Source organism: Sinohyriopsis cumingii, chromosome 6 (assembly GCF_028554795.1).
Source record: "Sinohyriopsis cumingii isolate HCF-2022 chromosome 6, ASM2855479v2, whole genome shotgun sequence".
Lineage (NCBI taxonomy): Eukaryota > Metazoa > Mollusca > Bivalvia > Unionida > Unionidae > Sinohyriopsis > Sinohyriopsis cumingii.
Genome location: NC_142966.1, coordinates 143,223,478 through 143,354,264, shown reverse-complemented (window position 1 = coordinate 143,354,264; position 130,787 = coordinate 143,223,478). Strand labels below are relative to the sequence as shown.

Here is a 130,787-nt window from a genome sequence, read left to right as displayed (position 1 = left end):
TCCGGTTGTTTGGGTACCCATAGTAATTCTGCAGGTCCATCACTCCTAAGTTATCAGAATGTTAAAAGTTATGATAAACTCCCAATAGTTTTGGAATGTCTTTGAGAATTCTCGGTACCCCCACCACCACCAGAATGGTACCATCTAGACTTTTTATATTTATATTGTAAGGCAAGTTATATGATATTATTTATTTGTTTTTAAACTAAACAATTTTTAAAAGTTTACCGTTAGATTCCCTTTTTCTTAATCAAAGAACGTACAATCCTTTCATTTATCCGTTTTCAAATTTTAGAATAAATGTGTTTTGTTTATTTGAATTTTTTTACATCGATTGCTTAAACTTCGATCGTAGGAGTGCATGGTACTCAGTCAAGATTACAATGGATGGTGAAAGTGGGGATCACATGGAATTTCTCGAGATTGGTTTCGATGCTCGCACAGTTTAGATTTTGACTGGAGCTTCTACTTTTTCAAGATATTGGCTCCAATAGAGGTTAAATTAAGTCTTTTATCTGAAGTGATACAGCGACATCCCGGCTGATTTTACCTAGGAAACGAAGAACGCCCTCCGTAAAAAAATGTGACGATTTGTGTTCCATGATGTATCTGAATCACATAGTATTGCTGATCACTGAGATTAGCGGATCAGAAAGAGCACATACTTTTTGATGTTTCCTTCACATCTCTCGACAATTTAAAATTTGTCATCAATAATTGCACAGACACATTATAACAACTTAACCGTTTTTCAAAGATGCGATAGAAGTAGTTCAGATTCTTTGCATGTAACCAATAATGTTCGTATTAAAAACCAATAATGTCCGTATTAAAAACCATACATGTTTGTATACGGAGTTGGGCAGTGTTAAAGTATGGTAAAAGCTAGCTAGATTACAAAAGAACATACACGAAAATACAGATGTTCATTTCTTCGTTTAAAACATGAAACAAGGAATTCTGCAATGGTTGCGAAAATGTGCAGTTTTGAAGATTACATCCAAAGATAATAACATCGAAATAAGCATCATAAACCCTGGTAGCACTAACAGCACAGTATGTGGAAGCAATAAATTGCATGTTACATGTGAATAAATATACATATTTACAGCACAATTTTAAGTAACCGTACAGGTGAATGCACAACGAATTAATGAAAACTGATATAATTTATACAGGACAAAACCAGATCTTAAACAGACATTGTGACTCGGTATGTGAAGTTTCTGTTTTATAAACAACTATAGAAATAACAAAATTTGATAGAAATTGTATGCTTTTGAAGAAACGTTAAAAATTGCTGAAAGCAGCACAAAAAATAAAATACAATGCAATGAAAAACGGTTAACCGACAAGTTATTTCGGTAAATTTAGGAATATAGCCAATTTACCCTTAAATTTTTGAAAATCAGGCGTGTAATTTTAGGTCATCTAGTTGCTTACAAAATGAAAGATTGAAAAGCAGAGGATACAAAAACACGTTTTAAGCACAAAGGTTATCTCTATATGATAAATAAGAAGAAAAATACAAAGTTGAAATGATTTTGAACAAAAGAAGAATGAACGGTAAAATGAAAGTACTCGTGAAACGGAAGGGATATGGTTAATCGTTGGAAAGTTGGGAACATGATGAAGGTAGTACGCTCTTAAATAAATCATGACAGAATAGAGTGAACCAAGAAGTACTAAGTACCAAGATAATTATTAATTATTGAAAAATAATGAATTTGTACAATGTGACAGACATTGAAATACTATGCAATCGAAACAAACGAAATAGTTTTTTTTTTAAAAAGTGTATTATGTGTGAAATTTCAGAAGGAAAAAGGAAAGTACATCCAGTACATCTCGGGCAAATAATAAAACAGTACACATGAAGAGCGTTATAAAGTGATTACACTGGGTAACTCGTCGGTACCAAGTAAACTTAGTAAAGGCATATCTTGAGATAAAATGTACTATATTGAGAACAATATTTTTGCATAGTATCCATCAAACAGTTTTGGTAATTTTAAAACGTGACAAGGTGACTCCATGAACAGGTGTAAAGCACATTCTGACATGAGGCTTTGGCAGAATCAGCTTAACTGATTAGTGCGGATTGCAATAGTTGGTTCTGTGATTTCGTATGACGTTTAACAGACGAATGTGCTCAAGAGTCAGTAAGATTTGTTTAAATGAATCAAGTAACAAAAATGGTTATCTGAATGAACACTGTCTTTGTCTTAGAGTAACAACACATGAAATGATTTGTAATTATATGCAAAAATGTTAACATGCCGTCTTCGTGACTGGAGATGCATTATGGGAAAAAGCAGACCAGTATTATACAGCATAATATTTACTTGACTAAACGCACGGATTAGCTAGCGAAAGAGATTACAGGCTGGAGGCAAGAGATTGAATTAAATTAGTTGAGGAAAATATACAAATTAAATGAATGAATGCCGTATTCCAAACTAAATACACAAGCGCAGATTTGTCATTACACAATGACATCATTATTAATGCGCACATAACTCCGCCCAGATAAATTTGAACTTAGTCGCGCGCTCGACATAACTTTCGAAAGAAAATGGCGTGTCTAGTTAAAATTGAAATTTGCAGTCATATTGTGAATGAATGCGCATTGCAACAACTGTTCCATTTGATCTGGAATGAATATATTTTGGTATTTTGTTTCGATTCGACGAAAGTTTGTGATTTTGGACTGGATTCATTTATGCAAATTATACATGAAATACATCGGATTGAAGTGGCGCGGGAGAAGCGTGTTTACGTCTGCAAATGTGTTTCTGTTTCTGTCATTGAATGTTTGAAATCATAACTTGGGAATGATATGAAGTCTTTCAATTGCAATCATCAAAAAGACGTCATGGAATTTAATGCTTATTTCATTTTGAGTGCAGTAAGGAGGATGCAATTGCACTTATCATTGAAATTACAGCACAGTTTCGAAATGTGTAATCCAGATTGAAAACCTATGACATGGCTCATGTAATTCGGATTTGCAGAATTAAGAAAAAACATTTTGAGGAAATTCAGGATGTAAAACTGTAAGTATATTTTATTTTGCCATTCTTATCACCAGATAAAGAAGACAGTACATGCCTTGTCACTTGTATGTTATTTGTAAGGACCTAATCTTCCGTCTTTTATATAATGTAGCTAGCCTAAATCCGTAACATTGTATAACGCAGAATGTGCCAAAACAGCTTGGTTTTATTGCAGTCCACGAAACATGTTTTAGTACATTCAGAAACAAATTTAAACAACCACAACGTAAAGAGCCTCTTACGCGAGTGTATATGATTTGTTTACAAATCAAAAGTGTGTCTGCGTCATTGTTTGTTTACAATAGAAAGTAGTTCCTTTATTCACGTGAATGCTATATGTGTATTGCCGCGCGTGTTCAGTATTAGGGAATATTGAACGATTCTGACAATGTAAAGTTAACGGGGAAAAAAATGAGCATAAAATAATGCAGGATTACCTCAAAGTATCAATAATGATGTAATCCACATTCTAGTTGTTAACAGAACAAGCATTACATCGTATGTTCCAAAAATATCAGACTTTGCCAAAAACATTAATTGAACTATTGCTTTATCCAAGCAATTTTAAGAATCGCTTGAAGACATAAATGATTAAATCCAGGAAAAGATATCAAAATCAAACATGAAATCGGATTAATGTTGGGGACAAAGGATGCTATCTATTACTAAGTATCATAGTCGTGCAAATTGGAGCCATATATTTGAATACAACAACAATTTACAGAACTCCAGTGGTTCATTTAGACTGGGATAGATCGTGATAACGAGGTAACAAAGAACGCTATTCTAAAAGCTAGTAATCAATATGTGACAGTACAACACGAAATTGTAGAAGACAAAACATACACATGGTGTGTAAAGGTTTTGTAGAAAAAAGGATTGCTGTTCAAGATGGCCACAATGGTATATATCATACTAGTATCTGCTAATGCGATGCAATACTCGGACTTTCAGAATGTACAGGAGGTGTACGTATCCTTTGGCATTATGACTTAGCAAGAATAAAGTTGCGTACGGAACAAAGACGCAAAACATACGTGCGGACTAATTCTAACTTAGATGGATAAAATATATTGATCATGAAATAAACAAAAACTCATTTATAACGAAACTGATGGAGCCAGGAGTCCCTGTAGCAACTTTTTAATGAAGCCAGGCATAATTGAGAACCTTTAATACAGCTAGGTGCTTTGGCGACACCTTTAGTTGCAATTACAAAGAAAAGAAAAACGACAAAAACATTAATGTACAAACTCGAAAAGTAGGATATTTGGAACGAAAAAACTTAGAAGGCACTTTTAAGCAACCAACATTTCACATTGCCAGCAATTCCAGGCAATACTACTGCTACATTTGTGCATAACTGACACAAATAATTATATATTTTCATTAACCCCATTTTAATTTTGTCAATGAACGAATCATCATTACTTTCTAATGGAGCAGCACCTCCTCCTCCACTGATCCTTACTAAACCTTGTGTAAACTTTAGTATAGGATGAACAGCTACTTACACTATCTTACTAACAGCAATGATTAGTGCAGCAAATGTTATTCCTTTTATATAAATAATTCTTTTAACGTTTCATCTAATGGTAATTTTTATAAAAATTGTTGTCATCCTTGCAACATTTTCTCGAATATTTCTCGTTAACTGTACTTCATGCCCGAATAATAGTTCTTGCAATTCAAACTCTTTGGCTGAATATGTTTCATTGCTGAACTCCGCTCTGAATTTTATAATGGTACTAATCTATAATATTTTCTAATGCTGTGTTATCAATCCGTTCATTTGTGTCAGGGATCTCGATAACAAAGGGGTTGAAGCGAATGTTTAGGCTTTATTTCTACTATTGTTCTACATAGGCGACTCTCTGCTGCTCTTCAGTATGCACGTAATGCAAGTGCTTTGACCAGAATAAAGACTGGCTTTTTATTTTGGTTTTTTAATGAAAATTCTTAACTATTGTCTATTCATCAACAAGTCTATCTCATATCGTTTTAGACTGGAAACTTTTATTAGATTATACGTCTGTAAAATTATACTTGTGTCTCCATTTGTGCCATAATAGATAATGCGTTTTCCTTAATTCTAAAGGCATAATGGATTTTCCTTAATTCTAAAGGCATAATTGGTTTTCCTTAATTCTAAAGGCATAATGCGTTTTCCTTAATTTTAAAGGCATTCATTATTAACTGATACTGTTGATCATCTAATTTTTAACTACCTATGATGTCTTTTTCGCTGATTACTTCTGCTTGCGGACATAGGTGAGTAGTTGTAACGCTTTCTTTTGATAGATATGTATAATCCATTATGATTCCTCAGTTTTGATGCATTCATAGCCAACTTTCATACAATGCACAGGGCTTTCACCCCGAACCGTAGCCATTTTATCGGGTATTAACAAAGTAAGATGTTACATTTTATACAAGGAAAAAGCACAGTTTGAAAAAGAATTAGAATGTATCAAATACCAAAAATATAAATATCCATATTTCTCAGAAAAAGAAGAATACAAGCGGGAATAAAGCATAATTATTATAAATGGAATATACAAAGACATAAGGTGTTAAAACGTGGCTGAACAACAGTTGCCAAATGTGGATGAGAAACAAATCAGGAAGACATGAACTATTTGTGAATGTTAGAGCTGTTATAATTTAGCAAGTTATTTTCAGATGTAATTAAAGCGTGACTTCAATAATTCATAGATTTTGTTTTCAATCGACCACTTGGACAATTTACAAATGAATTAACAGACGATTACACGACTTAAAATGGCATCAGATAATTCGCTGTCATTTGAATTCGGATAGTCTCTATTTACACTGAGTGCTTATTTGATAAATGTCAAGCATATCAAACTAAAACGACAATAGAAACAATAGGAAACAAAACATTAAAGACTGTTCATATATGAACACGAAAACTTTCTTTTTATAAACAAATGTGTACTGGCTGCTTTGTAGTTGAAGCAGATGTGCCTTTAAACGCCAGACCAGCCTGGGTCGACTGCCTCAGTGTGACATCGACATGATATATACAAGAATGTGTTGCAAGCTTTAACCGCCAGACCAGTCCGGATCGACTGCTCATTGTTAGCTCGTCCTCATATAGATAATGTGTTACTAGTTTTAACCGCCAGACCAGCCCGGGTTGGTTGCCTCAGTTTGACCTCGGTAAGCTATAGGCAATAATGTGTCACAAGCGCCGTTAAAACCAACATACGCATAATAAAGCTTGACTATTACACTAGTTATTATTTGATTTTCTTCTTTTTTCTAACAAGCGAACCCTAAATCATTGTCAGTAATGGTTCTGTATGCAGATGATCGATCTTTTCAGCACACAATTTCGTTTATTTTCATGTACATATATTTTAAATGTTGTTGTTAACAGTTTTTAGTGTGTTTGTTTTTACCGAATAAAGCGTTCTTAATCAATTTAAAGAAGTCTTTCTCAAACATTTTTGTTGTTTTTTTTTATCTCAGACTCCTAATGTAACCCAGTGTAAGACTGAAGCATGCGTGTTCATAAAACAACTTGCTGTATCTTTTTCAATTTTAAGCAAAGTGCATTTAAAGCTTTAGATTACTGTAGTGAATGGAATGACATTTATTCTTGCTTTGCAATGTACATAACATTGCAATTATTTATCAACTTCTTCATAACTCTGGCAAATCATTTTTAACTGGACTTTGTCTATATCTAAAGGGCAGTCCTTGAAATAACCACGCAGATGTAATAGAATCCCTACCTATACATACACAAATCAATTAGTATTATAGTCACTTTGTATTTCGAACAAAATCTTTCACCGATTTTTATTTTGCGAATTATTTGTCCATCATAAGCTTATTTTATCACCAGAATATATTGAGACTTCCCTCTCTGATAAATACGGCTAGTATCTACGTTCATTTCATTTTTCATTTCTCCCGTAACTTGGCTGGTCGTAGGGGTATCACTGATGAATATGCGACAATCTCTCTCCATGTTGCCTTGTTCTCCGCAACCGCTTCGGTAGCCTGGTGGTTAGAGCGTCCGCCTCGGAAGTGAGGTTCGAACCCCGGCCGAGTCATACCAAAGACTTACAAAAATAGTACTAACAGCTGCCTCACTTGGCACTCCGAATTAAGAGATTATTGTTAGGACTTGTCGGCATGGTGTCAGGATAATGTGACTGGGTGGGACATCATACTACATGTCTGCGGCATGATGCCCCAGTGCTAGACATCACTATAAACTGCCACACTGCAGACGTTGTAGCGGTATGACTGAAAAAATGTTAAAGCTACGTTAAAAATCCTAATCACACACACACACACACACACACACACACACACACACACACACACAGAGTCCATGTTGCCTTGTTCTCCACTGCTCTCTGGAAATTTCCAAAGTCCGTGCCTGTCCACTCTTTGATTGTTAAGCATATGTAAAGTATTCGTTTAGGGCTATTTTTGCCTGTGATGGAATGATATTTTAAAATCACAATTAAAGCTAACAAAAATATACGGAACTTTTGATTATTGTTGATAGTTTTATGATTTTGCAACTGGATCCTCTTCAGATATCTTATCGATTAAGATAACTACGTTGTTCCATAGTCTTTTATATTCAAATAATTGTTATATCGTATAGAAAAAACGCAAACCTGTTTTGCAGATATGTTTCTGACCGCTATGTTTGTTTAATTGTGATCACACCGATATTGAAATTTTGAATTCCAGCGTAATGCTATCTTCCCTCTTTGTAGCCATTACGACCAGCACCTTGAAATATAATCGACATATAAACATGTCTCTGTATTTCTTTTTCAGTTATTCTAACCAGCTTCATATATGCTCTTCGCGCTGCCAGACCATTGTGTCAGTGCTTCCCTCGCTACGAACTGTACATTTGGTATTTGGTGCAAGGCTCCACTGGCACAGCTTGGCTGTCTCCATTTTAAAAAATTCACACATATTTAAGAATACATCAAATTTATATTCAACTGTCCAACCCCACCCCCACCCCCCGTTTTTACCGGACATCAATCAAACCAAGGACTATATCTATTTAAAATGTAATATTATGGTTTATCTACATGACCTCTCGACGGGTTTAGCACAAAAGAATCACCCACCATCTTTATTTTGCTTATTAATACGCGTGGGAGGGGGCGGGCTAATCTATTCAGGAAAATATATCCATGAACTTTCTTTCAGCTATTGATAAATATCGATGTGCATTACTAAATATTCTATCCTCGCAACATTAATCTTTTATTTCAACTTATTTCCATTTTCAAATTTGCTAAAGTATATTGCGGAATAAACGTTATATGTTGTTCTTTATTCCATCCATGTTCATTATGTTCACAGGTCTTGTTCTATTATATAAAAAAATCTCTTTACTTAACTTTTGTCTCATTCTTAAGTAGGTTGTTTGATAAGTTAGATCCTTAAGTCTATTGGGCTCTCACGTAACTAAATTTTATAAATGTTCGGCTAATTATCTTACAATATAGCTCAAAATCATCGAAAACTTGAACAGATCTTAACTGATGTAGCCTTAAAATATATATACATTTACAAATAAATCTCTAAGCATGTTAATGTGGTTCAAATTGCATTCTGTCTATTCGTCCTCCCTAATCCTTTTGCAGTCTGAAGACGATTTAAATGAGGTTGCGCTATCTTATCATTTGTTTTTGTGTTGTTGAATTAAGTATGGAGATGTTTATGTTGATTTATTTAGCTAGAATTATTTAAATGTTTCATCTGCTTCATTTCTAATGTGAACTTTTCAAATTTAAATTTGATTATAAAAAAGTTCATTAGTTCTCTCTGGTTTGTTAATCAATTGGACAGTCCATTCAACTATATTGGGTGCACCTGAGCGTCCCCAGGGACAGGATTCGTCGCTTTTTCTTATGTGATTTTGAAAATGATTTATTCACATTAAATTAGCCAGGATGTCACTGAATCACCTTAATGCAGTAAATTTAATCCCCTTCCGCTGTTGCATTGGAACCAGCCCTTAGATCAAGCGAATAGAATATATGATATGCAAGGTAAAGGGTAACCATTCTTCAGGGATTTAAGGTTTACGTCGTTTTCACGTGCTGTCGTTTAAAATCCCTGGCGCCGATTTGATGCCATCAGACTTTGACACAAGGCATTCAGGCCAATTTTACCGCCATTTTTTGACGAGAGAGAGAGAGAGAGAGAGAGAGAGAGAATTATACAGTTTTCACCTCTTGCAAGAATGGAATAGCATACACTTCGATCTGTCTGATGAAATATCATGCTTGAAGACAAAGTGGCTTCATTTACTAAGACTAATATTACCTGTATACTAGTAATCTAAAAGAAGGTTTAGTGTTTATTATACTCCTTTCAAAGCAGCTTCACTAACTGTCTCAGTCTTACTGATATTGTAACTAGAAATATGTATAAGTAGACAATGCTGGAATTCAAACTTCTCAAAGTTTTTATTTATTTATTTATTTATTTATTTAAGTGCAGTACAAAATTTTACCATGGTACTGGACTATTTACGTATACAATATTTATATCACAGTATAGGTTATTCGATGGATCTATTCGGTTTTATCCCTTTGATTTAATTAGAGACCATCGCGAATTTTGTCTCAGCTTTTGAGAACTTAAAAAATAGAACTTGACTGACTGAAAAATTTCAAACAGTTCTTCGTTTGTCTTCATTAGTTTACTTTTCCCCCTTCGTGATTTCTTAGCACCAAAGATACCATTACCAGTATTGGTAAGAATCATCCTTTCTCATTTTCTCCAAATAATTTCAGGCATGCAAAGCAACAAACGAAAACGAAACCCAAGAGAAAAATTGCACCGATTAGTATATAACAAGCAATCACATGCCAGAATATGAACATGTGGACTGTCCTATCGCACCAATTTCGAGGTTCGTGCAGGGGCGGAAGGTAATTAGGTTTTCCCGTCTTGAACAACCAGTAATTTCCCAAAGCGAACCAGACTGACAGAAACAGAGAAAGACCAACATTGACCACTTTGCCCATAGTGAAAGGATCCCCGTCATCTCTTATTTCGTCTCCCTCATCTCCCCTTATCCGCTGTAGTTGTGTGCACAATAGCAATGTCACTTTGATGGTTCCGAAGATCCCGCCCACCAGCAAGTAGATAGGGAGCTTGGGTTCTCTTGGGCACTCATCAAGGTATTTTACACCTGTATAAAAAAGTGGGGGAAAATAACACATATTCTCGATTGATTATAAGCACAATGAGTTCCCATTTTTGCTCAAACCAATTCGATGTACATTTTGGACAGATGCACATACGTCTGACATTTTGGGGACAGTTATATGAGCGCTTGTAATTACTATTGACCACAAACATTGTCAATTTAGCCAATAGGTTATAACAGTTAATTAACTCAGTTAAATTATTGTTCATAAGAAAAACACTGAAATGGAGAGAAATAAATCAAGCTACACTGTTTTTATATTTGTAAATTTAGCAAAATATCATGAGCTAAAAAAATATTATATTGGCAATTTTTTTGTGCTCGATCATGAGTTTATATGTTTAAAGAGTCAATATCTAATGAGAGAAAATTTTAAGACTGTTTTGTAATTACACTAATATATTATGATCGCACATATACCCGAGTGACTTCACGTGTTTTAAAGTGTAGAATGAGGTCTGAATATAAATGTGGTTTACGCCAGCCTCAATTATAAATATTCAATATATCAGTTAGACTCCCAACTGTATTGTCGCGAGTGAAGGTTAAACTATGTTGATTGCGCAATTTCTGCACAAAGTTTGTATTTAAAGTACACGAATTAAAGGAAAGTGAAATACAGATTCCACATAAACACTGAATGAATACATTTAGTAAATGAAAATGACAACATTTATCTCTCAGACTAACTATAATTGCAAACATTTGGCGTAGTCAGTTGTTATATTGTGCGCCAATAGTCTGGTAAATATACGCACATTATTTCAATATCAGTTCACCGCTGTTATAATTTGTCTACTTATAAATTCAAAAGACTGGTTGAAATATTTGCCTGAAGGAAACAAAAAGAAACAATGGATGCAGTCGGTATTAAGAGTATTTTGATATGAAAGTTTAAACAAGGGTTCGCTGAGATGAAATTGTACTCGAAATATATAAATAAAGAGCCAGTTAAAAGGTGATGGCAATGGGCAGTCGAGTTCGTAAAATGCATGTTCGGTTTACCTCTTGTTTAGCCGATAAATCAACCCCTCACCCGTGATGATGCTGATTTTCAGGTAAAGGACTGATATCACCTATTCACTGAAAGATGCATGTAATACACTTACCGGTATTTCTCGTGGCTGTGGAACTACCGTCGGCTGAAGGGTTCTTTTAGTGACATGTGCATTATATTTCCGGAGCAAATTCTATATTTGTTGACTTGTAAATCCCCGTGGAATGGCACAACCATATGTCCTGTGGCCATTTTAAATATCGCGTTAGATATGGCTGCTACCAATTACCGGTGTGTCTAAAGTGTACACATGATTATTCAGGAATGATTTGCATGCATCGAAATTGCACATTTTAATGAACCGGTTACATCATACCCACATATAGTAAATCATTATCAACACAGATTTGGTGGAGGGGTTGATTTATCGGATTACATCTTGTTCTGTTTGGTGTACCTTCTGTCATTATGAGCCAAGTTAGCTAGTTAGTTACTGAAACATTTGCCCAAGAAGCAATTTAGTTTTTGTTAAATCAAATACTATCAGTGAACCATATGATCTATATTTGTATAAAAAAACTTAAAACACCAAACACTTTAAAAATTACTCTTTTTAAATTTCGTTTTCTCCCTTAAATCAACCATTTCTGCTCCAACCTAAAAATGTGTATGACTGATTATGAAGTTCTATTAATTTTTATTACAATCGTCATTAAAGAGGTATTATGTTGATTCTTTCATTTTTGGCGGCTAAAAGATGTTCAGAGCATGAGACGTGTAAACATATTGTCTCTGACAGAATACGATACAAATGCAAAGAAAGCACTTCTACGGACATTATAAATGATTTGAGTGGGGAATTCACCTGGGAAATATAGTTTGTAATCATGGTCTAAATTAGAAAAAAAAAGATTAGATGAAGTTTGATGCATCGTTATTTTTAGTACTGGTCGTTGCTGTTGATATGATCACGCAAGCTGCGCGTCATTCTTTTTCTAAATAACCTGAGTAAACACGTACACGCCAATCGATGTTCACATTTGACATCGTTGGTGCCTAAAGCAGATGGGTTTCTCACAAAATATTAACTTCGTTCTGTTAAGGGGGGGGGTTTGCACATTTGTAATTCTATATCACAATTAAGCTTTTTTCTCTCTTTTCGCTATCAATTGCACCAGACTTCAAGTGCTCGTGAGAACGCAGAGAAATAGCATTCTCCATCTTAGTGAAATTATTAAATCCCTGTGCTTTGTTCCCATGATGCACCGAGATCATTAGTCTGGTTCCATGATGTGCCATGCACTCCGATACAAGACTAACTAACTGTCAGAGACAGATTTTATTTGTTTCCGGAATAATATATACTGGCTTGCCAATTTAATCCGGGCACTTGCGAGTCTTCGATTTCTTTCTGCTGAAATATATAATTTCAGATCAGCGTTTCAACCATACATAACATTTTCCTCAGAATATCCCATTTAACAGCACACAAATTGGATCAATAGATCCGTCAACATTAATACGATTTCATATAACTCAAAACTGTTCAGATAGCTGAGCCATATTCTCAAATAAAGTCTGCATTTGCTAGGACACGATTCTCGAAATTTTCCAGGTAAAGTTATTATTTATTTCAGTTAAGCAGTACTACCCGGTATATTGTGTTGATAAAACTTTTAATAATACGTATTCTAATCATCAAGTGTTCCCCAAACATCATCCTAGGAAATGTATGATGTTTTTTTTTCTTAAGCCGATCCTATAAAAATTTGTTTGGTTATTTGTTCTAACTAAATAAATAGTGTAAGAGGGACTTCAATGAACAAATAAATAAATTAATAAAAAAATAAATAACAATAACAAGATTTGGAATTCACCGGTTGTCATCTCTGTTGTTGCAAACATATTTCCAGTTGTATCCAGATTTCATAACTTCCCGTCATGCAATTTAACATGGCAAAGGAACGTTAGAGATCTAATTTGCAGCATATATGGCTCATTTTAAGAAAGAACTGACTTAAAATATTGACACTTACGTTATTACATTATCAATAACTTCCTGCCAGGAATGTTTCAGTGACACTCGGTCGCTAATGAGGTGACGTATTTCTCTAATTTTGATGTTATCGTTAACTCTGCTGTTAAGTGGGTAATGGAGGTCGTCAGCCTCGCTTCCATTTTGTGTTTCTATTAAAGAGATGACATTTCCAGAGCGACTTTAAAGATGATACACTTCCAAATTTCAAAACGTGTCATCACGTGACTTTTGTGAATAACCGAACCTAGGTTCCAGGATTTTGTTTATCTATAGATCCAAAAACTTTTGGCAATTCCCCCCCCCCTTTCTCTCTGTGTATGTATGCATGTGTGTGTGTGTGTGTGTGTGTGTGTGTGTGTGTGTGTGTGTGTGTGCGCGTGCGTGTGTGTGTGTGTGTGTGTGTGTACGCACATGTGGGGGTGCGGGTGTTAAACTTTAAGAGAAATCGAATGTTTTGATGTTTTAGCTGTAGTAGAGTTCTTGATTCCTCGCATCAATTTTAATTTGCACTTTTTATTTGAAAGATGTGAACATTAATTAGTGCAACTACCATGCTTTGAAAAGATAAATCGCTGATTGGAAGATGATCACTGTTATTTAATCAAAGCCTGAGAGAAACGTGAGTTATTGAAGAACTTTAAAATTAGCTTGAATAATACTCTCAGCCGAATAATAAATGACTCATGATACTCAATCGCTAAAATGGATTATGTTCCATTTAATTCATGTGTCTCTAACGTATCGAACCCGCGCTTCTATGATCTCAAAACGTTTCAATATAATTTTGCTACATGCACAATTATTCCAATCAGACTTTTTCTCCTTGTCCACTTCAAAGACAATATAACAGCTGATGACGGAGAATTTTTTTTTTTTTTGGTCTAATATAAGCTTTCTAGAAAAATAGCCCAAGACAGCGTATAAACGTACCCTGTTTTGGCACATGGAATCCATCGAAATCTTGACACATGGCGATTGTACATTGTTACGAAGAGAGTATAAAATATGCAAGTGTTCTAAGGTAAAATACAAGACACAAAAACCTGTTCCCGTAGAGATACACGTTAAAGCATTGAAAACTTCATTGCATAAGACATAACCAGTCACTTTATATCGAGTCGGAACGTTAAAATAGTGTCATGGGAGAGATAGAGAGAAGTCAAAGAGCATGAATCAGGATACCTATAGCAAAACAAACCACAAAGGCATTTTTTCAAATATAAAATTTTTATTCAAAATCACTTAACACTAACATTAACAATCTAATTTAACATGAAACATTTTTTTCAAATAACAAACATTTTTTCTCAAATAACACTACATTAAACAAGGCTGACAACGTTGTGAATGAAATTGTGATTTCCACTGTTGAAAATCATTAGGCCATTGATGGACACTACGTTTCCTAGCTTGAGACAAAAGATAAGTATAATGGTCACAGAACCATCGATCTACTTTCACATCGTTTCTAGAAGAAGAACGAGGATCAAAATGAGTCACTAAATGTTCTAAAGAATAGTCCAGACTGCGATGATGCAGAAAATACACACAATATTGTCCACACACCAAGGAATCTGTGCCTTGTAATTTCACATTATTGAATCGTGTGGTCTGAGCATTTCTTCTCATAAAGTCAATGATATCGTCTTCCAAAGGAGGCAATCCATACGAATCAAAATATTCCACACATCCTTCTTGAGCAAAGTAGACGGCTACCTATTGGGTTCCTGGGAGATGACTGTCGTCCGTGTTGATCACATAAGGTTGATGGTCTTGAGGTTTGCGATGAGGGAGTTCATCTTTAGCACATACGACAGGATTCCAAGAAGCACTGTACGAACTGTGGTTCAAAAGATAATAAAGTTCCCAGGTATCCATTTATTTGTGTTGTTGTTTTTTCTTCACAGGTAATGATAAGTGATCAATTCGATCCTGACTTTCTCTTGGAAAATGTCTGACAAGCAAAAGACCTTTAGCTCCGACTTCGGACCCTGGTTCACGAGAGTTTCTATGCGTCTGATCTCCAGAGGCGTTAATGGAGGACAAGAATGTTCACGCAAGCCTTTATACCACTGATGTAACACGACTTCTTTCGAGATGAGACCCCAAGCTTCGTCCAGATATTCGTCCAATTTTTCTTCTTGACTCAACATCAGACATTTATCGTGTTGAATTTGACTGGGATGATCGTTGTGACATCCATAGCAATCTTTCTTGATCAATTCCTTCATTTTTTCTGCCAGGACTGTAGCAAAACAGGAGACTAAATGGGCTTCTTGTTCTGGCCATCGGGACTTCATCATGACTTCGTCGTCTTTGTCTTGGGATTCTTCTTCCACGGTCCCCTCACATTCCGTGTCCAAAGTTTCTCCACTAGGTAAAGAGGGATAACAGTCTTCCATGGCTTCTAATAGTCTAGAATGACTTCTCTCAAACTGTTGATTTCTATCGTATTGTCGAATTTTGCAACAGGATGACGTTCGCTGTGTTTTCTGCGCGTAAAGCTTCTGCAAACTTAAGTTCCACTCGAATCTGACTGGATTTTATAGGGTGGAAATGTCCCTCGTCGCTGCCTTGGTCGGGAGTGAAATCAAAAGCCCACAAAGCATATCCTCCTGCATAATCCTCGTACGATATGCCGTGACTGGTGTTGGTTCCTAACTGTCCGGTGGCTTCGTAGAGGGACAAGTACAATCTCAAGTTATATTTCTTCGTGTCACTAAAGTCAGGTTCAAAGGGTCTGGTACACAAGGTCTTGCCATCGCGACTGACTTCAATTTTGGACACTTTGTAATGTTGAAACTCAAAAGGGTCGACGATACCAATGATTAAACGTTTGGGTAACTGTCCTTGGAACAGATGATCTTCGATCATGGATCGCTGTCCAGCAGGAATAGTGAAAGTTTTCACTTCCACGCGTCGTATCGGATACTTGGCGGTCGTTCTGCTCAACGTGTGACTGATGTCGTTTCCCACTTTAGGTAACACTTCCACCCGTCGCACGTAGAGTCTGGCTTCTTGGATAATGGTTCTGTAATCGGCAGTTGCAGACATCAAATGGAAAGCGGCACTGCCAGGATTGTCTCAGGCGGACATCCACTCCGTTCAACAAATACTTTTCTTGCAACCACATGTCCAAATGCAAGCGATCCATTAGTTCTAAACTAAGACTTAGTTTGATTTTCTCTTGACGTCCAATAAATCCCTTATTGTCATCGCCTGTTTCGTTGAATCGGCCTGCCGTGTCAGGTTTCCATACCACGCAAGCATCCAGATGAGTGTTTTTGGCTTCTTTTCCGTATGTCAAGAGATTTTCCAGGTACGCCCGATAAGGGTAAGTATCCATGCTGCTGCTGACCAGTTTGTTATTCAAGTACAAGTCCACTTCGCTGAACAAGGAATGCATGAAATTGTTAACGGGAGCTACTACCTCACCGTCCCTTAGATTGGGACCATCCGTTGATGTGTCTTCCACTTTGACTTTCAGGTACAAGTAACTACTGTTCAGATCGATGTAATCTTCGGTCTGTCCTTTGATTTCAAACTCGATGGGAGCTGAGGCTGTCAAAGAGGAGACAGGATGAAATTCGACCCACTGGGATTCTTGCATCGTCATCATGGTAGGCGGCATAGCAAACAGATCCAGTTCCGACTTGGAACAGGCGCAAGACTCTCGGTGCATCATTTTTTATCTTTCTTAATAATCGAAAACGTCTAAGTCTCGAACGGTTTTTCTTTTCTTTGTCTTTCTAGCTTTAGAAGTGTTAAGTCTGGTGAAAGGGTGTTTTCTTCGTCGTCTCTTTCTGCCTTGTCCTTGCTGTCTCGTCAGGGAAGTTGGAATGGCTGACTCAGTAGGGTTCAGGGCATTTATAGGAGTTTCTCGCCGACCCAAAAGGTCTTTGCCCGTTTGCAACAAGACATTTTTGCCTGCCCTCAAGAAGGCTTCTTTAGGGTTTTGTTTGTCAATGATGACATTTTGGAGAAATTCTTTACCGTGTGTCAATGCCGCATCTTTCAAGGCGTGCAATCCGCGTGTCACCATCGGTTTCAACACCAGTGCCACCGAACTAAAAGCCGATTTTAACATATCTCTTAAACCGTGTCCTCGCTGTCGAGCAACGCCTCGGTACACTGGATACATGACTTACAACTCGTGAGAGAACCGTTTTCGAAAATGGAGTTTCACCGTGACTTTTCCTTTGGTGAATGGAATATTTTGTCCCAGATCTCCTTTTATAGCAATGTTGACCGTGTCCAAATACGACTTGCTGACAGGCAAATAGTGAGGATGTACAAATTCGCGGTGTACGTGATAGGTGTTACCACCTTCCTCGTCAGCGTTCGTGGCAGAATCCACTTTGAAAGGAATGACACGCAGTAACGGTACGGAGGTGTGTCCCACCACGTTATACTCCACCACATCAGAGTACACAAAGATCAAATTCAGTCTTTGGTTCAGTTCTACTGGGGAACGAAATAACTTGGCAAAAGAATCGTTGTCGGAAATGACTGGCAATTCGTTTTTCTTGAGCATGACCATCCTCATTTCCGTGTCCCCGCCCAACATGTCAAATAATTCAGGACAAAATAAAATGGACATGATTTTACCCCCCTCAGGAAATTTCATTAGGAAGCGACGAGCTACTTTGTGGTATTCCAGGGTGACACTTTTTTTGACACTCTCCAAAGCTTTAAGAAACACGACATTAAACTTGGAAGCTATGGTGCTCACTAAATGTTGATCACTAAAATAATAGCCTGCAGGAATGAACAAGTGATAGGTGGTCGACTTTTGATTTTTTGTGCTAGGGGTTTTCTTATCATATTTGACATTGGCATCCAAGTACTGTTGCAATGACTCGTCATGAACTTCCACCGTAAATATATTTTGATTGGGTAGGACATTGAGGACTTGGGTCGGGTGAATGATTTCTACTAAAGCCACTTCCCAATGGGCTTCGTGATCTAATTGGATGACCTGAGGTAATTTGGCCGTGTAACAGCACAAAGTGTTCTTGGGAAACACCTCCATGGAACTGTCACTGGGCAAGGTTAAGTAAAATTGGTTCTTATTGTTCATAATTCCAGAGTTCTGCGACTGTCCGAGGGGTTACTGGAAGTCAGAGGAGTGTCTCCGCCCAAAATGGGGTTATTGTTGTTGTTGGAGTGGTGACTGGCACTATCACTGGGCACAAGGTTCCCGTTGTTCCCGTTCGAGGAGAATTTCAGGGAGGTATTGGGAAGCAGGTAAACGATGCAACTGCTCAATAAAATGGTCCAAAATTGTTTGTCTCCTTGCTGCAAAATCAAATTGGCAATGGCTGCACCGATGACACAATACACCACGAAGATTTGACAGAAAAAGACGATTTGCATTGTAGGCACACATTCTCCACACCACACTCACAAGGGTTGTTTTTGTAAATTTCTGCAGAGAAGAACTGGGTGAAGGAGTGGTCGCAGTAGCTGAGTCTGTGTGAAAGGGCATGATGGTCACTTCTTTTTATAGTCGATGACTTGCGAAGCGTCGATCCAAGAATCAAAACTGGGTGGATATCCTTTCCAACGTACTTTGACTTCTTTGACACGTCGTTTGCCCACTTACGGGTTCTGCGTTCGAGAATGCTTTCGATGTCGTACACGTCGTTTTCTTTTTTGGTGACACGTTGTAACTCGGGTAAGTAAAACGTTCCTTTTAACACTTCTCCGTTCATGTTTTCCAATTTATAGACGGCAGGATGACGGCCATGCACTCGTCCAGTGACACGAAACAATTCGGTCGTCCAGTTAGGTAAGTAACCTTTGTCAAAAGTGCATTTGGTTTTGCCAATGCGCACCCAATCTCCTACGGTCAAAATTTCACTTTTATTGGGGACAGCCCTCTTCGGGGACGTACCAAACAGACGATCAGACACCAGCACTTCGTTGTCGGGAGTGACCATTTGCGGGGCACGTCCAATGCTTCGATGGTAAGATTGATTGGACTCTTGCACCAGGTGCGGTAAGATGTCGATGTACTTCAGAGTGTGGTGATGCGTAAAATATTTTCACATGCGTTCTTTCAAAGTGAGTTGAAAACGTTCCACGATGCTGGCTTTGGTTTCAGGATTCTCGGTGGTAAAAAAATGAATGTCACGTTTCTTTAATTCTTTTTGGAAAGCTTGGTTCAGAAATTCGGTGCCTTTGTCCGTTTGCCATCAAAGAGGGTGACGACCGCTTTGTTTCAACACCCGTTGCAGGGCTGGCACTAACTCGTGGCTCGATTTGGAAGCCAATGGTACGACCCAGGCAAATTTGGAAAAGACGTCGATGACACAAAACAAATATTTGTAGCCGCGATTGTTGCTGGCCAAATGAGAGACATCGGCTAAATCGGCTTGCCATTGATGATCGATGCCTTCCACTCGGGTGCGACCTCTGGAAAACTTGCGTCGAATGGGTTTGTGTAAAGTGTAGGTAGCTTGTTCTTGTAACCATCGTTGCACTTGAGGTAAACGGAGACTTTTCAGTCGAGTTTTGGCAGCACGATACAATTTTTGAACTCCTCCGTAACCTGCAGGATGGGATGGATCGTAGTAAATGCTGGCAAACACCTTTTCCATTTTTGTTTCTTAATAAGGCATCCACTCTTCGATGATGATACTTTGGGCGGGACGAAAGGGTGGCTTGGAAACGGATTTACGTGTCCGATGGGCTACGGGAGTAGAAGTCGAAGGTAGTGGTGGAGGTGGTAATGGAATGACTTTGGTCTTCTTTTCTTTTTTCACTTCTGGTTTCCCTTCTTTCTTTTTCACTTCTGTCGAAGGAGGAGTGGACATCATCTTTCTAACCCAAGCTTTCATTTCTTCTCGTTGGGGTGTGGGGGGACGGGGTCAACAAGGACGCTGCAATCTTACTAGAAATTTGAGCTGCTGACGGTTTTTGAAAAACTTCTCGTATCTCTTCTTCCTCAGGCCTTCGTGGGGTAGCGTCTCTGGTGAGCCCTGTTGATGGTAGTAGTGGTGATGGTGTGGGGGATGGACTTTTCATCAAGGTCTTAAAATCTTTCAGAGTGGGAAGAGCTGTTTCGTCTAAAGCTTTTTGGTGAAAGAGTTGCAGTCGTTGCAAGAGTTGACCGTACTTTTGCAATTTTTCTGTTTCGGACAAATCTTGGCGATCCATCAAGGACTGCAATTCGTGTTGTAACTGGGACATCTCGCTCAAATTGGGATTGGGAGGTAAATGCGGGGTGCGTTGTTCTTGCCAACGATGGTATTCCATCCATCGTTTGTAAGTCACTAAAGCTAGTTTTCGTCCTTCCATGGGATGTCAGGGGTCAATTTTGAGATCTTGGGACTTCAAAGGTCCTTTTTATCTTGCTCCCACCAGTCCTCCCAACATGGTTCCCAAGACTCCTTTCAGCAATGGGCTTAACAAAAAGGGTAAAATTCCTCCACGTTGAACCAACATCTTCTTCTTTTGACGAAGGGGGATTTTCTTTTGAACCATTTGGCGAAGAACGTGACGATGTTTGCCTAAGCATTGTTTCTGGTGCTTGGACAAAGGGATCGTGCCTTTCAAAACGTTCAAACAACATTCGCACACGGTATCGATGACCTCTTTGGAGGCTGTTTAAATGACTATTTTTTGTAGGGGTGGATAAGCTTTGGAGAGTACAGATAACATGTCCCCATGTTTGACTAAACGAGGAGGCAGTCCTTTCCTTTTCTTTCCTTGGGGCTTAGAAGAGGGATGTTTTCTGGAGGGTGACATCTTTGAGTCTTCAGGAGCACTAAAACACTGATACCCTACTTTGTCACTGACCTTTTTTATACTGGAACGCGTCGCCACTGATTGAATTTACGTCGTATTAACTTGAGGACAGGCATGACACGTCGTGCAGTGGTAGGTAACGGACTAAATCGAGCCAGTTCTTGCTTAGACAAATCCAGTAAACTTTGTAACATGCCCGATCTCTCTTGGACTTTGATTTTGGGAGAAGGTACTTTGTGAGCAGCGGCTACTGCCGCTAAAGAGGAGGGTCCTGCCACTGGAGAAGTTCTTGGTGTCATCAACGGAGAAGTTCTTGATGTGATTAACGTCTCCAAGTACTTCTCAGTTCTTGGTGTCATCAACGGAGAAGTGAATGAACCTGAGGCCACCGGAGACGCAGTCACTGCCGTTGCAGGTCGTGGTTTGCGAGTGTAAGGTTGCGTCCTGGCCGAAGTGCCTCTCTTGCGACTAGTTTTCTGTGGACTTTTCTTTTTCTGTGGACTTTTTCTCTGTTTCTTTTTCTGTGGGCTTTTCTTTGTCCGGGGTGGTGACCGGTAAGAGGAGGGTCCCGTCACTGGAGAAGTTCTTGGAGACACGGGTCTCCTTGGGGACCTGGCCTTGACACCGTGGCTCTTTTTCTTCTTGGAGCTTCGTTTGGCCTTTATCTTGGGGAGAACTTTGGGAGCATTAGGATCCCATCTTAAGAGAGAGCGAATGATGACACGTCCTAGAGTACCGCTCCCTCCAGTTTCAAAATGATTTGCTTTTTGGCTTGAGTGTCGATGCGGGGATATGCCAGTTGGGTCAAAGCAACTTTGTTTCGATCAAAAAAGCGTTTGGTTTGATGAAGAATCTGAATGATCCTTTGTAGTAATTGATGTGCTGTCACCGTAAACCATCGTAAGTCTTCTTTGAGACTGGCTTCTAAGACACGAGCCCGTATTTGTGGATTTTTCCGCGACTTATGCCATGCAAGGCACGAATCAATTTGACGGGAAGATGCGACTTAAGGGACGTCATGTTGAGACTGTGTGAGACAGACGAAAAGTGTCTGAGGTTTTTATAGATTTATTTTGTAGGGGTTAAGTCGAGGACGGAGACGTGTACAGGACAGGCCCTCCGTCCTGACACCAGTGGTGAAACAATTGGGTACAAAATCGCAAATCATCGGGGGTAGTAGGTTTCAAATCAGCGTGTGGAGTTCGAGTGGCATCGTCGTACGCCTGAGTCAGCCAAGGCGTCTCTAACTGTTTGGCTAAGACTTGCACTTGCGATTTATCTCGAGGGCTTTTAAACAAGACTACGTAATGCGCATTGAGACTGATGGTGCGATGGGCTTTACTTTGTTGAAACAAATTTTGAGTGATGTAAACGACACTGGCATTACGATGATGCCCTTTGCGTGTAAACCAAAGTTTAATTTCTTCTTCGTCTTCTCCTAACATGTCGTCGAAAATGACCAAATGGGTTTGACGGGAGTCAGTCGTCTTCTTTAGGAATGCCTTCCACAAACACGATGGAATCGCCTTGACTTTCTCGCAAGAGGCTGTACGCCGATTGCCACTCTTTGTAACACCACACGATGCGTTGAGGTGAACGATCGATCAAATGATGTTTATGTTCGATCAAACGTTTGACAAATTCGGTTTTGCCTGAACCGCTAGATCCAGCAATGAGCATGTTAAAGGGATGGCGAAGATACAAAGCCTCCCAACTGGCACGATCTAAGTGTTCGTCGATGGCTTTGACAGTGGAGAAAGAGGGAGTAGAGACAGCAGAGGTAGCCATAGTGTTAGGAATGTCACTTGTGACAAGAAAACAGACAAGACAAGAGTTTTTATACTTTTTTTAGGACACGTTTATTGAATGTTTTAAACATGAACACGAAAGACAAAAATACATAAAAGCCAAAGGCTTAAATACAACGATAAAAGGCACATGAAAACGATCAACGTGGAATAGAAACAAGTTTCTGTACAACATGTTTTGGGTAATGTTCTGACCAGTTCAACAGGGGGTAAGGTCACACAAGTGTCCTCCCAAAAGGGTCTTTCAGGACTGTCAACGACAGTCCTGTCCTGGGTGACGAGTTCTTCTTCTGGTACTGTCACTAACACAGGTTGAAAAGTGACTTTTTTCTTTGGACGTTGAAAGGAAGGATCACAACTCTCGAGCATACTGGGCCACTTCTTGGGTCCAAGCCTCAAATCCCCATTTTTTCCAGGCACGTACATCTGTCCAATGGGGGTGTAAGTCACAAGCTACACACACATCGTCATACACGTCTTCGGTAGCTAAAAGTTGACGAATCTTTTTTCCCTGTAGAGGTCGAGAAGTATCCAGATGAAAACGCAAGGCTTGGAGTAAAATGAGTCTTTCGTGACCATTTAAGGCCATTTGGGTGGTAAGTACTGTTCGTAAAGAGTCCACAAAGAATCGGCTGGTAAACGAAATCCCAGAAAATAAGTCACTAAGACACACACCACTTGTCGACCCAAATTGAACGGATACAGTTCTTGTAATAAGTGATGGTAATCCTCCACGGTTTGAATATGGTCATTGAGTTCTTTCAACGGAATCTGTTCAATCACATGTGATAAAAGTCGTGGCATGGATTCCTGTTTTTATAGTCCCTTTGTTTCAAATGCAATACACATACTTTCTAGCCAGAGATCTTCGTTCTCCAGTAGGAAATTTAAATGCTCCAAACTGTAACCTTTACTTCAGAGTTCGATTAAAAGTTTCCTCTTCCTCTAAGTAGATTCCACGTAAAATATGTTGGTAATCATTTAACTCTTCTTCCTCAATTCGTTGCACTAGGTGAATCTCGAAGTAACCAAAATGATGAACATTTCGATCATTCACTAACTCAAAGTGTTGAAAAAGGTCTGACGACTGAAACAATTTCTGACGAATCAGTTCTCTTATAGCATTCAGGTACCAGTGGTTCAAACACCGATGACGTAACGGATACAATTGTTCTTTACGTTTCACTTGTATTTTGACCAGTTCTCGGTAAATGCGTTCTCTCAATGCCACAGGCAAGCCACGAATGTTCTCCTGTAAAGTACCCATGAATAGGTTAGTCCGTACAATTGAATTTACAATCTTCTCATAGAGCAAAAGTAATCCACATAGTAATTTCTGACCACTGCCACTCAGGGTAACGTCCAAGAATATCACTGAAATCTTGTCATGTACACGGTGTAAAGTGGTATAATAGGATGAATGCACCCTTGATCCAGAGAAATTTAACACATTAGTTGACTTTTTTCACTTTCCTCTTGTGAATTTCTCGGCACAAAAGTTCAACAGTTACCCACTGAGATTTCACTCTGGCAAGTCCCTGCCAAACTTCCTTGTAAACCTTCTCTTGCAGTTCTTTAGGTAATGATTCAATATTGTTTTTGAAATGGAGTTTAAATACTGGTCTCGGTGATGTCCAACATTTGACTCCTAACCAATCTGGTTTCTTCAACGACATGGTAGGTTACTTCAGTGTGTCGGCCCCACTAAGGGTAAGTAATGACAATTCGGTGACCATCGAGCATGTTCTAGTTAGGCCGAATCTTGTGGTTCCCAGCGGTGAAGTGACACACCGCAACTGAATCACTTGACTTTACCCCTTTCGCCCAAGTAGAAAAATCCGGCTCTGGCTAATTCTTCGGGGGTTGGTCCTCCCAGATACTTAGGCCATTTTCCTTTGAACGATTGAAGACGATTTTCAAAGTCGCAGTATTCAGACAAACGCACAGGGAACGAATATTCGTCTTTCACAGGTTCGTTTCGATGAGGGAAGGGTGGCATGGACAGGAGTTTGCTCAGGGCTGGATGACATCCGTAGGGTGGTAGACGTGAATGTTGACATCCACATTGGCCATGAAACACAATAAAGTGTCCACGATGACCAGGGACATCGATTTTGCATCCATCATGTTTGACACGCACAGCATCACTTTCCATGATAGGGGCAGTGAGAACAAAGTTCCCATGATGCTTTACGGCATCGCTAAGGTCACAACGTACAGCATCGCTTACATCGCAAGGCTCACAATCGCACTCGTCTGCAAACTCCGTTACGCAATTACAATGGTAACCGCATGGACACTTGCAATTTACTTCCGGACATTTTCCGTCTCAATGCATGGGTCTTATCCATCCAATATTAGTCACACTAGGGGAAGGTAAAACTTTTTTTACAATCCCCAAACTAGAACGATGTCTCTTTCAAAGGATTCATCTTGTTCGCTTGGTCTTGACAGTCACAATGAGCTATCGATCTTGGACATTGTCCCTTTTTATATACAGACCAATACCAACATGTCCATACGGCAATGTAAAGTGATTGGGAAGTCGCACTCGCTTCTGGTAGACGATTTGATAGACTTTTTCCAAGGGTCGACTGACGATGTGGTGAGTGGGTAAACGTACAATCTTGTTTGGTTGATAGGTGGTCACTTTAAAGTTGTCATCTTTTCCAGACTGCAAGGCTTCTTTCAATACGCCAAAGTTGACCACTCGACTGGTACGATAATTCAGAGTCAATCCTTTCACTTTACACTTCGTGTGCACTTCTCCTTGTTTGTCCCGGTATTCGTAGCCATAATGTTTAGGACCGCCACTTGCAAAACTTAAAATTTTCTCGTCGGGGTGCTCGTCTGTCCAGGCTTCTAAACGGTCTCCTTCGATGTCAGGGTGCTGTTGAATCGGGTGATCGATGTAAATGCAACTGTCCGTGTCAAAGTACAGGACACGTTCCCCTAACAGATCTAAAGCTTCGTACAGTTTTAAGCGAGCATGAGCTGTCACGTAAGCCGCAATGATGACATTTTCAAATTCGTCGGCTTCTACAATGTACAGATCTTCTTCGTAATTCACTAAGATCAAATCCTCGCGAACGACGTCCACGTGTTTCATGTATTTGGTTTTGTCGTGAATCATCTGAAAGTAGAGGGAAGATTCTGTCAAATACTGCGTCTTGGGTAAACACGGTCGTTGTGCCATTTTACCCCACAAACAATTTAACATCACTTTGGCAAACGATCGTCTGCCTTCGTTTTTCTCGATGTGGTCTAAAGTAATGCCTTCTTGTGCCAGTATTTCTCTTTGAATGTCTTTTGGTCTTTGGGTGTGTGACACCAGGAAGGATAGCTACTGGCTTCTTGTTTCAGTTTCAGAAAGGCATCCACGTAGTCTGCGAAAATGCCTTTCTGACTGGGGTCACCCTTGTGGTATTGTTGTGTCTTGGGAAAGTGGTAAATTTCGTACACTTCTAACAGTTGGTATCCCATGTCCAGAGCTTTGAACAATTCTACGCTCACCCACGTCCCCGTCAAGGCACGTTCTTCCTGGGTGTGCTTACAAGGTTGATCTTGGTTGCACGTTTCGTCACAAGTACGGCACAAAGGAAACATCAGTTTGCCTTGACAATGGTGAGGTAACACAGGATGGTACAAGTCGGTGGGAGGCAAAACTTTGCACTTGATTAAGCCTTCGTATTGCCGAATGTGGTTCAGGTCAATGTGTTCCGTTAACAATTGTATGTGCCCTGCAGGAAAGCGACAATATTTGCACACGTAAGGATACAGCGAACACACGTCCAAGTATTTGATTTCTTCTCCTTTCTCTTCGTCGGCTTGGTACAACAAACAGGTGGCATTGGTCCTTCCTCCGTACAAACTATCCCTCGGATTCAGGGGGTCCATGAAATGGTAACTTTCCACGGTGCGTTTAAATTCGGGATCGGTTTTCAAACGGTGATCGTATTCGTGTTCCCACATTTCCACCACTTGGTATCCTTGCTGTTCTAACTTTAGGCGTCGCTGACAAGTGGCCTGGTACAAGTCTTCCATGGTTCGATGTAAAAACTGATTTTTAGTGTTACGTTCAGGGTAACAGACGGGACATCCGTGAAATAAGCAACCGTTAAACTCGTACACGATCTTGGGGTTTTCTAAGTCCCAGCCATCGACCGAATACGTTCCGATGGTCTTTTCACCCCCTCCGTTGCGGGCATGCTGAATCCATTTGTCTTCCTTGTCGCACAAGTAATGTAACCAGCGTAGGGCTTTGACCGAGTATTGACGTTTGACATAGTTGGTCGATTGAGGACTGATGACAGCCATGGTGTTTTCAGGCATGAATTGTTGTCGGTAGACTAAGGAACATGCTTTGGCAATGGTGCAAGCTTCTTTCAAAGGATCGACCCCTCCGTGTTCCATGAGCAGTTCTCGAAATTTTCCACAGCAACGCCGTAAAATATCCACGTCGGAACGACAATACTTTAACATTTCTTCCTGAAAGTCAAAAGGGTCCGAGGCATGGGCCTGGTACCAAGCGTAGAAAGCTTCTCTTTGTTCGGTACGCATGTTGTCGGGGTCGTAATAGTGAGCCTCAGGCAAATGGGGTAGAACGGCATGTTGATTGGCTTCGGTATTGAAAAAGTGTGGAAAATACCCTTTAGCCATTTCTGTCATTCCAAACATTTTAGGCATTCGACTCAAAGGCATGGCCAAGTAACTCATCGAATCTTTAAACTGTACTTGTCCCACTTGCATGAAAATGATTTTGGCTCCGTTCAAAGTGACTTTAGGACGCTCGGTGCCTTGTTCCGTATAGTATCTGAGAAGAAACTGTCCATCGTATCCGGAAAAATTGTGAGCCATTGCTGTGGCATGACGATGACAATCTCCGTAACGTTCGATGTCCTCTTGGCTCCACGTCTTGTCGATGGGGTCTAAGACCCATCGGGCGAAATCGGCTAGCATGTTCGGTCCTCGAAAGATTTTTTCACGCTCTCCAGGAATCTTACTGCAGTGAGGGCAATGACTGAAGATAGGTTCTTGAATGCACTTCTCGCACGCTCGATAATGTACTTCTCACACGCTCGATGAGCCACGCAGAAATTAGGAATGTGAATGCCGGTCTCTTGCCTACATTCGAAATCGAAAAAGATGAAATTGCCTTTCTTCTTGTGACTATCCTCTTTCTCTTGTTGGGGGTGGTACTTTTGCATGTAGCATTGATGTTCCAAGTCCACGATTCGGTGACAAATGTGACATTTTTTCTTTCCTCGACACACGTGTGCCTTGGCATTATTGGTAAGTATGCCTTGTCCACACGTAGGGCACAATCTCAGGAGTTGACAAGCGCATTTCTTCTGTGAACCTTGCGTCTTCAGATGTTGTTGGTAACAGGCAGGACTGACAAACGTGCGCAGATAAGCAGGACAATGCACTCGTTCTTGTCCTTCGTCCAGACAGGGTTGAGAGGCCAAACGTCCTAAGCATTTCGATCCGCAATGTTTGTGTTGCTCTCGATTGTTATAGCCATAGTCACATTTCTCACAGTAATAACTGTATCCCAGGAATGCAGTGATAGTGATAATGATATCGAAATGTTCATCGTGATGATAGAGGTGAATGTATTTTCCATCCTTAAAGTCTTTCCCTCGAAACAAGAGAGGCCCGCGCAGTTCTTGAGGGTGCACTTTCAAGGTGTAGCGTGGAGCTAGGACATCTTGCAATTTTTGCATTTCAGGAATGCCACAGGGTGTGTCTTTGGACAGACCAGCTTGTTGTAACAGAAGTTCTGCTTCACTTCGTTGTTTGGCTCGGTCCGATCTTTGAATAGTTTCCGAGGCTCTTTTCCATTCTGCCATGTCGTTCTTGTCGGCATAGGTTCGTCCCACCACGATAGCCCTGGCTAAACGCATCTGGTCTTGAGAATTGTGAATTTGGACGAGGCTCTTTTTGGGCTGCGAAGATCGTTCACCAATAACATTTTTATGCGTTGTCCGGTCCCTTGAGGAGGAGAGACGTGGGTCATGTCCAGTGTGGCTTTTCCATCGGTGATGTCAAACTGGTCATTGGATTGTTGCACGTGTTGAATCTTGTCTATGACTTTGGAAGCGGTCAATTCTGCAGGGCTGCTAAACTCGATCCAAACAGAGGATTTCAAGCCGTCGTGTTGTATGGAAAGTATTAAGCGATCGTCTTCTTTGGGTTGACATTGGTGTTTGAGTGTGGTGAGCAAAGAATCCCACATCTCGGTGATGAACCCTTCTGCTTTCTCTAACGGTACTTCGGACTTGAAATCTTTAAACTTCACCGTGTATTTGTAAGCCGTGGTTCTAAATTTTCTAGAGGGACGCTTTTCCGTCTCTCGAATGTGATAGTACTTTTCAGGGTTGACTAAGGGTGGTGAACTTGGGCTAGGTGCAGACTCTCTGGGTTTGAATTCTGGTTCACTCATGTCCTCTTCAAAATCACAGGCATGAATTTGTGCCAAGACGTCACTGGTACGAGGCGATAGATCACGTTTCTGTCTCTTACTTTCTTCTTCTCCTTTCTTCCCGATTGGATTGGATCGTTTCATCTTGACTGCAAAAAGTCAAATGACTAAAGTTTAAACACCATGGGTTACTTTATAGCCATGACAGACCAGCGTATATAAAGGGTGTGTGTCTTGTCCTTCCACTATTCATTTCACTCACAAACCGAGAACAACGATGGACGAGACTACACAAATCGAACTTTTCATCAGAGTTTTGCGAGGGGTCATCCGAAAATTTTCTTCAGACCAGCCGAGGCACTACTCACCCTCCTATCGAGATAAAAGTCAAGATACTTGCTATATCTGTCATAAGAAAGGGCATTAGTCTTCAGAGTGTCCAGACCGTCAAAAAAACAAAACAGGGGTTAAAAGAGACAAAAGTCAAGATACCTGTTATCATTGTCAAGAAAAAGGATATTGGTCTCCAGATTGCCCTAAGAAACAACAGGAGCAAGAAGAAGAAGAGGGGAGTGATGGAGAGGAAGAAGAGGAAGAAAGCAGACAGGTGAAGAAACAGAAACAGGAGAAAAAACAGAAGAAGGGAAGAAAGTGAGAATGAAGAGGAGCAAAAGGCTGTGAAAGTGAAGAACTTTAAAAAAGAGAGAGAGTGAAGAAAGATGAAGAAGCTTATGGACTTTTTAAAATGTTATGTGGTGTTGTGAATTGAATTGTAAAAATTTGTACCAGAATAGAAAGTCTATAAAAAGTAAGTGTCTCTTGGTTTTGATTTTTAGAATAAGAATCTACACTCACTCACTCCATCATTCAAACGTACACTAGGGAAAAAAGGGTTTTGAGATTTAATTGATGTTGGCTATTGAAATATTATTTCTTTTCAAGAGACATGGGTGGCCCTGAAAAGGGCCTTTGGGTCTTGGTGGGTTTTAAACAACAAAACTTAGGAAGCAATCAACTTTAACTGCCTTAAGCCTTTGCCACGGCCAAGGCCTACTTCTGGACTGCGTACTGTCGATGATGATGATTTGGTAGAAATCACTAAGGGTGGTAGGGTAGGTGTTGACACTGGGTTGGGTTGTTTAGCTCTTGAAGGCCTTTTTCTCTTCGGTCGTAATAAAGAAGTCTGATACATTTGTTTCAGACTTCTTAACTCTGCTAAAATGTCCAACAGTATCGTGACCTTTTGACTTTCCCCCTCTTGTTTCTTTGCTGCTGCTGCTTCTTCTTGTTGTTTCTTTCTTACCTCTTCTTCTTGCTGCTGTTGCTGTAGGAGAAAAGCTTGTTCCGCTTCCTTTTGCTGTTGTATAAATTTCTCCAATTCTTCTTTATGTCTTTGTTTAAAATTCTCCACGTGCGGTGATGAAGGAGAAGATGGCGAAGGTTCCGGAATAAATTCTTGCGAAAGAAAATCCACAAAATCCCAATTTAACTCTTCTGAAAGTAAGTCCGGGTTCCCTTGGGTAGTCTCCACGACTGGTGCACCCCAATTCACGGTCTTCTGAGTTTGCGCCATGTTTATGCTCACTGTGTCGCATGGATTGACTGCGCACAAACGCTGGTGCCTCTATGTAGGACATGTGACGTCACGGACTGCTTTCTTCGGGTTGGACAAAGGGTGACTGAATTTTGTAACGCTTGTTTGGATTGGTCAATGAACTCAATCCGTTTCAATCCTTCCTCTCCCTATAAATAAGCGCAGTTCACTGCATTCCTTCACCTGTTCTCGGCACCCCAACATGTGGACCACAGTTGAATCGTCTACTTACCGATGCATGTCCTGTCCAAGTGGACTATTGTCCATAGGACAGAAACAAGCCTGTGGATGAGAAGAATTTACGTGGAGAGGCAAGGATGCCTAAAGAGGGTGTTAGTGTATGGTCCTGAAGTCAGACGTAGTTTAAGTAAAAGAAGAACATCTCAAAGATGCCCTCTATGTTAACAGTAGGGTATGTTAACATAAAACCAAAGGCCCTTTTCAGGGCCACTCCCATGCCTCGAAAAGAGATTCGCTTTCATTGCCTCCATTTTTTTTTTTTAAAAATGTTTATTGTCTATTGTGTGTGTGTGTGTGTGTGTGTGTGTGTGTGTTCTATCCCTCTCCCCTGTTCAATTTCCCTTGTCGCTAAACAGGCCCAAAATATATTCCCATGTTCAATTCCCTTGTCGCTACACAGGCCCACGATTTTCCCATGTTAAATTTCCCTTGTCGCTAAACAGGTCCAAAATATATTCCCATGTTAATTCCCCTTGTCGCTAAACAGGCCCACGATTTTTTCCCATGTTAAATTTCCCTTGTCGCTAAACAGGCCCAGGGTGGTTTTTAATGCTAATTCCCATTGTCGCTGAATCGCCCCACTTCACTACTCAAATGCCTTACAAATTTTTGAACCTCGAATTTTTCCAAAGAAATAGTGCTTAGTGATTTGATAACATTTCTCATTTCTCTTTTAAAGATTGGCACTTTAATTTGTGTTGCACAAATTAAAGAGAAATGCGAAATGTTATCAAATCACTTACTGCTATTTTGTCGGAATTATTAATATTAATGCCATTGTGTTTTGTGATTTCACTACTTAAATTGGTATAAAATGTAGGGAAATTCTTGGAAATTAAAACTTTACTTTTTAAAAGTACTTATTACAATTAAATAGTTTTACTGATTAACCCCCTTAAATGCCTCTCTAAACGTATCCTAGTTTGGTACTTACTTAGTATCACTCTAAACGTATCCTAGTTTGGTACTTACCTAGTATCACTCTAAACGTATCCTAGTTTGGTACTTACCTAGTATCGTTCTAAACGTATCCTAGTTTGGTACTTACCTAGTATCACTCTAAACGTACCCTAGTTTGGTACTTACCTAGTATCACCCTAAACGTATCCTAGTTTGGTACTTACCTAGTATCACTCTAAAGGTACCCTATTTTGGTACTTACCTAGTATCAGCATGGCCAAAGGCATGGGCAGCAAAAGTGTCACAACCAGCATCACGGGCCCTTGAAAAGAAAAACGAAATACACTAAGTTCGAATTCCATGTTTTCTCTAAATAAAACCATTCCTGATTGATAGGTAGACAGACAAAGAGAAAGAGTGATTGATTGGTGGTTTGAACTTCGAGTATATGAGAAGTCGGAATTTACCAACGTAATACTCCTTTTAAGCGTTTTCTTTAATATATATATATATATATATATATATATATATATATATATATATATATATATATATATATATATATATATATTGCAAAGTAGCATTACTTCATGTAAGCCTTATTTTACACGATGCATGCTTGAGCTACAAAAAACAACAACAACAAATAAAAAAATCTCTTAATCTCTCTATCATTTTTGCCAGATAAAATAACGGAATAAACATTAGAGTATTCTACACAATTTGTTTTAATAGTTACCTTGACATTTGAATAAAATTATCTGTAACTCTGTTTACGACATGCCAACAGCCATTCTACAAGAGTCGTCAACAGAGGTGCCGTGCAGTTATTATGTTTTGTTATTACTACAGGAAGACTTCTCGTAATTTGTTCCACTTCATTGACCATGTTCAGAAACAATGATGTGGGATGAAATGCATCTTACTACATTACGAAGCATTTCGATGGTATCTACTTAGCTGCAGACTGAAGAATCTGTATTTAGATTGTTTCAAAAACGGTTCCCCTTACTTTAAATCTTTAGTCCTTTGGCTAATATATGTTTCGCAATGTTATCTTATTTCCGATATCCATGTAAAATATCTCAACCAGTCTGGACCCAAACTCTTAAAAAATGTTGTGAAAATAACTGAGTTGCGGTTGCCTAAATATAGAAGGATTATCTCACCACAACGTCAGTGATAATAAGACAGATTATCTAACCACAACGTTAATGACAACAATACACGGATTATCTCACCATAACGTCAATGATAACAATACACGGATTATATCACCATAACGTCAATGATAACAATACTCGGATTATCTCACCATAACGTCAATGATAACAAGACACTAATAACTACACCATAGCGTCAATGATAAAAAGACATTCCTTATCATACAATAACGTCATTGATAAAAGACACGGATTATCACACCACAGAGTCAACGATAACAAGACACGGATTATCACACCATAGCGTTAATGATAACAAGACTAGTTTCGTATTACCCCCACCCCATTGACAGTTACGTTGTCATAGTGATCTAATCGGCAACTTTCTTACGATGTAGAGCTTCTTGGAGTAAATAAATAGGAAAGAATGGATATACAATTTTCTTCACGTATTTGATAACTGGAGTCAAGTGGAGTCTATGATCTTCCTTCCACCTGTATACAGTTTAAGCCTTATTTTGAATGCTCATTCAGCTATTAATTTACGGGCAATTCCGTTACCCATATCCTTAAGTATGTATGTATGTATGTATGTATGTATGTATGTGTGTGTGTGTGTGTGTGTGTGTGTGTGTGTATGTATGTGAATGTGTGTATGTATGTATGTACGTTAGTACGTATGCATGTATGTATGTACACACACACACACACACACACACACACACACACATATATATATATATATATATATATTTATATATATATATATATATATACTTATGCTTATACTTGAAACAGAGTTTAAATATTATCAATCAATATGAGGATAAGAAGATAATCGATTATGCGTTTAAAAAGAAATGGCATTTTCGTTTGCCATATTAAACAATAACACAAAATAACGTATAAACTTGCACGAAGACATTCATTCCAGCATGAAAGAGATAGGACCTGTTGATTATAACAGGCATAATTGTTTTAATGACCCGTTCGCCTGAAGTATGTTGATCTTCATTATGGTTGAAGTTTTGTTATTCTGAAGTACATAACCTTTTTATTCCCAAGTAAACGTTTATTCCCAAGTAAACGTTTATTCGCAAGTAAACGTTTATTCGCAAGTAAATAAAGTAGGTGCATACATCCTTCCTTCATGTGAAATAAAACAGAACTTCGAAGATGCTTAAATAAAATATCAGCAAAAACACAGTTCGCCAAACATAAACTTATAAATCAACCAAAATTATAGCAATACAAGTTTTCTCAAAACTAAAGTATGCGATTAAACGTGCAATACATGTTATTAGGAGAAGACGGCTAGACAGTGGTCTGAAAATAAAAAGGCAGAACTTCACTAATAATAATTATGCCTGAGTCTGACTTCAAATGTTTATTCAAGCTAAATTTGTTTAACCGAAATTAGGTCAGATCTAAATCATACATCTGTCTACACTGGTAGCCTTTTCAACAAGGACGGTGAAAAATTCATTATTATATATTTGCTAAATCCAGAAATAAATGTTCCTCGAAACGTCTGTCTCTCTTAAAGTCCTCTGCGTACAGATTGGAGTTTGAAAGGCTGCCTATACTATTTCATTGTGATATAAGTGTTGTTGCTCGGGTCAAGGCGCTAAAGAGCGACGAATGAAGACATGGATAAGATATCATCCTTTCATACATTATGCTAACGAAGAATATGTTTCATAATTTGGCTAAATACCTTGTTAAGCCAAGGTCTGTATTAAAAACAAATGAAACAATGTCAGAAAAATCGTCATGAAATTTCGTGCAAATGAGAATGATGAGGCTTGGAGATACGCTAAGGACGAATCAGGCCAGACCCCCAAAGGCAACCCTCGGGATAAGAAGAAAAGAGGGTGGCCTAATATGACCTGGACAGTGACTAGAGTCAGACCTCTAATAATGACCCTTTGGTGGACTCCAGTGAAGAAACAGAAATGATTAAAGCCCTGTATCACCTGAAGAATGACCCAGGTCAGCTCTCCAAGAATGACCCTTTGACTGACTCGTCTGGAGAAAAATAAAAGATGAAAGCATTGTATCACCTGGAATAGAACTAGATTTGTCATAAAAGCAGGGAAAATGTAGCGGATGATCGTTTCAGTTTTATGTCACTGAACGGACGAACATGATTTATAATGCAAGTAAACCAGACCAATCCAAGCACATACGACGAGATTCACAGTGTTTTAAATGTTCAGGAATCAGGATGTAGACCCAGCTAAGGTTTAGACCCATTTATGGGCATTTCTATTTGGACTCCTTTACAAATGGATTTCATCAACAGAGGTCCTCATTACCACCAGCTTTTGCACACTCCGATACGACCATGTCATTCTCCGTGCAGTTCGAAGAAGAAAAAACTGGTAATCTGAAAGCTTCCTTTGGATTTTCCATACCATTGCATTGCATATTATTCCACTTATACCGTTTCTTTTCATTACATAATTGAATGACAGATTTAATTATTACATAAATGAATCTAGATGTTTAAAAAAGAAGTAACCGCCTGAAACGGAAATGAAAGATTCGCGATTGTGCCTATGCAGTCTGTAAATTACAGAATGAAAAATCAAAAACCCTTAAAAGGTATGTCTCTGTATTCAGAACATATAGTATTGTTGAGAGGTTATCTGAATGGGCAGCTGCTAATATGGTTACCATACAACAAATGCATTTGTTGCAAAAAGAGCAAAGATTCGTCGTCTGTATAGACGAATGTAGCTATTTCAGTAGTCTGTGGTAGATGTTAATTGTTATTGAATGGTTTATGTATTACGAATTTGGTTAATTGTTTGCCAGCTGTATCTAATAATAATATATTAAGCAAATCAGGAGTTTTAAAAGCCACCAGCAGGCTTTAATGGAATTTCGATGTTCCGTGCAGAAAAATGCATCACGTGTGGTATATGGCAGACTGTTTTCACAAATCTTTTATTTACTATTTTAATTCACGTGGCATGTAGTTTCAGTCACACAGGTTAATTGTTTTAGATGTCAGGTTATTTACTATAATTATAAAGATGTAGACACAACACTTTTAGCTTTTAGGCGACCGTTCTTCCAAGCCACTTAATCCCTTACGGATAGATAGTATTTTTTAGGTTTTCCTGTTAAAAAAAAACGATAATGGACCCCGCCTCCACCACCTCGATATCAGCTGGCATACACAGAATCCTTCAATATGCAATATAAAATCTAAGACTTTATAATTAATTTTTTCGTCAGCCTCTTCTTACTTTGATCTGTTATAGCAATATGTGTAATGTGCGGTTTGTGCTGTGTATTGCTTTGCTCTCGTTATAGCTTCTCTCGAGTGCGTATCATTTTATACAGTTCTCTCGAATACAATTAATGTCTTTGCATATTGTGTTTAATGTGTTGTCGTTGTTAGAAAATGAATTCGGCAGAAAATGTAGTATTAGCAAAACTCAATTTGTTTTTAAAAATATATATATATACGGTATTGTCATGTGATTATGTTTCATTGATCGTTTTATACGACGAACTTCACTGATTAATAGTGTTGCTGGAGCAAAATATAAAAAAGAAGGCCTTTTATAGTTTCTCAGTACATTTCATGACATGTAGTGATATGTTTGATTTATTCAGTGGAAGTCAAATTAGAGCGGTCAAATCATCTCATTCTTTTATTCTAGTAGAAGATAATACAAAGTAATAATATCAAAGGCAAGAAGGTGTGATGATTGGACTGGTTGAGACAACAGAAGGTGTGATGATTGGACTGGTTGAGACAACAGAAGAATAATGCTGAGATGGAGTAAATCGGGATCGAAGCATAAACAGGAACAGAAAACTTTCAACGCATGCTTGTAGAGGGCAGGGGTAAATAACGAAAATTGGAGGGAAAAAAAGATTTTCCCGTAGAAAAGCTATACCAGGGTTAATAATGTAATAAAGAAGACAATATTAAAGAAGTATGCCTTATTTGTTATCTTACACGTAACATGAAGGCGATTTGTTATGGATATTGGGTAAAGCAAGGGTTACAATAAACATATTTTAACTCCGGCTTAGTAAATGATGACCATTTGCTCAAAGTTACAATACTCCTTTGGTAAACATCATTGCTTGTGTTAAGATGAATTAACGGTAATAAAATTAATAATGAATATGCGCTAAACAGATGAGAAATGAGTTACAAATAAAAAAGGAAAAATACAAAAGAGTAATGTATAATTCATCGATTCTCCAGAATTTCCTTAAAAACAAAATCCGATTCTGACAACGAGAGAATAGTTAACGTTGCGCGACTGTTTTGTTTTTTGCTTGAAGAATAAATGTGTTCTCTGTGTTCGCCTTCAGTCGACAATCGATTTTTGTCCAACATTAATCTTTCCAGGAATTGGCGTCTTCCTGTGCACGGTTAACGGATCTTAAGGCATTCAATGTCGTTAGTGATTGGTGTACGACAGTGGTTCCCAACGTTTTTGGTCGCGACCCTAAAATATGTTTTTCTGAGCCTAACAAGCACGTTTCCACGTATAATGAGTGTTGCCATCCTCAAAAAACAATCCTGGCTACCCTCCTTCCGTCCAGAACGTCCTCGCGACACTGATTTGGGTCGCGATATTCAGGTTTGGAACAGTGTTCTACGATTTACAACCTGGAATTAACGTTCCTCAATTTGTACTTTTTAATCATTGATTTATTTCAGAGTTGATCTTGACTGCGTAACAATTTAATGCGTGGTTTAAAAATCGAGTAGCCTGAGATGACATCGTGCCTGGGACACGAATACCTATATTAATGACTGCACACTGACCTTTTAGAAATTGAATCTGTAGTGACAACAGATGATATCATTAGGAATATATTTTGGCAAGGGCATTTATGGCAACTAACACCGAATGCTTTTCATAATCTATTTGAGCACGTATATTATAATGTTACCTTAAAAGTTAAAATATGACATAAGCGCGCTATAAAAGTATAACACAAATAGCTTCGGATTGATTTAAACGAGATCTCGTATATAACGGAAGTCGGTTGAACATCGATACAAGTACATGTTCTTAGGTTCTTTTGATTTACCAATCAATTTATAGCTTTCACTTTTACGACAGCGAAAACCGTCATTCGGAGCATATCTTTTCTAATGATAACTCTGATACGATGGAACGCTGTATCTGATTAGCCACTAAAATAAGTACACCGTGTATTTCCAAGGCTCTTAGAACATGAATTTGCTATCGTTGCCTGTCAGATTTACTTATAAATGCACAGCAGTTTTAGTCAAATCGCTTATAGCTAAAAGTACTACTGATATTTTGTTGGAGTAGGGGTAGCATGCTCTACCCTCCTCTAAGTTTTTTTCATCTTCATAACTGCTTTTGTGTGCAGATGGTAATCACATGACAAAATGTTTTATGGCTAAATTAGGATTTCCAAATACTATAAAAAGCACCCCCCCCCCCCAACAATACAGTTGACATTCAATTATACATACCCAGTCCTTTGTAAAGTTACCATCATAGCGGCAATGTCACTAGCAGCTCTGTGATTAAATTTATATAAGCTGATTTCCATTTCAGTTCTTTGAAAACAAGATGGTCATGGTTGGGTAATTTATCTAAGTCTACATTTTACCATGTCACTTTTTAAGTAAAGTACGCTTGAAGGACTTTTTTAACACTAATTTCGTGATTCATGGTTGGGTAATTTATCTAAGTCTACATTTTACCATGTCACTTTTTAAGTAAAGTACGCTTGAGGGACTTTTTTTAACACTGATTTCGTGATTGATTAGGTAAAATATTACTCTTCAGTAAAATACCTAACCATGGTCACTGAATGATTATAATTAAAATTTTCTACCTTTATGTCGTCAAATTAGTGGGTTCCATCAACAAATCTTTTGATTTAATTAGTTCGATGTTTTCTTTTATTCGCCTCTTCACACTGCGCAAGAATACATAGCCCCATTGTCGATAACAGATAATCATCGATTCACATCGTTTATGATGGTGCAAGTTTATCACCTGCCCTTGCCAAGCAATGATGGAATAGCCAATACAAAACCAAATCACACAATTTAATGAGCGTCACCATGGTCTTTTGAATGTGCAAATATACTTCTTGCATGTTAAGCACTCGTTCGACTTTCTGCATGGTTCGATCTTTCCCACAGTAAGTCGATTCCTCTTTCAGTGAGTTCCCCATCTGTTACATAATATGACCTTGACCTCGACCCTAAATAAAAGTCCAATAGAAGCACGAAGGCAAGCAAAAGTTCAGCAATGAGTGTTTGGGTAGGTGAAGAACTTGCACTTGTAATGTTTAAATGTCTAATCGGATATTTTGTCTGCTGTTGCCAAATTTGATTGCAGTGGCAAATGGGTGATTTGTTGTGATTGTAACGTTGTCAAGAGTTGATACAGGTTAAGCTTGACATAAGGTCATTGACATTATGCCCCAGAATTCACTGATCAGTAAACAAATTCCATTTATGTATCACGTGACCGTTTTAAACCAATCACACGACAGAAAACAAGTTTCATGATCGCTGGAATTATTAATGTTTCGAGTATGTTATGACAAGGTTTTCGGGTTCTGTTTTTAAAAAGGATACATAATCATATATAATACATTGGTATGTTGGTATTATTTAATGGCTTATATTTTTTCTTTGAAAATAAATCCTGCGTCTTTTTTGCGTTATGACAAGACTCAAGGTGACAGTGCAACAAAATTATCTTCCGCAATTGACAGCTTCAGTAATAGATGACGATTGTGTCCGCACTAAATTTTGATGTTTTTCTGACTTTGTTGATCGGCTTCCCATTGTTGTTATTCTGATCGTTAACTATTTTACCCAGTGACTTGGAAATGAACAAGATCTACAGCTCGCAGAGATCACCTAATTCCCGCGTTTTTCCGCGATAGCTTCGTGTATATGCTAAGTTTAGATGCGAAGGGCTTTCTAAAACAGCATTTGACACGCTCTATTGGATATTACATTGATGATTGGATGGGATGCCATTTGGCTGGTTTATTAATTCTCACCCACTTCCTGATATAGCTAATCTCTACGTACTATAAAAATAGATTTGAACTGAAATGTAACTTTTGAGAAATCCGTCAGATGCGAATATCTATTCTGCTGAGTAATGTATGCATGCATAACAGTTGTAAACATCCTATCGAACCCTAGTTGTTTTCCGCTGTGCGTGACGGAGTTGTTTTAGAATCAAAAAACAACAAGAACAATAGATATATAGCAAAAATAAATTCACCTATAAAGCAACTTAAAGTCTCCTCAACTTTGATAACACACCATACAAAACATTTTGAGAGAGACATATACACACGCACACTAAGTCAAGGTATTTGGTATTATGATAGAAACAACAGTTCAACATAATGTTGAATTTCATCTTATCTGTAAATTTTCAAGTCAGCTTCATTAAATATAGCTAAAAGTACCTAATTAGTTTTAAATACTTCCTGTGAAACGAATTAGGTACTTTTAGCTACATTTAATGACCCTGACCTGAAAATTTTATGATCTACAGATAGGATAAAATTTGCGATGCTGTGTGGAACAAACCATAACAAAAACAACTGTTTCATAAACACAGACTATAGATATCACTGGCGATAAAAATCCAAACTCTTGCAAGAGCCAACACAAAGACGACAACAATCAGAAATTTGTTATCAGACTAGCGTTCTTCAAACTTTGTCAAACACATCTTAACCAGCCCAAGTTGAATCAAACATTGTAAACAAATAAAAATTCCTGTACTTACCAATCAGAGAGGTTCATTCATCAGTCTACACGCTATTCCACGAGAGGATTTACACGTGGAGTATCATTGCAGTAATAGCAACACTTGCCATATTACTAGGACAAATTATATACATTTCCAAGAAAATCATGAATCAGAAATCACCTCCATCGCTACACACTTCGTTAGAACCTTATTCATTGTTAGCACTTAAATCACACCGTTGCCTACCAAAGAACTTTTTTGAAAATTAGGACCGATAAAAGTTAAAAGTTTCCCGTGTAAAAAGATATTAGTTTTTATGTTATTTTCATATGACATAAATCGATTAAATGCGATAACACATTATTATTATCAAACGGTATTATAATATTTTTTTCCTGCGTAGAACTTGTGCGTTTGGAGTCAACTGGGCACTTCATTGTTCCCATTAACATATTCGTATTTATGCGCGTTTACAAATAAAAAGCACGTGGCTCGAGACGCTCATGATGCAATACTGTAACACGTAATAATTATTGGCTTTTCTTGATTTTTCTTGACGTTATAATGCTAAATACGACCCAGGTGTCTGCAAATGAAGCAAACCAATGACGTCATGAAAGCTATTGTGTGTTTAATTTATGCTATTTCGTAAATACCTGGATTTTTTGAGAGAAATAATCTTGATATTTCACTGGAGTGAAAAATATCAAATCTCCATACTCCCTTGAATATAATCTGGTGAGAAAATAATCGCTGTAAGGACTGACATCCGAATATTACTATTTAACTGTGTTTATTTTTCTCGCATTGTCTTGAAAAGACAAGTAATGAAGCCCTTCGATTGGAATTTCCTTTCGTCGAAACCAATCCCAATATAGATTCTGTTAATATCGGCGATATCGAAAATCAAAGATGGATTGAATAGGGCTGCTAGAAATTGTTTAAAGCTTTGATCGTCAAAGACCAATTGATTTGGCGATGTCATCAAACGACAATGATGCTGGTCCAAATATCGGTAGTAAATCCGGAATTTTGAGAGGAGGGTGAATTCTGGTACATCTATTATACGGAATTGATATGGACATTTATGTTTTAATTCAGTTCATTTATTTTTCGGTTGAGATACAAAGGGGAAAAAAATGATATAGACACATAGTAGTTAAACAAAATACACGGAGGAGTTTACATGAATGCTAATTTCATGCATCATCACATCATTTTATAGATTTTATTTAAAGTGGAAAGAGTTTAGATGGATATAGAAAGGAAAGAGTCTAGATAGAGATATAAAGGAAAGAGTCGAGATAGAGAGAGAAAGAAGGACATAATTGTCGGTATCTAATTTAAATCTTTCTCAGATGCTGCCAGTGAAAAATTATTTCAAACTAGAGTTGAAGCAATCTTGCACCATTCGAAAACTAAACAGATTTTAAAGCAGATGTTTATTTACAAATTACAATTTCAAGAGCAAATGTCTTTCCAATCAATGGAAAATTCGACATTGATATCAATATTCAATACTTGATCTCTGATGGAAATTCCTGGGTTATGTCACAAAGTTCACTCGGTCAGGTCAGGTGGAGTAATTGTAGCGCCATATACGTATATTTTAATGAGACTGTTTACAACGTTTCCACTGAAAAGTGTAGATCCATCAAAGACATTCACACTGGATGCAGTTTTTGGCAAACTATATACCGTTTCATTTATTGGATACTTGTCTGAAGGAATGGTTACTGGATGCAGAAACATGTACTGAATCTACAGATGGTGATGTGGATATATGTTGCTGCATATTTGCATTTATTTGCTTCGAATGGAATCATATTCCTAGAATTAATGTTTTTATTATCGGGTTTTTGCTTTATTTTATTTGGAAGAATGATATAGTTGGATAACTTTTTGTCAGTTGAGAGACCAGCATTTGTCGACATGTTCTTTGTAATAGAGGTTAGTTTATTTACTCCTATAGTTAGCATTCAAGCCATATTTGTCCTGGTGGTTGTGTGCAAGATTCATACGGCATGGTAGCAGTGATGCAAAGGTGACTGTCTGCATTATAACAGGCTGGCTGCCATTTTTCTGCATTTACTCGGCATATTCGCATTGGACAGACTGGTGGATTATCTCAGGGTTAAAACATTTTCCATTTAATTATGCCAAACGTTTACACGTGTTCTAGTTTTTGTTTGGAATTCGGAGAGGTCTGTATATGCTAAATGGGCTATATTGTAGTCTAGACAACTACTGCTTCTTCTCAGTGTACATTTGATTACCGATTGAAAAGACGGCAGCCATCTTGCTCATAGCAACAGTAAACTAAATGAACTCTAGCAGAAGGCTGGGCAGGGAAAATTCTCACGGTGGCAGTCAATCAATTTTGAGAATACCGAGCAGAGCTTTGATGGGCGCATTTGGACCAATGAAATTATAAGAAAGTTACAGGTTAACATGTTGACATATAAAAAACAATAAACCGCAGTCACTGAATATAAAGTGTACCAACTACGTGACAAAGTCCTTCAAGTAATGGAAATTCTTCAGAGCTTTAAAGGTGAAGGCATGTATTTACATTTCCAGATCGGTTTAAGGAATCAGTTTTGTTTTGCACCTGATTAAGGCATGCGGATAATACTCCCGACTCCTTTAGCAATTCATTGGCCCAGTTTTAATGTAACATATTATTATAAATCGAAAACCTTTCAGACAAGAGATTCATCTGGAATTCATTAGCCCAGAATGGATGTAACACATGAGTATACATTAGAAAGCTTTCAGATTAGAGATGCATCTGGAATTAATTAACCCAGTTTTAATGTAACATACTAGTATAAGTGGGAAACGTTTCAGATGAGAGGTTCGTATGGAGCTAATTATAACGTATTAGTATAAATCGGAAACCTTTAAAATAAGAGATTCATCTTGAACAGGCTGTCATTCCGTCCAGCAGTAGTCATTTAGTGGCTTTTTATATTGCAAAACTGTGCCTTGATAATATGACCCATGAACCATGGATTTTGTTACTACTGGAATATTGGAATGGTGATATATTTTCATGCCATTACATAATCGAGAAACGGTTAATTTTCCATATTTTGCATTCCCATACTTTCATTAACAAATTATTTACAGACACCAAAGTATCGAGTGTATCACGAGTAATTGTAAATTCTAAATTACTGCATTTTAAGAGAAAGATACTAACAACCAGTAAGCATTCGGATTTGTAAATGGGTAATTTGTCTCACGACTTCTTTTAATCTTATCAGCATTGCATCACTCTTGCAGCCATCAAAAACACTGAGAAACCAAATCTGAAACCAATACGTTGTGAACCACTGACTCGAAATATCTCGCGCTTCTTATACGATTATCTCTCACTCTTTTAAAAGCTTTGTTATTCATGGACTGAAGCAAGGTGGCGAATCTTCGATTATTTATAAGGGATGGCAAAATTCAAAAGAGCACGCCGTAAATAAAATATTAAACAAATATAAGACAAGTGTTGCGGTAAACTTGGTTTAAGAAGTTGCGCTCGTTTTAATTTTACTGTAAAGAAAATTACAGAATGAAAAACAACGCTTAATTTTGAAAATTATCTGTGATATAGGGCCACAATTGTGCTTCATAACGTTGTGAAGTGAAGTGAGATTTCCACTGATAGAAGTCATTGGACCATTGATGTACACTACGTTTCCTTGCAAAAGACAAAATATAGCCATAATGGTCACAAAACCATCGATCTACTTTGTCATCGTTTGTAGAAGAGTTGTGATCAAAATAAGTCACTAAATGTTATAAGGAATATCCAAGACTGCGTTGATGAAGAAAATACACACACTATTGTCCACACACAATGTAATCTGTTTCTTGTAATTTCACATTATTGAATCGTGTCGTCTGGGCATTTATTCTCACAAAGTCGATGATGTCGTCTTCCAAAAGTGGCAATCCATACGAATCAAAATACTCCACACAACACTCTTTAGGGACGTAGACTGCTACCCAGTGGGTTCCTGGAAGATGACTGTCGTCCGTGTTGATGACATAAGCTTGATGGTCATGAGGTTTACGATCAGGAAGTTCATCTTCAGCATACACGGCAGGAATCCAAGAAGCAATGTACGAACTGTTGTTCAAAAGTAAATAAAGTTACCCAGGAATCTTTTTTTTTTTTTCTTCTTTCACAAGTGATGATAAGCCATCAATTCAATCGTGACTTTTTGCTTGAAAATCTGACAAGTTTCTTCGCTTCGTCTCTCTACTCTGAGCCAAGAGAGATTCGATGCGATGAAACTCTAGAGAAGTCAATGGAGGAGAGGAATGATCACGCAAATCTTTATACCACTGATGCAACACGGCTCCTTCTGAGACGAGACCCCAAGCGTCATCCAGATACTCGTCCATTTTTCTTCCTGACTCAGCATCAGATATTTATCGTATTGAAATTGACTGGGATGATCCTTTTGACATCCATAACAATCTTCCTTGATCAATTCTGCATTTTTTTGTTCTGCCAGGTGATTGGCAAAACAGGAGACTACATGTTGTTCTTGTTATGGCCATCTGAACATGACCACCACATCCTCTTCGTCTTTGGGTTCTGTTTCCATGGTATACTCGCATTCCATTTTCATAGATTCTTCACCATTCGGAGAGGGATTACAGTCTTCCTTAGTTCTTAATAGTCTAGAATAACTTCTCTTACATTGTTGATTTCTTTGGTATTATCGAATTCGGCATACGGGATGACGTTCACCGTCTCAGGTAGAACTTTAGCAAACTGAAGTTCCACACGCATCTGTCATGATTATTATAGGATGGAAATGTCCTCGTCGCTGCCTTGGTCTAAAGTGAAATCAAAAGCCCACAAAACATAGCCTCCTGCGTAATCCTCGCACGTAATGCCATGACTGGTCCCTAACTGTACGGTGGCTTCGTAAGTACTACCTCAAGCAATTCATCTTGGCACTAAAGTCAGGTTCGAAGGGTCTGGTACACAAGGTCTTGCCATCGAGACTGACTTCCATCTTGGACACGTCGTAGTGCTGAAACTCGAAATGATTTTGATTGTGGGCTCCATTGAATGCTGCATTGCACTGCTAACGATACCAACGATTAATCGTTTGGGTAACTGTCCCTGGAACAGATGATCTTCGATCTCGGGTCGGAGTCCAGTGGCAATGGTGAAGATTTTCACTTCTACGCGTCGTATCGAATATCGTTCTGTTCAAAGAGTGACTGATGTCGTTTCCACTTCAAGTAACACATTAACGCGTCGCACGTAGAGTCTCGCTTTCTCGATGAAGGTTTTGTAATCGTCAGAACCAGCCGCCATATGGAAAGTGGTACTGCTGAGATTCAGTCTCAGGTGGACATCCATAACGTTTAACAAATCCTCCTCTTGTAACCACATGTCCAAATACAAGCGGTCCATCAGTTCTAAACTTCGGCTTCCATCAATTTTCTTTTGACGTGCGTCGAATCCCTTATTAGTCCACTCTTCATCTGTCACCTCACAGAACTTACTTGCTGTCTCAGGTTTACAAAAGCAAGCATCCAGATGGGTGTTTTAGGCTTCTTTTCCGTACATTAAGAGATTTTCCAGGTAAGCACGATAAAGGTAAGTATCCAGGTTACTGCTGACCAGTCTGTTATTCAAGTACAAATCCACTTCGCTGAACAAGGAATGGATGAAATTGTTGACGACAGATACTGCCTCATCGGCATCTAGATCGCTACCATCCGTATCGTTCACTTTTCAGTACAAGTAACTACTGTTCACATCGACGAAATCTTCGGGATGTCCTTTGATTTCAAATTCGATGGGAACTGATGCCGTCAAAGAGGAGATGGGATGAAATTCGACCCTCTGGGATTCTTGCATCGTCAGCACCGTTTGTGGCTTGACAGATAGATTCAGTTTCGACTGATTGGGGAATGTTGTTGGAGTGGCGACTATTGGAAGGGTGACTGACGTTGAACGCAAGGCTCCTGTTGTTCCCGTTCGAGGAGTATTTCAGGGACGGATTGGGAAGAAGTTAACAGATGAAATTGCTCAGTAAAATGGTCCACAATTGTTTGTCTCCTTGTTGAAAACTCAGATTAGCAATGGCCGCAACGATGACACAAAACACTACAAAGATATGGCAGAAAAAAGACGATTTGCGTTTTAGGCACACGTTCACCACACTACACGAACAAGGGTTGCTGTTGTAGCTCAAATAGAGACGAACTGGGTGAAAGAGAGGTCACGGTGGTAGTAGAGGTTGAGGCTGAGTTGAAGGGTATGATGGTCACTTCTTTTTATAGTCGGTGACTTGCGAAGCGTCGATCCAAGAATCAAAACTGGGAGGATATCCTTTTTAACGCACTTTGACTTCTTTGACACGTCGTTTTCTCACTTGTGGGGTTCTTCGTTCGAGAATGCTTTCGATGTTGTACACTTCGTCTTCTTTATTGGTCACGCGTTTCTAAATCGGTCAAGTAAAATGCGCACCCAGTCTCCTGCTACCAATGCTTCACCTTTCTTTTGTTTGTCCCGTTATTTGTTGCATACTTTCTGGGACCGCCACTAGCAAATCTTTGAATCTTGTCGTCGGGGTGCTTGTCCGTGCAGGCTCCTAAACGGTCTCCTTCGATGTTAGGGTAACAGTGATCCAGGTGATCGAGGTAGATGCAGCTGTCCATGTCAAAATACAGCATACGATCTCCTAACAGTTCTAATAACTTCGTACAATTTTAAGCGAGCATGGGCTGTCACGTAAGCCGCAATGATGACATTTCCAAATTCGTCAGCTTCTACAAGGTCTAGTTCTTCTTTGTAATTAAATATGAACAAATCCTCACGAAGACGTCCACGTGTTTCATGTATTTGGTTTTGTCGTGAATGAGCTGGAAGTATCGGGAAGGTTCTGTCAAATATTCCGTCTTTGGTAAACACGGTCGTTGTACCATTTTACCCCACATGCAATTTAACATCACTTTGGCAAACGATCGCCTTCCTTCTATTTTCTCCACATGGTCTAAAGTGATGCCTTCCTGCTCTAGTATTTCTCTTTGAATTTATTTTGTTCTTCTGGAGTGTGGAACCAGGAAGAATAGTCTCTGGCTTCTTGTTTCAGTTTCAAAACGGCATCCACGTAGTCCGCGAAAATGCCTTTCTGAATCTCGTTGCCATTGTGGTATTTTTCTTTCTGGGAAAAGTGGTAAATTTCGGATACTTCTAACAATTGGTGTCCCTAGTCCAGAGCTTTAAACAATTTCCACGCTGACCCACGTTCCGGTCAAGACACATTCTCCCTGTGTGTGCTGACAAGGCTGGTCTTAATTGCACAAGTAGGGCAGAAGGGAAACATCAGTTTTCCTTGGCATTGCTGAGGTAAAACGGGATGGTGCAAGTCCGTGGGAGGCAAAACGTTATATTTAATCAGTCCTTCGTATTGTAGAATATTGTCCAGGTCGATGTGTTCCGTCAGCATTTGCGGGTGCCCAGTGGAAAAGTGATGATATTTGCACACGTAAGGACACAGCGAACACACGTCTAAATATTTGATATCTTCTCATTTCTCCTCGTCTGCGTGATACAGCAAACATATGGCATTCGTTCGTCCTCCGTACATACTATCACGTGGGTTCAGTGGGTCCACCAACTTGTAACTTTCCACAATGAGTTTAAACTCGGGATCGGTTTTCAAACGGTCATCGTACTCGTGTTCCCACATTTCCACCACTTGGTTATCCCGCTGTTCTAACTTCAAGCGCCGCTGACAAGTGACCTGGTACAAGTCTTCCATGGTAAGTTGTAAAAACCCACTTTTGGTGTCACGTAATGGTAGCGGAGGGACGTCCTTGAAGTCAGGACCCGTTAAACTCGTATATGAACTTGGGGTTTTCTAAGTGCTAGCTATCCACTGAATACGTTCTGATGGTCTTTTCGCCTCCTTCGTTGCGGGCATGTTGAATCCGTTCGTCTTCCTTGTCGTACAAGTAATGTAGCCAGCGTAGGGCTTTGACTGAGTAATGACGTTTGATTAAGTTCATCGTTTGAGGGCTTATAACAGCTAGGGTGTTTTCGGGCATGAATCGTTGGCGGTACACTGAGGAATACGCTTTGGCAATGGTGCAGGCTTCTTTCAAAGGATCGATCTCTCCGTGTCCCATGAACAGTTCTCGAAATTTTCCACAGCAATGCCGTAAAATGTCCATTTAAACTTTAACATTTCTTCCTTAAAGTCGAAAGGGTCCGGGGCTTGAGTCTGGTACCAAGCGTAGAAAGCTTCTAGTTGTTCGTTACGTATCTCGTCGAGGTCGTGGTAGTGAGTCTCAGGCAAATGGGGGTAGAACGGCATGTTGATTGACTGCGGTATTGGAAAAGTGCGGTAATAGCCTTTGACCATTTCTGTCATTCCAAACATTTTAGGCATTCGACTTAATGGCATGGCCGAATAACTCATCGAATCTTTAAATTGTACTTGTCCCACTTGCATGGAAATCAGTTTGTTTCCGTTTAGAGTCACTTTCGGACGTTCGGTACTTTGTTCCGTGATCACCGTGGCATTGCGATTACAATCTCCGTAACTTTCGATGTCGTCTTGGCTCCACGTCTCGTCGATGGCGTCGGCGAAATCGGCCAACGTGTTAGGTCCCCGAAATATTTTTTCACGTCGTCCAGGAATCTTGTTGCAGTGAGGCCAATGACTAAAGATATGATCTTGGATGCACTTCTGGCATGCTCGGTGAGCCACGTAGAAATTATGAATGTGAATGAAAGTACCTTGCATGCATTAGAAACCGAAAAGATGAAATTCCCTTTCTTCTCGTTATCTTCTTCCTCTTGATGTTTGGAATGGTATTTTTGTATGAAGCATTCGTGTTCCAAGTATACGATTTGGCGACAAATGTGATATGGTTTCGTTCTTCGACAAACGTGTAACTTGGCACTGTTGGTACGTATGCCTTGTCCATAAGTAGGGCACAATCTCAGCAGTTGACAAGCATTTTTCTTTTGTGAACCTTGCATCTTTAGATGTTGTTGGTAAATGGCAGGGCTGACAAAAGTGCATTAACAAACTGGGCAATGCACTCGTTCTTGTCCTTCGTCCAGACAGGGTTGAGAGGCCAAACATCCTGAGCATTTCGATCCACAATGCGTGTTGCTCTCGATTGTTATAGCCATAGTCACAGTTCTCACAGCAATAACCGTATCCCAGGAATGCGGCGATACTAGTGATGGTATCAAAATGTTCATTGTGCTGATAGACGTCAAGGTATTTTCCGTCTTTGAAATCTTTGCCTCGAACCAACAGAGGTCCACGCACTTCATGAGGATGTACTTTCAAGGTGTAGCTTGGAGCCAAGGCGTCTTGCAATTTTTGCATTTAAGGAATGCCACAGGGTGTGTCTTTGGATATCTTCGCTTTCTGTAACAGGAGTTCTGCTTCTCTTCATTGTTCGGCTCTGTCCGAATGTTGAATAGTTTTCCAGACTCTTTTCCATTTTACCGTGTCGTTTTTGTCGGAAAACGTTTGTCCTCGACGATGGCACGGGCTAAACACATCTTGTCTTGAGGGTTGTTAACTAGGACGAGACTCTTTTTGGTGCTGCGAAGTTCGTCCACTAATAACACCGTTTTGCGTCGTGTCCCTTGTCGAAGAGACGCGTGTGTCATGAACAATGTCGCTTTTCCATCGTTGGTGTAAAACTTGTCGTTGGTTGCTGCATGTGTTGAATCTTTTCGGTGACTTTGGAAGGTGTCAGTTCTGCCTGGCTGCTAAACTCAATCCAAACAGGGGACTTCAAACTGTCGTGATGAATGGAAAGTGTCAAGCGATCGTCTTCTTTAGCTTCACATTGCCCTTTCAGTGTGATTAACAAAAAATCCAACATCTCAGTGATGAACCCCTCTGCTTTCTCCAACGGTATCTCGGACATGAAATCTTTCATCTCCGCCGTGTACGTGTAAGCCGTAGTTCTAAATTTTCTAGAGGAGTTCTTTTTCGTCTCTCGAATGTGATAGTACTTGTGAGGAGTTAATGGTGGACTTTGGTTGGGTGTAGACTCTTTTGGTCTGGATTCTGGCGCACTAATGTCATGTTCAAAATCACTGGAATGAGTTTGAGCCAAGACTTCAGCTACTGTACGAGGCGATAAATCACGTTTCTGCCTCTTACTTTCTTCTCCTTTCTCTACGAAATGATGCGATCGTTTCATTTTGACTGCAAAAAGTCAAATGACTACATTTTAAACGCCATGGTGCCCTATATTCCATGTCAGACCAGTGTCTTCTCTATATAAAGGGTCAGTGTCTTCTCTTTCAGTATTCCTTTCACTCTCATACCGACTAAATTGATGGAGGAGTTCACACTCATCGAACTTCTGATCAGAGCTTTGCGAGGTGTCATACGAAAGTTTTCTTCAGATAAGATGACGAACTACTCCCCCTACTTTCGAGAAAAAAGTCAAGATACTTGCTATATCTTTAAGAAGAAAGGGCATTGGGATACAGAGTGTCCAGACTGTCAAAAAAGCAGGACAGGTGTCAGAAGAGGCAAAAGTCAAGATACATGTTATCATTGTCAAGAGAAAGGACATTGGTCTTCAGAATGCTCTAACACAAACAACAGGAGCAAGAGGAAGAGGTGGGTTTTGAACAGGAAGAAGAGGTACCCTCCCAACAAGAAGGATCTAGATACGTCCAGAAAGAGAAAAAGGAGAAGAAAAAAAGACGAGGAGAAAGCGAGGAGAAGAGGAGGAAAAACCTGTGAAAGTGAAGAAATTCAAAACAGAAAGAGTTAACAAACACACAGAAGAAGTCTATGAAGTTTTTAAAGTGTTGTGTTGTGAATTGGAGTGTAAAATTTGTAAGAGAATTGACAAGACAGAAAACGTAAGTGTCTCTTGGTATAAATAACAGCTCGGTTCACGTTATTCCCTTCACCTTTTCTCGTCACAAGTTGCGGACTAACTTTGAATCATCTACCCTCGTATAGTCGATGCTGTTCGGTACGGACTTATCTATGTCAGATCATCATGGGCAATCATCCGTATCACCTATACAAAAGAAGAATCTATGTGGAGATACAAGGCTGTCTGAAGAGAGTCCTCATCTACGGTCCAGAAGTCAGAAGAAGTTTGAGGACGAGAAGAAAATATATGCCATCTCTGTTAACGGAAAGATGTTAACAAAAAAAAAAACAACCAAACAAACAACAAAAACAAACAACAAACAAAGGCCCTTTTTAAGAGCCACTCATATGCCTCGAAAAGATATGTATTTTCTTTGCCATATATGGGTGTCTTTGTTTACCTACTACCCCTATTGATCATATACAACAACCCAACTTTCCCTTGTCGCTATACAGGCCAAATATTCCCCATGTTAAATTCTCCTAGATGCTAAACGTTCCCAGGGTGATCTGAAAAGTCTTGACGCCAAACGTTCCCACGAGTTTTTTGATTGGGATTTCCAATGAAGCTAAAGTGTCCCCTAGCACTACTGTCGGTACACGAAAGGCGATGACAGGTCAGTGCAAGAAAGGTGGTGATATGTCAGTACAAGAAAGGCAATGATAGGTCAGTACAGTAAAGGCGATTGTAGATCAATACAAGAAAGGTAATGATTTGTCAGTATAGAAAGGTCACGATAGGTCAGGTGAAGAAAGCTGATGATAGATCAATACAAGAACGATGACGATAGATCAATGCAAGAAAGTCGATAGATCAATAAAAGAAAGATGATAGATCAAGACAAGAATGGTGAATATAGGTCAACACAGTTAAGATATATACCGGTTGCTCGATCAATACAAAGAATGAATTTAATGCGGACAGTGGTACTAATAGGCTATGAAGTCACGATCATTTATCAGTAGGCTACATTTGTGTTCGTTTGACATTAAGTTTATTAATAAATTATTGAATCTAAATAACACTAAGTCATTTAGATTCTAGTGGTCCTTATATGTTTTCGTAGTATATATAATATCCTAAAAAAGAAATGTTTAACAATTATGATCTGAGGTTTCAACAACACTTAACAGTCCCTTGGATGGACCAATGATGCAAACACGCGTACATACACCCAAATCTCATGCAACGATCATATAGCGTGTGTTGTATGGTATGACAATATAATAGTTGGCACAAATACTGACACGTTAGTTTATTATCCTCTAGGATTTGTTAATATAAATTATTGAGCGATGTTTCAACCATAAATCGTCAAACAATGCTGACATTATGTCATGTTATGTATTAATTCCATTCTTTAATTCTTACAAACCTTTTATGCTATGTCAATAAATTCCAGTTGAAAAATGTCAGCTTTAAATATGAATGATATTGATTCATTACAATAAATGCCTTTCATAAAACCCCAATGTGGTTTCTGGTAGCATCATCTTTGAGTACTTTTTCTGCCTAGAGTAGCAAAACTATTTTGCCCGCTGTTCAGCCTTTTGTGCAACTTTTCAAATCGTCTTACTGCTGTGCATTCGAGACGCACATTACATTAATCATCTTTAAGGTATTTTGTGATGTAACTTTGAACAGATTTGTTGGGCAATGAGAGTTATTTGTCTCGCCCAAAACCTCAACACGATTAGTCGAACCAGCTTGGTAGGAGTCCAGCAAAATAATCTAAGGTTCGCTGGTGAATCCTACAATGTCGTAGTATACTAGTTCAATTCCTGTGATTGCAAAAGAAAATTTCAAGTTATGAAACAATTCAATAGTCGTTAAAAAAGCGAATGATGTCTTGCGATGCAAATATTCAATTTTGGTGTAATGTACCAAATGTTCGTGGGGGCCCTTGGTGACTGAGTGGTCTAAGGCACTGGCCTCTATTAGATCACTAACATCTCACCTCTGTCAATGCAAGTGTGTGTGTGTGTGTGTGTGTGTGTGTTGCACTTTTTACGTAGCTTTAAAAAAAAATGTCAGTTATATTGCTACGATGTCTGCAGTGTGGCAGTTTATAGCGATGTCTAGGACTGAGGCATCATGCCATATACATATAGCATGATGTTCCACCCAGCCACATTATCCTGACACCAGGCCGACCAGTCCTAACATTAATCTTAGCATGGCAGCTTTTAGTACCATATTTTAAATAAGTCTGGTATTTGGTATGACTCGGCTGGGGTTCGAACCAGCGACCTCCCGTATCCGAGGCAGACGTTCTAACCAATAGGCAACCGGAGCGGTCGATTATGTGAGAAAGCTTGCCATTAGATCCCCGTGGGTGGATGGTTCTTACCGGGGTTTTCCCAGGTTCTACATCCACCAAACATGCTGGCCATTATGTATAGCCTATCACGTGCTGACAACACAGCGTTAAACTATAACAACCAATCAGATGTTCTAATGAATTAATTTTACATGTGAATAGTAAGGCGGATAAGGTAATATCAGCGAATTGTGGAGCAGCATGGATTGCAAAAGAGAAACATTTTTAAAAAATATGTATTCGCCTATATTTGAATGTTTTCTTGGGCAGGTTGTCTCAGAGCTTTCAATTTTCAGAGAAGAATTAGGATAGTCATGAGAATCACACACACGCAAAGTATGCATATTTGTAGGTAGAAAGAATGAACATATAACGAAGAAATACGAGGCAGCACAAATTACGTCCATCTAGCACAGCTGTATGATTCGGAGGAAAGCAGAAAAATTGCATTGCTATTTCAGTCTGCATAATTGGTCATCTGTCAGCAAAAGGGAAAATGCTCTGAAAAATTGGACTGGCGATGTTAATCTCCTATCAAGTCGATTTATGGCGACCTTTGATCCTTAATTTTTACCACTATATAGTGAAGTAAGCTAAAGTTACATACTAGCTTCTGGTTTCGAAAAAGTTTCAAAGTCAATTTCTTCACATTTTAACTTGTCATGCATGAAGAGAAGCCTCTAAGTTTATAAGACGACGCTGGATGATCATGAACGCTCTTCCTGTCTTGCTTGTTCGACATGTTTGAGAATTACGTTATGGTCCACTGAGTGGGATTATTGGTTTAGCATTCCCACATAGCTATATAGTAACATGAGTTTGTTTCTATTCCAAAGTGATTCGCAACATCGTCCAGCTAAGACATTTTATTAATATGATCCCCGATTGTCACTAAGTAACGGATAATTTCACCGTTTTAACCACTCCACGGTTGTGTGCAGACCCAGTATATACCTACGTGCGAGTACCGTATACTCGCTTCTAAGTCGAGTCAAACTATAAATAGCAAAGATCATGATCTACTGTGGTATAATGCGCCTGCAGATCAAGGTCCATGCTGTTTATTCTACTTATTACTCCTAACAAACTGCAAATACACAGATCTGCAGGGGCAATATACGACGGCAGATCTGGGTCTGTGCAGTTTGCAGTTGACTTATGCAAAATAAAAAGGAAAGGTTACCTCAGAATTGGTATTCACCTATTTCCTACCCACCATAATTGATCATAATAATCAGTCTTTATTTCATTAAATTGTAACATTTTACATAAATAATATTTCCAGAAAACTAAAAATAAGCATATTCTTACTTGAAACTCAAATTCCAACAATATTATCATAGCTACCTTGATAAAAGTGTATCCACATAATATTTGTAGCGTAGCCAGTTATCTGTTTATAACTGCAATCATTTCCGACGCACGACAGAATTTTGAAGGCGGGATCTAAAACTAAATTTGATTCACATGCATATGTAACTGTGTAACGGTGAGATGTTTATTGTAGGACACACGGTACTAATTCAGCTCCAATAGTAAACATATGGAAACACCATCATTTTCAAAATTCAATAACTTAAAATTTCTGGGTGCTGATGATGAGACTTATAATTCTCCATGTACATCTAACCTTGGTGCAAGCTTATGTGTGGAGAACACCATATGAGCCGCGGCATTTTGTTTACATACATGTGTATGAAACACATGTTATTGATTCTGCACCAAATGAATCAGGTGCTACTTTCATTATTGAGTACTCCTGAGTCAAGCCTGTAAGAATGCTAAAAATGCATCATTAGAAATTTGTCTATATTTTTTTAAAAACTGCATATAGGATAAGCTCTCAAAAGATATTTTTACTAAAGTTTTAATTTTCATTATTAACCAATTATGGACCACCAAACCCGTAAATACTCTATTATTTCTTCACCCATATCTAGACTAGTTCACAGTTCTTCCGTATAATTAGTACCGTGTGTCCTGTATGCCTGTTGCTAAGAAATTCCAATATATTTAATAGATGAAACCGAAAAAAAGTATCATGGAATGCATCAAACTTTCATAAATGTCAACATACTTCAACATTTTTTATTTTTCTCGAGTAGGTAAATCAAATAAGTTGTTTTAATTTTCTTTAAAGTTTCATGCAGAACAACCAAGAGTTTTCCTTATTATGAAGTCTTTAACCTTGTATATACTGGGAGCAAGAAATTATGGCATGCCGAGTTGTACTTGTGCAATTATTCTCGTCGTACACCAATGACACAGTTTTTGTTTGTGTTGTATTTTTAAGTCTGCCACGCTGTTTCTTGTGGGATGAGTTCCTTAAGTATACTAATTCCTCTGGTGGCCGTCAAATCACCAGTAGTTATATTACAATTAAGATTAGTTGTAAAAAGTCTCAAATAATGGAGAAAAAAAACTGTTGGGTGAATGCTATAGTGATATTATGAAATAAAGCCTAGGTGTGCGTACGGCCGTGAGTCAAAATGATCTACGATGCGCTCTAGATTTCATAAAATGAACCGATCAATAAAATCTTATTGATAATTTTACTTCTCATTTTACATTATTCATAAAGTTACGAAGTTTGATAATCGATTACACACTGAATGAACAGCAGAAATGAAGCGTAGCTTGTTAATGCATGAGTGTAATAGATTTTCAAGCTACATGAATTCATGAATTCTGTAAAATATCAATTAAATTATAATAATTACAAATAGTTATAAAAATGAAAACAATACGTCAAACATAATAAAGGAATTGTGTTTTAACCATTGTTAGCAGATAGCGATAAAGACATGAATATATAAATAATTCCTTTCTCGTAACATTAAACTAATAACTCAGAATTTTCTGCATTACACACTACAATTTAACCAGTCTAAATGCTTGTTGCAAAGTCACACACTGTAATTAAACCAGTCTAAATGCTCGATGCCAAGTAACATTGTAATTTAACCAGTCTAAATGCTTATTGCAAAGTTCACACATTGTAATTTAACCAGTTTGAATGAGTGTTTCCAAGTCACACACTGTAATGTAAACAGTCTAAATGCTTGTTGCGAAGTCACTCACTGTAATTAAACCAGTCTAAATACTTGTTACAAAGTCACATTGTAATTTAACCAGTCTAAATGCTTGCTGCAAAGTCACACATTGTAATGTAAACAGTCTAAATGCTTGCTGCAAAGTCATACATTGTAATGTAAACAGTCTAAATGCTTGCTGCAAAGTCACACATTGTAATTTAACCAGTTTGAATGAGTGTTTCCAAGTCAAGCACTGTAATGTAACCAGCCTAAATACTTGACGAGAAGTCACATAGTAATATAACCAGTCTAAATGCTTGTTGCAAAGTCAAACTGTAATTTAGTCAGTCTAAATACTTGTTGCAAAGTCACACTGTACTTTAACCAATCTAAATGTTTGTTGCAAAGTCACACATTTTAATTTATCCAGTCTAAATGCTCGATGCCAAGTCACATTGTAATTTAACCAGTCTAAATGCTTGTTGCAAAGTCACACACTGTAATTAATCCAGCCTAAATGTTTGTTGCAAAGTCACATTGTAATTTAACCAGTCTAAATGCTTATTGCAAAGTCTCACACTGTAATGTAAACAGTCTAAATGCTTGTTGCGAAGTCACACATTGTAATTAAACCAGTCTAAATGCTCGATGCCAAGTCACATTGTAATTTAACCAGTGTAAATGCTTGTTGCAAAGTCACACACTGTAATGTAACCAATCTGAATGTTTGATGCGAAGTCACACATTGTAATTAAACCAGTCTAAACGCTTGATGCGAAGTCGCACATTGTAATTAAAATAGTCTAAATGCTTGATGCGAAGTCACACATTGTAATTAAACCAGTCTAAATGCTCGATGCCAAGTCACATTGCAATTTAACCAGTCTAAATGCTTGTTGCAAAGTCACACACTGTAATGTAACCAATCTAAATGCTTGATGCGAAGTTACACATTGTAATTAAACCAGCCTAAATGCTTGATGCGAAGTCGCACATTGTAATTAAACAAGTCTAAATGCTTCGTGCGAAGTCATACACTGTAATGTAACCAGACTAAATGTTTTGTTACAAAGTCACACTGTAATTTAACCAGTCTAAATGCTTGTTGCAAGTTACACACTGTCATTTAACCAGCTTAAATGTTTGTTGCTAAGGCTTGGTAAAAGTTTGTAATCATTTAAGCACAAATCGAATTTCATGTGAGCGAAATCTTGTTTAAATTATATTTTTCTTAAAATGACTTACAAATATAGAAAAAGAAGGATTCATGCAAGGAATGATTGTGATTGCACTGGACTTTCCCCACCATGGAAGATAATATGTTTTTTAAATAATTACTTTTCACAAAAATAGTTACGATCTTGATCAATATGCAGTCGTAATTGAGGTATTATATCTTTGTGTTCATATTCTTTTTCACAATCTCACGATGGTTAAACAGTGAATGCATATTTGCTTTATGAATCTAACCTACCATGGAGCCCAGTTCCAACTGTCAAAATATATCAACAGATAAAGCATTTCAAATAGGTAACTTGGCTTTAAAACTAAAAATATCCAGAAAGTGGGCGTTGTTTTTGGTCGCTGACCCCACAATAATGATGATTTATTGTGCTTCCATTTCAATGTTCATCTCGAAACACATAATTGGTGCTGCCTTAAAAAACATGTTTGTTTAAAGGCATGTTGTCAAGACTGCATTTCTTGAAGCCCATTTTGGCTATGAAGACCCAGTTTTTCCATGGTGAGAAGGTTCTTAGTGCCTGGCGAGATCTCTTGTTTGAAACGTTTCCACCTTATAACACTATGCCTTACGAAAACGGACTTCAGTGCGGTGCCTATCTGTACAATAGTGAAAACTGACTTAGTGCAGTGCTTATCTTACAAAGCAGTAAAAACTTGACCTGTAAGCGCAGTATTTATCTAAAGAACAGTGAGGTTTGTGTATCTTACGAAAGTACGTAATATCATTGTGTACAAAGAAACTTACCAACGACATCTTAACCAACTCTCGTGGTACCTAACGACCAGTGTATGATGCACAGATTACTTTTGTAAAGGTAATGAATTAAACATACAATTGCTATTAAAAAATTTGCAGTTGATTTCAATTAGAATGCCTCCATCACACCGAAGTAATCAATTATAATTACTTTTATACAGGTAATTTTAGTACATGCACATTACTTCTGTTTAATCTGTCACAACTCACAGATGTCACTGGTTAATTCATGTTTTGCAAGGAACACTATTAATCGCATTAAGAGTTCAGAGTCACACATTAATTTTCACGGATTTTAATTTATTGCATTTATTGGTTACTTTTTTCTTTAACAGGAATTGATTGCAAATAACACTTAGCCTCCTAAATGGGTAACACACATATGCGTAAAATCACTTTTATTTTTTCGTAATGATTTAATTTTGTCAGTCATCGAGAACCAATAAGAGATATTCTTATTCGCTTTTCCTGTAAAGATCACATATAGACTGATGAAGAATATAACAGTAACACCGTTTTCCCTTATCCTCTTTCTTACAGTAAACGCATTCTAACTCATATTTTCTACAACTCATTTTCTGTTGAAGACACCGATAAATCAATTTGTCTTTACATCAAAGTTTGATCCCAAAAGCTTTTGTAACATTCACTGTTCCTGGCTCATTGATTTAAGCATTCATTTTGCTGATATGGTCAACGTAATTATTTTAATATGTACTTTCTTTCAATATGACGATAATCCATTTGAGACTATCAGACGCACACCTCAATTACAATTATGTCCTATAAAATGTCAGAGAAAGAGAACAACGCTGCTACTGTGGAAAGAGTATACTGCAAAATCTGGACACCGTAATTGTACTCTCAGACTGATATCCAGACCAACTTGATAAAAGTTTAGGGATGTAAATCTCCGTCGTATCTTACAAATTTGAGGTGGTTTCATCGTCTAAAGTCCCGAATCTGAAAGAAATTTATTTTATATATTCAGGACGACAGGACATGGGGTTTTTTAATGGGCAAACTTTGCTATACGTAGTTGCCAAGTAGTGTGTGTGTGTGTGTGTGTGTGTGTGTGTGTGTGTGTGTGAGTGCGTGCGTGCGTGCGTGTGTGTTCAGTGGAGTGACCAATGAACTATTTATTCCGTACTAAAGAAAGAAGAACATTTTATATAAGACAACTAAGTCAAGTATATTTAACAATGTGAACTATAACTTCGATTTTGTGGTAAAAGGTCGTTGAATCATGTCAAAATAATTCAAGAATAATAACTGTAAACGATAGTATGTTGTAACGAAACAATTCAGTTTTCCGACTTTTACTGCTTTTGATTAACTGAATCGATAAAATAATACATTTATTAATTGCAAAAATGTCTATGTCATTTCTTTATTGGTATGTAATTATTTTTGTACACCTGGATTATTTTAATACCATATAAAGGCGGCTATAAATATTGTTGATTTAAATTTATCCGTAAGATTTAATATAACAATATAATTTTTATTTAAAAAAGGTGCAATGCATATTTTATTGTTATAATAAGATATTAGAGTGTGTATAGAACTACACAATTTTAATGTTAATAACTGATAAAGAAGTACTAAGAAAGGTTCGCCTCTGACTCCAATTATATCGTATATACTCGCTATAGTTACATTTATGTCGTATTCAACTGTAAATTGTATAGACCCAGACCAGGGTTGATGTTACTTCTTCTCCTGATTTTTCTTCGCAATCAGCATAGACCCAAATCTTCAGGCGCATTATGGGACGGCAGATCAGGGTCATTGAATTATGATTTGACGTAGTGTCCTACATGCGGCTGCACTATTCTTGAATATCAGTACAAACAAAATTTTATCAAATATCTGAATAAAAGTTATGTCTTAGATAAACATATTAAAAGCTAATTGGTAATGATGATTCAATGAGCTATAATCGGCAACAATTTACATGAATTTCGAGCGATTTCTTCACTTTGACCAGCAGTTCATACCGGCGGCAACAGCGCAATCCGAAGTTGATCTTCACACGATTTTAAGCAATATATTTAGATGGTCGTGGTTCGGTGTAACAAAGAGAAATATTCATGTCTTTATATTTTGTTTTAAATGACGATAATAACGACAACGAGATAGTGAAAAAGATGTCGAGCACGACAATGATGGAAATATATGTCAATTATTATCTGTTTGAAGGTTTCTAATTGCTAAGACTGATTGCCTTTTTCCCCTTTGATACTAAAATAAAGGAGTTTCATTGTATTTGATTACGCATCTGGGTTTATCCCCGAATTCTTTAGCGTGTGCTTACCTCAGTCAAAAGGATAGTACATTCGGAACGATTTATTTCTGATGGTAATACAATTACAGCTGTATTACATTTTATTCATCTAAATATAAAATGAATGAGAAAGCAAATTGACTGAGTCTAGACTGAAAACAAAGGAAGCAAATAAAAAATGGAAATAAAATGTCCACGGATATTACCAATTGCACTTTGTCACGTTTAAGACTGAAGGAAAATGTTGGGTTTTCTGTTGTTAGGTGTCTAATACTCTGCAAATGGATTTTGATTCAGTTGTTCGTGGCTGCACAATAACCAGAACCTGCTTGCTTTAAGACAATATAGACATATCAGCATTTAGTATGGAGTACTTGCTTTACGACAATGTAGACATGCCAGTAGTAGTATGGAGTACTTGCTTTACGACAATGTAAACATGTCACTAGTTAGTATGGAGTACTTGCTTTACGACAATGTAGACATGCCAGTAGTTAGTATGGAGTACTTGCTTTACGACAATGTAGACATGCCAGTAGCAGTATGGAGTACTTGCTTTACGACAATGTAGACATGCCAGTAGTTAGTATGGAGTACTTGCTTTACGACTATGTAGACATGCCAGTAGTAGTATGGAGTACTTGCTTTACGACAATGTAGATATGTCAGTAGTTAGTATGGAGTACTTACTTTACGACAATATAAACAAAGAACACCTGTTTCCAAGAACTCCAAAACAACATTCGTTGTCAACTTTAGGGTTCATAAATGCTGCAATACCACAAACAGTTTTCATCTCATCAACTGACGACCACGCATTCACGAGGTTCGAATTTAACACCTGCAGTATGGTTTTCCATGCTTTACATTCGTACGATTTATCAGTACGCTTTTATTTTATCTCATGTACCATGAAACCTAACTCAAACGTCTAATTCACGTAATTATTCTTAATGGAAATGACTAAACACTTGTACGTTAGAATATCCAAAGGCTTCCTTACTTTATGAAATTACGGATGGTCCATTTTGCGAAACTAAAATTCATGTTATAATAACATCTCTTGAATACTGTACATTATGGCATATGTTTCTCGTAATTGGTTATATCCTGAATTTGAGAAATATCTTCTTATTTGTGACTCCCCGTAATCAAACCAGTAATCACTCAGATCTAGCAAGTTATAAACTGAGACGTAAATACAGATATCATACACCCTAGGTGTGTTAAAACCGCATTTCAACGTTATATTATCCAACGATCCATCCACTTGCAAGTCATTTATAGTTTCTTGCAGCGGACAGTCTTAACACATAATGGCTTTTCCACCAAAATCTATCATTGAAAGACTTTGTAATTATACAGCGTAGAGAGGGAAAATTAATAAGTAAATTAGAACCATGCCGAAAGCATATGGTACATGTATCGACTTATTCGCACTTCAGTAAAATACACTTGTCTAGTAAGTTCGCACGTACGAAAAGAAAAACTTTTAGAAATGTTTAGAAAAAAAAATTAGAAAAAAACCCCATCTCAGTTGATAATCTCTGCAATGAATGCTATCCCGGTGTATGTCGTTTACATGACGTTTCTCTTAACAATGGCTGTTGTTTTATTTTTCCAACGATTTGCGGAAGGAACCGAACATATTCCAAATGGTAACGAACATGCACTACGTGACGAGTGTGTGTGTGTGATTTGGATTTTTAACGTAGCTTTAACAACGTGTCAGTCTAATCGCTACGTCTGCAGTGTGGTAGTTTATAACACTGGGGCATTATGCCACAGACATGTAGCATGATGTCCAACCCAGTCACATTATAATGACAACAGGCCAACCAGCTAATGTCGTAATGCTGAGCGCATGGCCAGGGAGCTGTTAGTACCATTTTTATAAGTCTTTGGTATGGCTCTGTCGGGGTTCGAATCCGCAAGCTCCTGCATCCCAGGCGGACGCTCTCACCACTATGACAACCGGATCTGTCCGAATCACGGATAAATGTTCGTGTTTTTTTATTCAATATTCTAATGTTATAAAGCACATACCATAAAATGAAAGACATACTAGTGAATTGTCATGTACGATTTGTCGCCCTTAAAAATCGTCCGATGCGTCAAACATAAATTGATGTGAACTATTAAAAGGAACTCCACTATACATATATATTCCTTTATATTGTTAATTTATGCGTTTTGTTCCATATTTTAAAACTCGGAATGTATAAATGGTATCAGATCATATCGCCAATAAAATAAATGTTGTTAATGTTCACACTCTACGGCGAAAATTGACAGCAGAAATGCCGAGAGGTTGATGTTGTCGTTTCCGATTCACTTTCTCCACTTCCACTAACAGAACAGTTTACTATGCGTTCATCTTTTGGAGTAATATTCCCAATTAATCAGTGATCTTAGTACCATGTCATCTTCTGCACCAGGTCATCTCATTTTCACAGCGCTTCTTGCAAGCACTATTTCTTTGCGTGCACAATCAATTTAAATTAGTGTAATCCGGCAAAGGATTTTGTGTGGCAATGAGAAGCCATGAGGGTTTGCAACGACATTCAGATTTGATTTCAGATTATTCATACAGAGTTTAGGCTTCGTTAAGTTACGTACCACATATGCTTCAGATTTAATAGAGCATAACTAAACTAATACGGGTGATGCTGTTAGAGAAAAACCGCAAGTGGACAATGCACTGTGTCAGATTAACATAACATCTGAAGTGTTCAGTAGAAATTAATTCTTCCGTGTACACGTCATCTTACAATTATGTAATCAGAAGAAAATTATATGGTAATTTAAGCTGAATCAAAGGCAAAATTACACGATGCGCGTATTATTTGACCCTTTCGTCTGTGAAATGATGAACATGCAACGGAAGGAGTGATGGGCAGTTCATAATGAAGCCCAGTATCCAACCACGTTTGCACAATCAAGCACAGAAAAATACAACTAAAAGGTCTAGAAGGAAATAAAATAGAAAATTAAATTTGCTGAGGTATTTCAGTCTGAATAATTAATATATTAGCAGCGAAAACGGAAAGGAAACATCGCCACTGGATAGAGCACAGGCCTATTTTGCGTGATAGTTACAATAGACTCGACATCGACGGGAGGAAATATATTGCGTTAACTACTTGACTCATCTGCACCAAAAGATGATTTAGTCTCTCTAGAAAATTGAATCCCAACATTGTCCACGTAAAGAAAATTTTAAAAAATACCGATCAGCAAACTGTATAAGTGATTTTGCGACTTTGGTTCAGTGCAGGTCTAATAAACAACCTTCTTTTTTGTCGCGAAAGCATGTATTGTCTAGATGGGGTAGACATCTTCGTCTAAAACGTTATTGACAAGTCAGCGTGGTGGCGCTCTACAGTTTCGTATTTTGCACAGAGTTAGAATTTTAACGAAAAATAATTTCCCCGTCTTTCCTCACTGGTTATACAGGCTATATAAAAAAGACCTCGTATATCTTAGGTATAGCGCAAAGAACCTTTAATTCCCTTTACTTTGGTGTATGATAGATGGATGTAATATGGGTTATACAGTATACAGCTTGGCCTTACTCCAAATGTGCACCTTTCAAAAAAGTGCAAGCTCCACTTGGTCATTTTCACTTGCTGAACTTCAGTAGTAAATTGTATTTAAAAAAAGAGCCGATAACTTTTTTTGTTGTTGACATTTTATATATTTGGTAATTCATTCATTGCAATTTCAGAAGCTGGTATTGTCTAGTCTGGCAAAATTCATTTCCCCTATTTTAATAGCTGCTACGGATAGTGTACTTCAGACTAATTCAGACTGATTTTATGAGCACAAGGGAGCAGCCATTTTAGTTAGCAGTGTGCTTAGATCATGTACAATTTCCAAAAGTACACTATCCAAAGAAATGTCAGCCACATTACATTAAAGTAGTATAGAGGTATGCCAACATTCTCTCCACTGTGCATGTTTTAAATGCAAACAACTTCACCTTACACACGTCACTCTCTCAAAAGTACATACTAACTGGTGAGCGCCCCCTGCGTCTTCACAATCTAGGCTGAACAAAGTATTGCTAGTGTAGCTTCCTATGTCTCATGAAAGGAAAATCTATCGATATCCAATACACAATAACGCTTCATGACAGGAAAATCCACGGATACGTAATACACAATAACACGTCATGAAAGGAAAATCCACAGATACGTAATACACAATAACGCTTCATGACAGGAAAATCTATTGATATATAATACACAATAACGCTTCATGAAATGAAAATCTATCGATATCCAATACACAATAACGCTTCATGACAGGAAAATCCACGGATACGTAATACACAATAACACTTCATGACAGGAAAATCCACAGATACATAATACACAATAACGCTTCATGACAGGAAAATCTATTGATATCTAATACACAACAACGCTTCATGAGAGGAAAATCTATCGATATCCAATACACAATAACGCTTCATGAAAGGAAAATCTATCGATATCCATTTAACAATAACGCTTCATGAAAGGAAAATCTATCGATATCCAATTAACAATAACGCTTCATGACAGGAAAATCAATCGATATCCACTACAGAATAACGCTTTATGAAAGGAAAATCTACGGATATGCAATAGGCAATAATGATTCGTGAAAGGAAAATATACCGATATGTAATACACAATAACTCTTCGAATGCATTTTTAAACTGAAAATGTAATATTACGAATCCCAAAACAACTTTGTTCATTTTTGGACGAATTTGTGCGTCATGTTTGCAACGGTGCTAGAAAAAGTTAAAACTGTAAATTAAAAAAACTACCGTTGGTTCATTTGTATGTGGTAAACGTACATTTTATTAAGATTCTCATAAACTCTATTGTTTAATGATCCGGCACATCAGGGTCTTCGTTTTTTGTTCTACTGATTACTGCTAACAAATTGCATTGAACAATATCTGCCGGCGCATCATTAGAAGGAAGCAGGCAGATCTAGATCAATGCAAATTTGCATTTGGATCCAATTCGTAGGCGAGTATATATAGTCATTATGGCTTTCAGCAGTATTTAAAACATATTACATCAAGTTCACAGAACCAACCGCTTAAATCCGATACCAGATCATAATGCAATAAGCCTCCATCATTCGTCTACCCTTGTACACATTTTATGTTATATATGTTTTGCATTCGGCTAGCGTTAAGGACTATTTTATACGCTTAACAAATGAAATGTGCAGTGTACGAAATGTTTTATTCTTTCCCTCGAAACTATTTCCATTAAAATAAGAACTTTATGATAAACAAAATCTCAGAAAGCTCACAAAAGCTGGAAATTATTAAACTTGTTTCATCAATTCAATATGAAATCATTACCCATGTAAAATCCGGTATATATTTAACATAAGGGAAAATAACCAGGCTGAGATTGTCGGCTCATACGCGCTTCATTCTGACATCATCAGTGAATCGTTACGTCTGTCACATGCTACATTTTAACATTCTCAGTGCAGTGATCAGTCACTGTAAGTAAAAAGTTCCTGTCTTTTTCCCCCTCAAACTTATTCAGCAAAGTCTACGAATCCCAGACTTAAGTAAATGCAGAGGAAAGATCGCTGCACTCGAAATTGAGTTTGATGTAGTTATAAAAGCGTACGATTATCCCCTGGATGCATTTTATCACCAAATATAAAGAGCCATGGCATTGGTGTTATTATATCAAAGGAGGTAACCCACTTTGAAGCGTTACGCTAAAATAGTGGCTATCGGTTATATAAGGCTGTAATGGAGGTATTTATTTGCATGCGTACCATTTTCCAGAGCGTAACGCGTGTTTGTACGTTATGCGGTTCTTTTTAATCTCAGCTGTGCTCACTTGTCTCTCACACACACATACATACATACATACAAACAAATATTTTTACAAGAAGACACTGCAGAGGCATATGATTCAGAGACGGTATATTTCTCTATATGTACAATTTCAGTTGTAAACTGGGGGTGGACGAGGTGGTAACAGTAATAGCAAAAATCAGTAGTATTAGTTCTAGTAGTAGTAGTAGTAGCAGTAATAGTTGGTTCGTTGATTGACTGTGGATTTTACGGCGCACCACCACTGTAAAGCTATAGAGTGCCACATAAACACTTATATGATAAAAACGTTTGTACTAATAGTAATTGTGTTAATATCAATATCAGTGGCAGTGGTGGTAGTAGTAGTAGTAGTAGTAATGTTAATATCAACATAAGTAGGAGAAGAAGAAGCAACAGTAGTAGTAATACTACTAGTGGTACTATCAATATCATCGTTAGCAGCAGTGATCACAGTAGTATTAATCTCGACTCAAGTAACAGAAATAGTAATATTAGTGGTGTTTAAATCAACACTGAATGCAGACGTAATAGTATAAATAGTAGTACCAATATCAGCATCAGCAGCAGAAGTAAACACAGCATTAATATTAATATCAATGCTATTAATAGTAACAGTACCAGTAATAGTGAGAAAGGTAGTAAGAGTTGCTTTTGTTTATGTTGTTGCTGATGATGTAATTGTAATGTCTATTATAATGGGATCGCTTCAAGAAATCACTAAACTTAACTATTCAGGATAAAATTCCTACATTTCTCACCAGTTACGGTAAAATCCATGTCACGTTTGCCTGCCCGCGATTACGTAAGTCAGGAACAAAGGAATGGGTTAACACCATGAGTATGTCGACCCTGCACTGCCGTTGCGATTCGTGTTTGTACAAGAAATCTCTTCGTTAGGTGTCAAAACTAACATGTAGACGTTATAAGCTTTGTTCAAGAACAAAGGACCCTCGATGCTGTTGTAAATCTCCCCGCTTTGACAGATGGCCTGAGGCTCGTCTGTTAATGTGGACCGACTGGGGTAGAATTGATATCCAATCAGAACTGAGGAAGGGTGGGGAGCTTTTGGGGACAGAACTACCGGGTAGTCAAGTTACGAGTCTCAGAGAGACAGAACTACCGGGTAGTCAAGTCCCGAGTCTCAGAGAGACAGAACTACCGGGTAGTCAAGTCCCGAGTCTCAGAGAGACAGGATAGAACAAGGCAGTAGACCGAAAACAAGCCTAGTTGCTGGAGTAAGAGAGAGAGAAGGAGGAGGAGAAAGGAGACAAAAGGGGAAGAGGATAGGAAGAATCGCAGTACGGAAAACGCCGGAAGGAGGAAAGGAATTAGCAGAGTAGAGCACAAATGAGTAGAAACCAAGTACAGGGGAAACCATCTCACACTATAATCACGTGATGAAATAGGTTGTTACATGGTCGAGAGGAAGAAGATTGGTTGAGAAATTAATATCGTTTAATTTGTATTAAAATGTTATTCTTTGAATTTCACCTTTGTGTTCTTAATAATTTAATTGTCGGTATTGCTGACTGGGGGCTCGGAGCTTTACCTCTCTCTATCACTAATTTCACTTCCTACAAAAACGAGCCAGGGTGGGAATTCCATAGTAATTCAAATAAATATTGGGAGTATCCCACCCCAACGCATAACAGTGGGTCACAAGGAACTTCACAATCCATTGCATTACTTCATAAGCACCATGACAATCTTACTAGGTCTGGTGCATGCGAAGCACATGTCCTCTAGACCGTATGAATTGAAAGGCGGGGCATCACCTGATTTTACTTGGTTGTATTAGAACTACTACTAAAATTCATTCCGTGAGGATTATATTGTTGGTGAAACCGCACATCGAACATAAGGAACAAGATAGATTACAAAGCCAAAACAACAAGAATGAGGTTGACACGTCGAAACTGAAGTTGGAATTTCGATGGTTAAACTGTTTCTAAATGTATGCTTCTCACTGAACGAATTTCTGCAATAGTTTTAACACAGTGGGGTAAAATCAGGCGATGTCCCGCCTTTCGATTTATACAGTCTAGAGGACATGCAATTAGAGTGTATTATTTATGTGTTGTGTAGGAACACTTGTCATATTAGCACACGACTTCTTAATCTTTAATTAGGTATCTGAAGAACAGTTGTTTGGCTTTGAGTGTGCTATGGTAAATGAATACATGACGATCATCTTGTGCCGAGGGAAGTAGAGTCTAGTCCTCCCGACAGAATGGATGATCATGGAATTGTATTGACAAGAATGTGTGTGTGTGTGTGTGTGTGTGTGATATATATGTCATGCTTTTCATAATGATAAGAAAACTCCTAACTGAAAACACTAACGTCATTTTATGTAGTACTTACATAAATGCTGGTGGAATATTCAAAGATCATCCGAAAAGAATTTACATGTTTCGTCGATTATAAGCTACACATATACTATTTTGAGACTATACCCAAAAAGCTGCTATAATAAAAATGCATTCTGATTTGTTTTATTTTAGGACCAAAACAGCAGACAAAAATAAAATAGAAGACATAAATAGTCGATACTTCGGATATATTTCACTCGACCCAATGAGTTAATTTAAATCCCACCGTACAGTGTGAAAAAACATGTAGCATTATAAGAGCATCAGAGATTTTCAAGCAAATTTTTTGCGTAAAGTACAGCAGAGTACTTCCATAATTTATTTTTATAATAAATATGATATTTTCTGATTCTTTGGAGCCAAACATGTAGGTGTACTAAGATGTGATATATGATAGAATTACTCACTTATGCTATATGAGAGAGGTGTTCACTTATGCTATATGAGAGAAGTACTTACTTATGCTATATGCGAGAGGTATTCACTTATGCTATATGCGAGAGGTATTCACTTATGCTATATGAGAGGTACTCACTTATGCCATATAAGAGGGGTACTCGTGCTATTTGTGAGAGTGTTGTGTTATATTATAAAAATTTATTCTAAAGTCGTAAAAACTTCACTATACAAGTGAATAGTCAACAAAATTACTTATTGTGTCATTATTTAAACTCAAATTAAAGCTTTGATCTGTATTTTAGAAATTTTCAAAACTTTGTGAACAATGAATGCAATATTAACCAAAAATCTTTGGTCTTTTAAATATTAAACTTTTGTGTTAAAAAAGCCCTCCAACCTCTCTTAGGACAATTGACAATTAATTTTGGTTTTGACTCTATATTTTCTCTATTGACACAGTTTTACAAAATGACCTGGGTTATATCTCCTCTCAAGATCATTACCCAGTTGCTTGTTTAGGTCCTATTACGTGCAGGAAAGCCATGTCGCTGCCAGCAAGGAAAACGCGATATAAGCCATATCGTAACTACCATGGAAAACGCGATATAAGCCATGTCGGAACTACCATGGAAAACGCGATATAAGCCATGTCGCATCTACAATGGACAACGCGATATACAGAAGAATATTAATTAAACATTATTTTCAAGAGTTTATTGCACGTGGAAAGTAATTGATGCACACAGAGTAAGCCAATATATCTGACATGGAGAAACTAAATTTTCTTTCATAACATACCATGAGGAGACTTTCCATCAACTGAAGTCATTTTCATTCCAAATCGTGAAAATCACCACACAGTTGATACATGCTATCACATATTTTCTAGGTATTTTCTATTTACAGTCCAACTGCAAAATGCATAAGGGTCTATTTCGTTTGTTAGGAGTAATCAATAAAACAAACAACATAGACCTTGATCTGCCAGAGCAGTATGCGACGGCAGATCAGTATCTTTATTGTTTGCAGCTGGACTCAACTTATAACCGAATATGTACGGCATATGATATCTTCACGATAATGAACATCAAACTGAGTAATAATATTATAGCGTACCCGCTGTTTTAAAATGAACTATTTGCTTCAAACTCAGTAAAAGAAAATCGAAGGATGTATGGGGAACAGGATATTAATATTGTTACGCGTTGTATTTGTTGAGCAATGTTCGCCAGCGATATCCTCACATATACCGCGTTGTTTTTGTGTCATGTACACACACACATAAATATATATATATATATATATATATATATATATATATATATATATATATATATATATATATATATATATATATATATATATATACATATGGTCATGTGAAATCGTTTTGTAGCAAAAAAAAATCAACATGCATAACATATACATACACAAGAAGTACGTAAGATTACATATGTAGTTCCTTTCTGATGTTTCAATTAATAACTTTTAGATTTCTAAATAACATATCCAACCCAAATATTTGTTACCAAGGCATGCTTAGAATTATTCTTGTTTACTTATGTGTTTCATTTAATCACTGTCCTACGAGAGCTGTTATCTACTTTTTCTGCAACTGGAATTGAACTAACAAAAACCAGTCTCATCTGTCATAATTATTTATACCACAGGTGCCCAAAAAAATATTTTACTGAAAAGTCTATATTTATATTCCAAGATTCTGAACCCCATCATTGTCTCCCAAGGTTAAAAACAAATCGATTTGTCTTTCCGGTCCAGATTGAATAAGCATATGTCAAAATCATCCTTGTCGTATCATCGATTTTGCATTAGCTGTCCTGATATCACTAATATAATTAAATTAATATCGTGATGTTTCTCAAAACAGTGTTGAGCTGTTGAAAGTTGCCAGGAGCGCTTTCCTTGATGGCCAGGCTAGATAGAGAGCTGCATTTGCTCGAAAGGTTTCAGCCGAGTTTAACACTGACATGTTTTGTTTATCTTCGCGTCACTGATGCTGAAGCATAGGTCGTATGCATTACATTTACGTTAGAGTTCACCATGGTGGGTGGAGTGGACTTAAGCAAGTAGGCAGTGGGGCTTGTGGAAAGGACACCCAGATTTGGGCCCAGTGACAAAAAGGAACCAGGAATCTTTTGCAGTTTTAGCATTTCCAGGGCATGACTACCATTTAAATGTAAAGAGAACGTACAAATAGGAAACCTTCCGCTTCTTTCGTGCTCATTTGTTTCTTCTTTTTTTTTTGGGGGGGGGGGAGGGGGGATGGGGACGGGTGGTGTAGGCACGCGACGGCTCAGTCCCATCCTCTCCCTACTGGATCTGCCCAAGGTACCGAAACATATTTTATATCAAAGAAAACAAACTGTTACATGTTTTATGATTTTATACGGTGAAAACACTGGTTGACATACACTTAAGAAGAGGGCAAAGGACCATGGTTGATTTATGTAGCAGACACAAAATATTATATTAATTACAGCGTTCACTAAATGTATTTTGGATCTTAAGTGCTTTAGTCAGGCTTTATTAAACTCAAGAGAGGCCAGTCTCTATACTCGTTCTGCAAACCAAAAAATAAATAAATATATATATAAAAAATGATCGGAGCATTGTTCGTCTATATAAGTGAAGTCGAGAAATAAAATCAGAAATCGTCGTAGGATTACACGTCCATTTCATGAGTTTGATGATCCTCTTTCAATAAAGCCTAACACATACGTTACGAATGCAATGGCTATATTCAGATTGTGACTTGTCACCTTCTGTCGCCATATTTGTGCCGCGTTAAGAAAAGTTGTTCAGAATACAGTTCTAAATGGCGGCGAATCACATCCGGGTTTCTTTATTGACTTGATTAGAAAATTAGAAGATCCAAGAATTTGCAAAATTTTCTAATTAGAATTAAACAGATAGAAAATGAAAAGGCAATTTTCGTCTTCTAAATGTATCAGATACCGGTGCTCTCAATGTGCAATCACAAGAGAAAGTACTTCTTTCAGTAGCGCTAATACAAAAGAGGCATTTTCTCTACGTGATAACACTAACTGCATATCAACTGATTTATTTTATTTGATAACCTGCAAAAAAGATGTAGCATGCAATATGTTGGACAAATATTTCAACAAGTTTCTAAGAGAATGAATAATCATCGTTTTCATGGAAAAACTTAGCGATCCTCAGTTTTCCTCTAATATTTCAACAAACTTTAACACCAATAATCGCTCTCTACTCGATTTTTCTTTCATGCCAATAGATATTGTGCATGGTGACATGAATAGACTCATAAAAGAAACTTATTGGATTCATAAGATACTTTGTATCCTAATGGCCTTAATGCCAATGCACTATATTAAATTATATATATATATATATATATATATATATATATATATATATATATATATATATATATATATATATATATATATATATATATATATATATATATATATATATGTATGTGTGTGTGTGTATATATATATATATATATATATATATATATATATATATATATATATATATATATATATATATATATATATATATATATATATATATATGTGTGTGTGTGTGTGTGTGTGTGTGTAATTTTTATGACGATGCATATCATTTATGACGTTACGTAATGACGTAATTGTTCTTTTAAAATAAAAGACATCATCCGTTTCTTTCAAAACAAGAAGCATACATTAAATGAGAAACTAATTGCACAAAATTTTCGACGTTTGCGTTTTTATCCCAATGCTCAAGTATTGTAGATAGATGTTACCATATTATTGCCTTGGGCTCAGGTAAATTAATATCACAGACGCATGTACTCTGCCCCCCCCCCTCGGATTTCACCTCTAAACATGTTTGGGCCTACATCCGTAAAACTTAATAGCTGACCATTGCATGTTGCCCCCCCCCCCCCACCTCCCACTGCGGGCGCTCTTGCTTATTATTGATACCAACAAGCGGGATAGAAGTAACGAAGCTTAGATTTAAAGTGTAGAAAGTTGGCAATCAATCAATGACTGAATGACATACATTCTGATTTCAAAGGATACTAATTTATGGAACTGTTACCAAAGTTTACGAACTGCAGTATTGGCTCACTGTCCCGTTTGTTTGTACCCCTCCACTGATTTCAAAAACACACTGCATCAAGGATGTAAAAAATGCACAGAACGTAGTCGTTTCATTCATCAATTTATAATTTCTTAGCTGATTGTCGCCTTAGGGTCCATAACACTGTAAATTTATTTGCGTTTCGAATCATATGGGAGTTTCCTTAGTAATACGGTCGCCATATTTGCAAGGGCGGATCTATGTTTTCAAGCAACATATGTGACATATTACACCATCTTTAATAATGTGAATAATTCCGTCAATTTTGGAGTTATATCTCCTTGAACACTTGCTTTAGAAATATTAAAGCTGGTCATTGCCGATATCAGATGCAGATGACAGTCTTTACTAATATAGACTGTTTTAGAAACCTGAAAAAGATAGTGGGCAATCTATGTGCTGGTTTATTGGGCTTCCGTTTAGTTTGAAACGCGGATAAGTTGACAGTGTTAAGGACATCCAGGCGACAATCGGGTTAGAAATTATAAATTGATAAATGAGATGGATATATTCTGTGCATTTTTTTTTATAATTATAACCCTGATGCTTTTCGTTTTAAAATCTCTATACAAACAAAAGGAAGTGTGTGCGAATACTATATGAGGCTACCGATCAAGCAGGTGTCTTCACTCAGTACTAACGCGGTCACGCTGCGCCATAGTCGCTTTTTAAGCAACTCTGCTATCTGGCGATTTACTATCCCATTTAGAACATTATCCAGACGCCAACCAACTCCAAGGTCACATCTGTACGTTAATAACAACAAAATAGTTCTAAACACGTGGCCCCATGACATTGTTAATTTTCATGACTAACTGCTGTTAGTCTATAACATTTATTGAAAGTAATTTAAACTAAACACAATTCTTTTTAAAAAAAGGTGTTAATATGTGTTTCATGTTTCATGATTCATGTTTTCGAAGTCTCATATTCAGGTGATTCATGTGTTTATAGTCTTATATTCAACTGATTCGTGTGTTTGTAGTCCCATATTCAGCTGATTCATGTGTTTTAGTCCCATATTCAGCTGACTCATGTGTTAGTAGTCCCATATTCAGCTGATTCATGTGTTTGTAGTCTTATATTCAGCTAATTCATGTGTTAGTAGTCCCATATTCAGCTGATTCATGTGTTAGTAGTCCCATATTCAGCTGATTCGTGTGTTAGTAGTCCCATATTAAGCTGGTTCATGTGTTAGTAGTCCCATATTCAACTAATTCATGTGTTAGTAGTCCCATATTCAGCTGATTCATGTGTTCGAAGTCTCATATTCAGCTCATTGATGTGTTCGTAGTCATATATTCAGCTGATTCATTTGTTCGTAGTCATATATTCAGCTGATTCATTTGTTCGTAGTCATATATTCAGCTGAGTTATGTGTTTGCAGTCTCATATTCAGCTAATCCATCCGTATCAAAGTTAGAAGTGTTTTTATTTATTTTAAAAAGCATATCGTCTATACCAAGAGTGATAAACCGGAAGAATAATGCCAGTCTTAAAAATGGATAAAGATCGATACAAAAAAGTCCTATTAAAATTAAGTTCGAAACTTAAAATTTGTATGTGTTCATTTCTTTGGATCATACCGGTATCCTGTATGCTGTGTTGATTAGTTCTTAATTCTGCAGGTAAGATCAAATAGTAGCAGCAAGTTTTTGATTCCGGATAATTGGGACCGGGAATGTTTGGTTCCACCGCTTTCGTCCTCTCTACTTCGCCCCCCCCCCCCCCCCCCAACTAATGGTCAGTCATTATCAGAAACCTGTTATTTTATATTTTTATATTTTGTATTATTTTAAAAAAAAACACGACAAGACCTCTTGCAGTTATCAATTACTCTTTAAAGCTTGACATTTGCATTATTTTTTAAAAATATTGTAATAAAATTGAACTTAAAGAACAAATGGGCACATGCAAACGATCATTAGGCTTGGTACCTGGTATTATCTATTACAGACCTTTGATTTCAAATATTGGCCCAGAAAAACATGGTTAATCTATTATTCTATATAGAAAGCAGCTTTCGAAAGACAAATGTTTACTGCATTGATGATTAAACTCTCCTTGATCCAAATGGTGAATGGACTCGATGTTTGTGTAAAAGGTTTGTAGCTATGGTAAAACATGTTGATGATAAAGTAGATGAAAACAGACAGCTATATTTCTATTTTTGGAAGATGTTAGTGTCACGCTTCAGTTGGTAAGATATGTCTAGTTAAAGAAATATTCTGGTATTAAAGACATTCCATCGTAAACCAACAGGGAGCCGGGTATTTTCTTTTACCATTTTAGGAGAGCGTCCATCGTGGCTCCAAAGCAAACTTTAATACATAGCCGATTTGCAACGCACGTTTTCGTCATTCGATGTAAGAAAACATACGGTGTAAAATTTACACTCAGAAAAGTTTTGTAAAGATGAAGTTTTTTTGGAAAGAGATAGTCATCGTTTCTCGAACACATAGTTTTTTTTCTAAATAAGGATTTTAGCGTTACAGTGTTATACAATCTGTTTTGCCGTATCTTGTGAATAAAGCTGACACAATAAGTAAGTAAGAAATAGTAAAGTGGAGATCGAAGATCATGACGTAAAACATTGTGCATAATTGGGGGGGGGGGGGCAGATCATCGAGGGTACTAATAACACTTGACGGCGGAAACCTTTTGTTGTTGGGTAGAGGCAGGCCATAGATGGGTGGGAGGAGTAAGCGACAGAGCATTAAGAAGGTTGATCACGTATGGGAAACCGAGATGCGTAATCAGTCATCATATATACAAGCGACTATGGAAGGAGTAATACATGTCCTCCAAGGGAATGGTGAGTGGAGTAACCATCAAAGTACCCCTACACATGCAATATCCACTCATATGGCTACGGTGCTAGACGCCACTGCCACACCGTCGACAGCACTGACAGCTCGCAGACACATTTTGCAAAGACAGCGTCGTTGTTCGATCTGAGTATTGAGCTGGGCCTCGATATTACCGATGCTTTTAAGCCGGTAGCAATGGGGATTATCCTCATTAGAATCGAGGGATACACTGTAATATGAATTTATCAAACGTGTTTAAACTGTTAGGCTATTTCTTCGATAAACAATGAAACATCTACACTAATATTTTCAAACCATATGCCTCAGTTTGCAATAGTCTTATATACGAAATGTCCAAGAATGAGTAAATAAGGGACCACATATCGATAAATAAATTGCCAACCAGCCGAACATTTTGATATCCCGTATTTCGCGCCTACGATGTTACTATAGGAACTAGATATTTGTGTAAGAATGGGTTGGGGCCCTCTGGAGTAACTACAATTAGGTCTGATAATAACATCACTTGAATAGTTGTTCCAAAGTTAAACAGAGCGAGACATTGATAGGGCTTACAGAGGCTTAAACATATTTTGTTGCTTCGTCACGCTGATATAAGTTTTCATCAGTTCATATTTAGAGGACTCCGCAGGAAAACAGATAAATCCGTTCCGACCTGGTTGTTAATGCAATGGTCGCAACGTCTTGATGAGCTTCAGGGTCTGATACAGACGTGACTTTGCTTTTTCCCATATCCAAGAGACCAGACATTTTGAGACCAGTCTAGGTTACTCGGAGAGCGACCTGCTGATCAACATACCAATTGCTATCGTGCCGAACATTTTAAGAGCGATGCCAAAGTCAGTCTTTTAAACATCCTTATCCTGTATTCCACCTCGAGAGCTACAACGGTCTTATCACCAAAAGCTTTGGTGGCTACATCTTGAGGGTCGACAAGATCCACCACATCAGAGTGTTTTTTTAGGATAGTTGTGTACAGGTCGCCATCCATGTTTTCTCAACCTAGAAAAGGACATTTCCCAACGATCGTCTTTGCGATCAACATGTACTTCGGTGGTCGCGTCTTGATTGCTTATACAGGTTAACCATGCCTATGACTCTAAACGAACTCAAGTCTAAGTTACATGTCATGATATGACTCGCGGCATCAAGCATCCAGCACCCAGATCAGCCTTCGTGACCTGAGGTACCAGAGATAATTCCTCCACTGAAGGTCTTTGTCACCTCTGGATGATCATCATGCTCTTCAGGAGTAAGTAAAAGCTTCGGACAGTTCCATTTTGATATATTAGCTTTCCTTTCCACATAATGCATCTATAGCTGAAATCGTCGAAGATCCCCCAATCCCACACATACACACACACACACACCAAACTGGTGGGATAGCTTATCACCGCGGAGTGAACATGTTTATCGACAGGTTTCGGTATTGTCTAAACAGGATAATACGTTTTAGGTAGCTCGATGTAATTAATACGACAGTTTCGTGTCCACTCAGTGCCAGAAACTTTAAAACTAACACACAGTCAATGTCGCTACGTGAGAAAGCTTGGCAGTAGCTTCTTGTGGGTCGGTGTTATTTCTAGGGGTTTTCCGGGTTCTTCCTCCACCATTTATATAGCCTATCTTGTGCTGGAAAATGGCGTTAAACCTATAACAACAACAACAACAACAAAACTAACACATAGGAGAAGGCCCATTAGAAAAGAGAACGAAGTACGTCCAGACGTCACCAAAGGATGTGTTTTAGATGGATAACCACTCGCTTTAACACATCTGAACCCATAACCCTAAAACAGTTTTCATTGGCAACATACACGTAAGATTAAATGGGTATTAAAAAACAATGAAACGTCCATTTTAAAAGGAAAGAATAACGAGTGGTTATCGCATCAAAAACGAACTTGGCTACAGCTATTTTTTCGTTTAATATTTTGTTTTCGTTGATTTTAATGGCACTTTAAGAACATTTTCTTGGTGTTGGCATGTTCCGGAAATGGGAGCGTACTGCCTTTCCAAAGGGGACACTAACAAATAATTCCAATTTTTATGAATTCTATAATTTAATTGGATGTAAACGATCACGTGATACTGATCTAGAATTTTTTACACATCGATACATTCTGTGGACTGCTTTTGGTTCACTGTTTCCAGGTCATTTTATGTGAAGTTTTGTCTAGTAACACTTGAATATTTGTTCCAAGTCCTTCGGACTTTATATACTTTGTGCGTGGTTAGGTAAAATTTACACATCAATAAATACACAACCATGATCATTGAATCCTATAATAAAGTCATTTTAAAGACAATATATCCTATAAGTTTCTTTCATATTTTTTAAAGAAATGACATCTCTAATAAATGCATTTTACTGATGTTAATATTATTGAGTGGATTTTAATCTGACTTTAGAAGACATGCTATTAAGAATTTCCAGAGAATTTAAGTATAGTTGCCTTGAATTATAATTCTGCATTAATAAGTCATAGAGAAATGTCGAATAAATCACACTTGAATCACATATAAGAAAATCAGAGTAGCTTACATGTTCCAGAAAGTAAGTGAAAGGCACGGTAGAGAAATTCACAGGCAGAGATGCTCTCCGAAGATGCCTCCATCAGGCCACTTAGAAAGGTGAAGGACGGATCTCGATCGTATGAATCCTGCCACGTGACTATGGTGTCATAGCATTTGTCAGCCGGTGACAAACTTTGCTGAAATAAAGAATCAAAAAATGTTATTCGCCGCTAAATTCATTGAATCCAGTTGAGATATTAAAAGGTGTAATAGATTTTAAGGTTAAAATTCGCACGATACTTATATCGTCTCATATGATTAAAGTAAAACTTAGCATGACGATATTGTCTTAATTTCTGCCATCATCCTTCTACAAATTGGCTTCGTGTTTTATACTTTATGCAAACTTTAAAAGCAAGTGAGAGGAATGAGGATTACACTTTGACTCGGCTGGAAAAAAAATAACTTTGTGGCTCTTCTTTTTTGTTCCGGCTGCTATAGCGTAATTGATTCCGACTGACATAGTGCAATGGGCAACACGTTTGTGTTCGATGCGATAATTACATATTTTTCATCATGTCACAGTTTGGGACCCAACACTTACACCACTTTTATCTGTCTCTTTCCACTAAGTACTAGACTGCAAATGAATAGTCGACATTTATTCTTCAAAAGTCTGTCTTATTTGTTTTATACGCGGCGCTATATTCAAACGATGAATCCATGGACCGTATTATCAGGCCGTCTAACATATATTACTTACCCACGGTTCTCACATAATGATTAGTTCAGTCTGCTGCATGCTTACTGGTATTAATCGGCCCACGAAACAAGACTTATTGATAAATGGCGCATGAAATGCTATAGCACGGAATGACTGCCATCATTATACCACTGAGTGACATCTGGAAATCAGAGTCGTGTTGGAAATAGTCGTTTCTTGATGCTGACAAATCTACACAAAAGACCCCATTATCAAAATGTTCTGCAGTCACTAAAAGACTCAATTTGATCTATATAATACTCTATATGGCGACGTGCTTACTCCCTCTTCAATTTATTGTAAGAAATCTAATTTACACGTAACTTATTGGGAAATGCGGCTTGCTTGAACAGCAGACTGCAAGAGTAAAGTTTAAAAAAAATATTGCGTGACATGGCCTCCCTCATATTTTGTGGCACACCCATAGTAATTAGCAAAACAAAAATGTATGATAAAGCCGGTTTTGGTTAAGAGATTGAAACAAAACAGAACACAAATGAAAAAGAAGCCCCTTGCTATCGAACTCGGACGGTTTTGTCAGGAAACCGGTTTTGTGATCATGAAATGAAAACAGAGCAAGGATACGATGAGATTATGGACTTCTGTGTTTAAAATGGAAATTCTGCGACAACTATGAGGCAGGTCATGAAAGAAAAAAATCAATTTCTGCTGTAATATTATCGAAGGTTGCATGAAGGACAACGAATCACTATTCCATTCTTTGTGATGATAATGTTATAGACTGTACAAGCTATATTTTCCACCGGTAAAATCATTCATTATTAAAGTAAGTGATACTGTTGTAAATTAAATGACGTAAACATGCATAGGGATGAGCAGCGTGTATCGATCGATAGCTTAGAATACTTGAATTTAACAGGATACGAATACTTCCTTTAAAAGAGATAGAAAGTAGGAACATAAAAAGTAGACGATAAAAGGGAAAAGGGAAATCAGAGTAATAAAGGAAACAATCGATGTTTAATATATAACAACTAAATTTGATAATTAATCACTATCTGAGGAATTTCTTCCACCGGTCTACAACAATCTGTACGTCAATGATTGAATTTTTAATATTCCATTAGATCGATGACGTTCCTAATTGCGGGCTATGAGTGAATGATTACATAGTTGCGGCTGGAATTATTTTTCTTACTTTAGTCAGACTTAGACATCCAAGTGGTTATTGATTAATATACCATATTCAAACTATTATATATTCATAATTTTCATCCGATTCTATTTTTTTTAATCCATTATTTTGTGTAATTAGGGATACTATCGCCTAAGGAACGACAATTTGGGATCTTTTAGTAAACTGTACGCCCATCGTACAGACTTAAGTGGCAGGTCTGTTTTTTTTGTGCGTAAGGATAGTACCTGACTAGCACGCCATTACATTAAAACATAAACATTTGTTAATTTGATAATTACCCCAAATACGTTTTCCAAACTTTACGATATCTAAACCTTTAATTTTTAAATCTTTGAGATATATTCTGTTATTTCAAGTATTTGCCATGTCGTCAGAAATTGTGATTAGTCTTTTCTAATTGATGCATTTTGTATAATTTGCTCGCCATTTAGGGTGTAGGACGAATCAAATTTAATTTTGTTTTTAGTTTAAATCACCTAGGTATCTGACAGTAAGAAATGTTCGGAAAACCACGACGTGCTTTCATTGTGGTTGCAGTTTATATATGGCTCGCACCTAACCAGCGAAAATGTTAGCGTTCTACTGGTACTTGCATTATGTCCTCGTCTGACTGACATATGGGCTGTCCTAGCTATACATCAATTCATATTTAATCACTAATTAAACACATTGATTCATATTGAATCATTTGATGAGCCAAGCATGGAATAATAAATACTGGAATACAAATATATTCAACAGCAGTATTTTCTTTTTCGACAAAAAACAGCATCTATATTGCATAAACTAATCCACATACCACGCCGTCTTAAGATAACATGACTAAAAACAAATAATGTAGTAAATTTATACAACAATGTTTATAAATCTTGATTTAACGCGTGCAAGAGCCATTAGAAGTACTGAGTCAAAGTCACCGACCCTGCTATCAAAAGTTGTGTATGCAGAATTCCCATGAAATCCTGATATATCACTTGTAACCTGTGAATAATTAAGCAATATACTTTTTATAAGGTAGCGCGAGCTTGTTTTGCACGTAAATAGTTTGTTACACTTAATAACAACTTTAAAACTAAACTCTCCCATCTCCAACTTATTTCACCACATTTTGGTGAACATTTCACTAAAACATTACATTTCATTTGGAAACGATATGCAGTTCGGTATGAGATGATACTGACGATCAGCTAGTTAACGTAACGATGGATATATTTTTTGTGCATACATCAGTGCCAACAGAAGAGCGGAATTACAGTATGGAGAACATGGAAGCTCACTGCATTCTCGTCGTCCTGTAATATCATTTGATGTGTTTTCAGATCAAATAAACGATTACTTCTTCATTTGACAAATTGGGTTCTGAAACATGGAATAGAAATTTCTTGCTGTGTATTATTTTCTTCGAGTTTCTCTTAGAAAATATATGAATGACATTACTGTATATTTTTAGTTTTTGTCTACTGAAAACAGTTTCCAGGAGAAAATCCAGATGGCGAGGGAGTGGGGATTATGTACTTCAGGCCATTGGTCGCAAAAACTCTCCAAAGATCTCTCCTACTCTTTATTGACTCTCTTTTTTTAACCGATCTGTTATTGCATTAATACTACTGCATACTTCTTTTCTGTTTCATTATTTATGAAAAAGCTGAAGTCGCAAAAGCGTCATTCTCACAGAGTTCAAAGCTGTACGATACACCAGAATAAAATGTAACGTCAAATCAATGACGTTACAATGAAACTGTCTCATTTTTTCGAACTGCGCAATAAGTAATGACTAAAAAAGGTTGACTGTTATAATGTAGTACATGCACGTGTTAACAGATCATAATTAGACAATCTGTACCTGGATATCCCCCTCATTATCACTTCGTAAAGAACGGCATTGAAAATTTAAGTTGGGGGTGGGGGGGAATGCCGCTTCTGCAGGTGTCTCAATTTTTATTTGAAACATATATTTTATTCATTTTTACTATAAACAAGAAATGTACTTCTGGACTTGAATGAATGTTTCAAACATTTTTTCTGAAAGACTTATGCATAAATCGTTTAAGACTAAGCCTTGTATAAAATCCCAATTTGTAAAAAAATGAGAAATTGAAAGCAGGATATTAAATTTCAAATCTTCTACCCTACCCACCCGTACACTCTCTACTTTATCCCAGTTAAACAGTTTGTCGGGTATGTAAACCTTTATTGTAACCCATATATGTCATACGTATATAGATATGTTAGATATATATGTAAATGTATATGAAATACTGGCAGGAGAGATGGCTGTAGAGAGAATAATTCATGTTGACATGTTACTCTTATCCAAAGGCGGTGATTGTAATTACTACAAAGATGAAATGTACCATTTGCACTGGAATTAAAGAATATAAAAATTGTATTATCATAGTTATATCCTCACTTGCAAGATCATTTTGATACTTATCGTAGTACCACAGACTAACTATTGTAAAAGTATATGGATCATAGTACCGAAAAGTTAATAGTACGTGGAAAGTTAACATAGTCTTTCACATTAATTCCACCAGGAATTTGTTTGAACAACAAAACTGAAAGAAAAAGAACAACCGAGAACGTTTTATCAAGCTGATGTTTATCATTGACTCACTGAACAAGATATACGGTTGTGTCAAAGAGTCGTGTTTCATAATGGCCATCATTGGTCTGATCCGTCCGGAAATCAGACAAGAATTTACCCTCTTAGCAATCTGCTCCTTATTTAACGTGTTTCATGATCATGAAACTCCGTCTATGGCTAGCTATGGGTTAATTGGCAGTACGCAAGGTATATCACATATCCATAATTGAGGCAACAGAAACAAATTGGATATATCTACTTCTGAATAGAAATAATTCTTTTAAACTTTTTACAGAGCGAGATAAAGGATTAGTCGCAAGCTCAGTATAGTTCACTGATATCCAACAGACGCATATTAAATTACCTCTTTGACTTCTTCGGCGTGTTTGTGAATAAATCCAGATAAAATAGTGCAGTAAATGACATAGATGATTCGAAATTTCTATGTTCATAATGCGACTTTATAGATATATTTTGTTTTTTTTCATGCTTGTACCATCTATTCAGAAATTGTTTTTATTCTTTTTCCAATGTTGCACTTCGTGTATAAATTTGCTTGCCATTTCATCTCATTATTCATATCGTTCAGTTCATTCTATCACGATACTGTATTCTTTCAGAAAGTACGAGAATCAAAAGTTAAAAATATCAAGAGTCTAACAAAAAACAAAATCAAATAACTTTAATCCACGTTTCCATATAGTATGCTCTAGAGCTCTAAGAAATAAAAACAACGGGCTACATTTGAGCAATTGTTAATATTAGAGGGGTTAATTTACGGGAAGGGTCGGGATTTTTGCGTAATCAAACAGTTGGTTACAACGTAAAGGTTTTACGTTTTTTGAATGTATACTATTGCGCGTTTGACAAGGATGGGAGATAATGCAGTTACATTATCCAAACACACTAAAGATAGGTTCAAAATTCCGTTGCACGACAGTGATGGGAGATAAAGCAGTTAACATTATCCAAACACACTGGAAATAGATTCAAAGTTCAGTTGCACGACATTTTTTTTACGTATCAGTTATCGTTTTAGCAAACATCATTGTCGTACAAATTATATCAAGGATGTTTGCTGTGAGAAACACAACATCAACAGTGCAATTTAAGATGACATAATCATTGTATTGTTATACGAGCGTTATAAGGCCATAATTTAAAGATAGTTGACAAAGAGGTAGTATTCAATGTCATTATGATGTAATAAAGACATCGTTCTGCAATTAAAGGTTGAAAAGGAAAGACAATGATGTCTATATTTTAAAGGAATATACTTATTGTTAAAGAAAACCAATGCGCAACGTAAAAATAATCCAAACCTTATTAAATATTCACAAATTAATGACAATAGTAGGGGAAATTAGAGTGTTGGAAAATGTTGAAATTTAAAATAGTACGAACTTTTTCTCAGGTGGGCTTCGCCCGAACGTAAATAAAACAAGGCATTGTGGAATTTCAAAATGTTGCAGTTTTAACAGCTTTTATCTGCTATTTGCAGTTTTACTACAATATATGTCGATTATCAAACTCTATAATTGTGGCACTGAAAAATTTACTAAATTTAAGCCTATGATCATAGAGAACACATGCAGGGAAGGTAAAATAACTATTGCTTTGTCTTGAGTGGATAGCGGCAAGCGCCAAAACACAATCTGCTTAGATTTTTGGTGCAATTTTAGAAGCTGAGATATCTTAGTCGCAATGGATTATAGCTAATCATAGTATTAATACAACATATGCAAATTAATTTTCACCATTAACATGCTCTGCGGCACTGCCAAAGGTTTAGTACAAGTCACCGATATATATATATGAATATCTATGGATAGCTTAGTATTCCGGTGCTTTGGACATATGTCGGTTCGCTTGCTTTCGGATTCTCACAAATCGGCGGACAGTTAGTGGGTACGCCATAACTTCCATTGTGGACTTATCCTCAGTGCTTAAAGGGAGTTTAAAAAGGTCACGGGATGAGCTAGCCGCTGATTCCAATGCACCCTTCTGCATGCCATAAGAGGCAAATTATGAAGGCAATCTTTTTGATCTGGTATGCATCCTGGTATTTTACAGGTTGACGCTTAAAGTTGCCAAGAAATCACTTCCTTTAGGTTTTCTATGTTTTTGAACTATCTTTTTTTTTGGTGAGTAGATGTGTCATGATAAGCAGTGAGTTGTTGAAACGGGTAGATTCACGGACCAAAAGCACGATCTACCTTGTTAATGTAATTAGTCACCAAACTTCATTATATTCAGTCTTTCATTTGTTTAATCGAATGTTTGAGCTCTGTTTTCATTGAAATCTGCAGTTTTGCGTAGTATTTTCTGGATTTTTTTCCTGTTCTCTGTCGTCTTTTGAACAGATAATAATAATAATAATAATAATAATAATGAGGACTTAGTATAGCGCCTAATCTTTAGAAGCTCTAAGCGCTTTACAAAATTAGACAAGACCTATAACATAAAAAAAACATATATAATGATATTATTACAAAAAACAAACACCATGAAATTAGAAAACGTAAAAATACATGCAGAAAATATTTAAGGTAGGGAACATTATTAGGTCTTTAAGTTTGTTCTTGCAGTCGATAGCTACTCTTAGTTAAGTTCTGTACTGTTATCTCCTCCAATAATTACCCCTGTTGCTTCTATGTGTTCTGTTTTAATACAAAGTCATTATATCTAAGAATAATATTTGTTTAAAAAAAACGTTTTTGTACCAATATCTTACATCGTGACAGAGCGGATATATCTCTTATTTTCAGTCTAAATCTTAAATCATTGGTCTCGTCTAGGCAGTATTTATGTTTGTCTTTTAGATTTTGACGAAGAATGTTTATGGATTCATTTAAAGTCTAATGAGTAAACACGATGTTGGTTGTTTACCTCAAATCCAGTGTAAGAGTCAGTATCTCAGCGATCCTTTATTGTGCTTTATAAATAGAAGTTGAGAAACAATAAATAAATGCCATTCAATTAATTACAACTAGGCAATGGCTAACAAACTAAATGTAAGGAACAACAAGACCAGATGTCTTTGACATGTCTTAGCGACCCGAGTATTCGGCAAAGATATCTGTCTTATCAAAATAGATTTAGCCTGAAAATAACGTCACATAAATAACTCTATCCACAAGCTAGGATAATAATCAAAACAAAATAAGTCCAAACCTACCATAGCTAGTAGACAGGCTAACACACTTAAAATTAGGGAATAAAAAAGAACATATGTCTTTGACAAGTCTTAGCGACCCGAGTATTTGGCAAAGCTATCTGTCTTATCAAAATAGATTTAGCCTGAAAATAAAATAACATCACATAAATAAAACAAGATAGGAACAATTATCATAACTAGTAGACAGGCTAATAAACTTAAAATTAGGGAATAAATAAGATCAGATGTCTTTGACATGTCTTAGCGACCCGAGTATTCGGCAAAGATATGTCTTAATCAAATAGACTTAGTCTGAAAATAAAATAACAACATACTTAAAGAACTAGGAAAATAGATCAAATATAAAGATAGATTAGTAAGTACTTAGCCCAACCCTAAACTCTCAAATATAGAAACAAATAAACTGCAATAACCCTTAATCTAAATTTGTTTTTAAAAAAATCATTTTTTTTCTTTCTTTAAAAAAATAATTAATTATTTTCTAGGGCACCACAATCCTACAACATGAAATTAAGGACACTAACATCTTTTCCTACCGCATGGTGGCCGCAGATTATCTGTAGTACAACAAACGCAACTGCACTAAGGCACAACCACTGCTCGAGGCACTAAAAACAATTAGAACACCTAAATAAGACCAAAAAGACTAGAATATATAAGGTGGTCTAAAAAGCCCAAGACCATCAGGCCCCGCTGCACAAGGCGGCAAAGTCTATCAAGATAGGAAAACTTACTATAACCCAAAAAGTAATACCTATAAGGTGGTCCAAACCCCAAGGACCATCAGGCCCGGCCACACAATGCGGCAACCAAATACCTAGCGAAACTAGTTAGGACCCTAAACTTAAGAATATATGAGGTGGTCCAAACCCTAAGGACCATCAGGCCCAGCTGAACAAAGCGGCGCACCATTAAGCCTAGGACAGTTTAAATAACCGTTCATGAAAGGGTGAACCCAAACCAAGAACCACCTCACCCAAATCAGACTCAATAGATAAAGTTTAAATAACCCTACAGACTATCACTAAGATGTCACTGGTGCGGTACTATCTTTAATAAAAACGGTACAGAATATATCTCCAAAAACCCATCAAGACGACAGTTCATTAACCTTTTGGCAAGGGAGTCAAACCATTTATACCCTGGATAAACCAAGGTGCCTTCCTACCTAGTGAGAAGGATCCTCCCTGACCGAACCTTCCTCCTCGCCACCGCCGGACATAAAATTAATAAACATGCATAACACATATCCACATCACAGCTATATTTTGTTGAAAATGTTAGATGAAGTTAGTAGATTCACATAGACTACAGAGATTGAAGGTATGCTCTTGTATGTATGAGTTGTATCTGAGGGTCAGATACACTGCATTTCAAATTTAGTCGGATTATATTACTATTTCTTCCAACTGTTACGTCCACAGACAATATAAATCACTACTAGGATGTGAGAAATAAACTTTATTATATGCAATAATACTTTTAACTTCAGAAACTATTTGTGCAACCAATGTGTTGATACCATGCATTAATTATTGAAACAGGAATGAGAGGCAAAGTTGATAGAGCGTACAGGTTTTGTGAACTGTGCAGGAGAATTTTTTTTTATCTATATACATGTAATAAAAATGACTTTCATTTTGTTTGCGTTTGCCGAAACCATAACCATATTAGAAGACAACATCTTAACAATATGTATTTATGAAACCTAACGTTAAAAAGTATTGTGCTCATTCTGACAACAGTGTAATGACTGTCGAATTTATCACATTACTTGTCTAAATTATTTTTGTTGTTGTTGCTGCTGTTGTTGGGTTTAACGCCCTTTTCAGCACAAGATATGCTGTACATGGCGGCCAGTATAAATGGTGGAGAAAGAACCCGGGAAAACCCTGGAAAGAACCACCGACTCACGAGTAGCCCACATTGGCCGAACCCGAGACTCGAACCCACGCAGATATATGTGAGATGGCAGTGATCCGTAACGGTGAGTGCTTGAGAGCACTTGGCCACTCGAGGCCCCATTTGTTTTGAATGAGCCTCTTATCTCCATTGGACTAAACTTTTTTGACAATGTCTTTATTTGGAAAGAAGTGTATAAATATATGAATACTTCTCAACTCAGCTGTATTAAAGAACATGTAGCATTCTAATTATGTAAACAGAATTATGCAGCATATGCCGGAGACCTACATTATTGAAATAAACTGATTTTGACTTGGATTTGATTATATTTTCATGCACACTTATATTTAGTTATCTTCCTTCTTATGTTTTAGTTATATGAAACTATGTTTCTTCTGCAGCATCTCAGAAGGGATTAGCGTTACCAGCTGTCTTGTTATTTAAGTTAGCAATATTTGTTTAAAAATCAACCAGTAAATTTCCAGATATTTAATCACTTCATATTCTGGTGTTTGATTCCCTTAGTGAACTTCTGTGGTTTCACCAGTTGAGATTGTACAGTATTGGACTTTTCTAGAGATTTCTTTGGCTTCCCCGATGTAGTTTCCCAAATCATTTCCCAAATCATCTTTCTCGTTGATGATTATCCTCTGTTCAATTGGTTTCAGATGTTGTTGAATGCAAGGTATTTTTCTTACTGTTTGAAGGGCTTAACATCATTTGAAAATATGTTGGGTCGTTGCCGTTTAATCAGTGCTTGAGCACCAAGAAGGCCAATTATGTTCGCATCAATATTGTTTTGTACTTTTTTTTAGACTTTATTGGATCTTGCAATAACATCGGTTGATTTATTGTCATCTTATTATGACTTAAGATGTTTGAAATTAATATATTCAAAAGTCTCACGCCATTGATAATCAATTAGTCTTTGTGTGACACCAGCAATCGATGCATCAGATGATTTACTAGGATCAAGTGAATTTATGATACGGTTATTGTTGACGCTTAAGTCAATGTCACTTGTTTGAAGTCAGGTTTTGTTAAAAGAAAATCCTAAGTCACTAGAACGTTGCAGAGATATATCTGTCATAATTGTACGTGGATCTTAATTAAATTATGTATTATAGACATGCCATGAAAATCTATAACATTTTCAATCTTAATTATTAATTATGATTGCTTGAACCTTTAACACAAAGTGTTCGTGAAAAACATTATAATAATGGAGAATTTAGCCAGCACGAATAATTTCCTCTCGAGTAATTTTTCGTTTGGTTAGAGAAATTGCATAACATTATCTGTTTCGAAAACGCAATAACTGCATCCGATTCGGTAAGTGTATAGATCTAGTCCTTTCACAGTATAACAAAACATTTGACACTAATTCGCCAAATATTTCATCGGTCTTGATTATTTCCCCAGCCATTTACTCTACTCATTTTGATATAAACTTTGATCCATTGGATCTTTGTTTGCTCCATTTGCAACTACTATGTACCATTCCTGATGGTACTTCCAATTTCTGTGACTAGTTATTCGTCATTGCATATTCTGGTTTGGTCTTTAAAGCATACATTGTTCTAATATTTTCGCCAGATTTGCTTTCTACAGTTCTACATTGTACAGCAATAACATTCTCACTCATTAAATAACCGATATATTACAAAGGCTAGTAATGAGTTTGAGCCAGGTTGAGAAAAGCCTGCTGAAGATGACGTAGTAGATGATCAAGTTTAAACAGAAGTCGTTGTTACTGTAAGTCTCGCAAATAATTTCTTCATACCGTACCAATTATTGCTGAATTCACATCTGATGATTCTACAATGATTTCTGAAACAGCATCAGATGCAATCAATTGATTGTTCAAAGACATCGAAAATTAAAGTATCGAAGACAAATTGAGATGTTAACAGTACATAGAATACGATGTTAATATAATGTACGAATACCATGAAAAAAAAATTCAAAGTGAAGGGCTTCCACGGACAGTGATATGGCTATTCCTCACACAGTGAAATACCTAATGAGCTTCCACGCACAGTGATATGACTATTCCTCACACAATATAATACCTAATGAGATTCCACGCACAGTGATACGACTATTCCTCACACAGTGAAATACCTAATGAGATTCCACGCACAGTGATATGACTATTCCTCACACAGTGGAATACCTAATGAGCTTCCACGCACAGTGATATGACTATTCCTCACACAGTGGAATGCCTAATGAGCTTCCACGCACAGTGATATGACTATTCCTCACACAATGGAATACCTAATGAGCTTCCACGCACAGTGATATGACTATTTCTCACACAATATAATACCTAATGAGCTTCCACGCACAGAGATATGACTATTCCTCACACAATATAATACCTTATTAGCTTCCAACATGTCTGCGGAATGATGCCCCACCCAGTCACATTATCCTGACACCAGGCCGACCAGTCCTAATACTAACCTCTTAATGCTGAGCGCCAAGTGAGGCAGCTGTTTGTACCATTTTTGTAAATCTTTGGTATGACTCGGCCAGGGATCGAATCCACGACCTCCCGCATCCGAGGCGGACACTCTAACCACTAGGCCACCGGAGCGGTTATATATATATATATATATATATATATATATATATATATATATATATATATATATATATATATATATATATATATATATATATATATATATATATATATATATATATATATACATATATCTATATATACATGTATATATATACGTGTATATATACGTATATATATACATATATCTATATATACATGTATAGATATATACATATATATATACATATATCCATATATACATGTATATATATACGTATATATATACATATATCTATATATACATGTATATATATACGTATATATATACATATATCTATATATACATGTATATATATATATATATATATATATATATATATATATATATATATATATATATATATATATATATATATATATATATATATATATATATAAGCACATATTAACGTTAACAAACATGAATGGCTTAAGCAACTGTTTGGAAGATTTGGTGGAGAAGGTAGGCAAGGATGATTCATCTATAGAGGGCCTAATAGCTATTGCTAATTAGTCATCCGAGTTAGTATCAGCTCTACGGTTTTTTGTCTCTCCTTGTTGGATTTTTATTTTACTTTCTTATCGCATTAGTCGTATTGCTGTTTGCATTCTAATAAAAGGGGTGTTTGAAGGAGGTCCTATAAAAGCTTGTGTACATATCATAGTTAAAAAATTTTATACTAATTTCTAAAAATACTACCCATTTTCAGAACGACGACGCTCGTCAAGAAAAAAGGCATGGTCACCACTCACAACATAGTCCAATTTTTATTATAAACTCATCATAATGTTCTTATCCGAGTTGTAAAATGTTTAGTTTATAAAATAACTTTTGAATATTTTTAAGATACTGACAATTGTTAAATCTTCTATTCCTTCTTCTGATAGATCGTTGCTATGATGCAAACGACATAATGTCCCGCCTGTTGCTTAAACTTCTTAAGAATATGGTAATCTTGCCCAATTCTACCACTAATCAACGTGTACGTCTTTTTTTGTCAACCGTACATTGAATTCAATTAAATTGAGTAATGTTTATTTATTTTTACGGTTAAAAATATCCGGTCGTATCTAGTTCTGATATATTATTGTCAACGGCCTTTTATGGTTTTATCATTGTCCTTGAAGTATCTCCAGTCATGATTTGGTGAAAATTTTAAATTACTACAGATCAAACTAAACTGTTTCATACATATATATTCTGTTGCTGTTTTGATTAAATATATCCTCACCTGGGTAAATGCATGTTATATGCAGACAGGTTTCGTATCCGAAAGAGTGTGTGTGTGTGTGTGTGTGTGTGTGTGTGTGTGTGTTTGATCTGAATTTTAACGTAGCCTTAACAAACAGCAAACAGGAAATCTGCGAAGTGATTTTACTGACTCTGGTACAAGTTGATCCGATAAATTTCCATTAGGAAATGCCACAAGCAGATGTTTCTATTCTTACTATTCAGTTTAATTATTTTGCCTAGATCTCATGTGGACCGTTCCGGTGGCTAAAGTGAGTAGAGCGTCCGCCTCAGATGTGGAAGGTCTCGAGCTCGAACCCCGGTCGAGTCATACCAAAGACATACAAAAGTGGTACTATCAGCTGCCTCGCTTATCTCTCATCATTAAGAGGTTAGTGTTAGGACTTGTCGGCCTGGTGTCAGGATAATGTGACTGGGTGGGACATCATGCTACATGTCTGCGGCAAGATGCCCCACTGATAGGCATCACTCTAAACTAACACACTACAGTTATCGTAGCGATATGACTAAAACATTGTTAAAGCTACGTTTATAAAAAAAAAAAAAAACAACAGATCTCATGTCACTGTATCTTCTCCCTCTATTTTGGTTTGGAATACATTGGTATCTATAATGTTATAAAATATGAATTTTTTTCTGAAACATTAGATTATATTTTTTAAGTTTAAAATCAACAACTTACCAATTTAATTTTCTTGCAAGTTGCCTACTCTTTAAAACAACTAGCTATGAGCACGTTTTTATTCCGACAAAACTTGCATCTTGGTCTTTAAAATAAATAGCCTGTGCACTTTTTTTATCCCGTTAGAACTTTGACGTTATTCTGTAAAACAAATAGCTTAGAACACGTTTTCATCCAGCCAAAACTTGCACGTTATTCTTTAAAACAAACAGCTGCGAGTACGTTTTTATCCCGTCAAAATTTACACGTTATTATTTAAAACAAATAGCACTGAGCACCTTTTTATGCCGTCGAAGCACGAACGTTCTTCTCTAAAAGAACTAGCTTTAAGCACGTTTTTATCCTGTCAAAACACGAATGTTATTCTCTAAAACAACTAACTCTGATCACGTTTTTATCCAGTCAAAGCACGAATGTTAGTCTTTAAAACAACTAGCTCTGAGCACGTTTTTATCCTGTCATTACACGAATGTTATTCTCAAAAACAACTAGCTCTGAGCACTTTTTTATTCAGTCCAACGTACAAATAACACGGAGCATCTCCAGCTTCTTGAATTTGTGAACTATTGATGTTACTGTTGTGGACATTATTGAATTCAATACAATCAAGCTTTGTGCTATTATTTAAAATTAAACCTATCACTATTTTGTATTACTCTGCCGGTGTCGGTCCTCGCAGTATTCAATAGCGCCATTAGTAACTATAATCAAGTAAGACATGTTCTGCATGATGGTTTGCTTAAGTCAGATTTGGTGATTTCTATATTTATTTTAAATATAAAATATAGGTTTTGATTGGTCAAGAAACACAAGTAAGGTTAGGTAGTACTTAGGCAAAGTAAAGTATCCTGCCCAAGGGCACACCGGTAGCTGACCCGACTGATCTGATGGTAGGATTGAAATTAGGACGGTTTCGGAGGACATTCTAACACGCTCGCCACAGGCTCCTATTTAGGAATAGAAGCCTCATAATTTTATACAAATTTTGTATGCACGAAATCATTTTCTTGCATTTTTCTTTTTGCGTCACTGTGACTGTACGATGAAACATTTATTGAAAGACACTCGCACATGTAAAGCATGGGACGACATTCTAATGCGTGTTGCTTTGATGAACACAGCACTTTTTCTCCCGCAGAATTGCTAATGCTTCATGCTGGGGATATTATTTGCTGTTCTATCCAGTACATTAATTTTATTCATAATATAATTGGATGAGGTTTATATCCTCTTTTTTTGTGTGTCTCCGTACAGGTATTGTGTACAGGTATTGTGTACAGGTATTGTGTACAGGTATTGTCGAGCTCATTAATATAGCCTAACATGTCTTTCGCATCACTGAAAGGCGTTTGAAATGACATTTTGATCTGATTATATTCAGTATATGACCGTGATAGATATCATCGATTTTTTATTTCTAAAATGAAATAGTGTGTCTCATATACTAAAATATTTGAGAGAGAGAGAGAGAGGAGGGGGAGGAAGAGAGACTACGGCAAAAAATACAAAGAGAAAGAACAAGGCGAGTATTACAACACAAAGGGAGAAGTTTTGAGACTAACACAACAAATACATCTGAGAGAAAGAGATCAGCATTTTCCTTGATTTTAAGGTAATTGTGGATTCGAAACAGTGCTATTCAGAAGCAATTACGCTCCAGCGTGTCTCATTTCCTGATTAGTGGCATTTGTGGTTTCTAATTCTCGATTCATTGGATCCGGCGGGCAAAAAGTGCGTTTGGAAAATTGTCTTTGGTCATAAAAAGAGGTTTTACGACATAAAATGCTTTTGAAAATATAATGCCATGCTATATGTCTATAGGTTTCCGTACAATCGTAATCTCGTTAATAGACAAAAGAATAGATCCTAGGAGAAAAGTAGCAGAAGTAGTGAACCAAAAACGGTTTTGGAGAGGTGGCATATATGCTGAGCCCTTGATAATCGATTGTGTTGATATTTACATGAGGCCATAAGGGAAGAGACATAAGACAATTTAAAAAACAAGGTACTGGAAACGGAAATATGAAATGATCGAGATTTTTCAACTAGATATTTGAGGAATACAACAGTATTGCCAATATGAGACCTCTACTAAACTGAAGTTGTATTCCAGGTTTGGAAATATATGTAGTATAATTTAGCATCCATGAAAGCAATAAGCGTTATCTTTTAATAGACTGAATGATACGTATTCCTTCGGTAAGACATCGTTTAAAGTTAGGGTTATCCTTTCTATCATATTTGGTTTGGTTTTGAAAGGATTATTTCATCTCCATGCTGTCTATTGAATCCCATTCAGAACTTTAGTCTTGAAATGAAATTTAATGTCGATTCCACATCTGATTCAGAATATAGTTAACGCTTTCAAAAGGTTCAAATATAGATTGAAACTTAAAAACATGTTGGTAAAATTAAGTTATTTAATTTCATACACTCACGTTAAATTGGAACGCCATTGATCTTACATATATAGACATACCCTATGTGGAAATATGAAAACAAAGTTTAAATGCATCTGTCGAAATCTGTTTATGCAGTTAGGCAGGTACGTGCCTTAGTCGTGATCTAACTAGGAACACGTTTCACTTTAGTCACGAGTTGGACGGGAAGGGGGGGGGGAGTGCGCCATATTTTGTTTTAGTATATTAAATTGAGGCAAAATGGAGACTACTAATCATCTCTTTTCCTTTTTAACCATTTTCTCCAATAAACATGACCACATTTCTGCATTACTAATTACTGGATGGAACATACGTCTTTTGTTGGAGGATAAAAAGAGCATCTTATGTTAAATACAAGTCCTTTTCCAAAGAAAATATATCATTTGTCTGGATCATATTTGAAGCGTGTGTTTCCTTCCTCTCAGAGAGGAGAAAAACAGTAATGGATAAACTTTAAGCAAACTAATATCGCCAGTTACGAAACTTTGATACATTTTAGAACTAAAAGATACGCCATTGTTACGTAATGCTGGGAGAAAAAACTTCTCACCTCTTACAACCAAATTAGTAATGATAATGCATACAATTTACTTTTCCGATTTCTTTTTAAATCAAGAGTAAACACAACTCTTCAAAAAAGCGCCACTGGACAAAATTATTTTTTGTGCACTCAGTGGAAAATGGTATCGACTATTTTCAAAGCAATCGATAACTAGAAACAAGGTTAAAGTAAAGAAGGAAAATTCACACACTCTTTCATTAAGTTTTACTTAAGATATCAAAGATGCGTCCATGGTTTTTGATATTGTTTAATTTTTTAAGTTGATCTAGGACACATCGGATAAGATCAGATTATTCATTACGTATAAATAAAGAAGCTATAAATATAATATACATACAGCTTTAAGTTTTTCAGTCAGTATAAGAATGCAGTCAAATTAAAATAATGTTAACCAAGAAAGTATATTATATAATACGTAAAGTGTAAATTGAATCAAATCACATACATACATACATACATACATACATACATACATACATACATACATACATACATACATACATACATTTTAGCTGTAAACCTTAGAAATCGGAACTTACTGCTCTGTACGAAATGATGTCCCCTTGTACACTCAGACGTCCATTCCGCTCTTCAAATGTAAAAGAGACACTTTTAGCGGGTGATGGTTGTGGTGTGAGGTATGGCCTTGAGACGAGTTGTGTGGAGGGGGAAGAAGGTTGCAGCACCACAGGAGCCGACCCCCTTCTTAATTTTCCACCAGACTTCCGTCTATTCCTCCGAACAATGGTTGCCGTCCGGGAAAACATTGACATTTTTTGTATAAACTCATCTGCAACTGAACAGGTAAAACATGTCTATGTAGATACGCTGACACTATTTTTAAACTGTTGCTCCAACTTGACTTGTATTCCAGGATATCTTTGCCTTGGTTTCAGCTATCGATTGGAACCTTGCCATAGCTGTAAAGCAACATCTAGTAATGACACACTAGACGCACCTGAGTGCCGAGCTTAAGTCTGTGACGATAGATCTTGGGGGTTTTCGTTCATTGGTGGACGACAATACTAATCTGCTTTCTGTGCACTTTATTTGTCGGTGTGGGTTGGCGAGAAAGAGATTCTAGGATTTAAGAAAGAGAAACGACGTAACATTAGTCTTGGCCGTAATAGGTCTGTATGCAAAATCTGTCAAGCTAATAGACAATAAAACATACCAGTCTATTTCCTAACACTGGGGGAAAATTTGAATTGCGAGAAATTTTGGAGGGAAAAATATGGTTAATTTTCTATTTAACTTGACATGTCTTTTCCGTTGTATAAAAATAATTAAAGAAAACATTCAACGGTGAAAGTAGACAAAATGCAGTCAAAAGGCGAAGGACAATGAATTTCTGTTTACCACTCATAAGGCGTCGGATTGCACCGACAAAATAAATCAATTTCTGTTTTTCTGCAAGTAAAAGGTTGTACTTGGACCTAATTTGTTAGCATTGATAGATTTCTTACAAAATTGAGAATTTCTGCAATACCAATGTTACGAATGCTGAGTCATCAAAAGACGTGTGAATACATAAATTTATTTCGATAAAAAGATCATACGTTGCCAGAATTCTTCGACATTCTTCGCTATCGACTGCCAGTTCACCCGACGAGAAAGAATTCACATTGAACAAAATTGACTGCATTCGCGATACCCGCGGAAGTTTTCAACGTGATGAAATGTCTCACAACGAAATAATGTGAAATTAATCCGATTAATGAGTTGTCGTTTTCAAGAAAACTCGTTGACAAAGAATCTTCTGAAAGAATTTAATCTGCAACAACCAAGCGAGAAACATACTGTTTGAAATAGTGCTGATTCGCCAGTTTTATTATTTTAGGCTGACGACGTCATTGTGCTTTAGCTTTGTGAATCGGAGAACAATAGTAAGTCTTCACTCACTGGGGTATTGCTGTGGTCTGTCATTTTTTTCCAAAATTCTGGACCAAATTGCTCTCGCAAGATTTAAAAAACATCATTTTTTTTAAACTATAAAATGTCGCATTGTTTGATTGAAATTTTAAATCAAAACATGTAAAACAGATGCTTGAATACAAGCAAACGTAAATACTTTGAACTCGTATCTTTATCAAAACTTTTCACACGTTTCCGCAAGCATTTGCTATTACCATGTCTTTCCTTCAAGACAACCTTCTGGCATATAAACTTCTCAAGCTATTTCATTTTCAATTAAATCTGGGAGAAATGGATTATTTGAAATGTGACAAAATCTCCAATCAAATTTATGTCAGAGCCTAGAGACAGGTTTTATATTGGCGGCGACTTAGTGCGTTAACTCTATCAATCTGAAGACAATTTACAATCTTCTTTGTCACTGTAATCGCTGAAGTTTGTTATCCTTTTCATTATCTTCGACAAAATTGTTGTGGTGAACCCTACGGCTAATAGCTGGACTTACAGGCAAACCGCTGTAATTGCCATTTATACAGGCAGAAGTGAAGAAACATCTAATCGAATATTTAAAAAATGCCATTTTGCTAGTACTATATATAGAAATCAAGACAAACAGTTCGTGCTTTATTAGATTTGTTGAGATTATCTTCAATGTGACAAGAATTGTTACAAGTTGCTTATAAAAATTTCTCACTTAGTGCGAAACTGGTGTTTGCTATCAACTGCAGATACCTTCATAACAACTGACGTTTCTACAGAATGAAAAGCGAATCTAGAATACCAATGACAAAATACTTACACAAATGTTTGGAAATTTGTATTTAGTCCAAATTTTTAAATTTTAGAATGCGTTACATCCTCGGTATTAAATCATTTGGCGCATTAACAGATTAATGAAGTTTCTTCTTCTATTTTCAATTTTTTCAGGATTGAAAATACATGTTGCAAAATATTCTTGCCTAAGACAGGCATTTTTGTGCATGTTTGGACGATCTAGGTTTGAAACATTTACATTGAAGCAGTCAGTAATGGTTATTTGAAAATATTGGTAGACTTTACAGAAAACAAATGCCATATGACATCACAAATAGTATGAAACATTAGTTACATATCCATATTTCACGTTAAAAGAAAAGCAAGATATGCAACGACAATATGCCCGGTGTCGAATCCTGGTTTATCCTCCAAAACGATTTCTCCTCAACCCCCACCACCACTCCCCGGAAATTATTCTGTAAAGTCATTTGTTGGATATTTACGAGGAGGTGGGGTGTATATATGGTCTAATTTCTGTCTGAGAATAGTCGTTCCATAACAATGTTTTCACTTCCAGAAGAAATTCTGTCTCAGGATAAATTCTACAATTCTACTCTGACATTAGTTACTCGGCGCCCACCTCCGCCCAAAATAGTTAATTTATCAACCACTTATAATGCCAAAAATGGTGACGAGAAGTAAGATGTGTACATTTGTGCGTGCAGGCGCATTTATCGTATATTGTCATCTTCGCCAGCCAAGGTTCCGATATGATAGCCATATCTACAAATTGGCGTATCGAGCAGATATTTTAGTGTCTTGTCCTATCAATATCTATTGGATTTCATGAGTTTCCTCCCGTAGTATGTACTACCAACTAGACAACAGCGTGTAACAGCCGTGCATTATACATCGGCCGGAAATGGAAGAGGCAATTGACTTATGAAAGGATAATTTGTAAGTTTAATATAGAAAGTATGACTACATACCAGAGGGAAGCCATCATAGGTGTATTTGTACCGACATGGACCGGCAATGGAAAATTGCCTATTTATCAGTCCATTCAAGTTGTGTTCTGCTCTTGTCTCGATCATGTAGGAACATTATTCACATTTGAACAAGTTAATTTTGGATAGATGCAGTGTCTTGCCGCCGCGTCTAATGAAATTCACAGACCCGAAGCACGATACGCCAGGGTGTAGATAGCGTTATCATATCGGAACCTTGGCTAGGGAAGATGCGTATATTGTAGGCTTGTAGTGTTGAGTCAAGTCTCTCAAAAGCCCATAATTTGTTACCTTGCATAATCATATCTCAGTAAGATATTAATTGAGGAAATATCATCTAATGAACACTTTTTTCCACAAGAAAAAGACCATAGGGTTGATTATCTGTCAGGGAATATTACTCTAGAATTTCATCAAGAAAATTTACTCTGGGGTAATTTATTCGAAATCAAAATCGGTCTGTATTGTAACATATAGGGTAAAAATATGCCCAGTGTTATTTTCTTCTTCTTCAGATGGAGACAAAAAACTCTAGGTTAGATTTTGTCCTTACAGTAATGGTTGCTTTGGAAGACATTTCCTCCATGGGGTCATAATTGTAAACCTTTTGCATAATTGCATGCATGCATCCATAAATACATACATACATACATACATACATACATACATACATACATACATACAACATTGCTGATTTCATTTTTAAGACTTTGTTAGCGAAATATGGTTATTATAACATTTAGTGGATCACATTTATACGTTTAAGAAAGTTTCGTCCGGAAGGACCTTTTATTGGCCGATAAATTTATGTCTTTATGTAGAAAATTTTCTTTGTTTCCTGGAATGCTAAGAAAATTGAAGTAAATTTCAGTATTGAAGGAATTAGCTATTGTCACCAGTTCATTGTTTATTTAACACTAGAGAACAACTGTATGATGAATTGACAATAAAATATTTTTTTAAAAAATAGCAATAAACAAATATTTAATGGATACAAAATCAGTTATATTAAGTAGATTTGATAATATTAAACTGGATTCGATGTTAGTTACTTTAAATAGTTTTTTAAAAATAATATTAAACTAGATTTAGTTCTAGCTACTTTAAATAGATTTTGATAATATAAAACTGGATTCGATTCTAGCTATTCTAAATAGTTTTTGATAATATTAAGCTGAATTAAATGCTAGTTACTTCAATTAGATCTGAGGATATTAAACTGGATTCAATTTTAGTTACCTTAAATTAATTTCATAGTAGTAAACTGGATTCAATTTTAGTTACTTTAAAAAGGTTTCATAATATTAAACGGGATTCGATATTAGTTACTTTAAATAGATTTCATTTTATCACATAGTAGGTATAGTTTTCCTATAGTATGTGCAGTTTCATATCTTTGATATTAACACATCTTAAAATATCACTTTATGTGATTCTGATTGGTCCAAACAAGCCCATGAAATGATTGTACTGATTGGCTGGGATCATGGGAAAACGTTTTTATCCCCGCCTTCTGGAATGTTTGGTTTTGAATGAACATTTTTTGCGACCATTTTTGAACTCGACTCGGAAAAGGAAATTGAGGAAACATTATCTCGACTGTCTGAATATGGATATGTTATCCCATACAGGGGTTTGTTATGTTATGTGTAACAATATCATGATGAGAAAAATGGCGTAAAACTATAAAACAAGAACAAGAATAAGAAGTGAAACTAAGGGTATTGTTTATTTATTGGCGAGGTGGGGTGAGGGAGCGGTGCTGTATATCCGTAACATAGATATAGAATCCACTGTATATACAAGCGTGGTTTAAATGTTAACTTACAGAAGTAAAAAAACTCACCTCTGTTCACAGAAGAATCAGGACACAAATGGGTCTCCTAACTGACAGAACTTGATCTAGCAACTTTACACAGTATATACGGGATCCAAATCCGACTCAAAAAGAAATTTGTTTACGTCATAAATGCATTGCAGTGAATGTGGAAATTTCTGCATCCAGCTATTCTATTTCACATACAAATCGCAACAATGTAATGTTTAGTTCTGAAAGGGACATTTTAGGGTAAACATGTACTCAAGGCCTACTGTTTACCGTATCAAACAATGTGGCATCACATACAAATCGCAACAATGTAATGTTTAGTTCTGAAAGGGACATTTTAGGGTAAACATGTACTCAAGGCCTACTGTTTACCGTATCAAACAAAGTGGCATCACATCGCATTGATCAGTCTGTTTTGAAAAATGATATTTATTTGGATGGAAGCATTTTCTTTGATTTTGTAAAAAAGTACAATCTCTTTTTACTAGTTCAACTTTGTTTGGGACTTTATTTTATTCACAAGAAAAATAAGGTGCACCGTCTGTCAGAATGAACGAAATTATTCGTTCTTCCTCTATCTAAATAATTTCCACTGAAATAAAAACAATGTGATAAAAAGAATCTCAAATGGGTAACGATTTAATATTAAATTTATGAAACTTGTTGAAAAATGTCAAGCTTTTGCTCGCCAAGGCTCGCTAAAGCTGGACATTATTCATATCGTTTCAGAAATTCAATATTAAATCGTTACCTATATTAGATCATCTTTATATGAAACTGAATCGATTTTAGTTACTTTAAATAGATTTCATAATATGAAATTGATTCAATTTTAGTTACTTTAAATAGATTTTGATAATATTAAACTGGATTCATTGTTAGTTATTTTAAGCAGTTTGGAAAAAATATTGAGATAAATTAGTTACTATAAATAAACTTGAATAATGAATATGGATTTTACAAATATTGCCACGCAGCACCGATGTAGGTAAAAGGTCCGACCCAGTTTACCTTCGTAAGAATAGAGCATTCATGCATTGATTGTATTAAAGATATTTTTTTAATGTTACGTGTTTAGGGTTGAATAAACAGTAACACAGAAAGAGTGAAAACAACAAGCTTTGTAAAATTTAACAAATAATTTATTTTCCTGGAAATTTCTGTAAAAATGGAAAAAGGAGAAGAACTTAGGTTTCAAGAATCAAATCCAAGAATAATCTAAGAATAATCCAAAAATTAAATTACAAAAGTCCTAGTAATACATGTTCTAATAATTTCCTATTCGAATCCTGATTTAAAATCCAGTATGGATGACGATGACGTATGCTGTAGTGAGTACTTTTTAAAACTGAGATTTCTCTGTCTCTAATACAAAGGTTATATTGTATCATAGGATGCAGTTTCGAAAAATTCTTCCAAGTTGCGAGATCAGAAAGGGGGATGGGCACTCGATCATGTTTATATCACGTACACGTAATATGGCATTGATTGGAAATAATTTTCACGTACACAGAATATGGCCTTGATTAGACCAATAGTTTCCTCTAATAAATAAAAAAATAAATGAAAAGGTTGTTTACATCTTAAATGTAATCTCATCATGACCTTGTAAACAACCAATCATTTAGAAATAAAAAAGAAATTTGTTTACTAATTTTGAATCAAGGTCAGAATTTAGATCAACACTTGGTGTTTATGAAAAGAATGATTCAGGTCAACCAATTTTCTGGAAAAATATCATCTCCAGTGAATAAATTTACATTATAATAGCATATAATAGATTTAAAAATTTAAAATTGACAAACAATTAAAATAAATATATATTAATCAGATATATGTAACACATTCCCCATAAAAAAAGAAAGATTTGTATGATAAAGCTTTCTTTTTTACCACAGACTAATTATACATGAGGTTAAAAAGAACTCATATAAATTACACAGTGTGCATGAAATAATACATTTCTATACACGGGAAATTCAGAGATAGCCTCGAGCTTAGCATTTATAGGTTTAACTTGTCTATGTCCCACGATGTGTCCCAGAAATGTAACACTAGCACGGCAGAACTCATTTTAAATAATTGAATTGCCAAACATGCATCTGTGAGTCTGTCAAAGAATTTCCGAATTGTTGCTAAATGTTCTTTCCAGATGCCGTTGAAGATGATGACATCATCGATGTAAGCATCATAATTGTCCAGATCAGAGGTGTTGTATTTACAGTTTTTTCTTTGGTTGCCCTATTTGATTTTTCAGTATTTGTTTTGGTTCTAGTTCAATTGGTATTTGTAATCGTATTGGGGTCGTTTTGGATTCTATGTTTGTTCATAATTGTGGAGGGCTTGTGTCTAGTTGTGGAGAGTTTTTTCCTAATTGTGGAGAGCCTGTGATCGTGGTAAAGTCTCCGCAAATGCTTTCATATGATAACATGGGGATAGTATCATCTAGTTCTTCATGTTTGTAAGATGGAAAGTAAACGTCTGTTAGGTTCGTTTTCGTACTCAGTGCCCAGAGAGATTTGATGGGACGGATCTCTAGAGCAGTCAATGCAGGGGAGGAATGATCACGCAAGTCTTTATGCCACTGATGTAACACTGCTTCTTCTGTGATGAGTCATCCATATACTCGTCCACTTTTCTTTATTGACTCATCATCAGACAGTTATCGGGTTCGGTTTTGTTTGTCTATGATGACATTTTGGAGAAATTATTTGCCTTGCATCAAAGCGGCATCTTTCAAGGCGTGGAGTCCTCGTGACACCATCGTTTTCGAAATGGGGGCCACCGAACGAAACGCCAAGCGAGTCCTCGGTACACAGGATACATGACTTACAGTGGGTTGGAAAATAGTTTTCACTGTGGTGAATGGAATATTTTGTCTCATAACTCCTTTTATAGTAATGTTGACACTGCCAAAATACGGCTTACTGAGTGAAGATGTACACATTTGTGGTGAACGTGATAGGTATTACCATCTTCCGCTTTGAAAGGAATGACTCACAGTAACGGTGTGAAGTCTGTTCCACCATGTTGTACTCCACCATATTAAAGTACACAGAGATCAAATTTAATCCTTCGTTCAGATCTACAGGATAACGAAAACACTTCGCAAAATTCAAGTTGGTGGTAATGGTTGGCATGAGTGGACCATTGATCATCTTGAGATCTTCACCAAAAATGTCAAACAATTCAGGACAAAATGTAATGTTTTGGCATCCGAAAATTTCATCAATAGGCGACAAGTCACTTTATTTTCTCGAGGATGACACTTTGGTTTTACCCAAGGCTTTGTTAAACAGCGCATTGAATTTGGAAGCAATCGTGTCCACCAAATGTTGACCCTTAAAATAATATCCTGCAGGAATTTTCAACAGTTATATGTACCTTAGAGTATCATGGAACACTGGTAGTTTCATAGAGGCATCTACAGTTTCGTTTTCATTCAGGTATTGTTGGACATGGTCGTTCAGAACTTCGACCTCAAACATATTTTGATTTTCAGTGATGTTTTGATTTGTGTAGGTTGAATCATTTCGACCAAAACCACTTTCATATGGACTTCATGATGATCCAATTGGATGGCCTGAGGTAATTTGCCAGTGAAACAGCACAAAGTGTTGTGGAGAAACATCCATGGAAATATCACTGAGTAAAGTTACGTATTTCATAATTATAGAGTTTTGCTGTCAAACTGTTCCCTGGAGGCTAGAGGAGTGTCCAAAAGAGGATTATTGTTGTTTTGGCGGTGACTGGTGGAAGGGTGATTGACGTTGGAGGCAAGGCTCCCTTGTTACCGTTAAGTATTCAAGGAATTATTGGGTAGAAGGTAATCGATGCAACTGGTCTGTAAAATGGTCTACACTTGTTTGTCGCCTTGTTGCAAACTCAAATTGACAATAGCAGCGCCGATAGCACAATATACCACAAAAAGTTGGCAGAAAAAGACAATTTGCGTTTTAGGCACACGTTCTCCACACCACACTCACAAGGGTTGCTTTTGTACATCTTGTAGAGACGAACTCGGAGAAGGAGTGGTAACTGTGATGGCTGAGGCTGTATTGAAGGGCATGATGGTCACTTCTTTTTATTGTCGATGACATGCGAAGCGTCGATCAAACAATCAAAACTGGGAGGAAATCTTTCCAATGTACTGTCACTTCTTTGACACGTCATTTTCCTACTTTTCGGGTTCTTCGTTCGAGAATGCTATCGATGTTGAACACTTAGTCTTCATTTTTGCTCACTCATTGTGACTCGGGCAAGTAAAAGGTTCCATTTAACACTTCCCAGTTCATGCCTTCCAAATTAAAGAGAGCTGGATGACGACCACGCACTCGTCCAGTGACACGGATAATTCGGTGGTCCAGTTGGTTAAGTAACCTTTGTCGAAAGTGCGTTTGTTTTGCCAATGAGCACCCTCCAGTCGTCAACGCTTCAACTTTCATAGGGACAGCCACAGTCTGGAGCGTACCAAACAGGCAATCAAATAAGGTCACTTCGTTGTCGGGAGTCACTTCTTGGGGGGCACATCCGATGCTGCGATGGTAATATTGATTGCACGCTTTGACCAGGTGCCGTAAGACGTAAATGTACTTCATTGGTAAAATAATTCCACATGCGTTTTTTCATGGTCCGTTGAAAATGTTCTACGATGCTGGCTTTGGGTTTTGGGATTCTTGGTGGTAGAAAATGAATATCTCGTTTCTTCATTTATTTTTTGGAAACCTTGCTTTAGAAATTCGGTGCTTTATCGGTTTGCCATCAAAGAGGGTGACCACCACTTTGTTTCAACACCAGTTTTAGGGCTTGCACTAACTCAGTTTTCGATCTGAAAGGCAGTGGCACGAACCAAGCAAATTTGGAAAAGACATCGATGACAGTAAACAAATATTTGTAGCCACGATTGTAGGTGGCCAAATGAGAGACATTGGCTTAATCAGCTTGCCATTGATGATCTTTGTCCTCCATTCGGTTGCAATTTCTGGAAAGGTTTCGTCGAATCTGTTTGTATAATGTGTACGTGGCTTGTTCTTGTAAACATCGTTGCTGTTGAGGTAAACGGACACTTTTCAATCGGGTTTTGGCAGCGCGATACAATGTCTGAACTCCTCCGTATTCCGCAGGATGGGCTGGATCGTGGTAAATGCTGGCTAACAACTTATCCATTAGGACTTGTTTTTAATAAAGACACACACTCTTCACTGATACTACTCTGAGTGGGGTGATGTGGTGGTTTGAAAACGAATGTACGTGTCTGACGTGCCACGGGAGTAAAGGTCGAGGGTAGTGGAGGTGGTAATTGGATCGTTTGGGTCTTGCTGTCTTTTATCACTTCTGCTTTCCCTTCTTTCTTTTTCACTTCTGTCGAAGGAGGAGTGGACATCATCTATTATCTTTTTAATCTAAGCTTTGAGTTATTCTTGTTGGGGTGTGGGGGAAGTTGTCAACAAGGACGCTGAAATCTTACCAGGGATAGAAGCCTCTGACGGGATTTGAAACAGTTTTCGTGCCCATTCTTCCTCAGGCATCTGAGCCTTCGTCTGTCTTGGCCACTGGGAGTGGTGGTGATGGCGATGGACTTTTCATCGGGGTCTTAAAATCTTTCAGAGTCAGTCGAGCTATTTCTGGTGAAGGAGTTGAAGTCGATGCAACACTTCACGGTACCGTTGCGATATTTCCGTTTTTAACAAATCCCTGCGATTCATCATCGATTGCAATTCGTGTTGTAACTGGGACATCTCGGTCAATGAAGATTGGGAGGTCAATGCGGAGTGCGTTGTTCTTGCCAACGATGCAGTTACATCCATTGTTTGTAAGGCATTAAAGTCAGTTTTCGTCCTTCCATCAAATTCCAAAGGATACGTCTGAGATCTTTTGACCCCATAGGTTCCTTTTATCTTCCTGATCCTTTATTATATCTCTGTCCTATCCCTTGTGGAGCAGCTCCAGTCACGAGTCCTGGAATCAGTGGTCCCATTATCCCTGTCACAATAGGTGCTATCAACAGGTGAAAAAATCCTCTGTGTTGCAGCAGCATCTTTTTTGGGACGGATAGGTATTTCCTTTTGGACTATTTGGAGAACACGTGTCGATGCTTGGCTAAGCAATCGTTCTGGTGTTGAGACAAATGTATCCTTTCTTTCAATACATTCAGGCAACATTCACACACGGTATCGACTACGTCTTTGGAGGCAGTTTGAATGAGTTGATTTCGCATGGGTGTAGGGGCTTTGACAGGAAGGACAACATGTCCCAATATTTGGCTAAACGAGGTTGTAGTCCTTTCCTTCCTTCCTTTGGAGGTAGAAGAGGGATGATTTCTGTGGGGTGACATCTTGTTTTGTTCCGTAGCATGCTCCAAAAATACACTGATGTCGATGACTTGGCACACGTCCTTTTATCTCTTTCTTTTTGAAGTAATATTTTTCGAGCATTTGACTAGGTTTGTGACCAGTCAGTTTGAGGATTTCTCTGGTTGTCGCATTATCGCCCCAAGAAATCATCTTCTTTGGTTACTCCTCTTTTCTTTGGACGATGGGGTGATTTCTGGGTGTGACGTCGATTCTTGACTAAGTGCTTTTTCGGACGTGGCTGCCCTTTTATATTTCGTCCTTTGTGGACAGGAGAACGCCGATGGTGGTGGTGTGTACATCTGGTAGGTGATATCTTTTGGAGTTCAGGAGCTCAAAATCAATGATACCCATCGTTTGTCCCAGGTCATTTTTATAGTGGTGAAATGCGTCACTTGACGTAGAGGGGTTCGCAACTGACTAAATCGTGACAGTTTTTGCTTGGATAAATCCAGTAAACTCTGTAACGTACCAGATTCTTTGTTAGAAGCGGCCTCAGCAGGTAAAGAGGAGGAGGGTGTCATCGATGAAGTAGAAGTTTCTGGAGACACGGGTTTTCATTTTTTATATCAAATTAGGAAAGACGGGTGTCAAATTTAGTTTGCCTGGCATCATCAGCAACGGAGAAGTGAAAGAACCTGATGCTACTGTAGACGCGATCACCGTTGCTGCAGGTCGTGGCTTGGAGATGTAAGGTTGTGTCCTAGATTCAGTGCCTCTCTTGCGGGTAGAAGCTATTTTCTGCAGTCTTTTCTGGGGACTTTTCTTTTTCTAGGGCTCTGACCTGGTCTTGACACCAATGCTCCTTTTCTTCTGGTACGTTTGGGTCGGGGAGTGTTTTTTGTCTTGGGGATAACCTTCAAGGCATTGCGATCCCATTTTAAGAGGGAGCAAATGATGACACCTCCTAGAGAACCGCTACCTCCAGGTTTCAGAATGATTTGCTTTTTTGGTTCGAGTGTAGATGCGGAGTTCTGCTAGTTGTGTCAAGACTACTTTGTTTCTCTGCCCCCCAAAAAAGCGTTTGGTTTGATAAAGAATGTCAATGATGCCTTGCAATAATTGACGTGCTGTCATCGTAAACCATTGTAGACTTCTTTGAGAATTTCTTCTATGACACGTGCACGTATCTGTGGATTTTTTCGCGATTGATGCCGTACAAGGAACGAATCAATTTGACGGGAAGATGAGACTGAAAGGACATGATATTGATGATGTGTAAAACAGACCAAAAGTGTCCGATCTTTCTATAGATATTTTAAATCGATGGAGACGTGTACACAACAGGCCCTCCGTCGTGGCTCCATTGGTAAAGAAACAGATTGGTACGAAATACAAATAATCGTGGGTAGTGGGTTTTAAATCAGTCCGCTAGTTAAAAAAAAAGCTGGAGGGATTTGAGTGGCATTGATGTACGCATGAGTCAGCCAAAGAGTTCCTAACTGTTTGGCTAACACTTGCACTTCCGATTTATCTCTAGGGCTTTTAAACAAGACCACGTAATGAGAGTTGAGACTGATGGTGCGCTGGGCTTTAATTTTTTTAAACAAATTGTAGGTGATGTAAATAATGCTGTCATTAGGATGATGCCCTTTGTATGTAAACCATAGTTTATTTTCTTCTTAGTCTTCTCCTAACGTGTCGTCGAAGATGACCAGATGAGTTTGACTGTGGTCAGACACGATCCCGTTGTCTTTGCCAGGAATGCCTTCCACAAACCCAATGGAATCGCCTTGACTTCCTCAAAGGAGACCGTATGCAGATTGCTACTTTATGAAACACCACTCGATACGTTGAGGTGGACGATTGATCAAATGCATTTTAAGTTCGATCAAACCTTTGACAAATTCGGTTTAGCCTGACCAGCTAAGTCCAGCAAATTAACATGTTAAAGCGATGGCGAAAATACAAGGCCACCCAACTGGCATGATCTAAATTTTTGACGATGACTTTGAAAGTGGATGAAGAAGGAGCAGATACAGCAGAGGTAGCCATAACACATGTGTTGATAATTTTGAAACGAACAGAAGCAATACAAGACGTTTTATACTTTTTTCAGGACATGTTTATTTTTACAGAAAAATAAATTGGAACACGAAAGACGAAATTACATAAAAGCCAAATGGTTAAGTACAACGACAAAATACACGTCAAAACGATCAAAGTGGAATATAAACAAGTCACTGTACAACATTTTTTAATAATGAAGGTGTGGTATCCAGTTACACCTTGCAATGCTCTTAGAGTCTCTATACCCATTGACACAGTCCTCCTGGAATGGCTTTTCGGGGATGTCCACGTCGATGACAGTCCTGTCCTCAATGGGAGTGGTTTTCCTCTGTGTCAGGTTCTTCTTGAACTGTGACTAACACAGGCTTAAAATTGACTTTTTCACTGAACACTGAACGTTCGAAGTCATGATCAGAAATCATTGGCATAATATGCCACTTCTTTGGTCCAAGATCCGAAACCAAGACTTTTTCAGTCATGTACATCTTGCCAGTATGGATGTAAGTCACAAGCTATACACATCTTCGTACACATCTTCAGTGACTAAAAGTTGACGAATCATTTTTTCCCCGTAGAGGTCGAGAAGTATAAAGATAAAAGCGCAAAGCTCTTAACAGAATGGGTCTCTCGTGTACATTTAAATGTTTTTAGGGTGGTAAGTACTGTTCATAAAGAGTCCACAAAGAATAGGCTGAGAAACGAAATCCACGAAAGGAAGTCACTACGACACGTCCTACGATAATCCCAATTCAATGGACACAGTTATCGTAACAAGTGTTGGTAATACTCCACAGTCTGAATAGTGTCATATACTTCCTTCAACGGAATCTGTTGTATCACTAATGATTAAGGTCGTGGCTTGGTAACAAGTTTTTATACCCCCTTTTGAAGGTAATTAATGTACTTTTTTGAACAAAATCGGATTCATTTCAGTAGCTTACCAAATTTGTTTAGTCACTAACACACACACCACACGGCGCACAGAAGTTACCTCTTGAACCAAAAATAGTTCCTATAAACATTTGATGTAATCCTCTAACTCTTCCCTTGGAATTCGGTGTACTATGGTCACCTTGTAAGTAGAATGAGTGTCATCCAAATCTTTATGAATCTCACTTGATTCATCAATGTCTGACCAATGGAACACTTTGAAATGAATCAGTCATCTGATACCATTCAGGTGCCAGTGGTTCCGACATCGGTGACGTAAAGGATGCAATTGTTCTTTGCGTTTAACTTGTATTTGGACAAATGCTCTGTAAATGCATTCTCTCACCTCCAGTCACACCACGAATGTATGGAAACGACTTTAAAAGTCCAAGTATTCAGACAAACGCACAGGGAACGAATATTCTTCTTTCACCGGCTCATTTCCATGAGGGTACGGTGAAACACGTAGTAGTTTGGTCAGGTATGGATGATATCCATAGGGTGGTAGCCGCATGGTTTCATGTTGATTTGTTGTTGCTGTTGTTCTAGGGTTTAATGTCATTTTTCAGCACAAGACTATACATGGCGGCCATTATAACTGGAGGAGGTAGAACCCTGGAAAACCCAGGGAAGAACCACCTACCCACGAGAAGCTATTGGCAGGCTTTCCCACGTACCCGCGCTAGCCGAGGCTGAGACTCGCACCCACGCAGACAGAGGTGAGATGGCAGTGATCGGGAATGGTGATCGCTTTAGACCACTCGGCCACTCAGGGCCCCCGTTTCACGTTGAGGATGACATTGATAATGAAAACAGTAAAGAGTCCACAATACGAGTGGCATCGCTTTTGCATCCATCAGGTTTGACATGTACAACATCACTTTCCATGGTAGGTGATGTAGTAGTATTCATAGCGAAGTTCCCATTATGCTGTGCTGAATCGTTGAGGTTGCAAAGTACGGCATCCCTGCAGTCGCAAGGCACAGCATAGCACTCCGCTTGAGAATCACAGAACTTAAATTGTGTCTGTTTGAAAGGATTCATCTTTCTCGCTTAGCGTTTGTAGTCACAGTGAACTATTGGCCTTGGAAGTTTTCCCTTTTTCTACTAGTCGTAATGAAGTCTCGAGCTTGTAAATCTTTCCTTTTTATGTTTAGGTTTGGAAGTCTTCCTTGTTTTCTACCAGGACAAAGGTCCTACTTTCTCTGAGGTACCGTCACAAATGTACCGCAGTGAGGTGGGTGGAAAGGCCATAGAAAGATAAGGACAGACAGTGCAGATACCCTCGAGTATTTTCCAGAAAGCTAAATCTTTGTAGATACGTTGATCTATACGAAATATCAGGCCAAAACTGAAACACTGTACTTTTTATCCCAATCCAGTCTCAGGTCCTAATTAGACAAATACTGTTCTGTCTAAAATATTAAAAGTAGGTCATCCTTCCCTATCCGCGCGCCAGTTTTTAAACGTTTCCATTCGACTGGTACAATCACAATTGTAAGGCAAGAAGACAGGAAAATTGTATTGTTTGAACTTGGAGTTCGCAGTGGGTCTCCTACTCGATTCTTGCTGTGTCGAAGTCATCCTTCTTGTTAGTGGTTATCGTACTGAAACTATTTTTGATACTGACATGTCCGTAAGGTAATGTGAATTGGTCGGGAATTCGCATTCGTTTCTGGTACACTATCTGATACACTTTTTCTAAAGGTCAACTGACGCTTTTTGCGTGGTTAAATGTACAATCTTGTGAGGTTAGAACGTGGTCACTTTAAAATCTTGATCCTCTCCGAACTGCAAGGCTTCTTTAAATACCACAAAGTTCGCCACTTGACTGGTACGATAACTGAGAGTCAATTCTTTCAGTTTACAATCATTGTGTACTTCTCCTTGTAGATCACGGTTGCCATAATTTTTGTGATCGCTACTTGCGAAACTTAGAATCTTGTCGCCGTGGTGTCAGGGTGCCAGTGACCCAGGCGACCAATGCAGATGCAGCTCTCCGTGTCAAAATAGTGTACACGATCTCCTAACAGTTCTAAAGTTTCGTAAAATATTAACCCAGCATGGGCGGTCACGTAGTCCGCAATGATGACATTTCCAAATTCGTTGGCCTGCACAAAGTCCAGTTCTTTTTCGTAATTGACTAGGATAAAGTCTTCATGAAGGACGTCCATGTTTTTTATGCATTTGTTTTTGTCGTGAAATATCTGAAAGTATCGGGAAGGTTCTGTCAAATAATTCGTCTTGGGTAAACACGGTCGTTGTGCCATTTCCCCCCACAAACAATTCAACATTACTTTGGCAAACAATCTTCGTACTTCTACCACGTAGTCTCGAAAATGCCTTTCAGAGTCTCGTTGCCCTTGTGGTGCTGTTCTGCCATAGGAAAGTGGTAAATTTCGTACAGATCTAACAATTGGTATCCCAGGTCCAGAGCTTTGAACAATTCCACGTTGACCCACGTTCCTGTCAAGGCGCGTTCTTGCTGGGTGTACTGAAAACGTTTGTCTTGGTTGCACGTTTCGGCAAAAGTACGACACAAGGGCAATGGTGTCGTAAAATGGGATGGTACAAGTCCATGGGAGGCAAGACATTACATTTAATCAATCCTTCGTATTGTCGAATGTTGTCCAGGTCAATGTGTTCCGTTAGCAAGTGTGGGAACCATGCGGTAAAGTGACAATATTTCACACGTAAGGATAGAGCGAACACAAATCCAAGTATCTGATTTCTTCTCTTTCTCCTCCTCAGCTTGGTAATACAAACATGTGTCATTCGGCCGTCCTCCATACAAACTCTCGCTCGGGTTCAGAGAGTTCACCAACTTGTAACATTCTACGATGCGCTTAAATTCGGGTTCGCATTTCAAAACGTGATCCTACTCGTGTTCCCACATTATTGGTATTCTTGCTGTTCTAACTGTAAGCGACGCTGACAAGTGGCCTCGCACAAGTCTTCCATGGTACGTTGTAAAAACTGATTTATAGTGTACCGTTGAGTGTAGCAGATCAAAAATCCGTCAAATAAGCAACCGTTAAATTCGTACACGATCTAAGTTTTTTTTAAGTCCCAGGGATACACCGAATACGTTACAATAGTCTATTTGACCTCCTCCGTTTCGTGCATGTTGGATTCATTTGTTTTCCTTGTCACACAAGAAATGTAGCCAAAAAATGGCTTTAACCAAGCATTGACATTTGAAAAAATTGGTCGTTTGAGGGCGTATGACCGTCAGGGTCTTCTCGGGCATGAATTGTTTGCGGTACACTAAGGAACACGCTTTGGCAATGGTGCAGGTTTTTTCAAAGGATCGATCAATCCGTGATTCATTAACAATTCTCTAAATTTTCTACAGCATCGCCATAAAATGTCCACGTCGGAATGACAATGCTTTAACATTTCTTCCTGAAAGTCGAAGGGGTCCGAAGCGCATGTTGTCGGGGTCGTAGAAATGAGCATCAGGCAAATGGGGTAAAACGGTATGTTGATTGGCTTCGGAATTGAAAAAGTTAAGAAAATAACCTTTGGTCATTTCTGTCATTCCAAATGTTTTAAGCATTCCACTCAAAAGCATGGCCACGTAACTCATCCAATCTTTAAACTACACGTGTCCCACTTGCACGGAAATGAGTTTGACTCCGTCCGTTCCAAGTCACTTTAGGACGTTCGGTGCTTCGTTCCATATAGTATTTCAGAAGAAGCTGTCCATCGTATCCCGAGAAATTGTGAGCCATCACCGTCGCATAGCGATGACATTCTCCGTAACGTATGATGTCCCCTTGACTCCACGTTTGGTCGATACGGTCTAAGATCCATTGTGTGTCTTTAGACAGGCCAGATTTCTGTAACAGGAGTTCTGGTTCTCTTCGCAGCCTGGCTCGGTTCGATTGTTTTATAGTTTGCTTACTCTTTTCCATTCTGCCGTGTCATTCTTTTCATCACACGTTCGTCCCACCACGATGACAAGGGTTAAACACAACTTGTCTTGAGTGTTGTTAATTTGGAAAATTATGCGCGTGATGCTACGAAGGTCGTCCACCAATAACACCTTTTTGCTTCCGGTCCCTTTGGAAGAGAAATGTGGGACATGTAAAGCGTCGCTTTTCTATCGGTGATGTGAAACTTGTCGTTGGGCTGCTAAACGTATTGAGTCTTGTCGATGATTTAGAAAGTGTCATTTATGATGGCCTGCTAAACTCGATCCAAGCAGGGGACTTAAGATTGTCATGATAAATGGAAAGTGTCAAGCAATCGTCTTCGTTGGCTCGACATTGCCGTTTCAGTGTGGCTAACAAAGAATATCCCAAATTGGTGATGAACCCCTTTGTTTTCGCCAGCGGTACCTCTGAATTGAAATCTTTGAATTTCATTGTGCACGTGTAAGCCGTGGTTCTACATTTTTTTGAGGATTGTTTATCCGTTTCTCGAATGTGGTAGTAGTTTTCATGGATTACTGGGGTGTATCTTGGTGTGACGTAGACTCTCTGGGTCTGGATTCTGGCTCACGCATGTCATCTTCGGAATCACTGGTATGCATTTGAGCCAATACTTCAGCTACTGTGCGAGGCGATAGGTCTCATTTCTGCCTCTTACTATCTTCGCCTTTCTTCACGACATGATGCGATCGGTTCATCTTGATTGGAAACTGTAAAATGACTACATTTTAAACGCCATGGTTCCCTATATATCAATTTAAGGTCAGTGTTTTCTCTACATAAAGGGTCAGTGTCTTCCCTCAAAAAAGTATTCATTTCACTCTCAGTCCGACCAGAGAGATGGAAAAGCCAACACAGATCGAACATTTTATCAGAGCTTTGCGGGGCATCATACGAAGGATGTGTCTATTTTTGTAATGAAACAGCCGAATAGTACTTTCAAGAGTCCATACACATTACTTACAATATTACGAAAAAGTTAGATTTGCGTTAGCACAAAACGAATTTGCGTCCTCATCTCATGTATAAGATTTATTCAATCCAATATGTTTGCGAAACAGATAACTTTAGAAAAAGAACAAACATTCACGAAAAGAATATAAGAAACAAGGCTAATACAGAACTCACCAACCATTTCACACTTGTTCAGTTGCTCGAAAGGATGCCCACTGAGTCAAAATGAAGAAACACTTATAAGGAGGAGAAATATTGGGTACATCAGATGCAAACATATAGTAAATTTTACCTAATTGAAAGGTTCTAGTTATAAAGTAATATGAATGATAATGTATTCATTCTGTATGGACCATTATATTACTATTTACGGTGATAGTTATGCTGCAATCTAAAGTACTAAATTAGAAGTATACTATATGTGACTTATCATCAATGTTATCACTTGCTACTATAGTCAAATAAATTATTGGAAACTGTTATAATGGGAAAGAATTATCAGGCTACCTAAAATAATCCATGGTACGTTCTGAAAAATTTTGTTGCGCACATGGATGAAAGCCATCAACCAGACTACAGTTAGACAAAAACAAAATACAAAAGCAGCAGATGCACTGACACACAATGATGATAAATGTGCTATAATTCGTGATTTAGTTACCGTCGTAAAGGTTCTGACAATTAAAAAGGACGCAAGGTTTTGGGGGATAAAGATATCCAGCAGTGCACCATGCCATTGTCTTGCCAATCGTTTGAAGCTCATTTTAACTGAGATATTGAACAACTATTAAATACATGAAAATTGGTTACACTGAAGAACATATTTTACATGTATTTTCAATCGTACAGTGACGACACTATTTAAAGATACAGAACACAGGGTGATATGTGATTTTGGCAGGATCAGTTAAACTAGGCATGATGTATGGCAGCAGCTGGTTGCGGAATATCATGTTGGCATATAATAGAAAAACGTGTATCAGCGTTTGAAAACTTGGAAAACAGGTTTCAAATTTATGTTCAGATAAGAAAAATGTTATAGGAATGCTCTATGCCGTTGCCTTGTTAGAAGGCATTATTTTAAATAACAACAGCAGAAATTTTAATCAATCTCATGGACAGGAGTATGACCTTATTACGTAATGACAGAAATTATATGATTCTGATAATACCGGAATTAGCTACTGTCGAGATATTCCAAATAAGAGATCGAGTGGTGTTAGCGAGGGAAATATAGGATGATGAAAAATGTTGTGTTTTTAAACAACGAAATCGTTACAGAGGATAAAAAATAAAACTTCGCATGCTTAAATTTACAGGACAGCAACGGTCTGACGGAGGATGCAATAACATGATTAAATCAGAGTATCAAGTTTGGTCTAATCTGTGTTTTATGTGATCAAGTTCAAAATGTGAATGCTAGTACACAGTCTACGTCAGCTGTTCGAGACAATGTCAAAAGGTCTTTGTAGGAAACAATTTAGGACAGCAAGGATTTGTTGAAAACATCCGAATACGATTTCATCTATATATTTCAGATTCAAGAGTTACTAGACTAAGCAATTAGTGATGACAGTGCATTTTCGGTACTAGAATAAGCAATTAGTGATGACGGTGCATTTGCGGTACTAGACTAAGCAATTAGTGATGACAGTGCCGTTTTATAATCTAGTGACATGGTGTTGAAAACTCGATAGTTTCAAGTGAGGACTGAAGACTCTTATAAATACGAATTTGTGAAAGAACGTGTTTCGTCAGCTTATAAGCAGTTTGTAATTATTAGCCAAATGAGAGACAAAGTAATATAAAATAAGAAACGTGAGCTGGACCTATCCAGACAAGAAGGACAAAACTACTGACAGTCTTGTAGTCACGACTGCACATACTACGAAATTAACAGATCATTATATTGACGCTGTTACTTTTTTCTTCTGGCTTAATTTATCTTTATAGGTGTTTAAATGTTTTATCTTACAACTCATAACCTCAGGCAAATGTCCAGCTAATAGCATAAGCAACCTTGCGCGATCGGCAGAGAAAGAGGCAACCTGTCCAGCTGTTTGAAAAGATGTGCTGTTACGTTGAAAGTTATCCCAAGTAATTCTGATGTTGCCTTTCGAATCACTCTACTAATTTTGGTAACATGCTGGATCTCTTATTTGACTATATATGTCAACGCATTTTGTTGTAATACCTTTTACCACGAACACTACCAGCAACACCTGATCGTGGACCCCGGGTCGCCGAGTGTTCTAAAGCGCGTGACTTCACCGATCACCGTCATCTCATCTCTGTCCGCGTTGGTTTTAGTCTTTTGCAGGGCCAATGTGGATATGTGCGAAAGCTGACATTGTTTACTGTGGGTCTTCTTACCGTGGCTTTCCCAGCTTCTTCCTCCGCCACTTATATTAGCCTTCACCACCTATATTAGGCCATATATAACCTCAACCCCAAAACAAAAACAACACTTATTCGTCTTTCACATTATGTTCAATCTTGTATGAAATGTTCCACATGCATAGTAAGAGTTGTCATTAATGCTACACTTTTCTCTTTAACGCAGTCATTTTAGTCCTTCAACTAGTGGCAATACTCTGTAATGCTGAAATTATGTTTTCAGTGTTTCTAAAGTTACTTTTCTCTTTGGCTGGTGTCAACGAGCAACTATTTTGTGCTCTTTACTTTTAATACTTTCCAACTGTTCTGGTAATTTAACATTTTTATTTGTCTGTTTCATTTGTTAGTATCTTTTTTATTTTCCCTGTATCTTTTCAAACTTTTCAACGCCTGTTTTTGTTGTTCCTTTTAATTATTGACAACGTTTACCGCATTTAAATATCCTCGTAATTCTCTTATATAACCCATATCAAGTAATATGAGTTCTGCAGGTGGATATCCTACATTCAGTTCTTTGTGTTATTCATCTGTGCTTCTGGTACCTGATGCTCAGCGGATTCATGTTCGTTGATTTCTCAAAAAGCTGCATAAACAACAATTAGCATTAGTGTAATAGTGAATTCTAAGGGATATTTAGGCTGTGTTTTTCATATACTTATTTAAGGTAGAAAACGTATTGTCATCCATATGTAGGGTTTCATAAATACTTGTCTAATCTGACCTTTACGATACCTTCGTTATCTATTATCCATTGCAAAACTAGAAACTCAGTGTTCAGTGTTGTTTTGGTAAGTATTCGATTGCTAAATCGTCTTTCCATCTCTCTCAGTGATAAATATATATATATATATATATATATATATATATATATATATATATATATATATATATATTGTAACAAGCGAAAGGGGTATCTTTACCGAGTGATTTCATATACTAGCGAGAATCCAGCTACAAGCCATGTTTCCCCTGATTCCAAAGACTTCCATACAACTACTGTTGTAAGCTGGAAATAACCACGCGTCTAAACTCTAAATAATTATCTCTAATTATACACAGCCACAAATCTCACAACTTCCCAATTTCCTGTCAACCTCACAACCGCATGGTTTCTCCTCTTCAAATTTCCGTAACGTTCCGCCAGTATTTCAGACCGTGATAATATACAACTCAACCACCTATTTTCACCTTGTGCCGGTTAAATCATGATTTTAAGCAACATTTCGCCCGTAACTCTACCACATATTTATCACCATAGCAACAATAAACGGTTTTACCAGATGATGGAACAGTCCCTTATCAATTATTCCATTATGCAATTTACCAATCTCCAATCATAAATACTGCACCTGGAGTCACGGGATCAATTCACACAAGTAATTTTAATAGGGAATATTGACCTTCAGGGACATTACTGCGGCTGTGACCTGAATTCACTAAAAGTAAACCATGATATTGTGAACTCTCACTAACACTTTACTCTGTGATGTTTGCTACTAATAACTGGCTAAGCACTCGGTCTGCAAACTATTTCCCCAGCACCGACTTCCCATAATCAAATAAGCAATCACAAACATTTAAGAAATCCTTGAAATGGAGAGCTATTAAGAAATGCGCATACAAGTTAATATAAATTATTTGAAACACAATTAACTTAAAGGTTTCATTCCTGTAGAAATAGTCATGACAAGTTTTGCAAACACAAAGGTTTTTTTTAATTATTTTTTTATCTTCTCTATGTTTTGTATTTGCCTTTGAAAAAGACTCATTAAGAGTCGAAAGCGCTCAGGCTAGTTAGAAACTAATTTTGCAATGTTCTATGTCAGTTTATTGCATTTATCTTAATTAATCCCTGACACGCGTTTTCCTTGCTGTATCTAGTACACTAAATATCACCATCGCTAACTTTTAATACAGAATTAATAAATTACTTACAATATTATTCTTATGAATGACAAAATCTTACATTAAATGACGGGCTTCAAATTATGTAAGTCAAGAGTGACGTGGTGTTTGTTTAAAAGCTGCATAACTTTCTGTTGATCGTTTAAATATAGTTCAATATTTTGTACTCATTCAATATCATCATCTCGCATGCAAATGTCAGGTGTTTCAATATCTTCATAAGGTTCACCCATCTTCCGCCAATTTCACGCTATTTAGGTGGATTAACAACGACTTGAACAGAGTTGTGTTCCACCGAAGTTAAAAAACGCAATAGCTTTGTTTCTTCTGTAATAGAAGATAACAATCAAGGATTGAAAATTTGCATATAAAATGAAAACATTTAAACTGGTAAAACGTTTTAAAAAGGCAATAAAAGTCAACTAAATAAAATCTCTTTTTCAAGGGGGCATCAGCTACAGTTTCAAACTCATCGTTCGATTCTGTCATCCTATCATTAAGTTACCAGAAGAGTAAATTTCTACCCATCAATGATATGAAAGAATTAATAAAAGACATAGTAAAATGACATAAAATACCATTACATAAGTAGCAATTAGTGAAATCAATCATGAGGAACATTAGTTATATGGTTACCGAAGACAAAAGATACAATGAAATGGTCAATGCAATCAGGAAGAAAATACAGACAATAGAGTCAAGATAAGGAACTGTTACAAAAAGACTATTTTGAGGAGACAAAACCTTAAAGAGAAAGAGATTTTGGTGAAACGTACACCAAGGAGGAAATGTATAACAAGGGATACAAATTTAAGAGAAAGCTTTAACAAATGTATATTTCAATTTATCCTGCACAAAAAGAAAACTATATTAGCATATAAGAATCATCTGAAAGGACATCTATTATGAACATTCTTTCATTTGCAGATAATATAAATTCGTGTAGGGTATTGCAATATTTCCAACGAATGGAAAAGCACCACATTTTATTATATCAATAGCAAGTATGAAACAAGGACTGTTTTAATCCCAGCTAGTCTATGTAACCTTGAAATGTCAATCAACATAAAGAAGATATGACAGCAAATGACATTTATACCACAATTATTTATTTCTTTGTTATTTATAACCATTCGTTATTTTTTGTTACTATATCTGATGGACCTTAGTAACTTGCTGTACGTACCGCGTCACATTTGTAACTTGCTGTACGTACCACGTCACCTTTGTAACTTGCTATACGTACTACGTCACCTTTGTAACTTGCTGTACGTACCACGGCACATTTGTAACTTGCTGTACGTACCACGTCTTATTTGTAACTTGCTGTACCTACCACGTCACCTTTGTAACTTGCTGTACGTACCAGGTCACCTTTGTATTTTAAAATCCTGGACGTCATTATGAGCTGCCGAGATCATTTTGTATATTAAAACGTTAAAGCAGTTAATTCAGTGGAAGTAGCAAAAACGTGTTTATGCAAATTAACTCAAATTTTACGTCTCTCGTTGCAGAGCGGGCATTTTTAATAATCTGTACATTTTTTTAACTTTAAAGTCTACATTTTTATTATCAATATAAATCGTAACATCTCAAAACAAGCTAGCTGCCAAATAAACCATTGAACTGGGTATTATTTGCTCGGAGTTTGTTCCTTAAATTGGTGAACCTCAGCAAAAATAATTGTGGTTTGAGGCCAAATTACGAAAATGAAAATCCAATTTGATCAATGCACCAATACTTACTGTAATGCATATTGATCATCTTCGCATCATCGCTACCTGTAATAAATTTTTTTCGAGGTGACTATCTTTTACTATGTAGAAAATTATTAGAAGAAAACACAAAGAGGAATCAGAAATAGATCAAATATGAAGCTGAAAATCGCTTACAATATGCCTGAAAACACGTTTTTCACGTTAAGTAACTGGGGTTTATGTATTCAAACAGATTTAGTGATTATAGTTTTAAATCCATAAAAAGGCGATAAAGACGTGACACTAGAGCAGTTAATGAACAATGATTTAAATCTAAATAACAGCCGTATCACCAGTGTAGATGATACAGTCCAATCACCTCTTGCAGGTACTATATGATTGTATAAAAGCGTGTTGATACTCAAATGGATAAAACTTTGATGAATAACATTTTGAAGGCATAGCAATGTACATTATATAATACAAATATACAATACAATCGCAGATATTGAACAGAGTGGTGGTGGAAAAGCTAACGTAATTCAAGAGTAAATAAATCAATTAACGACGAGCGGAAAAAGAATTTCGAGAATTAGTACTTGTTCAATCAAAGGTCAAACGATTTTTTTATGACGTACAAAAGAGAATTAGAACAGGATATGATGTGATGTGATGTTTGATTTTTAACGTAGCTTCAACAATTTTTCAGTCATATTGCTATGATGTCTGCAATGTGGCAGTTTATAGTGATGTCTAGCACTGGGGCATCATGCCGCAGACATGTAGCACGATGTCCCACCCAGTCACATTATCCTGACACCAGGCCGACCAGTCCTAACACTAACCTCTTAATGCTGAACGCCAAGCGAGGCAGCTGTTAGTACCATTTTTGTAAGTCTCTGGTATGACTCGGCCGGGGATCGAACCCACGACCTCCCGCATCCGAGGCGGATGCTCTAACCACTAGGCCACGAATTAGAACAGGAAACATCCAGTATAAAATAGTACGTACAACTTAGTAAGCAAATGAAGGCCCCATATATAAATGTTTTAGATATTAAACTGGAGAAAATAAAGAAATCTGTGGAAGATTTTAGCACTTTACGGTTTTATGTGGGACAATTGCAGAAGGACTTAAATGATGACAACCATAAAAAAAAAATGACGAAGAAGTTCATCGACTTAACGAAGGATTTACAACCATTATTATTAACACAAGTAACAAAATAGCTGCTGACAGTGATATTTTGCCGCAGTTGCAAAAGAATATCGATTTATCTGAAGAAACCACATCATTTGGACAAAAGGAAACAAAATAAATTTGAATGAAAGTATTAAATAAATATGAAAATAACAATGATTATCTGTCAAATATTGACGAAATAAAATCAAAATAGTAATGGATCAGACTTTACCAGCTCTAAAATATGAGTCTACCCCTTCATTAAACATACTGATCGAGTGCTGATTAATAACATAGTTGTAGTATTGACAATTTATTTGAAAAGAATACAAAGATAAAAGATCAGAACCATTTGAAAAAACGGCTTGCGATGGAAAACCAATACATTAAAAACCTCAATGGATTAAAGACTCGCGCATTAACTGATACAAATAAATTAAAACAGACGAAAACACAGAAATATTTAGAACTGAATTAAACAAGAAAAAGGGTATAAGAAGTCTTGGATTTACTCCATAGCTGATTAATTAAAAGTGCAAATCGAAACATACAAAGCGTACTTTAAACAGGAAACAAAAGTAATAACTGGACTATGGTGCTTTATAAATTTAATTTACTATGAATGTAGTATTCACACTGTATAAAGTTACATTCTAATCAGCAAGAGAAAATATACGTCAGCAATAAATGATTTGTGATGAAAATGAAGAAAGAAACAGTTTGTTAGATATTTAAATATCAAACAATGCATACTAATTTACTTAATACAATTAATAAACATTTTAATTTTTTTAAAAATATGCTATAAAAATACATGTAAAGTGAATTTAATTCATATCAGATAAAAGAAGCAATTGCATACTATCTTAAAGATAAGCATATTTAAATTACTGGTGTTGTTTCTCATTACGTTGTAACTGTTTTTAATCCGCCTTTTTATATGGAATTATATATATATATATATATATATATATATATATATATATATATATATATATATATATATATATATATATATATATATATATATATATATATATATATATATATATATATATATATGTATGTATATATATATATATGTATATGTGTATATATATATATATATATATATATATATATATATATATATATATATATATATATATATATATATATATATATATATATATATATATATATATATATATATATATATATATATATATATATATATATAAGTCATCACATACGTTTAATTCAGTGTAAACCTTTAAGATTTTCAGTCAAATCTGCTTTTTAAATAAAACATTTATTGTTTCATTGTGGCACAGTCAACCATACATGTGAATACAACACTCCGTCAACGTATAGTTAATTGTTTTTCATATATTTGAAGACTAATTAACCATATAATTACGGTCACCTTTAATAAACGACTAAATATAAGTACTCATTACTGTGTTTGACAGACCACGAACTATTGTGTCATTACTTATAGTTTATATATTCTTTACTATATTACTTTCGACGGACACATGCTATAAAACTTTCTCGTAATGCCCACCACCCCTCTCCAAAATTAATCACCAAAAAACACTCTAAAAAACTTAACATTCATATTCATCATCCTAGCGTAGTGATACAAAAACTTGAGATAAAGCTTGATGTTTCTCTAGGATCTCCCCGTCCCTAACGTCTGAATTCTGCTTTAAGGCAATGCGTCTTTAATCCGCGTTTGCGTCAACATTTTACGGATCACAATATACATTTTTCAATATGTATGTAAATTTACCGTAGCCGGAAATTAAAGTTCCGAGATTATTTTCCATTATCAGACTTGTCATTTAATTTTCAGCATAGGATAGCAAGTAGTAGAAAGGATGCTGAGTCTCGATTCAAGACATATAATTGAGACGTTTAGATTATTGTTGAAGAATGTAAACATGAAGAGAATGTTAATAAGCGTGTTGGTTGGCTGGATAATATCACTCATCTGACAACTCTATTTCATTAGTATTCTGTTTAACCGCTTTGTATCGATACATTCTATCAGTTTATTTAGTTTCATTTCATTCTCTTAAAAATAACATTAATTTCATCAATTTGATTCTTGTGGTTATATTATATACAGTATGTAAAACTAGAGCGAAACATAATGCGCTGCAGTCGATCGCTCACTATATAATCCCAATTCCTTGTAATGATGTAAATACTTAGATCCCGCTTATCAGTACATAACGCTTTTGAGCTTACATCCAAACTTGTTCAGTGATAGATTTTGGTACCAGATCGCTTTCCAGGAATGTAGTTAATTATTTTCTTAATTATTCCAATTCTTTTTAATCAACAGAGTTTAATGGAGTCTGATTGGATAAAAACAGTCACCTGATACTGATACTGAAATTTTGTATACATCGGTAAATTCTGCCGACTACTTTTGGTTCCCCATTTCCAGTTCATTTTACATGATGGTCAAGTACGATGTGGTGTTAAATTAAGAGTAATTTTGATTAATGAATATTTAAAAATAGTTTCTCTTGCAATTACGAAGATGAGCCTGTTAATTACCAGAGTCTGAGGTAACACTATACATCACAATACACAAAGACGGTTATGTATAATAAGTTGCCAAAGATTGTATACTATCCTTTAGATCACACAGTGTTCTCTGAAAGCAAGTAGGTAAGCGCGACATGGACGGATAGACGCAGACTAGAATTTAATTAAAGACTAAACTTTTCGTATATATATATATATATATATATATATATATATATATATATATATATATATATATATATATATATATATATATATATATATATTTGATTAGTATATAAATAAAAAATATGTATAGTATGTACGCTGTATCAATGATATACCACGAGATGTATACATTTTTCATTAAAAGGAAACGAGTGGTATATCATTGATACAACGTACATACTATACATATCTTTTATTTATATCAAATACAAATACATATATTTACCATTTGTACGGAGTTAGATTGGCGAGAGGCAACTGTGTATTGACTGGATGAATGAACTCACATCCCAGCCGAATGTGTCCGCTACAAAATGTAGTTGTCTTTATGTGCCTATTCACAATCACCTTTTCATACTGATAAGTTGATTGTTTTCATTTTTGAGTTTCTTTTTTTATTTACATTGATTAAATCAATGTAAGTTACACTTAAGATTTATACATGAAAGATGGTTTTAATGAAGAAAGTAGAGCACTAGGCGTACAGACACATTGATTCTTGAATACTCATCAATGCATTGACGTACAGAAAGTAGAGCACTAGGCGTACAGACACATTGATTCTTGAACACTCATCAATGCATTGACGTACAGAAAGTAGAGCACTAGGCGTACAGACACATTGATTCTTGAATACTCATCAATGCATTGACGTACAGGCGCAAAGAAATTAACGTGGATTATAATCTAAGAGAAATGAACCAACAAGAGGTAATTAAAATATCTTAATATATTTAAAGTTGATCTAAGTCATTATTCTGCTTTAATTAACAGTATGTATGCTGTATCAATGATAAACCACAAGATGTATAAATATTTCATTAAAAGAAAAGGAGGTTTACCGATTTATGCAACTAGTGTATATCTTTGTTTTCTTTTTTGAGTTTCTATTTTTATTCACACTGATTTAACGAAATCACGAACAAATGAGAGGTAATTAAATGTTTTCAATATATTTACAGTTGATCGAAGTCATTTTTCAGCTGTAATTAACAGTACTGCTTTCTATTAAAATTCTCTCTCTCTCTCTCTTAGGTCGGTTTGACTTAATATCTACCATCATTCTTCATAGGTCCAGCGATGTTGTGTTATTGCACAGCGAAATATTCTCGTCTTTTCATGGATTTTCGCCATTATCTCGGTACACTGGTCAACAAAGGGGGGGGGGGGGAGGGGCTCAGCCTTTGGATATTTTTATATTTAATTAATAATAATCGATTTTTAGAACCTTATAATAGGTTTATGAAACAACTTCAACAAAGCCTTAAATACATTATACATGTGTACCTCGCAAGCAAAATATTTGCTTTACTGTGTCGATCTGCATTTGCATCATTGATTATATAAACACTTTAGAGAGGTCCCAAGGGAAGTGTATACATACCATTATGAAGAATTGTATTGTAGGTTACTTGGTGCAATTTCAGTTTCAAGTTTTTATTTATCCAGACCAATTTCTTTTTCTCTCTCACTCCAGATATCTGCATATTTTGTCCCTTGTGCATGAGGGGAGGGGAAAACGGAAAAATAAATAATTACGATTAAATTGTGTACCATGTTAAATTCATTTAGAAAACGGGGATTATTATTACTTTTATTGTTATTTTCATACGTCACTAATGATTAATGAGTGGAAATTCATCATTGATCTATAGGAATAGATTCAACAGCACACAGTTCCAAGAATGTTTATGTGTGCATATTATTGCGCCATGGGCGGATCACAATTTGATATTCCAATAGTGGCATTAAGACAAATTGTGGTCCACATACGAAAGCTCCAACTGTATTTACGGTGGGGAATGCTTATCAGCAATATCCATCGAATGCTTAGTATTCACCATATCTCTTTGATGGTTCCATGCATCCAGACGAACACGGATGTGAGCAATGACACAACTAATGCATTTTAGAAGGACTTCTTAAATTTCTTGCAATAACGTTGTCTTCCGGAAATTATGGAGAATCTTAAAAAAGGAATCCGCGTCGATCTTATTAAGGACAGCCAGCAAGATAAACTTCGCAGGTGTGTTGCTGACTGTGTGTTCGAGTCACGCAAGCTATTTGACGATCAAGCTGCGTTACGGCGACACATTATAATGATGGACCCTGATTCGTTGTTCATGCATGTAACTACTAGCGATGTCTATTCAGACGTGTGAGGTATCGCTCGCTGGTAAATTTAACACTAGTGAGTGTCCGGAAGATCATCCACTGTTTAGCAACACTAACAAGAAAATCGTTGGGAAAGGCTGAATGTGCGGGCATGCCTATCGAGGAATAAGTGGGACTTCGCTGCTATGATCGAGGGAAACCCTGTTACAAATGCCACTCTATAGTGCTAGTGGTCTGATTCAAAGAAAAGTTTCTGCGTGTTCAGATTTCTGAATATTTGTTTCTGAAGTGCGCAGTTAAATCTTTCCAAGCTTTTCGCGATGAATGCTGACACGGTTAAGACGAACCAGCACTTCGTGTTTTGTTACAACGCAACAACGGCTCCAGGAAATTCTTCTGGGAGAAACAAAAGATTAGCCTGATGAACTTCGTTGTGCGCTCTAATATTAAAACTTCATTGGAAAATTATTTTCGGTGCGGGTAGGTAAATCTGCCACTATACTTGAATATTTCACCGTGCTCGAGCAGCGACCTCCTGGGTATCTTCTGCAACTCACGCTAGCTTTTCAACGGCAACTTCTCCCTTCCAATAGCCTCATTATATTTCAGCCATTTTCTTTTCCATGCTTGTTTGCCATATTATATTTTACCTCCAAGGAGTGGATTTTCCTGCCTTCAATGATAATCTTGGCATTCAAACCTCTTTTGATGATCCACGTGGTAATTCTTTTACAAGCGTAAAATTGAGCGTGTTTAGGTCATCGGTGAGATCTGTATCAAGCCGTGTCCTAGGACCGCAAAACTGTATCCGGGTATATATTGTTTTTACCAGGGTATTTGCTCCACGGTGTCCCCGGTAGCTACGTTAACACAGCAGCACCATCACCGCCAGCTGGTTTTATAAATGTAAACTTATCTATCCTACACGGGACGCAAGTTTCAGAGATCGCAACTCGACTATTACTTGTTTGAGCCCGTGATGAATTTGAGGTACGAGTTTTCATGCTGCATCGTATACAATATGAAGACGTTAGTGTCCTATACAACACGTACCATTCAGCAAAATATAAAATATAAAAGCTGATTTCACTGTCATTTACTTCTCTGCGCAGGCAAAGTCCAGACTACACAAGTACCGTGATATATTTCCAAGCTCACTTCGCGCGTTGATGACTGACCTGCCGATTCCGGGAAAATTAAACTATTGATGAATCTAATTATAAAATGGATAACATGGGATCGGTTGTAAATGATTGTCCACAGACGATCAATCACGCTATGACGTAAAAAAGGATTTTTACGGAATAGCTTGCATAATCATTGACAAGCAAATCTTCCACCTTTGATTTCTTTTCCTCAAAACTCCCTGCTGATGAAGACCTTGACCCGAGCTCGAATAATCTTGATGTCACAACTGAACTCTAATACAATATTTTTCAGAGGCCGCCACAGAAAACAGACGTGACCTATATAACAACACGAGAGGCACATGTTGATGATCTTACGTGGCGTTGACGCGCATGGTCTCACAAGCATTCATTGGACTTGGTATGCTGTCTACCACTTGTAGAATGAAATATGTTCGCAGTGTGCCATCGATGCCATATCAGAAGCTGCTGACAAACACCACACAAATCTTGCACCACTGATTAAACCAAGAAAATAAATTTTAGCCAGGACAGTGGAATAAGTGAAGTGAATCGCGATAATAATAGGAAGTGGAAGAGTAAATTGGAGAGGCACTTGCACGTGTTCCACAAGAAACACGACCTGAGTGAACACATGATAGCTAACCACGCCAGTTAACAATTTTTTTATAAAAAAGCAAGACAGTAAATATCTTATGTGGCATGAGTTTGAGAAGCATGTTAAACTGTATTAAATAATAGGCCGAGCCATTTTTATATAATTTTAAACCAACATTCAAAATATGCTTACAAAATATGATGGGTCTAGTTTTGGGGAGAAACCCACGGGAGAAGAATATCTCTCTCTCAGTGAATGATATCCCTTAGAAATCACATAAACACGCAAAACGTCTAGGTGGGCGCTGTCTCCTCGCATAAGACGGATTTGTTGGCTTCACTGATCTCCTCAAATTCGCGGCTTAAAATGAGTGTATGTGGATCAACAACAGGTTAATGAAATGCATGAATCGCCTGGAAACGCTGATGGAGTCGATTCGAACAGGATACGACGCACCGGAAGTTATCAATTAAGCCGCATCCGTTTGTCGGCGGTTGCTCACAGACATCATGGACTATCATGAACCATGGGACGTTTCGCT

General features: G+C 37.1%; 1 protein-coding gene across 1 annotated transcript; it reads right to left on the bottom strand.

Moving 5' to 3' along the window:
• Positions 1–9,443: 9,443 nt before the first annotated feature.
• On the bottom strand, positions 9,444–97,544 carry LOC149798165 (uncharacterized). Its single transcript, XM_089960849.1, has 4 exons — positions 97,311–97,544; positions 79,660–79,828; positions 32,306–32,365; positions 9,444–10,272 (listed from the first exon to the last, which is right to left on the bottom strand). Exons 1-4 carry the CDS (start codon positions 97,542–97,544, stop codon positions 9,839–9,841), a joined length of 897 nt encoding a protein of 298 aa, XP_089816975.1. The 3' UTR covers positions 9,444–9,838.
• Positions 97,545–130,787: the final 33,243 nt, after the last annotated feature.

What these genes read in the sequence shown, in the direction of transcription:
- LOC149798165 (XM_089960849.1), bottom strand. Translation starts at nt 97,544, where the DNA reads ATGTCAATGTTTTCCCGGACGGCAACCATTGTTCGGAGGAATAGACGG. An exon ending in ACATCATTTCGTACAGAGCA is followed by an intron (nt 79,829 to 97,310) that starts GTAAGTTCCGAT and finishes TCTTTATTTCAG; the next exon opens with CAAAGTTTGTCACCGGCTGA. An exon ending in TTTGGCCATGCTGATACTAG is followed by an intron (nt 10,273 to 32,305) that starts GTAAGTACCAAA and finishes TTTTTTATACAG; the next exon opens with GTGTAAAATACCTTGATGAG.